General features: G+C 41.3%; 17 protein-coding genes and 2 long non-coding RNA genes across 26 annotated transcripts; 17 read left to right on the top strand and 2 right to left on the bottom strand.

Annotated features, from left to right (window-relative positions):
- The first annotated feature begins 6,865 nt into the window (after window positions 1–6,865).
- On the top strand, window positions 6,866–11,698 carry LOC115672804 (translation initiation factor IF3-1, mitochondrial). Its single transcript, XM_030594756.2, is given in 9 exon segments — window positions 6,866–7,144; window positions 7,147–7,214; window positions 7,518–7,608; window positions 8,260–8,327; window positions 8,909–9,007; window positions 9,119–9,175; window positions 9,432–9,500; window positions 10,298–10,360; window positions 10,472–11,698. Coding segments are annotated over 9 exon segments (1,467 nt in total). The 5' UTR covers window positions 6,866–6,873; the 3' UTR covers window positions 11,153–11,698.
- Window positions 11,699–12,634: 936 nt separating this feature from the next.
- Window positions 12,635–21,469, top strand: LOC115672899 (uncharacterized). 2 transcript variants are annotated; one of them, XM_056304837.1, is made up of 14 exons: window positions 12,635–12,753; window positions 13,299–13,918; window positions 15,526–15,607; window positions 15,709–15,765; window positions 16,299–16,354; window positions 16,980–17,214; window positions 17,501–17,584; window positions 18,449–18,520; window positions 18,714–18,797; window positions 19,884–19,948; window positions 20,037–20,277; window positions 20,367–20,455; window positions 20,795–20,909; window positions 21,023–21,469. In XM_056304837.1, the coding sequence occupies exons 2-14, from the start codon at window positions 13,353–13,355 to the stop codon at window positions 21,062–21,064; spliced, it is 1,788 nt and encodes a 595-aa protein (XP_056160812.1). In that variant the 5' UTR covers window positions 12,635–12,753; window positions 13,299–13,352; the 3' UTR covers window positions 21,065–21,469. The 2 variants fall into 2 exon arrangements, with proteins under 2 accessions (XP_056160812.1, XP_030450754.2); XM_030594894.2 differs by having other exon boundaries at window positions 12,636–12,753; window positions 20,028–20,277.
- Window positions 21,470–25,414: 3,945 nt separating this feature from the next.
- On the top strand, window positions 25,415–28,220 carry LOC130134595 (monooxygenase 3-like). Of its 2 annotated transcripts, XM_056304759.1 has the most exons (6): window positions 25,415–25,567; window positions 25,710–25,856; window positions 26,645–26,713; window positions 26,829–26,997; window positions 27,170–27,404; window positions 27,544–28,220. In XM_056304759.1, exons 5-6 carry the CDS (start codon window positions 27,362–27,364, stop codon window positions 28,068–28,070), a joined length of 570 nt encoding a protein of 189 aa, XP_056160734.1. In that variant the 5' UTR covers window positions 25,415–25,567; window positions 25,710–25,856; window positions 26,645–26,713; window positions 26,829–26,997; window positions 27,170–27,361; the 3' UTR covers window positions 28,071–28,220. The 2 variants fall into 2 exon arrangements, with proteins under 2 accessions (XP_056160734.1, XP_056160733.1); XM_056304758.1 differs by having other exon boundaries at window positions 26,645–26,997.
- An 868-nt stretch (window positions 28,221–29,088) lies between these two features.
- On the top strand, window positions 29,089–31,813 carry LOC115672906 (monooxygenase 2-like). Its single transcript, XM_030594902.2, has 6 exons — window positions 29,089–29,328; window positions 29,454–29,600; window positions 30,241–30,309; window positions 30,491–30,656; window positions 30,852–31,080; window positions 31,192–31,813. The coding sequence occupies exons 1-6, from the start codon at window positions 29,255–29,257 to the stop codon at window positions 31,725–31,727; spliced, it is 1,221 nt and encodes a 406-aa protein (XP_030450762.1). The 5' UTR covers window positions 29,089–29,254; the 3' UTR covers window positions 31,728–31,813.
- Window positions 31,814–34,266: 2,453 nt separating this feature from the next.
- On the top strand, window positions 34,267–37,448 carry LOC130135440 (monooxygenase 2-like). The gene is made up of 6 exons (XM_056304723.1): window positions 34,267–34,404; window positions 34,924–35,070; window positions 35,710–35,778; window positions 35,960–36,125; window positions 36,294–36,522; window positions 36,635–37,448. The coding sequence occupies exons 1-6, from the start codon at window positions 34,331–34,333 to the stop codon at window positions 37,168–37,170; spliced, it is 1,221 nt and encodes a 406-aa protein (XP_056160698.1). The 5' UTR covers window positions 34,267–34,330; the 3' UTR covers window positions 37,171–37,448.
- A 1,617-nt stretch (window positions 37,449–39,065) lies between these two features.
- LOC115672905 (monooxygenase 2-like) lies at window positions 39,066–50,848 on the top strand. The gene is made up of 7 exons (XM_056304951.1): window positions 39,066–39,205; window positions 39,357–39,503; window positions 40,939–41,007; window positions 41,190–41,355; window positions 41,518–41,746; window positions 41,859–42,491; window positions 50,641–50,848. The coding sequence occupies exons 1-6, from the start codon at window positions 39,132–39,134 to the stop codon at window positions 42,392–42,394; spliced, it is 1,221 nt and encodes a 406-aa protein (XP_056160926.1). The 5' UTR covers window positions 39,066–39,131; the 3' UTR covers window positions 42,395–42,491; window positions 50,641–50,848.
- On the top strand, window positions 47,140–50,604 carry LOC130135501 (monooxygenase 2-like). 2 transcript variants are annotated; one of them, XM_056304953.1, is made up of 6 exons: window positions 47,140–47,274; window positions 47,425–47,571; window positions 49,095–49,163; window positions 49,346–49,511; window positions 49,680–49,908; window positions 50,021–50,604. In XM_056304953.1, the coding sequence occupies exons 1-6, from the start codon at window positions 47,201–47,203 to the stop codon at window positions 50,554–50,556; spliced, it is 1,221 nt and encodes a 406-aa protein (XP_056160928.1). In that variant the 5' UTR covers window positions 47,140–47,200; the 3' UTR covers window positions 50,557–50,604. The 2 variants fall into 2 exon arrangements, with proteins under 2 accessions (XP_056160928.1, XP_056160929.1); XM_056304954.1 differs by lacking the exon at window positions 49,095–49,163.
- Window positions 50,849–53,608: 2,760 nt separating the features above from the next.
- LOC130135500 (monooxygenase 2-like) lies at window positions 53,609–56,332 on the top strand. The gene is made up of 6 exons (XM_056304952.1): window positions 53,609–53,726; window positions 53,877–54,023; window positions 54,664–54,732; window positions 54,854–55,019; window positions 55,186–55,414; window positions 55,526–56,332. Exons 1-6 carry the CDS (start codon window positions 53,653–53,655, stop codon window positions 56,059–56,061), a joined length of 1,221 nt encoding a protein of 406 aa, XP_056160927.1. The 5' UTR covers window positions 53,609–53,652; the 3' UTR covers window positions 56,062–56,332.
- Window positions 56,333–56,671: 339 nt separating this feature from the next.
- Window positions 56,672–68,738, top strand: LOC130135451 (monooxygenase 3-like). The gene is made up of 7 exons (XM_056304749.1): window positions 56,672–56,745; window positions 56,870–56,923; window positions 66,739–66,840; window positions 67,070–67,138; window positions 67,257–67,422; window positions 67,595–67,823; window positions 67,972–68,738. Exons 1-7 carry the CDS (start codon window positions 56,672–56,674, stop codon window positions 68,526–68,528), a joined length of 1,251 nt encoding a protein of 416 aa, XP_056160724.1. The 3' UTR covers window positions 68,529–68,738.
- On the top strand, window positions 59,602–60,235 carry LOC130135452 (uncharacterized). Its single transcript, XR_008814832.1, has 3 exons — window positions 59,602–59,741; window positions 59,949–60,101; window positions 60,217–60,235. It is a non-coding gene; the product is annotated as an uncharacterized LOC130135452 (long non-coding RNA).
- A 2,238-nt stretch (window positions 68,739–70,976) lies between the features above and the next one.
- On the bottom strand, window positions 70,977–73,246 carry LOC130135475 (uncharacterized). The gene is made up of 5 exons (XM_056304880.1): window positions 73,112–73,246; window positions 72,863–72,959; window positions 72,460–72,538; window positions 72,266–72,347; window positions 70,977–71,287 (listed from the first exon to the last, which is right to left on the bottom strand). The coding sequence occupies exons 1-5, from the start codon at window positions 73,142–73,144 to the stop codon at window positions 71,147–71,149; spliced, it is 432 nt and encodes a 143-aa protein (XP_056160855.1). The 5' UTR covers window positions 73,145–73,246; the 3' UTR covers window positions 70,977–71,146.
- Window positions 73,247–74,288: 1,042 nt separating this feature from the next.
- On the top strand, window positions 74,289–81,777 carry LOC115672593 (probable ubiquitin-conjugating enzyme E2 23). 3 transcript variants are annotated; one of them, XM_030594432.2, is made up of 8 exons: window positions 74,289–74,424; window positions 75,381–77,426; window positions 77,996–78,133; window positions 78,920–79,402; window positions 79,755–79,824; window positions 79,922–80,061; window positions 80,195–80,506; window positions 81,152–81,777. In XM_030594432.2, the coding sequence occupies exons 2-8, from the start codon at window positions 75,381–75,383 to the stop codon at window positions 81,401–81,403; spliced, it is 3,441 nt and encodes a 1,146-aa protein (XP_030450292.2). In that variant the 5' UTR covers window positions 74,289–74,424; the 3' UTR covers window positions 81,404–81,777. The 3 variants fall into 3 exon arrangements, with proteins under 3 accessions (XP_030450292.2, XP_056160772.1, XP_056160773.1); XM_056304797.1 differs by lacking the exon at window positions 81,152–81,777 and having other exon boundaries at window positions 80,159–80,279; XM_056304798.1 differs by lacking the exons at window positions 79,755–79,824; window positions 79,922–80,061; window positions 80,195–80,506; window positions 81,152–81,777 and adding an exon at window positions 79,488–79,565 and having other exon boundaries at window positions 78,920–79,435.
- A 107-nt stretch (window positions 81,778–81,884) lies between these two features.
- LOC115672791 (basic blue protein-like) lies at window positions 81,885–83,658 on the top strand. 2 transcript variants are annotated; one of them, XM_030594737.2, is made up of 2 exons: window positions 81,885–82,780; window positions 83,156–83,658. In XM_030594737.2, exons 1-2 carry the CDS (start codon window positions 82,600–82,602, stop codon window positions 83,515–83,517), a joined length of 543 nt encoding a protein of 180 aa, XP_030450597.2. In that variant the 5' UTR covers window positions 81,885–82,599; the 3' UTR covers window positions 83,518–83,658. The 2 variants fall into 2 exon arrangements, with proteins under 2 accessions (XP_030450597.2, XP_030450599.2); XM_030594739.2 differs by having other exon boundaries at window positions 83,151–83,658.
- A 2,980-nt stretch (window positions 83,659–86,638) lies between these two features.
- On the bottom strand, window positions 86,639–87,022 carry LOC130135472 (uncharacterized). The gene is made up of 2 exons (XR_008814842.1): window positions 86,889–87,022; window positions 86,639–86,793 (listed from the first exon to the last, which is right to left on the bottom strand). It is a non-coding gene; the product is annotated as an uncharacterized LOC130135472 (long non-coding RNA).
- Window positions 87,023–97,395: 10,373 nt separating this feature from the next.
- On the top strand, window positions 97,396–99,801 carry LOC115672641 (uncharacterized). Of its 2 annotated transcripts, XM_056304766.1 has the most exons (3): window positions 97,396–97,592; window positions 98,142–98,364; window positions 98,619–99,801. In XM_056304766.1, the coding sequence occupies exons 2-3, from the start codon at window positions 98,238–98,240 to the stop codon at window positions 99,632–99,634; spliced, it is 1,143 nt and encodes a 380-aa protein (XP_056160741.1). In that variant the 5' UTR covers window positions 97,396–97,592; window positions 98,142–98,237; the 3' UTR covers window positions 99,635–99,801. The 2 variants fall into 2 exon arrangements, with proteins under 2 accessions (XP_056160741.1, XP_030450371.2); XM_030594511.2 differs by lacking the exon at window positions 97,396–97,592 and having other exon boundaries at window positions 98,223–98,364; window positions 98,644–99,801.
- Window positions 99,802–103,358: 3,557 nt separating this feature from the next.
- Window positions 103,359–106,321, top strand: LOC115672640 (uncharacterized). The gene is made up of 4 exons (XM_030594509.2): window positions 103,359–103,529; window positions 104,301–104,459; window positions 104,865–105,175; window positions 105,271–106,321. The coding sequence occupies exons 1-4, from the start codon at window positions 103,406–103,408 to the stop codon at window positions 106,081–106,083; spliced, it is 1,407 nt and encodes a 468-aa protein (XP_030450369.2). The 5' UTR covers window positions 103,359–103,405; the 3' UTR covers window positions 106,084–106,321.
- A 3,643-nt stretch (window positions 106,322–109,964) lies between these two features.
- Window positions 109,965–111,688, top strand: LOC130135434 (uncharacterized). Its single transcript, XM_056304702.1, has 5 exons — window positions 109,965–110,088; window positions 110,507–110,679; window positions 110,813–110,948; window positions 111,360–111,556; window positions 111,635–111,688. The coding sequence occupies exons 1-5, from the start codon at window positions 109,965–109,967 to the stop codon at window positions 111,686–111,688; spliced, it is 684 nt and encodes a 227-aa protein (XP_056160677.1).
- A 5-nt stretch (window positions 111,689–111,693) lies between these two features.
- Window positions 111,694–112,916, top strand: LOC130135459 (uncharacterized). The gene is made up of 3 exons (XM_056304772.1): window positions 111,694–111,824; window positions 112,243–112,439; window positions 112,573–112,916. Exons 1-3 carry the CDS (start codon window positions 111,719–111,721, stop codon window positions 112,780–112,782), a joined length of 513 nt encoding a protein of 170 aa, XP_056160747.1. The 5' UTR covers window positions 111,694–111,718; the 3' UTR covers window positions 112,783–112,916.
- On the top strand, window positions 112,815–115,150 carry LOC130135433 (uncharacterized). Its single transcript, XM_056304701.1, has 6 exons — window positions 112,815–112,845; window positions 113,113–113,294; window positions 113,428–113,563; window positions 113,983–114,179; window positions 114,313–114,580; window positions 114,996–115,150. Exons 1-6 carry the CDS (start codon window positions 112,815–112,817, stop codon window positions 115,052–115,054), a joined length of 873 nt encoding a protein of 290 aa, XP_056160676.1. The 3' UTR covers window positions 115,055–115,150.
- Window positions 115,151–116,618: the final 1,468 nt, after the last annotated feature.

Genomic DNA, 116,618 nt, shown 5'->3' with positions numbered 1-116,618 from the left:
AAAACGCGAGATAGAGGGAGAGAGAGAGAGACAGACAGCCCATGAAGTAAATAAATACTATGTAAAGTACAATATTAGATTTTCGACCAAAAACTAAAAGTACAATATTAGATTGGGTTTGTTTCATGAAAAATTTAATGTTAAAGAAAACAATTGTTTACTTGAAATTTATTTATTTTTTCTGAAAGAAAATTTGGTCCGTCACAATCACCACTATCGATCCATATGAAGTGCGTTGATATACGTAATTTTCCCAATCCGTGATTAAAACCACGGACATACATGAGAAACCTCCGAAGCTCATTTGATTCTTTTCTTTTTAAATTTTTGCCTTATAGTTTCTTTATCTACATACTCAATGACTTGTCAAGGTAAGTCTAATTTAACGAATTTTGAATAAGATCATCGTAATTTAAAGTCAATATAGATAAGCGAAGAAATGGTTCGTGGGTCCGTTAGGTTAATTTATGTCGTAGGTTAATCTTCTCTGATTTAGGAAATGGAATTGCCAATATCCAGATATGATCACGCACTGATTGAGACGCGTTACAATCACGAAGATGTCGACATGAACCGCCCCACTTGATTGCGTCCAACGCAAATCTTCATCAAATAAGAACAGTTCTTCCGAGCTACTGTCGCACGCACGGCGAATGAATCGAGTATGACACCTTTGCTTTCACGCACCGTGAACCTGAGGTTTCACCGAAGGAAAGAAATAGAAATCGAAGAGCTTCGTTCATGGGTGGGATAAGGTCTATCCGATGCCGAATCAGACAACGACGTTTTTAGGTAATACAGTTAAAAGCGATAAATGGGACAGTTCGATTGATCCGCACGAACACAAATCAGGACAAGCACTGCTTTCGTTTCGAGAGAAGGAGGGGGTCGAGGCCACGACAAAGAGACAGGCGAAAAGAGGTTGTTTCTGGTCCACAAATTCGCAAGCAAGTTAGTTGCTGTTGCTGCTAGTGGATGGTGATTGCTTAGCGTAAGCAAATTGAGAGCATCATCTGATAGATTTGATCATGTTATGTGCACTGCATATTAGGACATGGGACGGTGGACATTGATCGCCAGCTGCAAAAATGTTTGGTCCATGTACCGGTGGAACAGACGGGTCCGTTTCAAGGTCGGTGTTCTGCCTGTATCCGGTCAAGATCGGGCGATCGAACACCGGATGGGATCCCCATCTTAGAATCCTGTGCTGGTCAGCAAGTTGCGTCAGGCAGACAGAAGGCCGGTGATTAAGGGTTCGGAACGATTTATAGTTATCTCCTGTAAAGGGAGGCGCATCCTCCAGTGGGGTGCAAAACGTGTTCTTCGGATGCATTCGAGCGTGAATAGTAGAGAATCATTTTTTTTTAAGCACAAAATAAAGCATCCTGATCGGCAAACATTGTCACGATAAGTTTCTGTGTTCTTTCCTCCGTATCATGGATACGGGCAAAATTAATCTCCATCTTCCTCCAATCATGCCACTGATGGGCTGGCTGCATCAATTCAGCGATGCCACGTCCATAACTCATTAATAAGAAACATAGTGATTAAAGTGACTAAACGTTCGCCTTCACTCGTGTTCGGCCACGCTGTAATCTTTCGGGTGAACTTAGGAGAAATTCATCCTCGTGACCCGTCTTGAAGTTAGATCGAGGAGGGTCAATCCCACTCGCTCGGGTACGCTCGTAGTGCGATGAAAGCAGCAAAAGAAACGACGCCCGCAGATAGTGCAAAGGCAAAACGATCGTTTTCCACGAAGAACGAGAATGAATATCCCTCTGCCATCGCATGTGACGATAAGCCCTTTCTCTCGCGTTGGCGAAGCAAAGGATCCGTCGCTTTCCACATTACGATTTGGCCCCCGACCTAATTCATCCACCAGGCGACGAGACACTTCCTTCCCCACTTGGATTCATCTTTTCTTGCATCTCACTTGCCCAAAAGCAGAACCAACTTGCCCAATAATAGCTGTTTGTCCCACATTTCTTTATGTGATGCATTTGCCGTGGAGAAACTTATTGCAGTCGAGTACGATAGGGGTCGCATTGAATAAGAGGAAGGGAAAGAAAAAATGACCCGTAGCTTAAGAATCGTAATTTTTACGAGCCGATAAACTTGCATGGGAGATGTATCGGGAGTTCCGAGATCGAACACCAAATGCCATCGATAGTCCGGGGGCATCGTTCCTCCTCTTAATGCGTAATATGGCTCGATATGATGGGTGTGTGGGACTGCCTCGATCGCGAAGGCTTGTGTGAATTTCTCTCCGTTCGTAAATGCACTTTTCAATCGGGGTATTTATCGAAGGTATGAATTTTTTTATTGAAAGCAAACTGCTCTATTTTCAACCAACTGGATTATCTCCCTAATGACCACTCTTCTTATTTGAAAAAGGAGAGGTGGGAGAGTTCTATGGGGTCACCTTCTTAGGGAGGCTAGATGAGGACGCTTAGTTTAAATGTGGGTTTCGACTCCCGCGATCCCGCAGTTAGAGCATGGTGTCCCAGAATGAACTGTAAAATGAAAGATACACAAAAAAAAGAAGAAAAGACTGTTCTAAACAATGGACAGGCGGCGTTCCTAAATGGTCAATGTGGAAATGGTCGTTATCACTATATCCGCCATTAACCTTCTCGTGGACCTCTTCTGAACTCAAATTGAATCTTCTCATCACCGCACAAAAACAATTCGCATCTATTCGTACGGCAATGGAAATCACGTTTATTTCCCTAACGTAGCGTCAAACATTTCCTTCTTAGGCACGCGCGTGTGCTGACCGAATCCTAATTTCGACCCCGTGAGCCTATTATGACCGGATGGATAAATGATCCATAGTATGTATGGGGAGAACTGGTGTTTCTTACATTCCGGGAGGGGTATTCCCAAGACCGTGCCACGGGGGCAACTTTCCTAGAAAAATGAAAGATGCGCCCGCAATATAGTAATACACGGTTTAATCTTCCGATTTGCACCCTCTCGATGAATAGAAAATGATACAAACACATCCATGAGCTTTAACCGGATGTGCAACGCGATTCCGAATCCTTTTAATTCGTTTCACCAAAGTGACCCCGACCCTTAAGATAATTTAATCCATAATCGTAACAAGAGAACGTTCAATGGTGTCCATAAACTGACAATATTGAACATTTTCATATAGTTCATGAATCAAACTGGAAGATTAACCAAAAGTTCAGGATCATATTGAACAAATTGAAAGTTTAGAACCGTATTACACGTTGCGATAAAAAGTCAGGATCACATTGAACAAGTTGAAAGTTTAGGGACCAATTGCATATTAAGAATAAAAATTACATCACTTTGTGTCATTATCCCTAACTAAAAAATTAACCTAGAAAGAAAATGAAGGGAAATAAGCTTTAAATTTTATTTAATACAAAAGGTTAAAAGGACGTTGATCGGAAAATATTTGTACAAGGATATCGCTGTTGAGGTTCCTTAGCATCCAAAGAAATCAATCTAGGTAAAGCGGCACGAGCACGAGGCAAAATCACAAAGTTACGGAGGTTTTTAGTTATGAGATCGGCTTATTAAAACGCCGCATCAAGCCACATGTTGGTGTTTGAATACGGGTCAGTTTGCGGGAAAGGTCGCGATTCGCAGTTCAACGCGTCGTTTTAGCAATACTATTTTTACTATGCGGAGCTAACGTTGGCCTAGAAAGATATAGTTAACGAGCCAAAGCCTTCCGAGAAGAAGTGGAACACGTTCGAGGAATCTCGGGACCATTCGTCGACCGGGGTCTCGCGGAATTCGGCTATGCTTTTGTCAATTCTCTTCGTTACATCGCCATTGACGGCTAACTTGGACCATGCATCCCCCCTCCGGAACGTATCTTTTGAGGGCCCCAAATTTCACAAGCCCGAAAATCTCCGACAGCTATGTCTCCGGACCCAATTCGCAATGCTGAACGTATAGAATTAGAATGCACGAAGGTGTAGCTCGCTTAGCTTCTATGGATGATGTTTGATGCGTTGGCGAGCGAATTTTTTTAATTTTGGGTTCCTGTGGTAGAGAATAGTCGCCGGCCAAATGTTCTGGAACTGTTTAGGCTGGATTGCCTGGGCGTTCTCACTTAGACATCGGGTGGAAATTGAACGAGATTCGTCGAGAAATCTTGAGAAGTGGATCCAAGCAAAAAGTCATCGGGAATATGTTGTTTTGAATATTTAATTGAAGAATTGGGAATGATAGGTTATATGGGGGAAGAAGAGGTGATTGGAATGAAGGACTTCCTCCTTATGCACATTTCTCTTAGGGTTAATACCGTGAAGAAACCCCAAACCCAGGATTCCGACAAATATATCCAAAATTAATTTTTTGACAAAGAAAAATCTAAAACTGACACATTTGGTGATAAATTTAGCCCTCCGTTAATTTTCGTTATATTTAATTAATAATGATGAAAACCACAATCAAAAAGACGTTGATAAAATTGAGGGCAAAACTCAAACCCTGCATTCACAATTATCACATGTCATCCAATTCACAATTGACCGTGAAATTTAACGGAAAACTAATGTATAAAATTTATCACGTATATCGCTTTAGAGTTTTATAATAAAAAATTAATTTTGGGCAAATCAAGGCGTATGTACCAATTTGAGATTTTGTAGTATTAATCCTTTATTATACAGGTTAAAGAGCGATGCGAAGCCCCATTTAGCTGACTAACTGGGCAACAAACTCAATTAAGTTAATTGATTTATTGAGTGTCTATGCTTCACGTAGGTCAAAAGTTTCCCTTTAGAGGAACAATGATGGACCATTGACTTTGGAAAGATCTAGATCTTTATGATCCTCGGGAAGACCCAGAAGGGATTAAGAATTGCCTATGTTATTCCTCCAAACCCTCGACATCGTACCTCTTTGATTAATGCATTTACAGATATACACTTCACCCATTTTGAATTAAGCAGGAATTTGCACGTGGGGCAATGAATAGACTTTGTGGGTTACACACGAGAGAGTTATGGAAGGCCCGTAGGAGGAGACTATTGCCCTTCTAAAATTCTACCCGTCATGAAAAATATATCATGGATCGCCGCTTGAGCCATCACAAATGTGCCATTACTATGTGTATCAAAAAAATTGATATTTGGACGATTAAGGAAAGACACTTTATTACGATATTTGGATAATGGAATAATCTAAGAAATCATTAACAAAAATGCAACAAAACAAAATAAAATTGGGCGATAAATAATAATAGATATGATAATCTGAGATTTTAAGGTTTTTTTATCAAAGTTATATTAGGAAGAGAGATTCAAATTTTCATAAGGAAATCATATAGGAGAAAAGATAAGATTATCTACTTACGCATTGCTAGGTCCTTTTGCTTTAATATTTGATCATTAATTATTCGTAATTTCCATCGAACTACGATTTGTTTATTAGTGGCGAGCGGTGCTTCCTTTGAAGCGACTGGCCTCGAGACATCAATCCGCATTACGTATTGCATGGGGTCAAGATTTTTGTCGTGTTACTTCTGATTAGGGTTTCTTAACTCGAGTAAAACTATGTGACAAGGATGTGGAAAAAATCCCGAATCGGGGTCGGTTTTGTTTTTGATGTAGTCAATAGATACGAAAAGGAAATTGACTAGATGATTCAAATTACTCGACTGAACCGAAACACGAAAGTGTATGGTTTTTTTTTTTCGCCTTCTTCCCCGAAAGCGTAAATACTCGCCACAATGTTCCGCCGGATATCCATTCATTTCAATAGTCTTGGTCAGCCTTCTTAACACATCCAAACTCTCCAAATCACTTTTAATCAACAATCAATCCCACAAAATAGACAGGACGTGCTGTGTAGCGTGTCACTTAAGTCCTTCGATCGGGCACTTCACCTTCGAGAGCCTCGTTAAAGAAGCTTTGAGCCTTTGGGTTTTTTTTTTATTGTTGAACCGTAGCTAGTTGTAGATCCATTTTAGTAAGTGTTGAGAGAATGAGTTCGAGACTCCACTAGATTAGTTCAGGACGACGTGAGATCAACTTGAGAAGAAGACAAGTGGAAACTCTGAATACATGTGAAGTCTTAGGATATGGGGCTGAGAGGCAGCTTCATACACTACTAAGAAGAAGAAGGAAAGAACCCAACCAAATCAACCACTGAACTAAGTCATAAGAAGTTATATTCTTCCATCTACTGGGTTCGATTCCAGCACTAGTGAGGTTTGACCCGACTCGACACTACCTATTAATACCCTTTTCTCATAGCCACATTTAGGGGTAAGCGATTCTTGTATTTCTGATTTAGGCTCCACCAGCAACCTACAATCTAAGCATGTTTACTCGAAACCTAAAACTTACCATGTCAATCTGCTTCCCGAGTCTAGTCTTAGAACTGGGCCCATTTTTTTTTGCCTTTTTTTTTTTTTTCATTTTTAGTCAAGCAAGATGAAAGTGAACGCAATAACAACAAAACAATCAAGGTACAAATAAAATAATATAAAAAATAAAAATATAAGCAATTGTGGATCATTGGTTTTCGCTTAGATCATTACCTATGAACCGTGATTCGAATCTCACAAGATCAATTCCACCTTTTTTGGAACTAGGAAGCGCAGACGCAGAAATCGAAAACTTTTGAAACCGGGACAAAGTTCTTATGATCGGTTTAGTTCGGATTCCGGTTTTATCCCGAACCCATACTCACCCCTAGTCACCTTCGTCTCAAAACACAATACAAATGACCATGTAGGGCCAAACATGCATCACTAGTTAAGGCCCGACATGTTCGGCTTGCTTTCCTAGCTACCCCAAGCCTTGTCTGAACTTGGGCCCCGTTATCAATGGAAATGGGTCGAACCCGTTTCTCTTCGCGGGTCTTGCTCGCTCCAACTTCATGATCGTGCTTCTTTCTGTAGGCACTGGTTATGGCAAATTTGGGGAAATCGATCAGCTCCGATTAGGGTTTTCCGTCCTCCAGATCAGGGTCGAGGATGCTCTACATCTCTTCGTAGAGGAGGAAGAGATGGTGTTCTGGTATCGACTTCACCAGTCCAAGCTCCGTCACGCGTCGAGCTACATCAGGTCATGCTACGCTCAATCCGTCTACGCTTCGGCGCACGATTGCGCTGGCTTCGAGTGCCTCCAGGTCGGCGTGAAGCTGGCGCCTTCGCCGATATCCGCCGGCGACCCACCGATTTCTGCAGCAACGTGAGGTTCTTCGCCGCGCCAGTTCAGGTAATGGAGGAAACTGCGTAATCCGGGGTTTCTTCGAGATGACGTTTGGGACTGTTTTTGTTGTTCCGCGTGATCGAGAACTGCCAGATTCAGTTTTTCAAGTCGAAAGGGATTACTTTTGCTCCATATCGAGTGAGGCACTTTTGCCTAGCTATTGGTATTAGTGTGCTTGGGTGGAACTATATTACTGTGTTGTGGAGGTTTCGTTTTTTGTGATAATAGCAATGCAGACATTGTTTATTTTTCATTTCTCGAGTACTTGCGTATTGACTGACCGACCATGCTTATTGGACAAAATGGCAGGCTAGGCTGAAAGAGGAAGCTAAGGACTCCAATGCGCCGTGCCTGAATGAGAAAATTAAAGCGAGCATAGTCAGGGTTGTAACAGACGAAGGTGCATCTCTTAGGATCAAAGTCACAGTATTGCTTCTCGGTTGTTATATGAATGAGGAATATTTTGCCGGTTTATTTGGAGCATGCCTTCTACATAGATTGCTTTCTCTGCAAAATTTTGCATGGAAGGTTTGTGTTAAAGGGTGTTGGCTCTAGTTCTTGGAGTGGATGAATTAGTGTATATCTAAGTCTGAGTCATTGTTGACGCTGGAATGTACTCATGAAAGGCCTAAAATGGGTTTGGACAGCATGAAAAAATGTCCATTCATTTTTTCACGGGCAAGTAAAGAAGAAGTCAATCTGGTCCTGCCAGCTTATGTGTCGTCTCATTTTGCTTGCATATTTTTGTACTATCCTGAGCTTTTGATCTCCATGTCCACTTTTAGCAGCAGCAGGGGATTAAAACCCTGGAAACGTAATGACCAATTTACGCCTCACGAATGCCCCGTGATCTAGGTTTTGATGTCAATGATTAAGATGATAAAAATATTACTGCTTTGTACTGGTATTGCGAATTTTTGCATATGATTTTGTAGCTGGGTATTCATCTATTCTCTCTGGTGTTATTGTTAAACAATGTGACTGGATGTTCATTGGATGGTTTAAGATAGTGGTAATTCAAAGCTCTCATACGACCATTCTACATGTGCAGGGCATTTTGTAGTCCCAATCCATGAAGCACTTCAACGAGCGAGAAAACTCGATCTTGATCTAGTTGAGGTAAATTTGCCACTTCAAGTCTCATCGTTTGAAGTCATGGACATTGTAATTATCCAAATGAAGTTTCAAATGCGATAGGTTAATTAAGAGCTGGTGCAATCGACAGCATAGATATTCCTCTGATTGTTTAGTATCTTCTTTTTGTTTAGTTTATAATGATCATCAATGGGTCAAAAGAGATGTCCAAAAATGGCGGTCTATATGTGACAATGGCACTATCAGTCTTTAGCAATCGACAGTGAGTCACTTATCACAGCTTACTCCATAACCTTCTTGCCTGGCTAGACACCGTCTATAGTTCGTGGACTCAGTTGTCCTTATGTCGAGGGGTGGACATTGGTTATCCTTGTCTAGATTTATGTGTCTTAGTATCTGTCCAACCTTTTATATTTGGTACTCAGCCCAGCCTAATGTTGGGAGTTAAAGAAAGGTCAATTTTGCATAGAATATTGTTACTTGCCTAGTCGGTCAAGTCTCCTGGAAGCATGTGGGCTTGGTTGAGCGAGCAAATGAGTGTACATATTTGCCGTTTTGGGGTACAAGAAAGACAAAGCGAGCTTCTAAATCCATGCAATATGCAGGTTCAGAAAAATGCCAATCCACCTGTTTGTAAAATTATGGACTTCCATAGGGAGAAGTACAAACAGCAGCTGAAGGAGAAGGACCGTGCTAAAAGTCAGGTAATTAGTTCCCTAAGAATTCTACAACTTCTCTCTCCCAAGTTGGTTTTGTCAGACATTTATTTCTCTCTCGGGACATACTACCTAGTTTGTAAATTCGTGTTTATGCAGTCAGGGGTGACTCTACGAAAAGGAGATTGCAAAGAAGTTCGTTTTACGGGAAAGACAGTGAGTCACTTTTTCTCTCTTACCCCGTACTGACAGATCATTGCCTTTTCTTATTTTCTGATCAGACTTGTTCCCACAGATCATGATAGCAATTTTACACACACAAGTGCATGCATGAGCGCACGCTCACACCCCTCCCTATTTAACTCTTGACTCTTCACTGACTATCCCATGTTATATGCGTGTGCATGCATATGTGGGCAATTCATGAATTATGAAGGAAGATTGACTCTGTGTTTCTCCTTGTTGCTTTCAGGAACAGAAGGACCTAAAGATGAAAGCAGAGACGGTTAAAAGGTTGATGGAACGTGGCTACCGTGTGAAGGTATGTAAGAGTGTTTGTCAGCGTGCCTTAATATACTCGTGCCACATTTTCTAGTTTATGGCACGTGATGCTTGTTGGCTCATTTTGCTCTCCAGTGTATGAGTCTGGATTAGTTTTTTCTTGGTTAAAGCATATAAACATGTCAACTGCACAATTATGTATGCTTTGTTTCTGGGATCATGCCAATTGAATTTCAGTTCCAGTAATTTTAGGCAATTGCGAGGGTTGCATGAGAGTTTGATTTGCATATGCTCTTGTGTTTCTTCATCAATTTGGAATAGCGTCCTGATGTTCTTGTGGATTCTGCTTCTGTGTGGAGAGTTCGACTTGTCTTGAAGCTTAGGAAGGCTTGTTTTTGCTGTGATGATTTATGAACCATGCTGGGTGTTATTTGGAAAAGAGATTGTGAAGACATAAGTTTAGTGTTCTTCTCCTGCTTAAGAAGGATTCCAACAACATGTGCTGATTGTTTATCCTTGTTAGAAACATGCTATGGAAATAGCAGCAAGCCCCAATCTCACTTCTTAATGACAAATCTTAAATTGGGCAATATATTATTACAAGGACATGAATACGGAAGCATTCTCTTATCATTTTGTGCAGATCAGTTTGTTTGCGTGTGGTGTGTGTACTAGTAGCACTAGGAACCAAAAGGTTCCTACTTTGGTAAAATTCGCATAAAGTCTTGTTTCATTCACATATTCACTGGATATGGGCTCTTGAAGTGTACAGACAAGGCTACATGGGATTTTCCCTCTGTCTTTATTAAAATGCTCGCTCACCTATGGCTCTTACAGTGTAGGGCAATGGGTACTGAAGATCAGGACTTGGGAGGATTGTTAACTCGACTTTCTGCATTGGTCAGCCATATATTCTTAAAGATTTTGATTCTCATTAGTTTTTAGATGTCATGCTCGTTCATGTTTAACTTGCTATCTGGTTGAAGTTTCTTGTACTAAATATCTGTGCAGATTGAGGATGTAGCGGTTGTAGAAAGTGGACCAAGGGTGGAAAAGCAACAGGCTTATGTCATTGTCAGGCATGCAAAGTTTGGTCCATCTAAGAGTGGTAAGAAGCTATTTGGAGATACGAAACAATACACGGTAGCTCGACCAAGTGGAGACTCTGAAGATGAGGACCTTGGCGAAAAAGGCTTGGAATCTGAGAAAGAGATGCTTTCTAACAATGGAAACGCTGCAGGCAGCTATGCTGGCTGGTCAACTGGTGGCGCGAACTATGGTTCCAAAGTGAATGATAGGCCTGGAAGAGCTCCCTCTTCATCAAACCCTAATTATTCAATGAACATGGGAGAGCCTTCCACAGAAACCGAGAACAGGTATGCGAGGGGAGGAGCAAATAATAGGTTTACACAATCTTGGAGCCAAGGGGCGAGAGACTCTGACAGGTTACAGCCTGAGGTTCCAAGGAGCCAAGAGGTCCCCAATCAAAGAAGGCAAGAGGTTCCATATCAAAGGAGGCAAGACGTTCCATATCAAAGGAGGCAATCGCCTTCTGATACACGTACCTCACATTTAACAGGAGAGTCTAAGCAAGTTGAGACTCCTCCCAGCCCCTCACGCTCGAGTTTTGGGTTATTTAGTGCCCCTAGAAACAATACTCCCGGCAATCACGGTGAGGCACCAAAAGCTTGAGAGAAGTAGCAACGGACAAGCTTCTAAATTACAGGGCGATCTTCTTGCTCGAGAGATATAGTTAGGGCTAGTAAGGACTTTTGTGAGGCGATTAGCTGCTTGTTGGTTATTCAAGTTATTAACCTATTCAATGCGCTGGCGGAGCAGGATGCAACTTGGTCTCTGGTGGCGCTTGCGTGTTGAGACTCCTTCCAAACTGCTGTGAAGACATTGTGGTGTTAAGATTAAGACAGCATTATTTAATTCTTAGGCTGATTATTCTTGTCATTCCCTGTTGTATGCTTCATAATTTTATTCTGCATGGGAATTTTGGGGAGGACTATTGTTGGTTCATTTTTGAGATTATCCTCTCAAGTTTTCCATGTATTTGGGTACGTGCAAGTGAATAAGGCTCACTCCCACATCTTTTCTTTTCCTCTGAGAGCCTCTGAGGTCTGATATTTTGTTGTAATCTGTTCTGGGATTGGTGTCGGATTGACCGGAAGAAAAAGATCGATTGAAATGATAATCTTGTCGATGTCGGGTTTGCCGGCAAAGGCTTTCGAACTCCCTTGTTGGTTCGTTGTATCAGACTTCTACATTGTTTATATATATTAGAAGTTAGAAAACAGCATCAAACATCTTACATCTTTATAATCATTCGGCCATTTGCATTTAAGTCAAATTTTAGCATTCTACTAAGGAAACGAAAGCAGAATTGAGAAACGAACTGGGATAATCCTCTGAAGTTGGTTTTTTGGCCTGAGGCGAAAAAAACTGAAATCATCTGAATTAGTCCAAATCGTAGCGTCATTAGTATACGTTAGGCAGCAAATCGTTGGCAAATTACGTTCATGCCCTTATAAAACCGATCTAGTTTTAGTTCGGGCTTCGGGTTTTCGGGTTCGGCGATTTGGTGTAAATCGATCTGTTAAAATGAGTCATAAATTTATTTCTTAATCTATATATGACGGGCTGAGTTATCATGTGAGTTAATTATATTCAGTAAATGAATTTAAACATAATATGAGTGTTAAATGAGTCATAAATGGTTTACAACTCACTTAAACTCGACTCACCTCTATGACGCTCTCTTCATTCTCTTTCACTCTTATTCGATCTTGCACTTACTTATTCCGCATTCTCACCTTAGTTTGGTTATGGATTTTTCTAGATTGGGTTAAATATAGAAGCGTTTTAACAATATGAGTCGGGATTGGATACGGATCAATAGATTTGCATTGTATCGAAAATTAAGTCAAAACAGGTTAAATTGGTCGAATCATTTTTAATTCGATCCGATCCATCCAATTGACAGGTCAAGATGCAAATCTGCAGCGATCCCCCCGGGGCCCGTTTGGATGGCGATGGGCTTCTCCCTGCGTAGCCAAAACAAAAAGCCCCGCGTGCGCGGGACACAGTTCGAGCGTGGGGAGTCCAAACCAAATGGCCTTTGCCCTAGCGAGCGATTCAGAGAGGGATTGGAGCCCTGGTCTTCGAAATTCCTAGCTCGAAGTTCTTCCTCTTCTCTCTCTCTCGCGGGACTCCATAGTCGTCGTCGTCGTCACCACCGCCACATCACTTTCTGCTCCAATCCCCTCGGATATCCTCTCAGTAACAAGGTTCGGGCTTCGCTTCGTCCTTTCCGGGTGGAGGGTTTCCTTCCTTCTTTTCATTTCTCGTGAAGTTTTGTTTGGTTGCTGCTGATTCCGGGGCAGAGGTTCGGGTTCCGCAATTGCTGCAGTTTAGCATTGGTGGGTCGTTTGTGTTTTTTTGCGGTTTTTTGCGCTATGGGTTTTGCACATTCGGTTTAGGTTGTGTCGGGCTTTGTGGCTCGTGTTTTTTTTTTGTTTGTCTGGAACAAAATTTCTCGGCAAAACCTTTTTCCTGCGAAGTTTGATGTTAGTAAGAGGTTCCAAGGATTTGGCTTTCTGCAGCGACTTGTGCTTGGACACTTAGTTGTAGATTGTGCAGTTAGTTTCGCGATTGAATAGGGGTGGGTCGTAGGTGTTCCTTTTGGCTGATTGCTCTATTGTGTTTCGGCTTAAGCTTGGCGGCAACCCAATGGACTATTCATTGGTTTCCGAATCTCCTGCCTTACTTCTTCAACCTTTTCTTTTTTCAAAGAAATTAATGGCATGTAACTTTTTTCCCACATATTTTACAGACTCGGGCTGAGCTGAGCTGACTGAGGGCTTCCTTTAGCTGACTAATTTAGACCATGGATTTCGATGAATATGAATACCTGGAGAAAACAGTTGAGAATCCAGAACCACACAAGGTGAAGGAAGTTGCGAATGGCGGTGAAGGAACCCTGAATTCAGGAGACAGGCGTAGAAGTCGGTCTTCAAAGCATAAGGATGAAGAGAATGAGGACGATGCTGATCATCTCTCCAAACGCTCGAAGTCTGGGGACAAACCCCGAGATAATGATAGGCGTGGTTCTTCACGGCACCGGTCGCGGTCAAGGGATGGAGAGAGGGAAGGGCATAAGAGTAGCCGGGAACGAAAAGAGAGGGAGAGAGGCAGGGAAAAGGATGGTGAGAGGGAGGACAGGAATGGGGGAGAGAGAGATAGAAATAGAGACAAGCGTCGCGATCGAGACAGGAGGGATCCCGACATCGGTTGGATTAGGGAAAGGGAACAAGAGAAGTCACGGAGAAGCAGGAGCCCTTCTGGAAGGCATCGAGGTGGTCGAGAGGAAATGGGCAGAGAAAGGAATCGAGATCTGGAGCATAGAGAAAGAGATAAAGAGAGGCAAATGGGGGAACGAGAGAGAGAGAGCAGGTATTTCAAGTTTGTTTTCTTTTTAGTGGTTTCATTTGTGTTAGTTAATTATCGTCTGATGGTGTGAAGAAATTTTGACACGCTCTATCAAGGTTTTCTAGTGCTAATTAGTAATTGGATTTAATGTGTTGTTCTCTTCTCACAGCTCCCTTTTTATTTGTTTGGTCCTTTCTCTCAGATAGCCCTTTCTCTCAGATAGCCAGAGCGCTCAAATTGCTCTATACCTTTCTTCTATAAAAATAGTAAAGTACAACTATATGGAGGAGAAGAAGCTATCGGCCAATTATCTATCAGTACTCTAGTTATAGTTACCTAGGCTGATGTGTATGTCAGTAGGTCTAATGTAATGGGTGTGGGAGCAACCTGGTTCTAAACCTCGTGATCTATAGTTCTGTTTGGAGTGTCTTTTACATTTTACTTTTTACTTTTTCGAAAATCTTGCAGCCCTGAACTTTGATTTTTATTTGATGCAGAAATATGCACATATATATGGAATTTTATACAATATTCTCATAAAATTTAACGTTAAAATAGCATTTTTATGTTTTGACGAAAATGCAGCATTTTGTTTAAAAGAGGTGGACAGATGGGCCTTAATGTTGTCTTTAAGCCATTTGGAACCTGGTTTTGCTTGAAAGAGGGTTTTGCTCTATGCAGTTAAGAGCATTATGCCATTGCTCAATTTTGATAACGATGAGACAATTTTTGGATCCATATCTTTCAATGTTTAAGTTTGCAAGTATCGCTGCCTAAGTGGACCATGCTGATACTGAATTGGGGCAATATGTATTAATTTGTTAGCATGTTCATCATCTGTGGCAGCTTTTGTCTGTGTTGTTGTAGGACATGCTGAACTTTGGAAGGAATTATGACAAGTCTTTAGTTCCTTGTTCAACTAGATTATAGTTTGCTTAATTTGGAGTCTACCTGCATGTCTAGATCAGGTTCTTATATCTTTTTTTTTTCCTGCTTTTTCTTGCGCCTTTTTGGTTTATCTGATAATCGGTATTGGATCTTGTACCTCATGAGAAATTAGCTGCCTCTCTTCCACTATCTCTTGGTTATTTTTTTGGTCTTATATATGCTTTATTATAATGTAATGTGTTCTGCTGGAATCTAAGATTAACAGGTTCCAAATTATGCTATTAGGTTCTTTGGCACGCCATCTATGCAACTTGATGACGCCGTTATCATTTAAGATTAAGTTGTTTATAGAAGGTACAATATTTGATGCTAATCTATTGCTTGAGGTCAGATTATGTACATAAATTACTTGGTCTCCATGTTAATGATCACATTTAAGATGACAAAGTCTTTTAGATACCAATCTGTGTGGGTTGTCCTCTCATAATAACTTTGTGTAGTTCCCTGCAGGACTAGGGCACATGGGTTCGGCCTTATATCATAAGCGGAGAAATTTTGGCTGCCATTTTGGGATAACTTTTGTTCTTTGGTTTAGCGATTTTTAACACTTCCACCATGTCAAAAATGGCTCTGCTTGACAGAGCAATATACTTCTGAAGTACATAATTGACTGGTCCTATGAAGGTCTGCTCTTTTATCTATGAAAACCATGATTGATGGTTTGAATTTTCTTCATTTCGCAGGCCGCATAAAGAAAAGAAGGAAGATGCCAAAGAGCCAGAGGTGGATCCTGAACGGGACCAGAGGACTGTATTTGCCTATCAGGTAATGTAAATGGGTTGTTCACATGGATTTGTATTTATGGTTGCTGCAAATATAAATCTTCTTTACTTGCAAATTTACTTAGTTGTACCAATATTTTACAGATTAACTTGAAAGCAGATGAAAGAGACGTTTATGAGTTCTTCTCAAGGGCTGGCAAGGTAACTTGCTTCCTTGTTGAATGTGGGAGGAGGTTATGGTTATGTTCTAAGTATATACTTTCACTTAACATCTTGGGAGCTCTCCTGATAAAGAAGAATTTCATCCCAATCTGTGTGTGTCATGTATGGTGAAAAATAGATGCTTCTTATGGATTTCGGTATTTCCTTACACTCTTCATTTCCTGCTGCTTTGACATGTCTGTGAGTGGACTGCTATAGGCATGCTGCACACCATAGACACAGCTCTCACTGGCGTTTGTTTGTGCATTGTTTGATTCACATCCCATATGATTTAATCTTTAGCTCAGGTTATTTGGCTTGGTAGATGAGCAATTGACTTCACTTGGTCATTTTATGTTTATATAAATCCTCCAACCCCTATCCCCCTCCCTCTCCCCGTCCAACTCTGAGATTAGAGGAACAGAAAAATCAGCACCAGCAGCTCCACAAATATGTATCTATGTATGTATTCGGATAAAACATCAACCATTATGCATCTCTTTATGACTGTCAAGTGGGTGACACATTTTCAGGTCCGAGATGTACGTTTGATCATGGATAGGATCTCAAGGCGCTCCAAAGGGGTTGGGTAAGATTTATATGGCATTGTGACAAAGCTGTGTCAATCTATGGGATCAGTATGCTTGTTTGTGTATTCTACGTTGAATTGTCGCGACAACTGTTATCTCGAAAGAACAGTGCGTGCCGATCTTAGCTTGTTTACCAATTTAAGGTAGAAATTCACTTGGTTTTGTAAAGTCCATGTATAATGAGTATTTTGTTGATTGAGTCTTGGTGTTTCTCTGGCAGGAGTGGACTGTCTTGACATCTCATAGATAGCTTAACTGATGAGAGTTAATAAGGCAATTATATATAAGTGCATTTTTTTGGTCATTGAGTTTTGTGTTATCTGTTAAGTAATTGCTATGCATGAAGTAATAATCATGAATAGATGTGAATACGACTTTTTGCAAATCATTCAGGGTTCAGTCTAAGCTTATTACACTGGGTATTACATTAATTACTCATACACTTCGACATGTTGATTGCTGATTTGAAAGTTGGATTTGTTGTTACCTTATGGATCACAAGATGTCAGGTCTAGTTGGAAATTGCATGGAATGTATGGATGGGGGACTTGTTAATTGATTTCCTTTTTACTGAGATAACGTTTTTCTTTTTGCTGAGTTATGCGAAATAACTTTGTTTTGCAGATATGTTGAGTTCTATGATGCAATGTCTGTTCCAATGGCTATAGCACTCTCTGGCCAGCCACTTCTTGGCATACCAGTGATGGTAAAACCATCAGAAGCTGAGAAAAACTTGGTTCAGTCAACTGCAGCTGCGGCTGGAGGACCAGGTGGATCAATCGGTCCTTATTCAGGAGGTGCTAGAAGGCTTTACGTTGGTAACCTGCACACAAACTTGACAACCGAGCAGCTGAAAAAGGTGAAGTCAATTAGTAAATATGCCATTCACATTATGTGTCTTATGAGGGATTCGTTTGACCTCTTTTACCAAAGATTTGGTTATTCAACTGAAGAAGCACACGTGCTTTCTGAAATAAACTTTTGGTTTATATTTGCAGTCAGTGATTTATGACTTTTTTCATTGGGAAGATCTTCTAGTTTTCTTTATTATATGTTGTATAAAGGTGATGTTTAGCTTTATGTAAGAATTGTCTATATTCATTCTATCTAATAAGCTTCAATCCTTGCTCTTTCGTGATGCTTAGATTTTTGAACCATTTGGTGAGGTGGAGCTTGTGCAGCTACCGCTTGATGAATCTGGTCATTGTAAGGGCTTTGGCTTTGTGCAGGTGAGTATGCTCAAATATATGATGCTTGGCTTCTATTTTGTGTGACTTTCTTTCTTTTTGTAGTTTTTGCTTTTCCTTTTTCTTGTGGTGTGTTGAATTTTTTTTTTTTAAAGTTGGATTCCTGAATTTTTAAAAAATGTACAAAATATAGACATTTAGAGTCATTTAGAACTTCTTATGAACTTTTTAGAATTTTACATATATATTTTCTTTTTTATCCTTTTGAAAATTTAATGGGAAAGCAATAAGTGCTCTTTTAAGTCTAAATATATTTTGTGATAGGAAAAACGACTTATATTGATTAACATTGCAGTTGAATGTTAAATAAAAGAATTTCAAGAGGCTCTGATAGCAGAACTTACAGAACAATGATAGGCTTCATTACTGCAGAAATGGAAAGGAGGTTTTAAGGCAGGCAAAGAGGTTTCATAGATGACGAGTTGACTTCTTTTCATAATTACAGCAGACTTCTTTTCGTTACATTCTAAGCATGTTATTTGAGAAAGACTTGGAAGCGATGTAGTGGTATATTGGTATGTTAAACAAGAAGCAACACCTGTGGACTTTGAAACTTTAGTAATGGTTAGAATGACAACTTCCTTACTGTACTCTACCCTTTATTAATCACCTGTCAAAATCTGTTCTTAGAGATCGACTTCTTCTCGTGCAAAAATGTCCTATTTTGTTAGTTTCTTGAGATATTAATGTCTGCTTGCGAGGTTAGGAGTCCAATACTTTTGACTGAATAGGACATGTCTTGACTTGACTCTGAATGATGATATTAGAATCGCATTTGTCTCTGCACGAAAATTGCGATGGATTATTGCATAGGATGATTTTAATAGGTGTATTCTTTCGTTGCAGTTTGTGCGTCTCGAGGATGCCCGGAATGCACTAAGTCTGAACGGATTGGAAATTGCAGGACGGACTATCAAGGTTAGTTCACTTGTACTTGTGGAAATTGCTTTGCAGGTTAACAAACGGGTAATCAGGGATGGCGTGTGTAGGTTTTTGGTGCGAGCAAATACCTGTAGCTTATATCTGTAGTAAAATGCTTGCAAATACATCTTGAAATAATAATGCTTCAGTAAAGTCTTGAATGGTAAGTGGAGTTTCTTCCTCCATTTAGGTGTCAGCTGTTACTGATCAAGCAGGAACACAGGATGTTGGGACTAATGCTGGAGATTTTGATGATGATGAAGGTGGTGGCTTGGTGAGTAAAATCTTTGCATCTCTCATGTATAAGTAGTTTGTCAATTACTTGGGGCTTGCATAGATGTCCGTCAAATTACCTTTACCTTTGGTTCCCCTGTACAGCAGTTTATGATAATTAGATATTTGTGTTGCCTATGCCATGTGGACTTCCTCTAGTAACATCTTTTTGAATGTCATGCCTTTGGATTGGCTTTCATTCTTCCTTTTGTCACCATAGTATTTCATGCTTACAATGGTGGGGAGTACCTCCTGTTTTCTGTTCATCATTCTTGTCTTTTTTATGTAACTTAAGTCTTTATTCTTAAGCAAATGTAGGTTATTCTGTACGTTTCATTGTCAGCATCAACTCTCTCTTTTCATTTGGAGAAACAGATGGTTGGACTGCATTCATGTTTCAGCTTAAAAGGTTTTAAGCTGAATGCTCAGCAATTTGGCACATGGGTCTAATTGTGTTTTTCTTTCTTTTTTCTGTCTTCTCTTTTTTCTTTTTTGAAAAGGAGGGGGGTGGTGGGTGGGTTTTTGGGGCGGTGCATTCTTGAAATTGCAAGCACATCTTGCCTTGAATGTTGATTCATTTTGGCTCTGGATTGGGCTCATCAAGCTTAAGCTGAACAAATCATAACATTGCCTGTTTTGGCATTCTTTAAGTGGTGAGTTTCGTGAATGGCCAAAAAGAAGTGGCAACTTTCATGGCATGCAAATGATGAGGAGGAAGAGCTGCTGGAATATAAAAGCCATGAATCCTAGAGGCCTAGAAGAGTCCTTTTGCAATGCGAGTTATGATACAATTTCATTGGTTATTCTTGTATCAGATGAAAAGCAATTTTGACTTGTACACTACATACTTCATTTTTGGTTGGAAGGTAGTCGTAGAATCAGTACTGTATCAGAGCTATGTTTTGTTGATGGATTATTGCTTCAAGGAAAATAGCAATGATTTTTCTTTATTTCACAATCCCGTGCTACTGATTCTTCTTTTACCTGCCACACTTTTCTGTAACTCACAATAGTTTATTTGTGATGAATTTTTTTAACAGCTTTGTTTTGCATGATTTTTTCGTAATTTTTTCTTTGCTTATAATAGTCCTTGAATGCATCCTCTCGAGCAAGTCTTATGCTGAAGTTGGACCGCAGCGGAACTGCATCAAGGTTGATATGACACTTCAGCTTTAATTTTATGGAGTTACTGTGTTTGTTTGTCATTTGACAGTATCATCTGCTATCACAGCATTGCCAGTTCTGTGGGCACTCCTGCCATCAACAGCACAGGTGCTGCTCTTCCCACAGGACCAATTCTTGGTGCGGCCCCTGTGGTTTCTCCACTGGCTGCTTCTCTTATGCAGCCGAATATTCCAGCCCTTGCTGGACTTCCAGGATCAGGTCTTCAGGTCACAGCTACTACTGGTCCTACAATTGATACAGTTGGTGTCCCAAGTGAATGTTTGTTATTGAAGAACATGTTTGATCCAACTTTAGAGGTAAATTAGATTTTTAGGCTTGCGTTGGTGTTGTAATGTATTGCTCTTCTTCTCCTTGTTCTTGTTTGAAGCGTGATATTTCTTGGCAGACTGAACCAGATTTTGAGTTGGACATTAAGGAGGATGTTCAAGAAGAATGCTCGAAGTTCGGAAATTTGAAGCACATTTTTGTAGACAAGTAAGTTTTTGGCAATTTTACTGATCAGAATCTTTGGGGGAGTTAATCTTCTACGCCTGATGCACGTGCATGATTCTCAGCATGACTTAGAAGGTTATACCTTCTGGCTCGGATGTGTGCGGAGAAACCTCTCTGAAAAATTAGGACGAGTTTTTATATGCATAAGCCTGAATTGATACAATCCTTATTGTTATTGGTTTAACTTGATCATCCTGGCAATTGTTAATTCACACGATGTGAAGTATATGATACTCCTTACCTGTCAAAATATTGAAATTGGTCACCCTGGTTCTGTTGTTCAAGTTTTGTGGCTTGTGTCTCTTTTCTACCTAAAAACAGGAATAGCGCCGGTTTTGTATTTCTGAGGTTCGAGAATACGCAGTCTGCAAGTGATGCACAACGAGCTCTTCATGGAAGATGGTTTGCTGGGAAGATGATAACTGCGACGTTCATGGTATCATATTTCGAAGTGTTCTCTTTTATATGCAGGTTTATAATAGCACCCCACCTTTTCACCTTAGGGAAATTAAAAAAAGGAGGCATGAGTTTTTACTTCGCCGAATGCAGGTGCCCCAAACCTATGAAGCTAAGTTCCCTGACAGCAGATAGGATTCTGGAGTTGGCTGCTCAATTGCGTTGTTGCATTCATCGCATAACATGGACATCACTGGTCGAGGTTTTTGTCGGGGGAGTTGAGTTTCTTAGTTTACACAACCTATATAGGAAAGAGAAAGAGGACCTGTCTAATGTCTTGCTTCTCCTTTTCCTTTTGCTTTTCCTTGTCTCTTGTCTTTTTCTAATTTGATGGAAGCCTCTCCGTTTCTTGAACAAATGTCTGAGTTCCTGGACTCCCGATGGGCGGTCTTTCTGGGGATTTGTTGTACCATATGGAGTGAAATTTTCAGGTATATACTCCTAACGTTAGATAGAGTCGGTTTTCTGTCGCAATGTTTCTTCTGTCTCCCATGAACCTGTGAAGATTTCAAAGGTAAATGTGTGGTTTGTCCCTTAGAATCAGAATATCCCAGAACAGGGGCATTGAAGAATCGACAAAAAGTACTTGCAGTTCTATGGATTTTGAGGAATGGCACCAAGTGTTATGGTTTGTTCATTTCTACCATGAGCGAGCGAGGCCTCACTGATATAGGGAGACGTGTTCATTTGGAAAATAAGCGCATGGAGAAGACCGAAGGTCATACTGATACGGCAAATGTACGCGTTGTTTCACACCGTTGCGGCCCGTGGCCGTCACCCCTAGCTGGTGAGGGCCGTGATGTCATCACAGGCCCTAAATCCGAAAACTCCAAAAAATAAAGGTAAGGAAAAGGAAAGAAAAAGAAATTATAAAATATTATTAAAAAATGTTCACTTCATTGCCAGTCAGGTCACATAGGACGGTCGGCGTTCATGTCAGCAATGTTTGGCTAAAATTGTATTTAATTGATAAAACGTGAAAAAGTTTAAAATTCAATTAAAATGTTTATGAATGAATTAACGAAAATGCAATAAATTTTCGTACTTTTTTGGTAATTTTTCCTTCAATAAGATTTCAAGCACACTTTTGTCGAATGAAGTTGGTTTAGAATTTTGAGTCTCCTTATTTCTCCTTAGACTAGAGTACTTTAAGAAAAAGGCCGACGCTCGTTGGCATTGGGCAATGGCTCGCAAGCCCTTGTTGTGGTCGGCAAGGGTTTGGCGGCCCTTGCCCGATGCCCTTGCCAGCCACAGAGAGGGCCATGATGAGGGATGCCATGCCCTCGCTTGCCAAAACAAGGGCGTGCAGGCTGTCGCCTAGATCTGGTGGGATCCGCGACGCCCTTGCCGGAACCAAAATGCAAATACACAAAGGAAAGAGAAATAGATTCAAAATGCCTTTTGCGTAGGCTTACACGGAGAACACACCTTTCAGACAAGCTTTTTCTCTCTAAGCTCAACTCTCTCCCTCTCTATTTCTAAGGCTTTCCACTCACAAAATTACCGGTGTATCCACTAGACCTGTTAAACGGGTGGGTCGGGTCGGGTCATAAATGGTCCGACTCAAATTGACCAATTAACCCGTTTATGACCCATTTATTCGGTGTAAATATCTCGACCCATACCCGACCCGACCCATACTGCTAAAACACTTTTATATTTAACCTAATCTAGGAATATTTGTTTCTTATGATTTTTTTTTAAAATTATACTGCTAAAACATTTTATGCAATACAAAACTAGTGAAAAAATTTTATAATTTTTTTTAAAATTGAGGTTCTGTTTGTTTTACGAAAAATGCGACATTTCTAAAAAATATTTTCCATAAAGTCATTATCCAAGAAAATAAAAAAAAATTAATATTTTTTTTATTTTTTAAATCGAATTTTTAATTATTTTTTATTTTTCCTTTATTTTTGGCCGATCGCCGGCCGCCGTGGCCGGCGACCGACCACAGGCGAGGCCGAGGCCTCGCCGATCTAGCGAGACTCGAGCTCGCCGGCCTCGGGCGAGCTCGACCTCGCGCGGATACGGCGAGGGTGGAGCCTCGCCCGAGGCCGGCGGCTTCGAGCTCACCCGGCCTCCTGGGCGAGGTCGAGTTCGCCGAGGGCGGCGAGCCCGAGTCTCGCCGGCCTCGGGCGAGGCTCCACCTCGCCGGAGGGGCGGGACGACCTCGCCGGGAGGCCGTGGCTTCCGAGCTCGCCGGCCCAGGCGAGGCTCGAGCCTCGCCGATCTGGCGAGCCTCGAGCTCGCCCAGATTCGGCGACCTCGAGGCTCAGTACCTGCCGACCTGTGGCGAGGCTCCGGCCTCGCCGATCGGCGAGACTCGAGCTCGCCGGCCTCGGCTAGCTCGACCTCGCCGGCCTCGGGCGAGGCTCCACCTCACCAGATCCGGCGAGGTCGAGCTCGCCCGAGGCCGGCGAGGTCGAGCTCGCCTGAGGCCGGCGAGCTCGAGTCTCGCCAGATCGGCGAGGCTGGAGCCTCGCCACAGGTCGGCGAGGCCGGAGCCTCGAGGTCGCCGAGATCCGGGCGAGCTCGAGGCTCGCCAGAGATCGGGCGAGGCTCGAGCCTCGCCCGAGGCCGGCGACCTCGAAGCCGCTCGGCCTCCGGCGAGGTCGTCCCGCCCCGGTGGCCGGTCGCCGTGGCCGACCACCGGCCGGAATAAAAAAAAAAGAAAAAGAAAGAAGAGAAAAGAAAAAAGAAAAATAAAAGAAAAAGAGAAAAAAAAATTAAAATTCGATTTTTTTTAAACATTTTTGTAAAGAGGGAGAGAGTGTGTGGATGGATCTAGTAGGTGGGTTGGACATGGGTTCTAAACTCAACCCATTTAGACCCATTTATCTTTAAGCTTTAAAATTTAAAACCCATTTAAGGTTGACTCTTTAAAATTAAAGTGATCCATATATGACCCATTTATTTTTAAATGGGTCATATATGGGTTTAAGACCCATTTTGACACCTCTAGTATTCACACATATTTAGAAGCATTTCCACCGCCTATGACTTCACCGCCTTTTAGGAAAGTTGTAATACAAGAAGAACTTTTCTTCTCAGCTGACTTTAATTTGTCAAAGAAAAGAACCCATGGTTTCGATGTTGGACTCTGCTTGCCTTCATGCAAGTTTTGGTCCAACTTTACAACTTGACCCTACTTGTCTTCATGCCAGCTGTGCTCTCCTCCGTGATTAAGTAGAAGGTCGGTTAAGAGTGGGAGTTCCACCACAATTCAATTCTTGCAGTCAACAGCCTATGCCAATTCCAAGTAGAATTGTTCTTCAATGTCAAAGTCAAAAATGTGAGCATCCTTATATATTCCATGTGGCTAAAAGAAGTCCTACTTGTTTTTTTGTTTTGTTTTATCTTCAACCAAAAATCAATTTTACTATTTTTAACGACCCTGCTAGATCTGGGCCATGCGAGGGCGTCTTGGCCCTTGCCTATGGCCGGTAAGGGTCAGCCAGTGGCCTTGCCGACCCTCTGCCTAAGAGAAATATAAAGAAAAAGTATATAAAATTTAAAAAATATTAAATATTATTAAAAATGTTCACGTCAGCCCCTATCGTGCCTTGTAGAACAGTTGACATCCACGTCGGCGATTTCCGACCAAAATTGGCTTGAAGGACTCAATTGGGTAAAAATATTTAGGACTAAATTGGTCAAACTAAAATGTTTATAATTGAATTGGTACTAATGCAATATGTCTATGATTTTTTGGATACTTTTTCCCAAAAAAGAGCACCGAAATACATATATTTAACCACCGCCCGCAGCGGCTGCGTTGGCTTGCGCTCTAGTCCCCCCACGAAGGGATCATAGTTCGAACCCCAGCGTAGTCGTTAGGGATTCTTAAGTGTGGCGCCGTGGTGGTGGGTCCTGCGCTAGCGTCACCCCAGGTTTATCCCTCCGGCTGTCGGCCGTGCGGGGGGTTCCTGAGTTATCAAAAAAAAAAATACATATATTTATAGACAGGTAGATTTGACTTTCTCATCGCTAGAAGGAAGCATGTCTGCATCATTGATCATACTGAATAATGCATATGAAAGATATCTAAAAAGTTATAAATTTATCTTACGACGGTCAATTCAGTCCTCAATCTTTCAAATTTGTCAATTTTTTTAATTAATTTATTCTTTTATTTTTTCATGATTGGCCAATTTAGTCATTCCAACTAATTTTGGTTGCAAATAACTGATGTGACAGTTTAGTCAATGCCAGTTGTTGTACGTGACATATGTCGTGACAAGATCGCTCTATGAGAACAACATATTATTTTATCTCCATGAGAACAACATATTATTTTACCAACCTATTATTATAAGCGATGGCTTTCCATAATTATGGTACCATTGGTCGTGACATCATCCTTCATTCGTTCGCCGTGACATCATCTTTCATTCATTCGTCTTCATCATTTTGCCTCTCGTCTTTCTTTATATATCATCCTGTCTGAACTCTGATACATCACCACCCCCTTTGAGAGAGAGAGAGAGAGAGAGAGAGAGAGAGAGAGAGAGAGAGAGAGAGAGAGAGAGAGAGAGAGAGAGTCGAATCAAGGTGCTGTGTCATGGAAATGGCTGCGGACGTAGTGATCGTTGGAGCCGGCATAGCAGGACTTACCACTGCTCTAGGACTTCATAGGTATCGCATTTTCAATGAAGGAGTCAAGACTTAAAAGAGATTGCTAGAAAGTTGTTTAGTCACCTTTTGCTTCCCTCTGGATGTTTCTTCACATGTTTTCCCGCTTGAATTGTGTTGCTGAATGATGCCATGTGCGCTGCAGGCAAGGCATTAGGAGCTTGGTCTTGGAATCCCATGATTCTTTGAGGATCACGGGTTTCGCGTTAGCAACATGGACAAATGCTTGGAAGGCCTTGGACGCGGTCGGGATCGCAAAATCGCTTCGTAGGCAGCACAGCAGGCTCCTTGGGTAACTAAGCAACTTCCTTCTCTTGCTGTAGCTGATATGATTATATTTCCTACGCTCACTTTAATATAATAGAGAACCAACTGCAATTTGCATGAACAGTGAGACATTACTTTGAACTCTAAAATAGAAAGCACGATTATAGAGCGATTAGTTTAGTCTACCGAGATAGTTGACAATCTGATATTTTTCCGACAATTAACCAAGCATGGAGAGCGATTCAAAAACTGATTTGACGGTTCAAAGAGACGTGGTGAGTCGCTAGTGGTATTTAAACACAAGCCACATATTCCAATATTTCGTGAGCATCCGCGACACCGAAAATCAACCTCACTGTTGACCCAATGACCACTTACATATCTCTATTGTTGCAGATAATATTTAGATATCTCTAAGCAAAACCCACCCTCATTACAAACTCATTTCTGCATCTTTCGTAGGGCTTGGGCGGGGTTTAGTTTTTAGGTAGTTTTGAGGATTTAGGGTGTGTAAGAATTGAGGATCGGAGGATGGGCACTTATGGACAATGACATTTTCGGTAAATAAGGACACGAGGGTATTTGATGTGAAGGTGTAATGTGGTCACCATAGATAAAACTCAGGCATGTAATTAGTAATTTCTCCATAGCACCATGCTACGTAATTGCACGAGCACAAGATGCATGATGACACAAAAATGGGACAAACGCCTGAACTTCAAATGAAAAGCTTTTCTGTCTTATTCTATCAACATCTAGTTCGTGCCTCTGTTCATGCAAGTTCAATTGACATATCAGATGTTCTGGTTGCAGGGTGATGACCACTTCCACAATTTCGGGACTTTCTACAGGAGAGAGTCCATACAGTGCCATGGGAACACAGTTAATTCATTTAAGCTCGAAATTAGCTGGTCAATTAATTAGATACACCCCTTGTATTTCATGTGGAAAAATGAACACAATGCTTTCCCTTATGTAAATGGGTACAATATTGCAGGAGAGACCATGAAGTTCGTTGTGTGCAGAGGAAGATCTTGATGGAAACTCTAGTGAAAGAACTTCCAAGTGGCACCATAAAGTTTTCTTCCAATTAGGTTGTTTCGATTGAGCAATCAGGCAACCTTAATCTTATCCATCTTTCTGATGGTTCGATTCTCAAGGCAAAGGTATTGCATCACGATTTACCGTTAATTAGGAAGATTTACTTAGAATGACAGTGAGATATCTATGCTTGAGAACAGCCCCTTTGTCTGCGGAAAATGTGCTCGCTTTTGCAAGCAAAACGATGTCTTATGGTTTAACGGACCTTTCTGCTAATACTTTATCTCTAAATGCTAGGTGTTGATCGGGTGTGATGGAGTGAACTCGGTAGTGGCAAAATGGCTAGGCTTCAAGGCGCCTGCTTTCGTTGGCCGATGTGGCGTCAGGGGCTTTGCATATTACAAGAATGGTCATGGTTTCGAGCCCAAACTTTTCCAGTTAATTGGCGAAGGATTTAGATCTGGCTTTGTCGCCTGCGATGATAAGATTATGTATTGGTTCGCCACCTTTTCTACTTCCATGTCCAGTCAGGGTGAGTTTTTATATGCATTTTTTTCCTGCTGAAGAAAAACCCCTTTCCTTCATATGAGCCGGCATCGGCATATATTAAATTCTTCTTGTCAATCCCACATACTTTCTACAAGCGCATAATGTCATTTTCTGTGATGAAGAGATGGAAGAGAATCCGGCTAAGCTGAAGCAATTCGTGCTGAGCAAGCTCGGAAAAGTTGCTGACAACTTTAAAGCCGTTATACGCGACACAGAATTGGAAAACTTGGCATTAGCTCCACTCAGATTCAGACACCCATGGGACATTTTATGGGGGCGCATTAGCAAAAGCAACGTTTGTGTAGCTGGGGATGCATTCCACCCCATGACACCAGATATTGGCCAAGGAGGCTGTTCGGCTCTAGAAGATGGGGTCATCTTAGCAAGATGCCTCGGTGAAGCCTTGAGGGACAAGCAAGGCATTAGAAGTGAAGAGGACGAGAGGATTGAGATGGGTCTGCAGAATTATGCCAAAGAGAGAAGATGGAGAGCATTTGAGCTCATAAGTACAGCCTACATGGTGGGATACATCCAAACAAGCAATGGCAAGATATTGAGCTTCCTAAGGAGTAAAGTACTGGGCGGGTTCTTCGCCAGCCAGCAGCTGAGAATAGCGAGCTTCGATTGCGGGAAGCTGACCACCTCTTGAGTTCAGAGCTTACTCCTATGCTTTGTTGTGGCCTTTTCATGTTACACAGTGATGTCTCAACTTAGTTTTTATATGTTGACATAAAAAAAATAATACGTGTGAAATCTTTTTAATATGGAAGACAAATAAACATATTTTTTATTTTGTTTTTATGTATCGCCTACTATATTTTGCAATATATATATGTATGTATGTATGTATGTATGTATGAATTCTCTACCTTATATATTGTTAAATTTTTTTTTGCAACATCTAATGGATTGCTATAGAAATTCACAATCTATGCAATGTTACAACATGTCTGTAATCTTTCTATACTACAATCTATCTCTTCTATATATGTATTATTCAGCTATGTATAAACATAGCTGAATATTGGATTCCAGGCTCTAATTTTTAGAATATTAAATGTATAATTCTTTCATGTTTAATTAAATTTTAAATAAATATTTTTTATATTCTAACAGTTATATAATATGAATAGCATAATAAGTAAATTAATTTAAGGTGATTTTCTTGGTTCAATGATACCAGACTACAGAAATCATAGATATCAATTTAGTTTCCAGTGTATATGAAAGCACAAGTTTCGACTTTTGAAATGTTTTCAACCTTATACATCTTTGAAACCCTTTACGACCACGCTAAAATAAAATATGGGCGCAAGATCGTACTGGCATGAACCCTAATATCGAACTAATACTTCAAACGATAACGTGCTAATGCAATCCGCAATAATGCGACGCGATGGACAGAATAAAAACTAATTATCTTACTAGTTTAGACAGACGATTGTATTGAATTCAGTGGAGCACAAGCACTAGTCATGGTTACGATGGAAAGAAAAGCACATTTGATTTTGGCATCAAGTAATACATTAGACTAGAAAGAATAAGCCTATAGCCGGAGTGGATAGAGTGAGAACAAGAACTACAGACGCAATATTCTTATTTTAACATTCGCTAGTTACTATTTGACAGACCAATACACCATGGTGACTTCCGTCATTAGTGTCCTATTTGTCGTTGCATGCATTCTTCATCTTTGTGCAGTTTGTCTTCATTGTCTTTGCCTCTTTCGTCTTTCTTAATAAGAGACCTCACGCGAGAGAGAGAGAGAGAGAGAGAGAGAGAGAGAGAGAGAGAGAGAGAGAGAGAGAGAGAGAGAGAGAGAGCTGTTGATTCATGGAAGCAGTTGAAGACATAGTGATTGTTGGTGCGGGCATAGCAGGCCTCACTACAGCTTTAGGACTTCACAGGTGATTGTTCTGGAAGTGGAGTAGTTGGAACTTGAAAGAGTTGTTCTCTAAAAGTTTCTTGTTCTGCTCTGTCCCATTCTCACCCTCTTTCATGTTGGTAGTGCTGATAACTATGTATGTTGCAGGCTTGGCATTAAAAGCTTGGTTTTGGAGTCGTCTGACGGGTTGAGAACCACAGGGTTCGCCTTTACGACATGGACAAATGCTTGGCGGGCCTTGGATGCGGTCGGCATCGGTGAACCGCTCCGCCAACAGCACAACCAACTTTTTGGGTAACTGATGAAAATCCTCCTCCATTTGCTGTGGCTAAGATGAATATATTTGTTATTCTTACAATTACTGTGATTCATTATTCCAATTACAATTCAAATGTGGAGACATAGCTTTGTATGATTGGCTTGACCTACCTGGTTACTTGACCACATATTGTTTTTGACACGGCTGAGCCCGTGCCGATGGTATAGGGTGGACATGTCATTCTAATTTGGGGGTGATCAGGGAGAAACCATTCACACAATATCATAAAATGGCTTAGACTGACTATCCCTAAGGATTTTTTTTTTGGTCGAAGTCCCTTAGGATTCGAGCCTTTTATTGATGAGAATCATTTCCAAGCCTCATGATCGCGGAAAAGTGAGTGTCTTTGGATGGTGATGTTTCGTCTTAAGAGTTTGCCTTTTGTCCGGGTTTAAGAGAAGGAATGCATTAGGAGAGGGATTAGACAAATCCTGACATTGCAGAGTACCCATGCTAGGAGTGCACGAGCAACGTTACATGACATCTGATTTGCGACATAAATACATCAACTTTAGATGGAAAAAGAAACTTGCCATCATATCAATTCAACAGCTGGTTCTTTTTGTCATGGCTCTGTGCCCGACTTCAACTGATATTTGAGAGGTTCTGGTGCAGGTTGGTGACCTCTTCCCGAGCTTCTGGACTTTCTACAGCTGATAGACAACCTGATGCCACGAGGACACAGTTAGTCGTTTGGATTCATGAAGATCGACGTGACTTAAAATTGCATTCGGACTTAGCCATTCAATTAAAACAGATCCATTCCTCACATTTCTCGCGAAAATTCAAATGGATTCCTAATTTCCTTTGTTAATGGTTTTCCTTATGTATGGCATGTCTTCTTAACTTGGTGCGTCTACTGCAGACGTGTCCATGAAATTCGTTGCTTGCAGAGGAAAACCTTGTTGGAAACTCTTGAGAAAGAACTTCCTAGCGGCACTATAAGGTATTCCTCCAAGGTTGTGTTGATCGAGGAATTGGGCTACCCTAAGCTGGTCCATCTTTCTGATGGGTCAATTCTCAAGGCGAAGGTATGGCATCATAATTACCATAATTAGGAAATCTGCTTAGAGTGACAGAGAGATATTTTATGCTCGAGAGACGCCCCTTTGTCTGTGCAAAATTTGCTTGCTTGTCTGAACAAGATATCTATGGTTTAACTAATCTTTAAGCTTCTGACATAAAAAAACTAATCTTTAAGCTTATGCTCGATATGAAAATGCTAGGTGTTAATTGGGTGTGATGGAGTGAACTCAGCAGTGGCAAAATGGCTAGGCTTCAAGAAGCCTGCTTTTGTTGGCCGATCTGCCATCAGGGGCTCTGTGTATTATGAGCATGGTCATGGTTTCGAGCCTAAATTCTTCCAATACATTGCTGAAGGAGTTAGATCTGGTGTCGTCGCTTGCAATGACAAGTCTATATATTGGTTCTTCACTTTTTCTTCTTCCAGCAAGAGTGAGTTTCTGTACTTCCTTCGATATGAGTTGGCTTTTGGCAGCTATAAGATTCTTTTACTCTGCTTTTCATATGATCTACAAGCAAACAATGTCACTTTCATTGATGCAGATGAAGAGATGGAAGAGAGTCCGGCCAAGATGAAGCAATTCGTGCTGGCAAAGCTTGGAAAAACACCGGACAACGTGAGAGCTGTTATCGAGAAAACAGAACTGGATAACATAATATTGTCGCCGTTGATATTTCGACCCCCGTGGGAGATTCTGCTTGGAAACATAAGCAAAACCAATGTCTGCGTAGCCGGAGACGCATTCCACCCCATGACGCCAGACATCGGCCAGGGAGGCTGTGCGGCTCTAGAAGATGGCATTGTCCTAGCGAGATGCCTGGGCGAAGCCTTGAGCGACAAGCAAGGCGTGAGCAGTGAAGAAGAGCACAAGAGGATTGAGATGGGCTTGCAGAGTTATGCCAAAGAGAGAAGATGGAGAGCATTTGAGCTCATAAGCACAGCTTACATGATGGGATACATCGAACAGAGCAATGGCAGGGTATTGAACTTCTTGAGGGACAGAGTACTGGCCAGCTTCTTGGCCCGGCAGAGGCTCAAGATGGCGAGTTACGATTGCGGGAAGCTGAGCGCTTCTTGAATTACCCTATTTGTTTACTTATCAATGTGTTCTGTGCGAGCATTTATACGGGCCGACCTCATCATGCATCATATACAGAATACTAATAGGGGAGATAGTTATGTTAAGTTGTGATCGGTTTGCTTTGCCTCTCTCATGACATAAAAAAAAGAATAAAGGGATAAATGCATTGAAAATCCTAAAACATGTTATAAAAGTGCAATTGAGCCTTAAAACTTTCGAAAAGTTCAATTAAGTCCTAAAATTTATCACGAAAATGTAGTTGGGTTCTAAAACTTTAAAAAAAATGCAATAAAGTCCTAAATTTTTTGTAAAATTGGTCAAATCAAGTACTTCTGTTGTTGCACTTTTAAAAATTTTAGGACTCAATTGTACTTTTTGAAAGTTTTAGTACTCGATTGCACGTTTATTACAAGTTTTAGGACTTCCAGTGTACTTATCAAATGCCGAGAAACATTGTTCTTTTTGTTTGTATGTATCGCCTCAAAACATTGCAATAGAGATATATGTATGAATTCTCTTCCTTATATATCTCGATAACAAAAGTTTTGCAACATAACATAAATAATAAATATTAAGGTAAATTACTTGGTACAATGATTCTAGACTGTATAAATCATACATGTCAATGTAGTTTCTAAATGTATATGAAAACACAAGTTTCAACTTTTGAATTTTTTTTTAACTTTATACATCTTTGAAATACTTCACTTACAACCACATTAAAATAAGGGAAAAATTATACAAAAGTCTTAAACCTATTATACGGCCGCCAATTCAGTCTGAAACTTTTCAATTTAGCCAATATAATCCTAAATGTGTTGACAATTTTTTATAGTAGTCATTTCGGCCAATTTTAGTCGGATATTACTGATATGACGGTTCAGTCAGCGTTGGCCATTCTATATGATACGATCAGCGCTACCGTTGATGAAATTTGTAATTTCTTTAACTTTCTTAAATTTTTTTTTTCCATTTTCTTTTCTCTACAATTTTTTCCTATTTCCCATTGTCGGGGCCTCGGCACTGGCCAGCGAGAACCATAACGCCCTCGCTTGTGGCCCATGGCCATCGTCGAGACCCTGGTGATCGGCGGAGGGAAATAGAAAATAAAAATAAAAAGAAAAAGAAGAGAAAAGAAAAGGAAAATGAAAGAAAAAACTTAGAAAATTTCAAAAAATTTGCAAAAATCGTCCACGTCATCACTGGAAGCTGGTTGTTCCGACTATGCCACATAGGTAGACCGATGCTAACTAAATTGATCAAATTGGAAAATTTAGAATTGAATCGGCGTCCATATGATAGACTTAGGATTTTAGGGACAATTCTCCCTAAAAATAAGATATGTGTGCAAGTATGCACGGGTATGAACATTTGTATCCAACTAACACTTGAAATGACAATGTGCCAATGGGATCCTCAATAATGCGATGCGACGGACAAAATAGGAATTGATTGCGTTACTAGTTTAGACGGACAATTGTATTGAATTCAATCAAGTACAAGCCTTAGTCATTATCACAAAGGAAAAAAAGGAATATCTTCACTAGAAGTCCTAAAATTTATCATCAAAGTATAATTGAGTCCTAAAACTTATAAAAAGTGTAATCGAATCCTAAAATTTGTCAAATTGGTTCAATCGAATCCTAAAGTTAATACCGTCCAATTTGACTAAGAGAAAATGCCGAAATGGCTTTTTTTTATTTTTTATATTCTACGTGGCAATGACATGGCTTTTTTTAATCATTATTTTAATATTAATTTTATTTGAATTAAATTTAAAAATAAGATAAAATAAAAAAAAAGGGAGGAGGAGGACAATCGGAGAGGGAGGGCTTGCCCTCCCCCCCGCCGCTGCCGTTGCCGCCGCCACCGTCCCACCATTGCCTGGAGGGGCCGACGAGGGTGGGGGGATGGCAGGTGAGGGCCTGCGCGCCCTCCCCCAGATCGGACGAGGGTCGTCGGCCCTCGCCCAGACCTGGCCGAGGGCCGAGGCCCGGCGACCCCCGCCTTCGTCCCCCCACCCTCGCCGGCCCCTCCCGGCAATGGTGGGGCGGCGGCGGCGGGGAGGGCAAGCCCTCCCTCCCCGCCTGTCCTCCTCCTTTTTTTTATAATTAATTTTAGCTTTTTTTTAAAATTTAATTTATATAAAAGTAGTATTCAAAATCAAATTTTGATTAAAATGATATCGTTTTAACCACGTCATTGCCGCATAGGAGAGAGAACAATATTAAAATAAGTTACGTCAGCGCCACGTCAGCATTTTCTATTAGTAAGTTTGATGTGTTAACTTTATGACTCAATTATATATTAGTGATAAATTTTAGGACTTCTAATGAGCATATTAAAAAAAAAACCAAGAAAAAGCACATTTGGTTTGTAACATTCGCTAGTTACTATTTGCTAGACCAATATGCGTAGTGCCTTACGTCATTGGCGTCCCATTTGTCGTTGCATGCAGTCATCATCTTTCTACAGTTTGTCTTTATCCTCTTTGCCTCCTCCCTATCTTTCTTTATAAAAGACCTCACCCGAGAGAGAGAGAGAGAGCGAGAGAGAGAGAGGAGATAGAGAGAGAGAGAGAGACATCAAGCTGTTGATTTATGGAAGCAGTTGAAGACATAGTGATTGTCGGTGCTGGCATAGCAGGCCTCACTACAGCTTTAGGACTTCACAGGTAATTGTTCTGGAATTGGAGCAGTTAGAACTTGAAGGAGTTGTTTTCTAAAAGTTTCTTGTTCTGCTCTTTCTCATTATCACCCTCCTTGTTAAATATATCTTGAATTTTATGTACTCGATCCGGTTCATCACTCGACTCGACATGACATATTTTTTGTGCGACTCAAAAGTGGAGAAAAATTGAGATTTAGTTCGTGACTTGAAGGGTTAGGCCGATAGGCCTATTTATACTGCGGCTAGGTTTTTTCATTGATTAAGAGAGATTTTCGTTTTGGGAGAGATTTGTGAGCCATGATGTTTTGTTAAGTCGTTTTTTCGACTTCTGAAAACTGTACTCTCTTTGATTATAATGGAATCTTATCTTGTCTCGCCCGTGGACGTAGATCACCTTGTGATCGAACCACGTAAATCCTTGTGTTCTGTATTTGTTTTTCCGCGTTTGTTTCGAACACTCCTTATGTTTATTCGTATGTCTCTGATATTCAAGTGAGTGCTGATAGTCTGTTGTGTGTTGCAGGCGTGGCATTAGAAGCTTGGTTCTGGAGTCGTCTGATGGGTTGAGAGCCACCGGGTTCGCCTTTACAACATGGACAAATGCTTGGCGGGCCTTGGACGCGGTCGGGATCGGCGAACCACTCCGTCCACAGCACTGCCAACTTTTTGGGTGACTGATGAAATCCTCCTCTTGCTGTGGCTAAGATGAATATATTTCTTATTCTTAGGATCACTGTGATTTGATAATTCCAATTGCAATTTGAATGTATAGTGCGACATAACATTGGACCCGCAAACGAAGATGTGAGCTCTTTAGTGATTTGGTTGGCCTACCGGGTTACTTGACAACCTATTGTTTTTCACAAGGCCGAGCCTGCATCAAGTTTATAGGGCGGACACGTCATTCTAATTTGGAATGAACGTGGAGAAACATTCTCGCATGATCTTGAAATGGCCTATACTGACTGCCCGTTAATATTTTAGCTTGTTATCGATGAGAATGATTTCCAAGCCTCATGTTATCGGAAGTGTAAGTATCTGTGGATGGTGATGTTTTCATCTAGAAAGTTTTCCTTTTGTTCGGGTTTTCAAGAAGGAATGCAATAGGAGTGGGATAAAACATATCCCAATATTGCTGAGTACCCACCCTAGAATTGAGTGAGAACCTTTACATGACATCTGATATGCAACATAGATCCATCAACTCTAGATGAAAAAGATATTTGCCATGATATTAATTCAACAGTTAGTTCATTTTCTTACCGCTCCGTTCCCAATTTGAATTGATATTTGAGAGGTTTTGGTTCAGGTTGCAGACCACTTCCACAATTTCTGGACTTTCTACAGCTGACAGAAATTTTGATGCCACTGAGACACAGTTAAGTCGTTTAAATTCATGAAAATCTATGTGACGTAAAATTGCATGCGAAACTAGCCATTCAAATAAACCACATCCATTGCTCACGTTTCTCACGCAAATTTCAACGGATTCCTAATTTCCTTTTTTAATGGTTTGTGTTATGTATGGTGTGTCTTTTAACTTTGTGCATCAATTGCAGACGAGGCCATGAAATTCGTTGCGTGCAGAGGAGAACCTTGTTGGAAACTCTTGCGAATGAGCTTCCTAGCGGCACTATAAGGTATTCGTCCAAGGTTGTGTCGATCGAGGAATCGGGCTACCTTAAGCTGGTCCATCTTTCTGATGGGTCAATTCTCAAGGCGAAGGTATAGCATCATAATAACCATTAATTAGGAAAATCTGCTTAGAGTGACAGAGAGATATTTTATGCTCGAGAGAAGCCCCTTTGTCTGTGCAAAATTTTCTTGCCTGTCTGAACAAGATATCTATGGTTTAACTTATCTTTATGCTTATGCTCTATGTGAAAATGCTAGGTGTTAATTGGGTGTGATGGAGTGAACTCCGCAGTGGCAACATGGCTAGGCTTCAAAAAACCTGCTTTCGTTGGCCGATCTGCCATTAGGGGCTGTGTGTTTTACGAGCACGGTCATGGTTTCGAGCCTAAATTCTTCCAATACTTTGGTGAAGGAGTTAGATCTGGTGTCATCCCTTGCGATGACAAGTCTATTTACTGGTTCTTCACTTTTTCTTCTTCCCGCAAGAGTGAGTTTCTGTGCTTCATTCCATATGAGTTGGGCTTTTGGAAACTATTGAATTCTTTTACTCTGCTTTTCATATTATCTACAAGCAAAAAATGTCACTTTCGTCAATGCAGATGAAGAGATGGAAGAGAGTCCGGCCAAGATGAAGCAATTTGTGCTGGGCAAGCTCGGAAAAATACCCGACAACGTGAGAGCTGTTTTCGAGAAAACAGAACTGGATAACATTATACTGTCACCGCTGAGATTTCGACCCCCATGGGAGATTCTGTGGGGGAACATAAGCAAAACTAATGTCTGTGTAGCCGGAGACGCATTCCACCCCATGACGCCAGATCTTGGCCAGGGAGGCTGTGCGGCTCTAGAAGATGGCGTCGTCCTAGCAAGATGCCTCGGTGAAACCTTGAGGGAGAAGCAAGGCATGGGCAGTGAAGAAGAGTACAAGAGGATTGAGATGGGCTTGCAGAGTTATGCCAAAGAGAGAAGACGGAGAGCATTTGAGCTCATAAGCACAGCTTACATGGTGGGATACATCCAACAGAGCAATGGCAGGGTATTGAACTTCTTGAGGGACAGAGTGCTGCCCAGCTTCTTGGCCGGGCAGCTGCTGAAGATGACGAGTTACGATTGCGGGAAGCTGAGCGCTTCTTGAATTACCCTATTTGTTTACTTATCAATGTGTTTTGTGCGAGCATTTATATGGGCCGTTCTCATCATACATCATATACACAACACTAATAAGGGAGATAGGTATGTTAAGTCGTGATCGGTTTGCTTTGCCTCTCAAATATCAGAGAAAGGGTTCCTGTCTATGCAGAGACAGGTTTGTGAAGTGAAGGACAAAAAGTCCCATAAGGGCATTTTTATGTATGATTTCAGGAATGTCAAGGAGGAGTCTTGTTCACATAAATATCACCATTTATAACTCAAGATTTTGTGTTTTTGGCAAATTTGCTAGTTTTTCATTGACGAAAAGCCTTAACTCGTCCTTTTATATGTTGGGCCGCTATAAAGTCAACACATCGAATTAACCATTCAAAATTCCAATTTTGCATCTAGAGAACTTCTTACACGAACATGAAGTTTGGTGCAATGGTATCAACTGTCATTCGTTATCTCATACTGCATTTGCTTTAGAGTTCGCAAAGTGGAAATGTTTTTCACCATTTTAGATGGGTTTGAGCCCATTTAAAACTTGAATATAAATGTAAATTTTAGTTGGATGAAATAATAATACATTTTATCCCAATTAAAACATGACATAAGTTTGAAATGGTCAAATAAGAATGAGACCACAAAAAAAAATATCTAAACATATAAAGCTTCATAAAACTTCTTAAACCATTTTAAATAATAAATAGGGTTGCAAATGCTCGATTCGAAGTTTTGTATCAAATATACTATAAATTTCACTTCTTCCTTTTAACAAAATCGCACTCTATTCATAATAAATCTAATTCTTTTCATTTTCAAAATATGAGTTCACAAATTCAAAAAAGAAATAGCATTGCTCATTTGGGAATGTCCAAAACCAAATAATGTAGCTACAAGAGTTGGCGATATCGTGATCCTATCAATTAAACGAGAATCGATGTCAAAATCAAGTAAAACACTCCTTCAACTAATGACTCAACTAAACTATGCTATTTTGTAGTCAAAGTGCTCACTACGGGTCGATAAAAGACCTCAAGAACAGCGACTGCGGCAAATTTTAATGCGAAGAACAACCATTTGCATGACAAATGGCCACTCGCGCGACAAACTTCATCATGCCATAACTCTCTCCACTAAATCCCTTTTAAGCAACCTTACAGTTAAAAAAAAAACTCTTTTAAAGTACTAGAAGAGTCATAGCTTGGCCAACCCAAAATTTAGTCGGCAACTGACGAAATTTGGCTCGAAGGCTGCTTGTCGAGTATTGTTCATCAAGCGCGCCCGACTTCGAAAATTCGTTGTTACAATAATTAAATACAAAATCATGCATTCATCTCACAGCTTAAGTTTTTAGAATAGTTGACAGTGATCCATAAAATCTCATATGGTATCAGAGCCGGAGGTCTTGAATTCAAATCTTTTCAGGCTCTATTTTAAGTGGTTACATAAAATCTCACATCTCTTTCGGGCAAACGTAAACCTAAATCTAGTTCTGTAAAATCCCTTCTTTTCTTTCTTCCCATTTCTTTCTTTTCTCTAAGCGTTCCTTCTTCTTTCCTTCTTGTTGACCGGTTCTTTTTTTATTTTGTTTTTACGGACCTGCTGTTACGTAGTGGCTTCCGTCATTAGTGTCCTATTTGTCGTTGCATGCACCGTAAGCCTAAATCTAGTTCCGTAAAATCCCTTCTTTTCTTTCTCCCCATTTCTTTCTTTTCTCTAAGCGTCCCTTCTTCTTTCCTTCTTGTTGACCGGTCCTTTTTTGTTTTTGTTTTTGCGGACCCGCGATTACGTAGTGGCTTCCGTCGTTAGTGTCCTATTTGTCGTTGCATGCCGTCATCATCTTCCTAAAGTTTATCTTCGTCGTCTTTGCCTCTTTTATCTTTCTTTATAAGAGACCTCACTCGAGATTGATCGAGAGAGAGAGAGAGGGGAGAGAGAGGTAGAGAGAGCTGTTGATTAATGGAAGCAATTGAAGACATAGTGATTGTCGGTGCTGGCATAGCAGGCCTCACTACAGCTTTAGGACTTCACAGGTGATTGTACTTCAATCGGAGCAGTTACAACTTGAAAAGAGTCGTTCTCTAAAAGTTTCTTGTTCTGCTCTCTCTCATTCTCACCCTCCTTATGTTTGTTCGCATGTTTCTGATATACAAGTGAGTGTCGATGATCTGTGGTGTGTTGCAGGCTTGGCATTAGAAGCTTGGTTCTGGAGTCGTCTGATGGGCTGAGAACCACGGGGTTCGCCTTGGCAACATGGACAAATGCTTGGCGGGCCTTGGACGCGGTCGGGATCGGCGAACCACTCCGTCCACTGCACAACCAACTTTTTGGGTGACTGATGAAATCCTCCTCCTCTTGCTGTGGCTAAGATAATAATATTTCTTATTCTTAGGATCACTGTGATTTGAAAATTCCCATGGCAATTTGAATGGATATAAGTACACTAGAAGTGTCAAAAGTTGTGTACGACGCTCATTTTGGTACAAAAAGTTTTTGCTATCTCACTTAAGTACAAAATCGGAGAAAAAAAATCACTGAAGTGCCTTCGACGAGAAATTCCGATAAAAAATATTATGTGACTTTTATAATAAAATGTTTAATCTGACATGGCATTTTTATATTAAAAACGAGTTTACGTGGCATGAAGTCCAGCCCAAAAATGACGTCGCATGAGCTTCTCTCAAAATAGGCGCACTGTGAAGCTTTGTTCTACCACCCTCTCACTGTCGTTCAGTCACCGTCGCCGTCGGCTCGGTCGCAATCCCTCACTTGCTTGCATGTCGTCTCTCACTTGAGGTTTGTCATCTTCTCTTAGTCGCTCAATTGGCTGAAAAAGTTCGGGCTTGGAGGGAATATTCAGCTTCTTCTTGGACTCGGTAGCCCACAATAATAATAATATTTAGCTTCTTCTTCATTTTGTTGAAACGAATTTGAATTTGCAAGATTGAACTATTAATTTTTGGGGAAAATTGAATTAGGGTTTCGAATTTGGGAAAATGGTTGAATGGTCGATTAGGGTTTATATTTAGGCCAAAACATGTAGATGACGTCGTTTAGGGGTATATATGATGATTGAGCACGCGGGTGAATCACGTAAGCTGGAGAAATTAATAAATATGGCAGCGTTGGATCTCCAGTGACTCAAATCAGAGTTAGCACTAAAGTGATCCGAAAAAATCTTTTGGCACCAAATTGAGCGACGTACGAAACTTTTCACACTTCTAGTATTCTTATACCAATTTGAATGTATAGTGTGACATAACATTGGACCCACAAACGAAGATATTAGCCTTTTAGTGACTGGCTTGGCCTACCGGGTTACTTGACCACCTACTGTTTTTCACACGGCTGAGCCTGCATCAAGGGTATAGGGCCGACACGTCATTCCAATTTGGAATGATCGGGGAGAAACATTCTCACAGGATCATGAAATGGATTATACTGACTGTCCGTTAGAATTTGAGCTCGCGTCATGTTCCTAGAAGTGTGAGTGTCTGTGGATGGTAATGTTTTCATCTAGAGAGTTTGCCTTTTGTTCGGGTTTCTAAAGAAGGAATGCAACAGGAGAGGGATTGGACACATCCTGATATTGCTGAGTACCCACGCTAGAATTGAGTGAGCACCTTTATATGACATCTGATATGCAACATAGATCCATCAACTCTAGATGAAAATGATATTTACCATGATATTAATTCCACAGCTAGTTCTTTTTCTCATGGTTCTGTGCCCGATTTGAATTGATATTTGAGAGATTCTCATTCAGGTGGCAGACCACTTCCACAGTTTCTAGCCTTTCTTCAGCTGAGAGACAATTCGATGCCACAGGAACACAGTTAAGTAGTTTAAATTCATGAAAATTTATGTGATGTAAAATTGCATGTGAAATTAGCCATTAAAAAAAACCAGATCCATTCCTCACGTTTCTTGCGCAAATTTCGGTGGATTCCTAATTTCCTTTTTCATTGGTTTGTGTTATGTATGGTGTGTCTTTTTAACTTTGTGTATCTATTGCAGACGAGGCCATGAAATTCGTTGCGTGCAGAGGAGAACCTTGTTGGAAACTCTTGTGAAGGAGCTTCCTAGCGGCACTATAAGGTATTCGTCCAGGGTTGTGTCGATCGAGGAGTCGGGCTACCTTAAGCTGGTCCATCTTTCTGATGGGTCAATTCTCAAGGCGAAGGTATAGCATCATAATAACCGTTAATTAGGAAAATCAACTTAGTGTGACAGAGAGATATTTTATGCTCCAGAGAAGGGTCTGTGCAAAATTTTCTTGCCTGTCTGAACAAGATATCTATGGTTTAACTTATCTTTATGCTTATGCTCTATGTGAAAATGCTAGGTGTTAATTGGGTGTGATGGAGTGAACTCCGCAGTGGCAACATGGCTAGGCTTCAAGAAACCTGCTTTCGTTGGCCGATCTGCCATCAGAGGCTGTGTGTATTATGAGCACGGTCACGGTTTCGAGCCTAAATCCTTCCGGTACATTGGTGAAGGAGTTAGATCTGGTGTCATCCCTTGCGATGACAAGTCTATTTACTGGTTCTTCACTTTTTCTTCTTCCAGCAAGGGTGAGTTTCTGTGCTTCATTCCATATGAGTTGGGCTTTTGGAAACTATTAAATTCTTTTACTCTGCTTTTCATATTATCTACAAGCAAAAAATGTCACTTTCCTTAATGCAGATGAAGAGATGGAAGAGAGTCCGGCCAAGATGAAGCAATTCGTGCTGGGCAAGCTCGGAAAAATACCCGACAAAATGAGAGCTGTTATCGAGAAAACAGAACCGGATAACATTGTACTGTCACCGCTGAGATTTCGACCCCCATGGGAGATTCTGTTGGGAAACATAAGCAAAACCAATGTATGCATAGCTGGAGACGCATTCCACCCCATGACGCCAGACATTGGCCAGGGAGGCTGTGCGGCTCTGGAAGATGGCGTCGTCCTAGCGAGATGCCTGGGCGCAGCCTTGAGGGAGAAGCAAGGCATGAGCAGTGAAGAAGAGTACAAGAGGATTGAAAAGGGCTTGCAGAGTTATGCCAAAGAGAGAAGATGGAGAGCATTTGAGCTCATAAGCACAGCTTACATGATGGGATACATCGAACAGAGCAATGGCAGGGTATTGAACTTCTTGAGGGACAGAATACTGGCCAGCTTCTTGGCCCGGCAGAGGCTCAAGATGGCGAGTTACGATTGCGGGAAGCTGAGCGCTTCTTGAATTACCCTATTTGTTTACTTATCAAGGTGTTTTGTGCGAGCATTTATACGGGCCGACCTCATCATACATCATATACAGAATACTAATAGGGGAGATAGTTATGTTAAGTCGTGATCGGTTTGCTTGGCCCGGTTTGCTTCGCCACTCAAATATCAGAGAAAGGGTTCCCGTCTATGCAGAGACAGGCTTGTGAAGTGAAGGACAAATAAGGGCACTTTTATGTATGATTTCAGGAATGTCATGGAGGAGTCTTGTTTACATAAATATCATCAACTACCATTCATAACTCAAGATTTTGTGTTTTTGGCAAATTTGCTAGTTCTTCATTGACGAAAAGCCTTAACTCGTCCTTTTATATGTTGGGTTGCTATAAAGTCAACACATCAAATTAACCATTCGAAATTTCAATTTTGCAACTAGAGAACTTCTCCCACGAACATGAAGTTTGGTGCAATGGTATCAACTGTCATTCATAATTTGATACTGCGTTTGCTTTAGGTTTGAAAAGTGGAAATGTTTTTCACCATTTCAGATGGGTTTGAGCCCATTAAAACTTGAATATAAATGTAAACTTTAGTTGAATGAAATAATAATACATTTTATACCAATTAAAACTTGAAATGGCCAAAATAAGAATGAGACCACAAAATAAAAATAATAATATCTAAACAAATAAAGTTTCATAAAACTTTTTAAACTATGTTAATTAATGAATAGGGTTGCAAATGCCCAATCCGAAGTTATGTGTCAAATATACTATAAATATCACTTTTGCCTTTGAACAAAATCTCACCTTGCTCATAATATGTCTAATTTTTTTCACTTTCAAAATATGAGTTTACAAATTCAAAGAAGAGATGGCATCGCTTATCTGGAAATGTCTAAGACCAAACAATGTAACTAGATGAGTTGACGATATTGTGATCCTATCAATTAAACAAGAATCGACCCATAACGAAGTAAACACTACTTTAAATAACGATTCGACTAAACTATGCTATTTCGTAGTTAAAGCGCTCACTACGGGTTGATAAAAGACCTCAAGAACGGCCAATGCGAAGAACAACCACTTGAACGACAAACGGCCACTCGTAGACAAACTTTATCGTGCAATAACTCTCTCCACTTAATCCCTTTTAAGCCACCTTATAGTCAAAAGAAGACTCTTTCAAAGTACTAGAAGACTCATAACTTGGCCAACCCAAAATTTAGCCAACAACCAACAAAATTCGGCCCGAAAGCTGCTAGTCGAGTACTGTTCATCAAGCGTGCTTGACTTCGAAAATTTGTTTCGGGCAAACCGTAAGCCTAAATTTAGTTTTGTAAAATCTACATCTTCACAACAACCTAAACTATCAATCCTCTATAATTTCTCAACTTAACAGCTACTAAATCCAACCTCGCAATTTAAATATCACTTAGGCTCCGTTCGTTTCGCGAAAAATGTTACGTTTATGGAAAATATTTTCCCGAAAGTCATTTTCTTGGAAAATGACATAATTTTCCGGTGTTCAGCTGAAATCTGAAAAAGTTTCGGAAAATATTTTTTAATTTTCCCGGAAGTCATTAAAAATATTTTTCTTTTTTCTTTTCTTTTTTTTTTTCCTTCGTCTTCTTCTTCCTCAGTCGGTCGTCGGCCACGGCGGCGGTCGGCGATCGGCCAACTTGAGCCTCACCACAGGCCAACAAGGCTCGAGCTCGCCAGATTCCAGTGAGGTCAAGCCTCGCCGGCCTGTGGCGAGGCTCCAGCTCGCCTGATCCGGCGCGGGCGAGCTTGCCCAAGGCCGGTCGGGCAAGCTTGGGCGAGGCCAATAGATCCAGCGAGCTGGGCGAGGCTCGAGCCTCGCTGACGTCTGGCAACCTCGCCTCGCCCAACTCGCCAGATTTGGCGAGACCCGAGCTCACCCGACCGGCCTTGGGCCAGCTCGCCCGCACCGGATTAGGCGAGCCAGAGCCTCGCCACAGGCCGACGAGAGCTCGAGCCTCGCCTGTTTGTGGCGAGGCTTGAGCCGGGTCTGGCCATCGACCGCCGTGGCCTACGACCGTATGAGGAAGGAGAAGGAAAAAAAAGAAAAAGAAAATATTGAAAATAAAATGTTGAAAGAAGAAGAAGAAGAAGAAGGTGAAAAGAGGAAATCCTTTTCCTCAAAAGTGAAGGCTTTTTGTCCATAGGAAGGAAAATATTTTCCGTGGAAAGTTAGGGTGCGTTTGGTAACGCTTCTGTTTCTCTATTTTTCTGTTCTTCTATTCCCTGGAACAAAAAAGAACAGAAATTCGTTTGGTAACGCATTTTATTTTTCTATTTCCTGGAATAGAAAAGTGGCCAAGAAATAGATTTGGAGCAGAAATAAAAAGTAGAAAAAATTTACTTCTTTGTTCCTAGAAATAGAAATAGAAATAGAAATAGAAAGGTCCGGTCCTCAAGTCGCGACCTCAGCTCCTCCTCCATCCTCCGTCGTCTGCAAACCGTCTCAAAGCACTGGTCCGGTCCATTCTCGGCGGAAATAATAAAAAAATTATAAAAAATTAATTAAATTATAAAAAATTTAAAAATTCCAAAAATTCATAAAAATCAGAAAAATTCTCAGAAAATCCGTAAAAATCAGAAAAACTCAGAAAACCCATAAGAATTTGCAAAATTCCGAAATTGAAAAAATTAAAAAAAATTCATAAAAAGCTTTCTGGAAAATAAAAAGAGACAAATTTCGGGAAAGTAAAAATTTTTAATAAACTTTTCCCCAAAAAAAAGCAAAAATAAAAAATTCACATAATGGCTTAGAATAAATTAAAAAATTCCGAAAATTCATAAAAATTAGAAAACTTTCAGAAAAATCCCATAAAAAATTAGAAAATTAAAAAATTCCCAAAATTCATATAAATCAGAAAAATTCTCAGAAAATCCATAAAAATCATAAAAACTCAGAAAACCCTTAAATATTTGCAAAATTCCGAAATTGAAAAAATTAAAAAATTTCATAAAAAATTTTCGGAAAAATAAAAAGAAATAGATTTAGGGAAAGTAAAAAATTTTAATAAATTTTACCCCAAAAAAATATTAAAAAATTCACATAATGGCTTATAATACCTGTGGCCACCCACTTTGAGTGAAATTTAAAATTTTGAGGTGCCCAAGTGGTATTTTTGAAGATTCCTTAGTTGAGGAATTAAAAGGGGTTTTAAACCCCTAAAAAGGATTAGACAAACCGATAAATCATGCTTATTGGTTTTTTTCACTTATAACTTGTACTTATAGTTAAATAAAAGATATAGAAATGAATGCAAAAAATTGGGAATAGGAATTTTGTGCAGTTACCAAACGCATTTCTGTTCTTTTTCTATTCCAGAAATAGAAATTTTGTGCAGTTACCAAACGCATTATTTTGCTCAGAAACTCTTCCAAGAAATAGAAATAGAAAAAACTATTTTTGAAAATAAATTGTTCCCAGAAATAGAAACGTTACCATACGCACCTTTAGTTTCCGTGAAACGAACATCAGAAAATCCTAAAAATATTTTCCCGGTAATTATTTTTCGTTAGATGAACGGAGCCTTAATTTCGAATTTGTGTCATAATTCAAAAATCCACTCCGATTAGAATAACAAATGGCTTGAATACTTATCGAGCATTTCAAATCAAAATAAATTCGGCTTGGCAAGGCGTCCAAGAATACACGCGAGTCCCTCCTGTTTTTTTCCCCTTTCTTCTTCTTTAATCTTTATCCCTTCCTTTCTTTCTCCCCATTTCTATGTTTTCTCTAAGGGTGCGCATGAATACCATTCTGTGCCCGGGCGCTATTTCTGAACAGAAATGATTTTTTTTGATTCTGTGCCCGGAAACAATTTCTGAGTATTTAAAGGCGTTTGATAAATGTCCAAAATTTCTATTCCTAGAGTAGAAAAGAACATAAATGCGTTTGGTAACTACACAAAATTTCTGTTCCCAAATAATATTTTAATAATATTTTGAATTGTTTAATTTTTTTTTTCTACCCATTTTCTTCTTTGGCCATGGCCGGTCGCCGGCGACCGGCCATGCCCAGCCCGGGCGAGGGCATCACGGACCTCGGGCGGCCGGCGGAGGCGAGGTCGCCCTCGCCGGCGAGGGCGAGGGTCGGACCCTCGCCGTCTGGGCGAGGCCGACTCGCCGTCGCTGACGGACGGCGGCGAGGCCTCGGCCTCGCTCGATCCTGGGCGAGGCCGCCTCGCCCAGGGCGGCGAGGGTCCGGCCCTCGCCTCCGCACGGGGCCGGCGAGGGCCGTGACGCCCTCGTCGGCCACTGGCTGGTGAGCTCTGCGGCACGGAGACCGGCGCGGACGGCGGCTCGGCCAAACAGGAAGAACAACACACAAAATAAGAAATGAAAAAAAAAAAAAAAAGAAAAAAACTGATTCTCAAAATTGTGTAAACAAGAAGAACTTTTTACTTCTTGTTTCTCTTCCAAAATCGTTTCTCGGCACAAATTTTGCAAAATGTGCCGAGGAACAAAAAGTTTACTAAACGCATTTGCGTCCTAAACTATTTCGGGAACAAAAGAATGTAAATTTTCACTATTTGGCACGTTACCAAACGGGAGCGCCCCTTTTTCTTTCCTTCTTGTTGACCGGTCTTTATATTTTTTTCGGACCTGCTTTTACGCAGTGGCTTCCGTCATTAGTGTCCTATTTGTCGTTGCATGCCGTCATCATCTTTCGAAGGTTTATCTTCATCTTCTTTGCCTCCTCCTTATCTTTCTTTATAAGAGACCTCACTCGAGAGAGAGAGAGAGAGAGAGAGAGAGAGGGAAGAGATAGAGAGAGCTGTTGTTTCATGGAAGCAGTTGAAGACATAGTGATTGTCGGTGCTGGCATAGCAGGCCTCACTACAGCTTTAGGACTTCACAGGTGATTGTACTGGAACTGGAGCGGTTAGAACTTGAAAGAGTTGTTCTCTAAAAGTTTCTTGCTCTGCTCTCTCTCATTCTCACCCTCCTTACGCTTGTCCGTATGTCTCTGATATTCAAGTGAGTTCTGATAATCTGTTGTGTGTTGCAGGCTTAGCATTAGATGCTTGGTTCTGGAGTCGTCTGATGGGTTGAGAACCACGGGGTTCGCCTTGACAACATGGACAAATGCTTGGCGGGCCTTGGACGCGGTCGGGATCGGCGAACCACTCCGTCCACAGCACAACCAACTTTTTGGGTGACTCATGAAATCCTCCTCCTCTTGCTGTGGCTAAGATAATAATATTTCTTATTCTTAGGATTACTGTGATTTGATAATTTCGGCTGCAATTTGTATGGGCATAAATACACTAAAAGTATCAAAAGTTTCGTACGATACTCATTTTGGTGTCAAAAGTTTGTGTCATTTCACTTAAGTGTCAAATTGGAGAAAAAATCCCTTAAGTCACTTAAGTGCCTTCAGTAAGAAATTATGGCTAAAAATATTATGTGACTTTTAAAATAAAATGTTAATTCTGTCATGGCATTTTTATATTATAAACGAGTCTTCGTGGACTTCCTAAATGACGTCGCACGAAGTCTAGCCCAAAAAACGACATCGCACGAGCTTCTCTCAAAATAGGCGCACTGTGAATTAGCTTCGTTCTACCTCCCTCTCACTGTTGTTCAATTGCCGTCACCGTCAGTCGGTCGGAGTCCCTTGCTCGCTTGCATGTCGTCTCTCACTCAATGTTTGTCATCCTCGCTCTCACTCACTCAATTGGCCGAAAAAGTTAGGGCTCAGAGGGAATATTCAACTTCTTCTTGGACTTGGTAGCCCGCAATAACAGTAATATTTAGCTCCTTCGTATTGTTGAAATGAAATTGAGTTGCTCGTCATGGTACTGCTCTCAATGAACTGTTAATTTTTGGGAAAACTGAATTAGGGTTTCGAATTTGGGAAAATAGTTGAATGGTCGATTAGGGTTTATATTTGGGGCAAAACATGTAGACGATGTCGTTTAGGGGTATACATGATAGACTGGGTACGCGGGCAAGTCATGTAAGCAGGAGAAGTTAATAAAATAAGGCTACGTCAGATTTTCGGTAACCCAAATTAGAGTTGGATCTTAAGTGATTATTTTTTCAAGTGGCACTTAAGCGATCCAAAAAAAACTTTGGCACTAAACTGAGCACCATACCAAACTTTTAACACTTCTAGTGTTGTTATACCAATTTGAATGTATAGTGCGACATAACATTGAACGCACAAACGAAGACATGAGCTTTTCAGTGATTGGCTTGGCGTACCGGGTTACTTAACGACCTATTGTTTTTCACACGCCGAGGCTTCATCAAGGGTATAGGGCGGGCACGTCATTCCAATTTGGAATGATCATGGAGAAACATTCTCAGATGATCATGAAATGGCTTATACTAACTGTCCCTTAGAATTTGAGCTTGTTATCGACGAAAATAATTTCCAAACCTCATGTTGCTAGAAGTGTGTCTGTGGATGGTGATGTTTTCATCTAGAGAGTTTGCCTTTTGTTCAGGTTTTTAAAGAAGGAATGCAATAGGAGAGGGATTAGACACGTCCTGATATCGCTGAGGACCCACGCTAGAATTGAGGGAGCACCTATATATGACATCTGATATGCAACACAGATCCATCAACTCTAGATGAAAATGACATTTGCCATGATATTAATTCGACATCTAGTTCTTTTTCTCATAGCTCTGTGCCTGATTTGAATTGATATTTGAGAGATTCTCATTTAGGTTGCAGACCACTTCCACAGTTTCTGGCCTTTCTACAGCTGAGACACAATTCGATGCCACGGGGACACAGTTAAGTAGTTTAAATTCATGAAAGTTTATGTTACGTAAAATTGCATGCGAAATTATCCATTCAAATAAACCAGATCCATTCCTCACGTTTCTTGCGCAAATTTCGAAGGACTCCTAATTTCCTTTTTTAATGGTTTGTGTTATGTATGGTGTGTCTTTTTAACTTTGTGTATCTATTGCAGACGAGGCCATGAAATTCGTTGCGTGCAGAGGAGAACCTTGTTGGAAACTCTTGTGAATGAGCTTCCTAGCGGCACTATAAGGTATTCGTCCAGGGTTGTGTCGATCGAGGAATCGGGCTACCTTAAGCTGGTCCATCTTTCTGATGGGTCAATTCTCAAGGCGAAGGTATTGCATCATAATGACCACTAATTAGGAAAATCAACTCAGTGTGACAGAGAGATATTTTATGCTCGAGAGAAGCCCCTTTGTCTGCGCAAAATTGTCTTGCCTGTCTGAACAAGTTATCTATGGTTTAACTTATCTTTATGGTTATGCTCTATGTGAAAATGCTAGGTGTTAATCGGGTGTGATGGAGTGAACTCCGCAGTGGCAACATGGCTAGGCTTCAAGAAACCTGCTTTCGTTGGCCGATCTGCCGTCAGAGGCTGTGTGTATTACGAGCACGGTCACGGTTTCGAGCCTAAATCCTTCCGGTACATTGGTGAAGGAGTTAGATCTGGTGTCATCCCTTGCGATGACAAGTCTATTTATTGGTTCTTCACTTTTTCTTCTTCCAGCAAGTGTGAGTTTCTGTGCTTCATTCCATATGAGTTGGGCTTTTGGAAACTATTAAGTTCTTTTACTCTGCTTTTCATATTATCTACAAGCAAAAAATGTCACTTTCCTTAATGCAGATGAAGAGATGGAAGAGAGTCCGGCCAAGATGAAGCAATTCGTGCTGGGCAAGCTCGGAAAAATACCCGACAAAATGAGAGCTGTTATCAAGAAAACAGAACCGGATAACATTGTACTGTCACCGCTGAGATTTCGACCCCCATGGGAGATTCTGTTGGGAAACATAAGCAAAACCAATGTATGCATAGCTGGAGACGCATTCCACCCCATGACGCCAGACATTGGCCAGGGAGGCTGCGCAGCTCTGGAAGATGGTGTTGTCCTAGCGAGATGCCTGGGCGAAGCCTTGAGGGAGAAGCAAGGCATGAGCAGTGAAGAAGAGTACAAGAGGATTGAAAAGGGCTTGCAGAGTTATGCCAAAGAGAGAAGATGGAGAGCATTTGAGCTCATAAGCACAGCTTACATGATGGGATACATCGAACAGAGCAATGGCAGGGTATTGAACTTCTTGAGGGACAGAGTACTGGCCAGCTTCTTGGCCGGGCAGAGGCTCAAGATGGCGAGTTACGATTGCGGGAAGCTGAGCGCTTCTTGAATTACCCTATTCGTTTACTTATCAATGTGTTTTGTGCGAGCATTTATATGGGCCGATCATACATCATATACACAATACTAGTAGGGGAGATAGTTATGTTAAGTCGTGATCGGTTTGCTTCGCCTCTCAAATATCAGAGAAAGGGTTCCTGTCTATGCAGAGACAGGCTTGTGAAGTGAAGGACAAATAAGCGCACTTTTATGTATGATTTCTGGAATGTCGGGGAGGAGTCTTGTTCACATAGATATCATCAACTTCCATTCATAACTCAAAATTTTGTGTTTTTGGCAAATTTGCTAGTTCTTCATTGATGAAAAGCCTTCACTCGTCCTTTTATATGTTGGGCTGCTATAAAGTCAACACATTGAATTAACCGTTCAAAATTTCAATTTTGCAACTAGAGAACTTCTTCCACGAACATGAAGTTTGGTGCAATAGTATCGACTGTCGTTCATTATTTTAGACGGCGTTTGCTTTAGAGTTCGAAAAGTGGAAATATTTTCACCATTTCAGATGTGTTTGAGCACATTTAAAACTTGACTATAAATGTGAACTTTAGTTGAACGAATTAATAATACATTTTATCCCAAATTAAAACTTGACATAAGTTTGAAATGGCCAAAATAAGAATGGAACCACAAAATAAAAATAGATTAATATCTAAACATATAAAGGTTGAGTCCGATAAGAGGATGATGCATTAGAACTTGACACCATTGCATGGACACGCCAAAATAAGAGAAAGATAAAACAAAATAGTACGTTAATGTACAAATTTGACAATTGAAAATGTATTTATTGAAACTGGTAAATTGAAAGAATACTTCATTCCCTTCCACTTCTCTTCACATCACTTTGAAGCAATTACTTTTATACCAATAAGATAAAAAAAAAACTTAATTATTCCATTTATCCAACATTAATGTTACTTACAAATATTTTAAAATTGATTCATGTAATATGTAACGATGTCATTACTAATTTATTATATATGTGGAATAAATTTTAATTATTTAATTCTATATGTTGACATAAAAAAATAAAAATAAAAGATGTGAAATGTTTTTAGTATAGAACACAAAGAAATAGCGTTCTTTTATATATATATATATGTATATGTATGTATGTATGTATGTATGTATGTATGTATGTATGTATGTATGAATTCTCTTCCTTATATATCTCTTAAAAAAGGTTTTGCAACATAACAAGAATAATAAATATTAAGGTAATTTACTTGGTTCAATGTTGCTAGACTATATAAATCATACATATCAATGTAGTTTCTAATGTATATGAAAACATAAGTTTCAACTTTTGAAATGTTTTTAACCTTGTATATCTTTGAAATACTCAACTTACAACCACATTAAAATAAGGAGAAAAATTTCCAAAAAGTCATAATTATGTGGCTACCAATTCAGTCCTAAATTTCTCAATTTAACCAATATAGTTCTCAACATTTTGCAATTTTCTAAAATCATTCCGGCCAATTTTGGCCGGATATTGCCGATGTGATGATCTAGTCAGCAGCGGTCATTCTATATGGTATGGATGGCTATGATTTTTGAAATTTTTTGAAATTTTCTTAATTTCTCTTATTTTCTTTTCTTTCCATGTTTTTTCCTATTTCCCTTCGCCGAGGCCTCGGTGATGGCCAACAAGGGCCATGACGCCCTTGCTTGTGGCCCACTGTCCATCGCCAAGGCCTCGGCGATCAATGGAGGGAAATAAGAAAAAAAAAGGAGAATAAAAAGGGAAAAGAAAGAAAATTTGTAAAATTCAAAAAATTTGTAAAATTCATCCACGTCGGCGTCGGTCTTCCTAACCGTGCCACGTAGGACAACCGGCACTGACCGGATTGCCACATCAACGACTTCATGCCAAAATTGGAAGGAAGAATAATATTGAAAAATCGTCAAAAAGCTTACGATCTAATTGATCAAATTAAAAAGTTTAGGAATGAATCGGCGGATATACAATAGACTTGGGATTTGAAGGACAATTTTTCCTGAAAATAAGATATGTGTGCAAGGATGTACGGGCATGAACATTAGTAGCGAATTAACACTTGAAATGACAATGTGCTAATGGGGTCGTCAATAACTCGATCCGACAAACAAAATACGAAGCATGCGTTACCAGTTGAGACAGACAATTGTATTGAATTCAATAAAGCACAAGCCTTAGTCATGATTACAAAGGGCAAAAAAAAACAAAAGAGCACATTTGGTTTGACTACCACCTAATACATTTAACTAGAAAGAACAAGGTGATCGCCGTGGCGGCTAGGTGATCAAGAACAAGAGCTACGGACACAACATACATATAAGGTTAATACCATGAAAAATCTAAATCGGTACATTTATGATAAATTTGCTCCAAACTATTTTTTTGACCATAAAAAATTTCAAATTGGAACACTTGTGGTAATTTTATCCTGAACTATTTTTTTGACCACCAAAAATCCCAAACTGGTACACCTGTGATAAATTTACCCTCCGTTAGTTTCCGTTAAATTTTACCGTCAAATTGCTAAATTTAATGACACGTGGTAATTGACAGGTGTACTGGTTTTACCCCTCTGTTTATCACAAGTTTACCAATTTGTGATTTTTCGTGATATTAATCTAATTTAACGGATACTAACGGAGGGTAAATTTATCACAAATATATCAGTTTATGGTTTTTAGTTGTTAAAAAATTAGTTCAGGGTTTATCAGTTTGGGGTTTTTTATGGTAAAAAAAATAGTTCGAAGTAAATTTGTCACAGGTATATCAATTTGAGAGTTTTTGTGATAAAAAAATAGTTCGAGATAAAATTATCATAAATATGTCAGTTTGAGATTTTTTTGTAGTGTTAACCCAAGTATTATGACATGCGCTAGTTACTATTTGCCAGACCAATTTACGTAGTGACTTGCGTCATTAGTGTCCTATTTGTCGTTGCATGCCGTCATCATCTTTCTACAGTGTGTCTTCATCCTCTTTGCCTCCTCCTTATCTTTCTTTATAAAAGACCTCACCCGAGAGAGAGAGAGAGAGAGAGAGAGAGAGAGAGAAAGGACAGAGAGAGAGACATCAAGCTGTTGATTTATGGAATCAGTTGAAGACATAGTGATTGTCGGTGCTGGCATAGCAGGCCTCACTACGGCTTTAGGACTTCACAGGTTATTGTACTGGAATTGGAGCAGTTAGAACTTGAAAGAATTGTTCTCTAAAAGTTTCTTGTTCTGCTCTGTCTCATTCTCACGCTCCTTATGTTTATTCGTATGTCTCTGATAGTCAAGTGAGTGCTCACAATCTGCGGTGTGTTGCAGGCGTGGCATTAGAAGCTTGGTTCTGGAGTCGTCTGATGGGTTGAGAGCCACAGGGTTCGCCTTTACAACATGGACAAATGCTTGGCGGGCCTTGGACGCGGTCGGGATCGGCGAACCACTCCGTCCACTGCACAACCGACTTTTTGGGTGACTGATGAAATCCTCTTCTCTTGCTGTGGCTAAGATGAATATATTTCTTATTCTTAGGATTACTGTGATTTGATAAATCCCAAAATGCAATTTGAATGTATAGTGTGACATAACATTGAACCCACGAACGAAGACATGAGCTCTTGAGGATTGGCTTGGCCTACCGGGTTACTTGACCACCTACTGTTTTTCACACGGCTGGGCCTGCATCAAGGGTATAGGGCGGACACGTCATTTTAATTTGGAATGATCGTGGAGAAACATTCTCACATGATCATGAAATGGCTTATACTGACTGTCTGTTATAATTTGAGCTTGTTATCGACAAGAATGATTTCCAAGCGTCATGTTCCCAGAAGTTTGAGTATCTGTGGATGGTGATGTTTTCATCTAGAGAGTTTGCCTTTTGTTTGGGTTTTAAAGAAGGAATGCAATAAGAGAGGGATTAGACATCCTAATATTGCTGAGTACCCACGCTAGAATTGAGTGAGCACCTTTACATGACATCTGATATGCAATATAGATCCATCGACTTTAGATGAAAAAGATATTTGCCATGATATTAATTCAATAGCTAGTTCTTATTCTCATGACTCTGTGCCAGATTTGAATTGAAATTTGAGAGGTTCTGGTTCAGGATGCAGATCATTTCCACAATTTCTGGACTTTGTACTGCTGAGAGGCAACTTGATGCCACAGACACACAGTTAAGTCTTTCAAATTCATGGAAATCCATGTGACTTAAAGTTGCACGCGAAATTGGCCATTCAAATAAACCAGATCCATTCCTCATGGCATGTCTTTTTTACTTTGTGCATCTATTGCAGACGAGGCCATGAAATTCGTTGCGTGCAGAGGAGAACCTTGTTGGAAACTCTTGCAAATGAACTTCCCAGCAGCACTATAAGGTATTCGTCCAAGGTTGTGTCGATCGAGGAATCGGGCTACCTTAAGCTTGTCCATCTTTCTGATGGGTCAATTCTCAAGGCGAAGGTATTGCATCATAATAACCATTAATTAGGAAATCTGCTTAGAGTGACAGAGAGATATTTATGCTCAAGAGAAGCCCCTTTGTCTATGCAAAATTTGCTTGCTTGTCTGAACAAGATTTCTACGGTTTAACTTATCTTTATGCTTATGCTGTGTGTGAAAATGCTAGGTGTTAATTGGGTGTGATGGAGTGAACTCAGCAGTGGCAAAATGGTTAGGCTTCAAGGAGCCTGCTTTTGTTGGCCGATCTGCCATTAGGGGCTGTGTGTATTACGAGCACGGTCACAGTTTCGAGCCTAAATTCTCCCAGTACATTGGTGAAGGAGTTAGATCCGGTGTCATCCCTTGTGATGACAAGTCTATTTATTGGTTCTTCACTTTTTCTTCTTCTAGCAAGAGTGAGTATTTGTACTTCATTCGATATGAGTTGGCTTTTGTCAACTATTAAACTATTTTACTCTGCTTTTCATATTATCTACGAGCAAACAATCTCACTTTCCTTCATGCAGATGAAGAGATGGAAGAGAGTCCGGCCAAGATGAAGCAATTCGTGCTTGGCAAGCTCGGAAAAATGCCCGACAATGTGAGAGCTGTTTTCGAGAAAACAGAAGCGGATAACTTTATACTGTCACCACTGAGATTTCGACCCCCATGGGATATTCTGTGGGGGAACATAAGCAAAACCAATGTCTGTGTAGCCGGAGACGCATTCCACCCCATGACGCCAGATGTCGGCCAAGGAGGCTGTGCAGCTCTAGAAGATGGCGTCGTCCTATCAAGATGCCTCGGTGAAGCCTTGAGGGAGAAGCAAGGCATGAGCAGTGAAGAAGAGTACAAGAGGATTGAAAAGGGCTTGCAGAGTTATACCAAAGAGAGAAGATGGAGAGCAGTTGAGCTCGTAAGCACAGCTTACATGGTGGGATACATTGAAGAGAGCAATGGCAGGGTATGGAACTTCTTGAGGGACAAAGTACTGGCCGGCTTCTTGGCCGGGCAGAGGTTCAAGATGGCGAGTTACGATTGCGGGAAGCTGAGCGCTTCTTGAATTACCCTATTTGTTGACTTATCAATGTGTTTTGTGCGAGCATTTATATGGGCCAACCTCATCATACATCATATACACAATACTAATGGGGGAGATAGTTAAGTCGTGATCAGTTTGCTTCGCCTCTCAAATATCAGAGAAGAGTTCCTGTCTATGCAAAGACAGGCTTGTGAAGTGAAGGACAAATAAGGACACTTTTATGTATAATTTCAGAAATGTCAAGGAGGAGTCTTGTTCACATAAATATCATCAACTGACATTCATAACTCAAGATTTTGTGTTTTTGGCAAATTTGCTAGTTCTTCATTGACGAAAAGCCTTAACTCGTCCTTTTATATGTTGGGCCGCTATAAAGTCGACACATCGAATTAACCATTCAAAATTCCAATTTTGCAACTAGAGAACTGCTTCCACGAACATAAAGTTTGGTGCAACGGTATCAACTGTCCTTCATTTTCTCAGACAGCATTTGCTTTAGAGTTCAAAAAGTGGAAATGTTTTTCACCAATTCAGATGGGTTTGAGCCCATTTAAAACTTGAATATAATGTAATTTTTAGTTGAATGAAATAATAATACATTTTATCCCAATTAAAACTTGACATAAGTTTTATGGAAGCAGTTGAAGACATAGTGATTGTTGGTGCAGGCATAGCAGGCCTCGCTACAGCTTTAGGACTTCACAGGTGATTGTACAGGATATGGAGCAGTCAAAGTTTCTTGTTCTGCTCCTTCTTATTCTCACCCTCCTTGTTTGTTCGCATGTCTCTGATATTCAAGTGAGTGCTGATAATCTGTTGTGTGTCGCAGGCTTGGCCTTAGAAGCTTGGTTCTGGAGTCGTCTGATGGGTTGAGAACCACGGGGTACTTTTCTACAACATGGACAAATGCTTGGATGCGGCCGGGATCGGCAAACCACCCCGCCACGGCGCAACCAACTCTTTGGGTGAGATGAATATATTTCTTATTCTTAGGATTACTGTGATTTGATAAATTCCAAATGCAATTTGAATGTATAGTGCGACATAGTATTAAACCCACAAACGAAGATATGAGCTCGAGTGATTGGCTTGGCCTTCCGGGTTACTTGACAACCTATTGTTTTTCACACGGCGGAGGCTTCATCAAGGGTATAGGGCGGACACGTCATTCTAATTTGGAATGATCATGGAAAAAAATTCTCACAGGATCATGGAATGGATTATACCGACTCTCCGTTATAAATTGAGCTTGTTATCGACGAGAATGATTTCCAAGCCTCATGTTCCCTGAACTGTGAGTGTCTGTGGATGGTGATGTCTTAATCTAGAGAGTTTGCCGTTTGTTCGGGTTTTAAAGAAGGAATGCTATAAGACAGGGATTAGATACATCATGATATTGCCGAGTACCCACGCTAGAATTGAGTGAGCACCTTTACATGACAACTGATATTCAACATAGATCCATCAACTCTAGATGAAAGAGATATTCGCCATGATATTAATTCAACAGCCAGTTCTTTTTCTCATGGCTCTGTGCCCGATTTGAATTGATATTTGAGTGGTTCTGTTGGGAAAAATCAAGCAATTGGGATGAAAAAAAAATTAGACTTTCAAGCATGATAACACTTTTTTTAACGAATTATTTGTCCCATAACATTGCTAATGGTATATCCACACTTATATAGTGGCCCACACTCTATTTTTAAGGAATTATTGAGGCACAAGCAAGGCACGAACAGTGAAGTAGAGTGCAAGAGGATTGAGATGGGCTTGCAGAGTTATGCCAAAGAGAGAAGATGGAGAGTTTTTAAGCTCATAAGTACATCTTACATGGTGGGATACATCCAACAGAGCAATGGGAAGGTATTGAACTTCTTGAGGGACAGAGTACTGGCCGCCTTCTTGGCCAGGCAGCTGGTGAAGATAGCGAGATACAATTGCGGGAAGCTGAGCGCTTCTTGAATCAGCCTGTTTATTTACTTATCAATGTGTTTTGCGGGCATTTATATGAAAATGGTAATAGGGGAGATAGTTATGTTAAGTTGTGATTGGTTTGCTTCGCCTCTCAAATATCATAGAAAAGGTTCCTGTCTCTGCGGAGACATCCCATTCAACTGGAGCGACCACAAAAGAGCTTGTGAAGTGAGGGATGGAAAAGTCTAAGAATGGCACATTTATGTATGGTTTCTGGGATTTTAAGGAATGACAACGTGCCATAATTGTCTTTGTTTGGGCAACATGCATTTCTTTTTTGTAAAACATCGCTTTTCATGTGAAGAGAATGATCGAGTAAAATTTAATTGTGTCCTCAAATGAATGGAACTATTTCTCCAATTTGTCTTGTTCTGGAACAAGATCTTGTAAAAATACATTCAAGGGGTCGTATTTGAGGCAGGTCATAAAACTTGCGCATCAACATTTGTCAGGACGACGGCATGAAAACGCCAAAATAAGAAAAAGATAGAAGAAAATGTACAAATCTGACAATAGCAAATGAAAACATTGAAACTACTAAATTGAAAGCACGGGAGTTGTTTATGATTCCATACTCCCTTTGTATGCCAAAGTCTCAGCTGATATTAGTGCTCTTGATTGGGTGTGTCAAGGAGCTATATTTGATGAACTTTTCTCTGTTCAATCAGCAACTTTTGGAATTCTCTTTCGCTATTCTGCCATGAAGGACAGAGTTATCTGCATTGCTTCATCCTCTGGTTTTTTCTCAACTGCAGGTGCTTGGAATGCAGTTAGGAACAAAGGCACCAAAGTTGTGTGGCACAGGCTTGTCTGGCTTTCAACTAACATGCCCAGATTTTGTTCTTTTTCCTGGCTCGATTCTTGATAGGCAGCCTACACTAGAAAGAATTGGTTGGTGGTCTGCACCTGGTGTGTCTCTGTTGTGTTTACTTTGTTAGAAGTGTAATGATGCTCGATCTCATTTGTTCTTTGAATGTCGCTTTTCTGCTCAAGTATGGTGCAAAGTCCAAGCAGAATTTACTTTTCTTCTGCAAGTAGGGAAGGCCATGGGGGCTGCAGAAAGCTTTGGTGAAGTTCCTTTCGAATGCTTGCATTTATTTCGTTTGAAAGCCAAGGACTGCTTTGCTGCATGATGCTGCATCCGTGGAGGAGACCCTTCGTTTGATTAGATTTGCTGTAAAACATCGTTTTGAGGGCTGTGTCAGCATGAAGAGAAAGGTTACGCAAGATTTCCATAAGCTGTCTGTGTTCTATTTGGAATATTTGTCCATGAATGTCCAAGACTTGCCTCTGTATGAAGTACCCGTTATTCTCGACCCAAAAAAAGAGGTACCCCTTATTCAAGTCTTCAATTTAAGTAGCAGCACACCGCGGACTTAGACCGTCTTGTTCGATTGCTGTGTTGGGCTTGTTATGGCAGGAGATTCCGCCCACTTCTGTTTTTGTCGAAGGAAAATTGTATTTATTGCTCAAAAGGATGCATAAGATGTATATAGACTTGCATGCCAAAGCAAATGAAGCAAAGCAAAGTCAGAATACAACAAAACAAAGCAAAATCTAGAAAACAAGAAGAATCAACAGAGCACGGGCAAGGTTAGGCTCGCATTTGTTCCATAAAAACGGAACTGTCAAGCAAAATAATCAGTGGCTGATCACTGGATCTCGTATCGGTGTTGCCAAGAGTCGGAATAAGAGCTACAGAAACAGACTGACACGCACGCGCACACGTAATTGAACCTATCATACCTCATCGCTTCCATTTGTATTTTATAGCTAATGGCTTCATTCATCATATCGGTGTTCACTTTCTGTTTGCCTTTGCACGCAATGCATTTCTTGGGCATCATATCTTTGCATAATTTAATGGTGATCCCTGAATCTGATCATCATCTTTGTCCCACTTATCTTGATATGCTTCATGTTGCGGTCTGAAGTGGAACCCCACTACCGTTTGAAACCTCAGTCACAGATACTTCTAAAGCACGAGACATTCGCCTTCGGTTAGACTGTGCCATGGAAGCAGTTGAGGACATAGTCATTGTCGGAGCAGGGATAGCAGGACTTGCCACAGCTTTAGGACTTCATAGGTTCTGTACTTGAAAAAATTGAGAGTAGTTCGCCTCGGAAGTTTCTTACTCATCTTTTACGCCCTCTACGTGTTTGTTTATTTCTCTATATTACTGAAAATGCTGTGTGCTGCAGGCTGGGCATAAGAAGCTTGTGTTATATTTGTAATGTGATCCCACATTTAGGTTTGACCCACGTTTTCTCTTTTAAGTGACGGTTATCCACTGTCGGTTTTTCCACGCTTCGTACCCCTTCGGTGATAACCGCCCTCTTCGGTAACCGCCTTGATGGGAAGCGGTTTATAAATATGAACGTTCATTCCATAAGGGCAAACACAAGGTCTAACACAAACCCTCTCATTCGGTAATACACCATCAGTACGCGAGGGGATTGGGTTAGTAGAGTGCGCCCGTAATCGTTTCGAATTGACGTCGAACTACCGTGGATTTCCGACGAACGTAAAGTTGAACAATGGCTGGAGGTCAGTTTATTTTCGATCCTGTTTTCCGCATTTGATTCTAATTGTGCTTGAATTTTGTTCTTCTATGCATGATTAGAATCCTTCAGTTTTAGTCTTACATTTGGTATCAGAGCATGTTTAGTGCCTCTGCCTTGTTTTTGTTGAATTTTGGGTGCATTTTTCGGAGCTTTTGAAATGAACAGTAATTCGGGCATTTTGGGGCTAAGAGGGAAATCGCCGATTCCGGCCAAATTCCGGCGACCCACCGCTCGACTTTGGACCGGCACGGTCACACCGCCATGGAGAAGAATAGCCCTAAGTTAATCTGGCATTTGGTGATCGCCGGAGGCTGTTTGAGCGGCGGAAGTTGCAAGTTGGGGTTTATGCGTTTGGACGGAATTTTGCTTGATTTGAGCCAATTTCTTGGTTGTTTTCGCCAAATTTTGGGTCCATGTGGTCGCGCCGACGTGGTCTCCGAAACCCATAAATTATTTTGGTGTGATATGGGCTACCGGAGGAGACCCATTCGGTCGAATGCGCGGCGGAACGGCGAAGAACGGCGAAAAATGGCAAGAAAACGCTTCTGTTCGCACGGAGGAAGAAGGCGCGTGGCCCACGCGCGCACAACCGCTGGCGCGTGGTCTCCACGCGCGCGCAAACCGCCGGCGCGTGTGGCCCACGCGCGGCGGTAGCTTGCAGTGCGCGTGCGCCGCACGCGCCCGCCGGGTGAAGAAGGCGCGTGCGCGCCACGCGCCCGCTCATAGGGCGTGCGCGTGCCGCACACGCGCCCGGGAACCGGCGCCCTTTCGCTTTTACACTTCCGCCGCTGCTTTTGCCCGTAATTACCATTCTGCCCCTTGCCAAATTAAGTTTATTGTTTTATCCTTCATGCATTTTGTGAATATTTTTATGCATGAAATTAAATGTCTAGTGATCCATATATTTTAATTAATTGAGGAGTAGCCACAGCATCTTTAATTAATTAAATTATATATTAAGAGAATTCGGACCACATTTGGAAATGGACATTGATTGTAATTAATCTTATTAATATAATGAATTTAATCCCACAGGAATTTTCATTATATTAATTTGATTAATTAGGTTGAAATATCATATTATTTTTCTTAATTTACCCACAGGGATTAAGGAAAGGAATATAATATGATAGTTTCTTCATGAAGAATTTATGAATCTATTTAAATTAAAAACTTAGCCCACAGGCAGTTTTTATGTTATGTGATTCATATTTTGTGACATGTTTTACATTGGTAGAACATGATATATATTGATTTTGCCTCAAATTTTGTGACATAAGCATGATTATTTGATATGCAGTTTTGCAACCTGTGAATTTCTCTGAATTTAAGAGTGATGTTCCCATACTGAATGGTGAAAACTATAAAGTTTGGAAGGAGTCAATTCTTCTTCAATTGGGGTGCATGGACATTGACTATGCTATAAGGAAAGACGAACCACCTGCTCCTACCGACACGAGCACCGCAAATGAGATAGCCCTTTATGAACAAGTGGGAGCGGTCCAACCGCCTTAGTGCCATGTTCATAAGGACTAAAGTATCTCCTAGTATCCGTGGTTCAGTCGCTCAGCATAGCAATGCTAAGGATTTATTGGAGGCCATTGATGCTCAGTTTGAGACTTCAGAAAAGGCACATGCCATGACCCTAATAATGAAGTTTTCATCTCTAAAGCTCACAAGTGTTAGAGGTGTGCGTGAGCACATCATGAAGATGATGGACATTGCAGCTCAGCTGAAAAATCTTGAGGTTGAGATATCTGAATCATTTCTTGTGTACTACATTCTGAACACTCTCCCGCAACAGTATGCACCTTTCAAGATCTCTTACAACACACATAAGAATAAATGGTCAATTAATGAACTTATGACCATGTGTGTTCAAGAGGAAGAGAGGCTGACTATGGAATTGGGAGAAAGTGCTCATTTGGCAACACAAGAAAGGAATAAGGGTCACGGCAAGCAGAAGGGGAAAGGTAAAATACCTCCCCAAGCTGACATTAAGAAGGAATCCAAATGTTTCTTCTGTAGAAAGAAGGGGCATATGAAGAAGGATTGCGTCAGATTTAAGGCCTGGCTCGAGAAGAAAGGTAATCCAACCTCTTATGTTTGTTATGAATCTAATATGGCTGATGTGAGTCACAACACTTGGTGGATTGATTCTGGTTCTACAATCCATATTTCAAATTCCTTGCAGGGTTTTCAAAACCACAGGAAGCCAGTGGGAAGTGAACAAAGCATCTATTCGGGAAACAAGATGCATTCGCATGGAGAAGCTATTGGGACATGTAGATTAGTTCTCAATAGTGGCTTTGTTTTGGATTTGGAAAGGACCTTTTATGTTCCAAGTTTCTCTAGAAACTTAATTTCAGTTTCAAGACTTGTACCTTTGGGTTACTCTTTTAACTTTTCAGATTCAAACTTCAGTTTATTGTTTAAATCTGAAATTGTTGGGAGTGGTATTTTGTCTGATGGTCTTTTTCGAATTAATTTACAAGACAATGCCTATTATAATGCGATGCATGTTCATGATAATGCTGGTATGAAACGATGTGTTGTGAATGAAGATTCCTCTATGTTGTGGCACCGGAGATTGGGACATATCTCCATAGATAGAATTAAGCGATTAGTAAATGATGGAGTACTCGGTACTTTGGATTTTACTGATTATGATATTTGTGTGGACTGCATAAAGGGAAAGCAGACCAACAAGACAAAGAAAGGTGCCAAGAGGAGTACAGATATATTAGAAATCATACATACGGACATTTGTAGTCCTGATATGGACTCGTATGGTCAGAAATACTTCATCTCCTTCATTGATGATTACTCACGTTACATGTATCTCTACTTGCTTCATAATAAACATGAAGCGTTGGATGCCTTTAAGGTTTTTAAGGCGGAAGTAGAGAAACAATGCGGCAAGCAAATTAAGATCGTGAGATCAGATAGAGGTGGAGAATTTTATGGTAGATACACTGAAGATGGACAAGCACCTGGTCCGTTTGCAAAGTTTCTTCAAGATAATGGCATAGTTGCCCAATACACTATGCCAGGTTCTCCGGACCAAAAATGGCGTAGCAGAAAGAAGAAACCGAACTTTATTGGACATGGTGCGGAGTATGCTTAGTAGCTCCAAACTTCCTAAGTCCTTGTGGACTGAAGCTCTTAAGACGGCAGTGTACATATTAAATCGAGTTCCAACCAAGGCTGTCCCAAATACGCCTTTTGAGTTATTCAAAGGTTGGAAGCCAAGTTTGCGACATGTACGCGTTTGGGGATGCCCGTCTGAAATAAGAGTCTATAATCCACAGGAAAAGAAGTTAGACCCAAGGACTGTAAGTGGGTATTTCATTGGATATGCTGAAAAGTCCAAGGGATACAGGTTTTATTGTCCATCTCGCACTACTAGGATTGTGGAATCAAGAAATGCTAAGTTTCTTGAAAGTGACTTGATTAGTGGGAGTGATCGATTGAAGGACATTGTTTCTGAGAAAGATTATTCAGATACTCAACCTTCCACTTCAAGTATTAGGTTGGTTGTTGTTCATAACGCCCCTTCAGTTCAGCCGGTTATTGAACAACCAACTATTGAAGTTCCACAACTTGCTGATAATGATCTGGTAGATCCAGTTGTTCAACAATTACCAGAAGCTATTGAACAACCAGTTGAACAACACGCTCCTCTAGAGAATGTTGATACAACATTAAGAAGATCTACTAGAATGAGGAAATCAGCAATTCCTAGTGATTATATTGTGTATTTACAAGAGTCTGACTATAATATTGGAGCTGAGAATGATCCTGAAACGTTTTCACAAGCCATGAGCAGTGATGAATCCAATTTGTGGTACAATGCCATGAATGATGAGATGAGTTCTATGGCATCAAACGAAGTCTGGGATTTGGTTGAGTTGCCTTATGGTGCAAAAGCCATTGGTTGTAAATGGGTCTTCAAAACTAAGAAGGACTCGTTGGGCAACATTGAGAGATATAAAGCTAGACTCGTTGCCAAAGGATTCACTCAAAAAGAAGGAATCGATTACACGGAGACCTTTTCTCCTGTTTCTAAGAAAGATTCTCTTCGTATTGTTCTGGCTTTGGTTGCCCATTATGATATGGAATTACATCAAATGGATGTGAAAACGGCATTCCTCAATGGGGAACTAGAGGAGGAGGTTTACATGAAACAACCTGAAGGATTCTTCTCTAGTAAAGGTGAGCATTTGGTGTGCAAGCTTAAGAAATCTATATATGGCTTGAAACAAGCATCCCGCCAATGGTACTTAAGATTCCATGATGTCATCTCTTCATTCGGCTTTGTAGAGAATATCATGGATCAATGCATATACCAGAAGGTCAGTGGGAGCAAAATTTGTTTTCTTGTGCTATATGTGGATGATATTTTACTTGCAACCAATGATAAGGGGTTGTTGCATGAGGTGAAACAATTCCTCTCTAAGAGTTTTGACATGAAGGATATGGGTGAGGCATCTTATGTCATTGGCATTAAGATCCATAGAGATAGAACTCGAGGAGTTTTAGGGCTATCTCAAGAAACTTATATCAATAAGGTCTTGGAGAGATTTCGGATGAAAGATTGTTCACCAAGTGTAGCACCCATTGTGAAGGGTGATAGGTTCAATTTGAACCAGTGCCCGAAGAACGATCTAGAAAGGGAACAAATGAAGAACATCCCATGTGCTTCTGCTGTCGGAAGCTTGATGTATGCTCAGGTTTGCACTCGACCTGACATCGCTTTTGCTGTGGGAATGTTGGGAAGATATCAGAGTAATCCAGGGATAGACCACTGGAAAGCTGCAAAGAAAGTGATGAGATACCTTCAAGGTACTAAAGGCTACATGCTTATGTATAGACGGACTGACAACTTGGAAGTAGTTGGTTATTCGGATGCGGATTATGCTGGTTGCGTTGATTCTCTAAAATCAACATCAGGATACATTTTTATGTTAGCTGGCGGAGCCGTGTCATGGAGGAGTGCGAAGCAGACTTTGACTGCTACTTCCACTATGGAGGCTGAGTTCGTTTCTTGTTTTGAGGCAACCTCGCATGGTGTATGGTTGAAGAGTTTCATTTCAGGGCTTAGAATTGTTGATTCTATTTCTAGGCCATTAAGAATATATTGTGACAATTCAGCTGCGGTTTTTACGGCTAAAAATGCTAGAAGTGGCAGTCGAAGTAAGCACATCGACATTAAGTATTTAGCCATAAAGGAACGTGTTAAGGAGAATAAAGTGGTCATTGAACACGTTCGCACTGAATTGATGATAGCTGATCCTTTAACTAAAGGCATGCCACCAATGAAGTATAAGGATCATGTGGCTAGTATGGGAATAATTCCCATAATGTGATTTATTGTCGTACGGACGATTTTTTGTTGTTTGAAACTCTTACTCGATTGTAATGTTATTCTCAATTTCTGGTGTACACATTCAGTTGTTTATGAGAATAACAATTATCCTTGGTTCTGGAATAAACATAGGGTTTATTCATTAAGATGTGTTGTCACATATGGGCTGACATTAAAGGAATAAGATGCATTGTAATAGATGGAAGATATTACTCGCTCTTAGAGGACATGTCGCCATGATTCATGTGTCTTGTTTCTTTTCTTAAGCATATGGTTTTCGTGGATTTGGTTGGGTAATCTGTATGATGAAAATTTTGGGATCAAGTGGGAGAATGTTATATTTGTAATGTGATCCCACATTTAGGTTTGACCCACGTTTTCTCTTTTGAGTGACGGTTATCCACTGTCGGTTTTTCCACGCTTCGTACCCCTTCGGTGATAACCGCCCTCTTCGGTAACCGCCTTGATGGGAAGCGGTTTATAAATATGAACGTTCATTCCATAAGGGCAAACACAAGGTCTAACACAAACCCTCTCATTCGGTAATACACCATCAGTACGCGAGGGGATTGGGTTAGTAGAGTGCGCCCGTAATCGTTTTCGAATTGACGTCGAACTACCGTGGATTTCCGACTAACGTAAAGTTGAACAATAGCCGAAGGTCGGTTTATTTTCGATCCTGTTTTCCGCATTTGATTCTAATTGTGCTTGAATTTTGTTCTTCTATGCATGATTAGAATCCTTCAGTTTTAGTCTTACAGCTTGGTTTTGGAGTCGCATGACCATTTGAGGACCACAGGGTTTGCTTTAGGAATATGGACAAATGGTTGGAAAGCCTTGGACGCAGTCGGGGTTGGCGAATCGCTCCGTCGGCAGCACAACCGACTTCTCAGGTAACTAAGAAACTCCCTTCTCTAGCTATAGCAATGTAGAAGACGTGTTGCGGTCAATTTTAATAGATTCAAACAATTTGCAATCCGAATGAATAGTGAGACAAACACTGCACCCGCCAAAAGAAGACGTGAACTGATACCTAATATGGGACATAGGTACCATAAAGTTCTTTTTTTCATATCTCTGTGCCTGTTATTCAAATTGACATGCTGGAGGTTTTGGTTGCAGGGTGATGACCTCTTCCACAATTTCTGGACTTTGCACAGCAGAGATACCGTTAAGTGCCATGGGGCCGCAGTTAAGTCGTTCATATTTGAAATTAGCCAGTCAATTTACCAGATGAGCTCCTCGTATCTTTTGTGGAAAGAAGAACATTGTTCTATTTCCTTTATGTAATCTGGTCTGTGTATTGCAGGAGAGACCATGAATTTCGTTGCGTGCAGAGGAAGATCTTGTTGGAGACTCTTGAGAAAGAACTTCCAAGTGGCACTATTAAATTTTCTTCCAAGGTGGTTTCAATCGAGGAATCAGGTTACCTCAAGCTTATTCATCTTTCTGATGGTTCTATTCTCAAGGCGAAGGTATCACATTGTAATCTACCATTGATTACGAAAATTTGCTTGGAATGACAATTACAATTAATTCTTGAGAGGAGCCCCCTTTTATCTGCTGAAAAATTCTCTCGCGTTTGAAACTTGAGGTTGTCTATGGTTTAACTGATCTTTATGCTTATACTCTGTTTGTACGTGCTAGTTGTTGATTGGGTGTGATGGAGTGAACTCCGCAGTGGCCAAATGGCTAGGCTTCAAGAAGCCTGCTTTTGTTGGCCGATTCGGCATCAGGGCCTGTGTATATTATGAAAATGGTCATGGTCTCGAGCCCAAAATTTTCCTGTTCATGGGTGAAGGAGTTAGATACGGTGTCATTCCTTGCGACGATAAGACAATATACTGGTTCTTCAGTTTTTCTCCTTCCAACCAGGGTGAGTATCGATATGCAATTTTTTCCTTTAAAGATAAAATCTTCATCTTCTTTTTTCTCTGATATAAACTGGGCTCAACATATATTAAATCCTTTTCGACTGATATGAATATTTTGTTCAAGCACTTGTGCCATTTTCCTTAATGTAGATAAAGAGATTATAGATAATCCGTCTAAGATGAAGCAATTTGTGCTGAGCAAGCTCGGAAAAGTTGCCGACAACATAAAAGCTGTTATAGATGACACGGAATTGGATGACATGATGTTATCTCCACTGAGATTTAGACACCCGTGGGAGATTTTATGGGGAAGCATAAGCAAAAGCAACGTTTGTGTAGCTGGAGACGCATTCCACCCCATGACACCAGATATTGCCCAAGGAGGCTGTGCGGCCCTAGAAGATGGCGTCATCTTAGCAAGATGCCTGGGTGAAGCAATGAGAGAAAGGCAAGTGATTAAAAGTGAAGGAAAGGGTATGGAAGAGGAGGATGAGTACAAGAGGATGGAGATGGGTTTGCGGAATTACGCCAAAGAGCGGAGATGGAGAGCATTTCAGCTCATAACTACAGCTTATATGGTGGGATACATGGCACAAAGCAATGGCAAGATATGGAACTTCTTGAGTAATATAGTACTAGCCAGGTTCTTGGCCGGGCAGCTGCCGAGAATAGCGCGCTACAATTGCGGGAAGCTGAGAATTTCTTGAACTCAGAACTTGGTCCCATATGTTGCTATTTGCCTTTTCAGGTTACATAGCGAGTGTTTTCTCAATTTCTCGTTTCTCTTCTTCCCATGTAGAGGAAAATAAGGGAATGTTTGTGTTTGTGCTAGTAAAGTAAGGATGATGAGTGCTTGAGCTACAATGATGTCATTTTGACTGCCAGAATATGTTGCCCTCTTTAAGGCATCAATGTCAGATATGTAAGTGATTGGACTTTGGAGATATGAGTTGAATTGCTGGACTTCTTTGGTTGCCTTGTCAGTTGTCAGAGAATTCTACCATCCAGATGCAGATCAATTCCTTCCTCTCCTAGCTATCATATTCAGCACTTCAAACAAGCACCACCGCCAGGAAATTACAATGCCCGGGTCTGCTGAACAATCCGACTGAGCAGATCACAGCAATGTTTGAGATTAGGAGGATGAGATGAAAATTAGGGGATTAAGTCATCGATCTGTAATATTTCGATTTTTTTAATACAATTCCTGAGGAGAAAAATACTCTCCCCAATCAATGATTCATAAGGTCATGTCTGCAAATAAGAAATATAATGCGGAAGAGAGAAATATGAAATTTCTATTTATATTTTGATGTATCTTGAAGAAGAATATAGAGTCAAGGATTTATGAGATAACTATATAAGATAACATATCAATCAAGTTAGCACAATTAAAAAGAGATATACGTACAATCTTAAAAGATAAGAAGAATCAATAGAAATATCTTAATTATCTCAAATATCCTAGAAAATTATCTAATTATCTCTAAAAAAATACGAAAACACCTAGGTTGTCATTAAGGAATTCTTAAGGCGGCGAGTTTGGCGGTGGTGTCGATTCTTTGATATGAGCAACAGATGTCGTGAATCAAAGGAAAGCATGGTCGATATGACTGGATTTGCTGACCAAACCAGTAACTAAACGAACGCGACCGATGCGGCTGGCGTTGTAATTGCAAACGACCGATGTGGCTGGTTTTGCTTTCAAAACAGATATTGAATGACGTGGCCTATGCGGCTAGCGCCGTAATGACCAAGCTGAGAATTCGAAGGAAACAGCAACTGGCCAATACAGTTGACTTTGCTGACAGAATGGTAATTGGGCAATGGCACTTCCTCAAATGACAAGGCTTTGCAAACTATGCGACGACAGAACTCGTCGACGTTGGCAATCGGACAAGACGATCAGCGGAGGATATTACGACTTATTGAAAACAAAAATGATGAGATGTGAGATTAGCTCCGGATGCACACTCGGGTGTGCCCTTACACCCGATGCACTTTAGGATCGACTAACTCTAATTTTATGCTAGATTATCCAAAGCTATTAGATAAAGAGAGACCACATGAATATAAGGAGCATATAGAATTTGTTGTGAAGCATCTAAGACAACATTTCAACACCACTACTCTCACCGTGCAAACCGAATTAAGAGCAACTCATAAAAATTTTGAACATAGAATTTTGACTGATGTGCGTTGACGCACATACGCGAAAGGGATAATATCTGATACTGTGTTAGATTTTGTAAGTACACCGCCAACTGTTCTAAAAGTCTAAGTTGTTAAATGAATGCGTAAATTTAATATTTAATTATTTTACAGTCTCCTCACGCGTAGACTGGACTTTGGCCTAAGCCTACTCCCCTCTCGCGTAGGTCGTACTTTGATCCTATAATCTAATTTTTTTTTGGTCAAAGATACTATAATCTAATGACATTAGATTTACATGTCATCCTATAATCTAATGACGTGTGAATTCTTGGGCATTCTTTGCACTAATTGCGTTCTCATTAATTTCATGAAGTGATAGGACGAACAATTGTTGCGCAAAACTCCCTTAATTTATCTAGGGTTAATACTACGAAAAATCCTAAACTGGTACACTTGTGATAATTTTACCCAAAACTAATTTTTTAATCACAAAAAATCTCAAACTAGTACATCTATGATAAATTTATCCCAAACTAATATTTTGACCAGTAAAAATCCCAAACTAGTACATTTGTGACAAATTTACTCTTCATTAATTTCCGTTAAATTAAATTAATACCACAAAAAATCACAAACTGGTACACATGTGACAAACGGAGGATAAAACATAAAACTGATACATCAGTTAACTGTCGCGTGTCATTTAATAAAACAATTTGACAGTAAAACTTAACGGAAACAAACCAAGGGTAAATTTATCACAAGTGTACCAGTTTTGGGTTTTTGGTGGTCAAAAAATTAATTTGGGGTAAAATTATCATAGATGTACCAGTTTGAGGTTTTTTCGTGGTATTAACCCATTTATCTATCTCCAGAATTATTTCTATTTTTTTTAAAGTCCTGTGATATCGAATTTGTTATGTATTCCGGTCGAAAATTTTGTCTCTCTCCCGAGCATAGTAAAACTAATGGCATTTATCCAATAGATGTAGCTCAAAAGCTAAAAGTAAAACTAATGGTATTGTCCATTCCTGAAACAAATATGATCAGTAAAACATGGAATTAACAGAAGCTCAACTCTTTTCTGAGTAAGCAAGATATCACAACCCATTGCAGTTTCAGCAACAGCAGAAAAGTGGACAAAAAGTGTATCGTTCAGTGATAAGTTGCTTCAGCCAGCTGAACTTGAGCCAAATGCCTTCACAATGGTACTGACTCTCTCCGCAAATGTTCTGGAGGTTATCTTTTTACCGGGTACATGAAACGGATTCGAAACTGCATCCACGTATGCCGCATGAAACCTCCGGAAGAACTGTTCGTAAACAAAGCAATGAGACAGATTTCAATCACAGGCGAGATGATACAACTACCAGTAGGAGCAGAATGTACCTACTCAAGCATCCTAAAGATACAATCTGCATATTGCTATGTAATTACAAAATGGCAATGGCCTCTTCATCTTACATGCCAGAAGAGATCATCATTACTAACTTACAAAACCAGCCATGCGCCAGTGATGCATAAGCAAAGCTAGACCTCATATTATTCATAGTCCATTCATATCCAAGTACGGCTAGATGCTCTCTTCTGTAGCCTTAGACGATCTGTACACTCCCTCAAAGGAAGTAGATTGTTTCGCATAATATTGCAAGAAGCAGGAGAGGAAACGGAAAGGAAGACAAAGTGCAAGTGTTGCAATCTGATCCATCACCTGTCAAATGATTCCTTTTTACTAGAATCAAAGTTTAACAGATGCTTCTTATGCTTTACACTATCTCAACTACTTGCCATTTTTTTCTTCAAACGATGAGGATCTCCACTCGAGTAAGCTCTGCTTTATCAGATGCCCTCGCTATCCTTATGAGGCATATACCAAGTAAACCGGAAGCTAAAGCTGGGTGCATTGATGGTCCACAAATACCCGACTGCCCTCAAGAGAATTGTAAGTTACTAACAAGAACAAGCATGAAATTCACGTTTTAGGCTTAGTCCGTTAGGCTCCACCAAGACACATGCCACCAGTCTGTTCCCTAGGAGAGAATCTTTACCCTGAAGTTTACTAGTTACCACCACATTCAACAGATCCCTATTCCAGGATCAGCAAACTCAAACCTCTATTATTTACCATCACATCCAGGATACATTTTCAACTTGGCAACAATGGAAAGTTTATAGCAAAGCCTAGGATCAACAGCCGACATGCAACTGTATAAGGATACTGATGTAGGAGTTCACCAAAGATTTCGGAAAATTACATCAGAAACAACTGTATTTACTTAAGTTTACTCACATTTCTCACATCGGCATCTTTGACATCTAAATCTGTTGTGACTAGGATAAACTTCACTTTTGTATTAGTCAGATAGCCATACCTGCAAGCAGAATGACCGCATCAACCAAAAATTCGCTTACTAAATCACAGAGCACTAACCATTACTGGTCGACACAAGTTTCTACTCATCAAGTAAGCAAAAGAGGACTTACACTTTGTAGTTTTCGGTCGGATAAAGAAGACCCAGAAAAGTCTCATTCAGCAGTGGCCCTGATTTTTTCGGATTGTTCACTGAACATATTCAAACAGAGCAACCACAACACCATAAGAATTCACCAATAGGAAACCGCAACGTGACGTTAGCCTCAAAATCACAATATGTGCCAAGATCTAAACTTTGCTATGAGAAATTTCCCCACTCCCTACCACTAGCTAAAGAACAAATGCAATTTCTGAATCACCACTAAAATCAGAATCAACGGGATGCTAGCAACCTTGTTATTACAGCCCTTAAGAAGAAAACATTCGCAACATTAGCCAAATGAAGTGACTCGGATCAAAGTTCGGGCAACGAACTACGCGTGCAGATACGTATACGAGGGAACTACGAACTACCTCGCTCGTCGACGACGTCGAGAGAGCAGTGGACTATGTGGTGAAGCTTGAGCGCATCGTCCGCCTCCGTGAAACTCTGTATGTACAGCGGGTTGTTCTGATCCCGATCGGAGATCAAAAGCCGCGCGAATCAAAACACAAAAAGACGAACAGCCATAAGATGGATTCAGGCGATCTGGAAAAATCGAAGACGAATCGCACGAGGGCGCATTCCGGGCACCGGCGTGCACCGCGGGGGCGGAGGCGTACCTGGTGGCCGACGACGGCGACGCAGACGATCATCTTCTCCGATCGCGTTGCTTCAACCGCTGGAGCTGACGCTGCTGAGGAGGAGTCGAGTTCTTCATTTGCAGGTAACGGGTCGGGCACGGGTTTTGTTCGGTTGCACCGGATCGAAATGGGTGTCCGGCCCGGTAAGGCCCATACCTTTTTTTAATCAGGCGGGCCTGACGAGTGGTTTCCAAGCTCGGGATCGGGCCCGACCGGCCCAAGCTTTTGACCCGATTCGATTGCGGAGTCTGTTGGGTTTCCCTTGCCTTGTCGCCGCGGACTCGACTCTTTTATCACGTTACATTACGTTTCATAATAGCCCAAGAAAGCATCCCTCCTTTCTTGACTTCCACGATGCTCGTTTCATTGCTTAGTAATCTCAATCACCCCCAACAAAATGGATCACGTTAAGGACGAATAAAAGGGACAAGTATAATGTGGAAACTTGTCAGAGAGTGCAATTGAGTTCTACAATTTTCAAAAAGTGCAATCGAGTTCTTAAAATTTGTCAAATTGGTACAATCAAATCTTTTCATTAATTCTATCTAACTTGACAAATGAAAAATGTTAACAAATTTTGGAACTTGTTTGTGCAAACTTGACAAGTTTCAAGACTTAATTGCACATTTTGAAAGTTTTATGGCTTAATTATTCTTTTGGGATAAGTTTTAGGACTTGATTGCACTTTTTGAAAATTTTTAAGATTCAATTGCATTTTCGTGACAAATTTATAGGCGAAACTTTCAAATAATGGCTTGAATTGAGGCGACTTTTTTTAAAGAGGGTCCGGAGTGAATCTTGTCTCTAATAAGGGACCTTGAACAAGGTCGCTTTCAAATTTTTCCAAGCCCCTTTTTAAGAAAAAGAAAACCGGCTTCACTTCGGATTCCTATTCGAAATTCTCCCGTAAAACATATTCCTGTGGATTATTTTTGGTCGGAAATGGAAAAAATTGGAAAACGAAGGAACGAAAGGGTAGGGGCAATCTGGGCCTTTCGCCAGCAAATCCGTCCCCACGATTGCCCTCGCCTCCGCCTCCAGCACGAGCCGGTCGCGCGGGGTCCGAATTACGATTATGCCCCTCTCTCCGTATCCGGGATCGAGCCATCGAAGCTCCCCCGGTCCCCCCTGTCGAGGTCGCAGACATTCACGTTTCTCTCCCCATCGCTAAACAAAAAAGCCGAAGGGCCGCTCGTTCGAAAATATATATTCAGACAAGAACGTCTCCGACGGACATCTTCCTCTCTGCATCTCTCTCCTCCATTCCTCCGAGACTGATCTTCCCTTACGAGGTGACTGTTCCTTGGGTTTCTTGGGTTTGTCCTTGATTGTCTCGGTTCCGTCTCGCGACATGATCTTGTGAGGAGGCGGCGGATGATTCATGTGTAGCTTGCTTTGGATCGATCGTGTGGGTGTATGATTGGATTCGTCGACGATCGATTGGATGGGTAGCTGAATGGAGCTCCTTCGCGCGCGCGCGTTTTTTGTTTTAGTTCATGTCTTGGTCTTCTGGGTCTTGTCTGCGGCTTGTTCTTCAGCTGCTTTAGGGTTATGATAAGCTGGGATGAGCTCCGTGGGATGAAGATGGGTAGCTCGTGTTTGTTGATATCTGCATTTATTGATTGTGTTTCGATGGGTCATTGGGTGGGTTCTGTTTGAAGCTGGCAATCGTTCGTTGTTCATTGGAGGCGCGCTTGGCTTGTTTGCACCCGATGCCTGATTGAATGCCGTTCGTTCTGGTGGCTTAAAAGATTTAATCTATTTGAATCTTTCGAGGGTTTAATCCGCTCAATAGCTGCCTGTTGCTAAAAGATTTGTTTTTTTCTCTCTTTTAAATTCTTACGAATTGTGTCTTCTCATTTCCGAAACGCGAAGGTGATGGTATTCCGTAGAGAAATCATATTTTTCGTCACTCCTGAATCTCAGAGGTTTGGAAGACATGGCCTGTAGAGATTTTTAGGACTTAGTGTTCCATTGCGACACTAAAAAGAGCTCCTGTTTGTAATCTTGTTGTGAATGGCCGACATTGTCTGGGAATTCGAGCCTAGGGGAACATACGGTGCATACATATATTTGGGCTACGAGGGCATATGATCTTATTTCCCTTTATTCGTTCTTTCTGCAAATCCTTTGTGATGCACTTTTATATGTTCTTTTGGCGGTGTTTATAAGATATCATGATTGGTTTGTGATTTGGGTGACAATTTGTTCGAAGGTGATGTTAAATTTGGATTTTATGAATGGTCAGATGGCATTGCAACAGAAGAATATTGCTGCTGAGGAACCAACCACAAGTGGGCACGACACGACTCTGGAGGAAGCTGATTCTGCTATCGGTGGTTGTCTTTCTGACGTGAATAACAATGGTGACAGCAATGGAATGGCAGAAGCAGATAGAAACATCAAGGAAACTCAGAGTTTCCCTGGCATATATAGGCAAGATGTGGTGAGGAGCAAAAAAAATGGAACGATCGGTATAGTGACTGAAGTTGCTGGGGACTCTGATTCAGATGGCAGCATTACTGATGAGGAGGATGAAGACGAAGACGATGAAGACGATGCTGAAGACAGTGCAAATGAGGAGACTGATGGTGATAGAATCAAATTATCTCGGGAAAATTGTGCCGGAAGCCAAGGTGATGAGAAACCAGGTCCTCTATCTGCCGACCAAGTTCGAGTGCTCTGGATGAATGACATTGAGAGTACTCAAAGTCTTAATGAAGTAACAGTCATTGATCGGGGATTCTTACACGGGGATTATGTGGCTTCAGCCTTAGACCCTACAGGTCAAATTGGTGTCGTGGTGGATGTTAGTATAAATGTGGATGTATCAACTTATAGTGGATCTACTATAGAAGATATACCATCGAGAGAACTAAAGCGTGTGACGGAATTTTCTATTGGAGATTATGTTGTCCTCGGTCCGTGGCTGGGTAGAGTAGATGGTGTTCTAGATAATGTGACTGTGCAGTTTGATGATGGTTCTGTCTGTAAAGTAATGAAGGCTGAGCCACATCGCCTCAAACCTATCACCAAGAATCTACTTGAAGATGAGCATTGTACTTATTTTCCTGGTCAACGTGTCAAGGCTAGCTCTTCTTCGATTTTCAAGAATTCGAGATGGCTATCTGGGTTGTGGAAAGCTAATAAGTTGGAGGGTACCGTAACCAAAGTCACGATAGGCTCGGTGTTTATATATTGGATAGCGTCCGCTGGACACGGGCCTGATTCTTCGACTGCTCCAGCGGAAGAACAGAGCCCGAAGAAACTGAAATTACTGTCTTGCTTTTCCCATGCAAATTGGCAGCTAGGTGACTGGTGTCTTCTTCCATCTTCAACACCAGCTTCGTCTCTATTATACAAGGGTTTGTCAAGACTAGAACTTGATGACTCGCTCAACAGTGAGTTAGATAGCTCTCAACCGGAAAAGGAGGTTGCATTGGATGAGTCAATTGACAACAGAGAGTTCATGGATACTGATGCAGACACTGTATTGGACCCAAAGGCTCCATTGGAATCAATTACACGATACGCAGCCTCATCTGAGTCTAGCTCATGTAGCAGTTCATTGTCGGTTGCCAAGGAAACTCTTCATGAACCTTGGCCTCTTCATCGGAAAAAGATTCGTAAAGTTGTTCTGAAGAGGGACAAGAAGATTCGAAGGAAAGAGGAAAATTTTGAAAAAGCTCTTCAAATTGTCAATACCAGAACAAAAGTTGATGTGGCGTGGCAGGACGGTCAGATTGAACGCTGTCTGGACTCAACAAAATTGATTCCAATTGAGACGCCTGGTGATCATGAATTTGTTGCTGAACAGTATGTGGTCGAAAAGGCTGCTGATGACGAGGATTATGCTGGTGAAGTTCGGCGTGTTGGGGTAGTGAAAAGTGTAAATGCCAAAGAGCGAACAGCTCGTGTCAACTGGTTAAAACCAGTTGCCAGGCCAGAAGATACTCGTGAGTTTGAGAAAGAGGAAGTTGTTAGTGTCTATGAGCTGGAGGGACATCCAGATTATGACTATTGTTATGGTGACGTCGTTGTACGTTTGTCCCCAGTTTCTGCTTCTTTGCAAATGGATTCTGGTATGAAATCTATCGAGACAGGAATGCAACAAAGCGTGCCAGAGGAGGATACAACAGATAACGAAGAAGACAGCTTGGGGACTCAAAAGGTCGAGGAAGTCACCGACAATGAAGCTACCTCTACCTTTACAGATCTTTCATGGGTCGGTAATATAACCGGGCTTAAAGATGGTGACATTGAAGTTACATGGGCTGACGGGATGGTTTCAACGGTATGCATGACAGCCTATAGCTATTTATATCTTCCTTTATTTATAGTTACACTTATGTACTCTTTTAGCACTAGTCTGACAATGGTCTGTGCGCAGTTGGCATGCTTACCATTGTTGACATTAACACCTCTTTTGTTTTTTCTTCTTTTTGCTTTCAACCGCAAAAGCAATTGATGGAAGAAGGTTGGAGCCCTTCTATTTTTTGCATGAACTTTCTCAATGTGGTGGTAAATCTGGTGATTAACAGTTAGAAACTCTACTTGAGCTGGAACAGCTGCTGGCTTTAACCAGTGAGAAATTACTTGTGAATCATTTGAATAATGAGCTCGAAAAGAAATAATTCCAAAGATTCGTCATGTCTAAAGCTCCACGTGTTACTAGGTTGGATACAGGCCAGGCCTAAATCTTTATTGCTCTGTTCCTCCCTCTGGACAAAAAATGACCTTCAATCAATTCCACTCATTTTTTCAGTTTTGTTACAATAATGTGACTCGTTCTCGCTCGCTTTCTCCTTTTATAGACTAGATTTAATATCTGGCCTTTTGTTGTCTCTTCTTTGTGGTTTATAGGTCGGACCGCAGGCCATATATGTTGTCGGTCGAGATGATGACGATGCGTCGATTGCTTCTGGCAGCGGGGTTAGCGATGCTGCAAGTTGGGAAACTGTAGATGATGATGAAATGGACGCTGTAGCAAATGACAAAGAGGTTTGTTTCTCCTTATGCCTAGAGCACAATTTGATGAATGTAAATGCAGAGACAACCTTCCGGCCTGGCGATGTGAGGCACGTGCACTTAGCACGATTGTCACAAAAAGTACAAGGAGGAGATTTTATCATGAACAATTTGGACTCATTTAATTTAATAATAACACAAGTTAACATGCTATTAGAATTATCTGGTGTACTGGATGATATTCGCATTTAGTGGAGTGGATACTGAAGAGAAGAAATACAAAGGTTGGTTTACAAAACTGGTTTATAAAGTCATGTAGCAGAACCCTGTCGGGCGTTTAAATGTGGCCTACTTGTTTAATGAGGCACTAACAATTTGCTGTTTGACTTCATAAATATTTCTAGCCCTGAAGTGAAGTTACATGGACGTTAAATAGCTTGTTATGCTGAAAAAACAATCAATTTATGACTAAAGTAGATGGCTTTCTTAGAAATCAACTTTTTTGTTTTTATAGATTTCGTAAGTGCTTTGCATGGTCGCAAAGTTGATGTTTGCGATGTCTACCTTGAACATATCTTGAGCCAGACTGCATTACAACTCTGTTCAATATTTTAGAACTTACACAGTTGATTGAATCGAGAGACCTCTCTTGGACTTTGAAGCAGGATCAGTGGTAGCTCTAATGAAACGATCTTGTAAATAAAATGTCATTGAACTTTATTTGTACTCTTGCTGTAAACACTATCTACAGGAATTTTTCCTTTATATGGTGTATGTTAATTGCCCCTTCTCTGAGTAACGACGCCGAATTATTTCTAGGAGGTTGGACTTGCAAATGATGATGACAATGATTCTGGAGAAGAGAGTGTGGAAAACCATACTGGAATGAATTCAGCACTTTCTTTTCCTTTGGCTGCGATTGGATTTGTAACCAGATTGGCAACTGGAATATTTTCACGAGGCCGGAAAAATCTGGACTCTGGTTTGGATTCTGAAGCTGAAAATGACAGTCATTCCCAGATGTTGATGCAAAGTTCCGATGGATTATATTCTAGTGACGAGTGTAGCTCGCAGAAATCTAACATCATGGACTGTACGGGTACAGACACGACTTATCTTATTGGGGATCAAGATATTTCTGGGATAGTTCCTGATCCAGTGGATGCAGCTGAAAGTTTACGCAATACGAGGCCTCAGGAAGTAGATGCTCCAGCCTCCTATGAAGAAACTACTTGCACTTTTAAACGTTTTGATACGGCTAGAGATCCTCTAGATCACTATTTCATTGGCACGAATGGACAGGTAATGCTGCGAGTCTCATTTAAAAAAATTACGGTTCCCTTATTTTAAATTAAATGATATTGAGGGGATAAATGAAAGGTTGCAGTTCCCTTATTTTAAATTATATGATATTGAGGGGATAAATGAAAGGCTGATACTCAGTGCTTAAAAGGGCAGTCCAAGTGTAGAACCCGTTGCCCCCTTTTTCTCTGCATCCAGTGAGAGAATAAATGGAGGTGCGTGCGTGTGTGTGTGTGCGTGTGTGTGTGGGGGGGCGGGGGGGTGTGGGGGTGTTGTTGGACCTTTATTTTCTGATCGTAAGCCTATCATGGATAGAGTTGAAATCTGAACTTTGTAATAATGTTATCTACAGGTCAATGGTGGAAGAAAGTGGTTCAAGAAGGTACAGCAAGACTGGAATATCCTTCAGAATAACCTCCCTGGTAATCATAATTGTGTTAGATGTGTAGAGTCAATGGAATTTGTAGATATCATCTCAAGTCAAATGGCCTTGGATCTCATTGTAAATGAATTCAACAGATGGGATTTATGTACGAGTCTATGAAGACCGAATGGATCTTGTGAGGGCAGTAATTGTCGGGGCGTATGCGACACCCTACCAAGATGGTCTTTTTTTCTTTGACTTTCACCTTCCCCCAGAGTATCCCGATGTTCCACCAGTAAGAAATTCTGAAATTTTTGACAATGCATTTCTAATTTCTGAAATTATGTCTCTTATCTGGTTATATTAAAGGTTTAATTTCATTTCCTTTGAAGTGGGCTTTTCTGTAACATTGTACCTCAAACCTGCAGTCAGCATATTATCATTCTGGCGGATGGCGGATTAATCCCAACTTGTATGAGGAGGGGAAAGTTTGCCTTAGCCTTTTGAACACCTGGACTGGCAGAGGAAATGAAGTGTGGGATCCCTTATCTTCTAGCATTCTTCAAGTGTTGGTTTCACTCCAAGGATTGGTGCTCAATTCTAAACCATACTTCAATGAGGCAGGGTATGATAAGCAAATTGGGACAGCTGAAGGAGAGAAAAACTCGTTGGCCTATAATGAGAACACTTTCTTGCTGAATTGTAAGACAATGCTGAATCTAATGCGAAAGCCCCCCAAGGTAAAATCACATTCAATGCGCCCTGTGATTCTATTTTCTTCTTTGTATCGAATCTGTCATCCACTGATATTCACTTCACACTTGCCTGGTCCTACTGTCTTTTTCTGCTTTAAGGGCGAGGGCATGGAACCAACTATGATGGTTTATTCTCTGTGAGCTTTACAGATTCAATGGCTAAAGCATAATTGACTAAGGAGATCGATGCTATATTTAAGAAAAAGAAAATTTATGATACTTCACTGTTCTCTCTGCAATCCTCCTCATCGGCTTTGATGCTGTGGGGTCATGGATATCTTGAAGATTAACTTTCAACTCATGCATTACAGACTATCGCTTAGGATGTAAGCAATGCATGCTCCTTTTTTCGGGGATATTTGGTTACTTGTTAAATCCTCTAGAAGTTCGTCCACGTTTTTTTGTTCTGAGAAATTTCGTGTTTAATTGGTTGATGTTCTTTCAGGCTGCTAGGCTGATGCTTTAAATATTTCAATTCTCTATTTAGTGTTAAACCAGAGAAGTTGCATGTTAAAACAACTCAGGCAACTCTTACATCAAGTTAGGCTTCTTCATTCTCTAATCGTAGACGCATTTGCTGCTAAAATGTCATAACCGGAATATTTTTGAACTTTTTCCTGGAACATATAGGACTTCGAAGACCTTGTCAAGGAGCATTTTCAGAAGCGTGGCTTTTACATCCTCAAGGCTTGTGATGCATATATGAAGGGATATTTAATCGGATCTCTCACGAAGGATGCCTCTGTAAGCAGTGAAAACAATGCAAATTCAACATCGGTTGGCTTCAAGCTTATGTTAGCCAAGATTGTACCAAAGCTTCTCTTGGCTTTGGATGAAGCTGGAGCTGATTGCAATGAATTCAGACATTTGGGAGAACCATAGCAGATTCTGAAGTCTAAGCCTCTGCCTCTTTCTAGTCAAAGAGGTTAGCTTTGCGATTCACTACGATTTCGTTCACCAACAGATATTTGTTGATGTAAAGACTTCCATTCCTGTGCAAATGAAGAACAGTCGATTTGCGCAGCAACATTCTTTGCTGATTGGTGAATGACATGTTTTAGAAGCTTGGTTTCCTTTTGAGCAAAAAATGCGCGTTTCCTTGTGATTGTTCCAACACTAGTGCCAAATGTATATTTTGGGGTGGCCACATCAATTTTTTTTCTGCGGAAGTTGGCCTCCGTGTGTACTGACTTCATTTTTTTTTATAGGAAAAGTTTTGGATCTTGGAACGTATAATCTATCTTATTCATTGTCAAGTGTTAAAAAGTGTACATTTGATTTCCTTCTGTACTAATCACAATCGTTGGCATCTGAATAGACATTGATCACTTGCTGTTTGCCGGTCAAGCCCTAATAGGCTAATACTAGTGTTAATTTGGCTTTCATGGCCACCATGTCATGAAGGCTATTGCATTTTTCATGTGATTGCTCATCAATCAAATGGAACTCCAAATAGGCTGAGCAAACCAGGTACAGAGTTACTATTATGGACAAATTGGCTATTCACTGCTAACAACATCATAAAAGCAACAAAAAAAATGTGATTGCAAAGGGAAATCTCATGCCGATCGAGCCATGAGGTAACAGAGCGAAGGCCTTCTCAAGAGTGAGTATCGCTGTCCATGTCAAGCCATCCCCCGCGACATGCCTGCAAGTATCTATTCTCTTATAGTTTTGGATACCGTTGGACTTGGTGTATTCGTCCACAAAAAGACTTGGTCGTGCATTTTGGGTGGTGCTGTGAGGCGAGAGCAACACTTGGGGTGTACTTTAATCATATTTGGGGGGTAGACTTTTGGCTGTCATTTGAGACCCCAATAATTTTAATTCGCACACAATGTATGCACAGCGTGCAATGAGAAAGCGATCCTCCTCCATTGCTTGCACAGGAGTCCTTGTCCGTGACACATTTGTCATAAAGTCCACTTGCCTGGGTAGTTCTGAAGACTGGACTAAGTCCAATCAAACCATCAATAAATTCGTATCCAACTCATTAGCGGACACCCACCCGTTACAGAGCCATAATATACAAGAGACTGGAGGTTCCTTCGTCTCTTTCCATTCTTTCCAGAGCAAATATGGAGGAAACGAAGCTGTGCAGATACGTTAGCTCCTGCGTGATCCTCACCATCCTCGGTTTGCTTGTGGATGGTGCCGTGTCGGAGGTTTACACGGTCGGCGACAGCGACGAATGGAACAGCGGCGTAGATTACGGCGTGTGGTCTCAGAAATACAATTTCAGCATCGGCGATGTTCTTGGTGCGTCCGGGCTTCATCTCTCTTCTTACCTGAATCTATCAGTATAGCAAGTATCCGTTAAACTGATATCATTAAAATCCTGATGAAGCTTTTAGATGCGTGCCTTAGAATTTTGCACATATTCTTGCATGATGGGGTGATATATTCAACAAACAGTGATTTAACACCTAGGAATGATGGTGACGTAATAAAAGAAGGAACCTTTGTCATTTTCTTATGAGAAAAAAAGGAGTTGCTGCGAGGTTTCTTGATTAAACCAACTTTGAAGATCGCTATCCTGCTCAATGGTAAAACATGTCTCTCTCGACAGTAACGTTTATCCTGCAAGCCTACAGCTTGTAATCTTGGCTTGCTTCCTTCCTAATGTCAGTGTAGTCTTCAAGTACATAAAGGGCCAACACAACGTGTATGAAGTGACCGAGTCGACGTTCCGGTCATGTGACCCGAGCACCGGCGTGCTGGCCAAGTACGCAAGCGGCAACGACCAGGTCACTCTCACCGAAACCAAGAAGTACTGGTTCGTCTGCAATGTGCCCGGTCATTGCCTCGGTGGAATGAGGTTCGGCGTCGTCGCGAAAGTATCAAACAACACTGGTACCCCAGCTTTGGTTCCGCAATTGGGGCCTCCGCCGCCCCCGCAAATCAGCAAAAATGGAGCTTATGCCTTAAGGGGATTAAGCACGTGGGATTATCTGATCCTGTTTGGCGTTTCATTTCGGTTGTGTTTGGTATGGTGATCAAGATTTTGGGACCAAACGGTGGGTGTTAGATGAAGATGTCTGATCTATTCTTGAGTTTACATCTGACTCTTTCTTTCTCTCTTTTTTGATAAGTCAATAATTTCATTGAACAAGAACAAGGAGCAAAATGCTGGAAGCACACTAGTTAAGCCTTTTCAACCTGCTGATCGCACTAGTTACACCAACTCAACAAGTCCCCCAGTTCATGTAAAGAACTTCATGCCCATCCAATGATATTTTCCTTCTAACATCAGCACAATTAGCTAATCCACCTCCAACAGCATCCTTCAATCCTCACCATGATCAGATCGGCATTAACCGTAGAAGAAGATATGCATGGCTCTCATTGTGTACTGCGATCTAAACGAAAGAGAGGCGACTGTTGATGATGATTAATGTATAAGGTTTAGTAGTAAAGGTTGTCTTGGAGCAGCATCTTTTTCTTCAAAGTTAAATCATCGAACTTGTTTTTTTACGGGAAACTGACAAAGCATTATCAGAAGCATAGACACTGATATTTCTTTGTCTTTCGATATACAAGTACTCCTCCCCTTGTCGAAATCCAACATGTCTTAGTACGCAATCAATACTCACAATCTGTCTTTACTTCGTTTACTTGATGACTCTGCTGTATTACTGCCGACCAACTTAAAAGGCTCCTCTTTGTCGCAATGGTCCAAACACTTGCTCATCAACATCGGCCCGAGTCAATGAATATAGTTGATGTATAGTTTAATCGCATCAATTGCTTATAAATTATAAAGTACAGCTCTTTGACATCAAAATTGGCATTTACAGGATGTCAACAGTTTCTCACTGGGCTCTTGTTCTTGTTCCGAGCGTCCTGGGTCTCATGGCTTGCGTTTCTGGTTGTGGTGCTATAGGTATGGGCTTCCATGGTCTTGTTCTCGTTATGTTGTCCTGGGCCTATTCACTCTTGCTCGTGTATCTAGAACATAGTCTTTATTCTGCTTGGGTTTCTGCAATTCACGTCAATTCGTCATCGTCTAAGGATTGATCAACTCCAACACGTCGATCTAAAAGGAGGACACTTTGAATGGTCAGATGCGTAAAAATTGGTACTCAAGGACAGTGACAACTTTTCGACCAAGAAAAAAAAAGGACAGTGACAACTTTAACCAAAAATAAAAAGTACAATGACAACCAAAGCTACACTGACCAAAAAAAGCCAAAGCTACAAAAACGACGTCGAATTGTGAAATGAAAGTCCTTAAGGGTGCACCTTTTCAAGAAAATTATCCAAAAAATCTTAAATTTATTATACTTAGTATACTCAGTCATAAATATCTCAATTTTATTAATTGAGTTCCAAATATTTTCATTACCAATCAAGTCCATCTAGCCAAATTGATCGGAATATCGCCGATGTGGACACTAGCCGTGCCACATAGACCGGCCGGTGGTAACGTGAATAATTTTTAATAATATAATTTTTAAAATTTTATTTATTATTTTCTTTTTCCTTTTCCTCTTTTTTTCCTTTTCTTTCATTTTTTTCCCTTCTTCCTCTTCTAGCCGGTCGCTGGGCATTAGCGACGGCTGATGATCGGCTAGAGGCGAGAGCCGGCCGGCCAGCCAAGTCGAGGAAGAAGGAAAGAAAAAAAAGAAAGAGAAAGAAAGAAAAGAAAAAACAAAAAATTATAATATTATTAAAAATTGTTCACGCCGCTAGTCACCAGTACTTCATGACGGGACTGTCAAGGCCCATGTCACGATTTTCCCACTAAATTGGCTTGGATGGATTCAATTGGCAAATCTTGAAAACGTTTATGACTCAATTGGCAAAATTGAAAGGTTTGAAACTGAATCGGCAAAAGCGCAACGAATTTAGGACTTCTTGGATAATTAAGCCCCCTTTTCCGGGGCATTCGGAGATTAAACTAATCGTGCGGGAGAAGTATCTTCTTATCAGTATGTGGCCTGCCGTGATCCCCTTGTCACGTTCAAGAATGGACCTGAAAGTTTTTGTCTTTCCGCAGAAAACGTTGTCGCTGTCCTCCAACCAATCGGAAGTCTATTGCAGAGAAAAGAGAGAGAGCAAACGAAGCAAGAAGTCGTTTTCTCCGACTGCATTTGTGCGGTGTCGTGGACATTCCAATTACTGGGCACTTTGAACCATTTTCTCAATGACAATAACGTTTTCCCGCAACTGATAGCGCACTAACGACGATCGAAACAAAATAGAAAGTCCTGGTATTTCGAGGAAAGACCCTATTTCTGATCGATTCTCGCCCAATTTCAAGAGGGATCGTGATTTTTCCAGGCCTAATAATTTCTGAAGACCACATTTTTTGCATCCTAACTCTTGATAGTCCGATCGAAATCGAAGATGGCGATGGCATTTTTGACGTAAATGTTCAGCCGGTAGCAAGTCGGCCACGATGGTTTTAACTGGTGTTTGCACTCGCTGCAAGTTTCGAGAGCGAATTGCTGAAGTTGCGGATGCCATTTTTGTCAAATATCATTTGGACAAAGTGGTGGGGGGGAGTTGGAAACTGTCAAAAGATGCTGGAGGAATCTTCCAGCATGAAGTCTGCAGATCCTAAACCATTTTCAGATCTCTTATGGGCTTTCTAGAATGGTCGGCAAATTCCGACGCCGCGCCCTACCTTGACGTTAACCCATTTGAGAGTTTCAAGTTTGACAGTACGTCGCAAATTGTCTTCGTCTTCCTTGTAAACCGGGGCAAAGGATCCTCGTATAAGATGCCAAAACTTCAATCGGTGTCCTGACGATGGTCTGACGTTTTCCCTTTTCTGATAGGAACGAATTGGAGGGTGTGAGGAACATACGCGTGCGAGGCACTCTCCGCAGAACTCAACACACGGTACTTTGTTCTTTTGAATGATGTCCGAGAGACTTTTCAAGCAAGATCTTCCGTTTGAGTTTGGCTTGTCCGTATCATAATAGGACGTCGATAACGCCATTAGGGTTGGCTCCTTCGAAACTGATTCGTTTAACCCGATATTTCGTTTTCGATGAGTCGGAGCTTATTGTTGGAAGATATGCGATATCGTTGAGGTGATATGCAAAGATCAAGTGGGATTATATTTGATTTGTAAAATATTTTATTTCCTTTATTCATTTATGCATTGTATTATAAATTTATACATCATGTATTGAGCAATACAGAGAAAATATACACTGAATTTTCTCCCAAAGCCATCTCTCCTTGTCTTCGATCTTGCTTTCTTTCATGGTATTAGAGCGGCTTCGCTCCTGATTTAGCTTCCGCAAGTCCTCAACGATTGCCTGCCGAGAATTTGGACCTGAAAAAACAAGGTACCCTTCCGGCGAAGGAATCAGATTTTAAGCAGACGAAGAAAGGCTAAATGCTACACACTTACCCTCATCATGAATCAGAAACAACCATCATCTTCGGATCCGTCTTCCCCAGAAGATGTTACGGATTAACATGCCTCGGAGGATGTTACTAATCAACATGCCTCGGAGGGAGTTAACCCACAAATTCCACAGACTCTGGATTCACAGGCTGTGTTTTCCGGAGGCCAAGCCCAGCCCTTTTTTTGGCAACCCTATCAGGCTCAGACAAATACAGGGCAGCTCCTACCGGGACAAATACAGGGCAGCTCCTACCGGGCCCGCCCATCGTGGGCCAGCCAATCGGGGGCCAGCCTTTCCAATGGATACCGAATCCATGGTACCTTGGGCCGAACCCAAATGCATCATTGCCTGGGGCGAGCCAAGAAAATGCCCAGCCCAACAGCGGCCCACCAGCCGCAAGCGGAGTGGGCCCAACCGAAGGATCTGGAACAATCAATGCGGGGGTATCAAGCGGGTCAGGGAATCCGGGTTTGGGTCAAAATACCTACCCGGTTCTGCCACCCGGTTACTTGCCGTATCCAACGGCGTCCCTCACTGGCCGACCAGAGCCCGGCGACGTTCTCTACGTATCCACCGCCGATGGACCGGAGTTGCGGCTCATTAGCCACCTTCTCACGGGTTCTGGAAATTACTCGATCTGGGCACAAGATTTCCGACGAGCTCTGGTGACGAAGGACAAAGACGGTTTCATAGACGGATCTGTTCCGATCCCGACTGACGAGAGAATGGGAAGACAATGGAGAAAATGCAACCAGCTCGTTAGAACATGGATCGGGAACTGTATTAGCCTAGAAATAGCCGTCGGACTTCCCCCCACAGAAGATGCAAAGAAGATGTGGGATAATTGGACTGTGCGAGGATTTTTTCTCTCACCCAGGAGCTTTCAGAGCTAAAGCAAGGGAATATGAGCATAACCGCTTGCTTCAACAAGATGTCGGCCCTCTGGAATGAGCTCGAATCAGTCGAAGAAAAGCTCGAGGGGCCCGAAACCACGCTACAACAGTATAAGGCGATAAAAGACAGGGAGAAAACCACGCGACTTCTCTTGATTTTGAATGAATCCTATCTCACCTTTAGATCGCAGATCGTCGCCATGGACCCGGTGCCACCGCTCGGACGCATCTTTCAACTGGTGGTACAGGAAGAGAGCCAACGACTCGCCTCGCCGAAACATGCAAGGGGAGCAGAAAGCATCGCCCTCGCGACCCGCGGCGAGCGTCGCGAATCAGGTTCCAGAACCCTAGACCGAGAGAAGGAGTGGCGAGGGTTTGTGGGGAACGATCTGCAGCAGCAGATTAAAGGAAATGGGATGGACGGTGGAGATCGCACCTTGCGATCTGATGGCTAGAAAGGCACCGATTCCATTAAGGAATCGGACGGTGGGCATCAAACCCATTCAAAGACATCCAACGATCCAGGCTTTTCGGGTGCACAAAAAATTTTCGAGCAAAATTTAAAAGGAAAAAAATTTTGTGAATATTGCAAGCGGCCCCATCACACAATCGACAACTGCTTGGAAATTGCATGGTAAACCCGGGGAAAAAGGAAAGAAAGAAAAGGAATCCTCGGCTGCGGCTTATCAAGTCACTGGTCCAAATAATGATCAGCCCATCACATATGGACAATATCAGCAAATTATGCAGGCATTACAAAAATTAGACACTTCCAACAAGGGAAGTAGTTTTTCAGGTATTACTCATTGCCTGATAAATTCTATTTCCAGAAATGCTTGGATAATTGACTCAGGGGCAAGTGATCATATTATCTGTGATAAGGGATTATTCTCCATTATTCATAGAAAATTAAGTATTCCTATCTCTGTGAAATTGCCGAATGGGAATGTTACTCATGTCACTACGACAGGGACGGTAAATCTTAGTTCTCAAATCACACTCAAAAATGTCCTTTATGTCCCAGACTTCCAATTCAACCTCATATCTGTGTCTAGAGCTTGTGAAGAAAATTCCTGTCGAATTTTTTTCGATTCTGATACTTGTTTCTTTCAGGCCCTTTCAACTGGCAGACTGATGGGCTTGGGTAATCTCTCAGAAGGATTATATTTTTGGACCAACTTTCCCAGAAATTTCGATTTATCATGCATTCCTTTCAATAAACAATCATTGTGTAATTCGACTGCCAATGATGAAAATTTCCTTATGCATTCTAGAATGGGACATAGTGCCTTATTTCCTTATTCTCAGTGTCATATTTGCCCACTTGCAAAACAATCTCGTATACCTTTTTCTCTTAGCAAGAGTCGTGCTACCGATATTTTTTCTCTAATTCACATTGATGTGTGGGGGCCATATCACACACCGAACCATGATGGATCTCGGTTCTTTCTTACTATTGTGGATGATTATTCCAGAGCTACATGGGTTTTCCTTATGCAGTCTAAAGCTCAAGTTTTCATAACTTGAAGACATTCATTTCCTTATCAAAGACACAATTCGGAAAATCTATTCGACGCATCCAAACAGATAATGGAAGGGAATTCTTCAACCGTGAGTGCGACAGTTTTTTCTCATCTCATGGAATTTTACATGAAAGCTCATGTATTTATACCCCACAACAAAATGGGGTGGTTGAGAGAAAACGCCGCCATCTCTTGGAGGTAGCACGGGCGTTAAAGTTTCAAGCTTCTATCCCAGAAACTTTTTGGGGAGATTGCGTGATAACGGCGGCCTACTTAATTAATCGGATGCCATCGAAGGTACTCAATGGACAATCACCATTCGAGCTCCTATTTAATAAAAGGTCAGATTTGGACCATTTGCGAATTTTTTGATGCTTATGTTACGCCGCTTCTACAGGCCCTCGGGACAAGATGGGTCCTCGTGCTCGGCGATGTATATTCATGGGATACCCGAATCTACAAAAGGGTTATCGTCTTTTTGACACATTCACAGGAGAATTTTTCGTAAGTAGGGATGTCGTATTTCACGAAAACACCTTTCCTTTTGAAGATGACTCCTCCAAGGAAGATGTAGGGGTAAAAAACGCTCCTCGTATTTTTTCCACTGAAGAAGAAAGTTTCAAGGATCCCACCTATGTTCCGACTATTCGAGGTTCTCCAATACCTGACATAGTTCCCACTGACGATGCTTCTCCATTATCATCATTGGAACCAATGGAAGACGATGCGACCACTGAATATCTTCCATATGCTGAAGCATTATCACCTATTATGGAGGAAACTTCACCCTCACCTGCAAGAGACCCTCCACGACGTTCCGGGAGAATCACACGTCCACCCACGTGGTCTAAATACTATGTCTGTGCTACTCACAATTCACCAGGTATTCGATAACCCATCTCAGCTTATGTTTCATTCAATAAACTCTCGTCGGAACATAGATGATGCATTAGCCGAATATCTGAAGATCGGGAACCTTCCAACTATAATGAAGCCTCCACTGATCCACGATGGCAAAAGGCTATGGCAACTGAGTTGCAAGCCTCGATTGAGAATAAAACATGGGAGCTTGTGCCACTACCCCTCATCGGAAGCCGATTGGGTGCAAATGGGTGTACAAAATCAAGTATCGATCAGACGAATCCATTGAACGGTACAAGGCTCGTTTGGTGGCTAAGGGTTTTACACAACGAGAAGGTTTTGATTACCACGAAACATTTTCCCCAGTAGCCAAAGATGTCACTGTCTGATCTTTCATGTCGGTTGCGGCATTCCAAAACTGGAATTTACACCAAATGGATGTCCATAATGCTTTCCTTCATGGTGATTTGGATGAGGAGATTTATATGGAGGTTCCTCAGGGCTTTCGGAGACAGGGGGAAGATAAAGTATGTCGTCTCCGTAAATCCCTATATGGTCTTAAACAAGCTTCCCGGCAATGGTATGCCAAATTTGCGAATGCACTCATAGCTGCAGGATTCAAGCAATCCCGTTTTGACTATGCCCTTTTTACGTGGACAAAAGGTATGTCATCCATTTATTTAATGATATATGTTGATGATATACTTATTATGGGCAATGATGAAAATGCCATAAAGAGTTTCAAGCAGTATCTGCATTCCACATTCCATATAAAAGACCTGGGATCACCCAAGTACTTTCTGGGAATTGAAATTGCCCGTCCGATCAAGGAATTTCCCTCAGTCAACGGAAATTTGTGTTGGAAATTATATCAGAAGCAGGTCTGTCAGGATGCAAGCCAGCTGTTGTTCCGATCGAACAGAATATCAAGTTGACCACGACGGAATATGATGAGGGATCTTCTCAAGAAGATGATCCCATACTCAAAGATCCAGCAGGCTACCAGAAACTTGTTGGGAAGCTCATATACTTGACTATGACCAAGCCAGACATATGTTATGCGGTACAGATGCTCAGCCAATTTATGCACAAACCAAAACAGTCTCACATGAATGCTACACTGAAGATTGTCAAGTATTTAAAGAAATGCCCAGGACTTGGAATACTTCTTTCTAGAAAGTGCAACATGGAAATGATGGCTTATTGTGATGCAGATTATGCAACCTGTCCAATGAGCAGAAGATCTGTCACAGGTTTTTGCATTAAGCTAGGAGACTCGTTGCTCTCATGGAAGACAAAAAAACAGCCGACTGTCTCACTGTCTTCAGCAGAAGCAGAATATCGGGCAATGGCGAAAACTACTTGCGAGATAGTATGGCTGCGAGGCTTGCTGCAAGATCTTGGGGTACAAATTAAGGGCCCAACCAGACTATTTTGTGACAATGATGCCGCTATCAAGCTTGCGGCTAATCCTATGGTGCATGAGAGAACGAAACACATAGAAGTAGATTGTCACTTCACACGAGAGAAGATTCAAGAAGGGGTAATTGAAACAAGAGGGATAGGGACTGCAGAACAACCCGCGGATGTTTTCAACAAACCCCTCTGTCAGAAACAGCACACATATCTACTGAGCAAGCTAAGTGTCTTGGACATCTACAAGCCACCAGCTTGAGGGGGAGTGTTGGAAGATATGCGATATCGTTTGAGGTGATATGCAAAGATCAAGTGGGATTGTATTTGATTTGTAAAATATTTTATTTCCTTTATTCATTTATGCATTGTATTATAAATTTATACATCATGTATTGAACAATACAGAGAAAATATACACTGAATTTTCTCCCAAAGCCATCTCTCCTTGTCTTCGATCTTGCTTTCTTTCACTTATTGCAAAGGAGCAAGAGCAGTTGGGCAGCCTGCTACCTGCTCAAGAAGCTCAACACCAGTGAAGCTAGAACCCTATCACGACAAAGAGCTCTAAGGCTATCAACGTTGACCTTTTTTCTCAATCTCAACACCATAATGCAACCTCCCCTAATCCTCTGTACAATTAGATCAGTATCTACAATGAAAGAAGAAGAATCATGAATGCATTTGTTCCTAATGTGATGACAGATACGCGTTCCATGAAAGCTTACGCAACGGACATCGAAAGGGTTTTCTTTTAGAACCAGAAACGGCCCAGGTTGCCTCGGTAAAGAATGATAACGCGGAAGAGAGAAAAAGTGGAATTTGTGTATATTTCGATGTACGTTGAAGAAGAATACATGAATTCCACATTTTCTCTCTTATGTATACCGTATACAGAAATTCCATATTTCTCTCTTCCGCATATTATTTTCTTAACTTGGTATCAGAGCTAGTCGATCTTGAAGCACATCGAGTGTGTCACCCAAGTGTGCATCTAGAGCTAATCTTGCTTCTTTGTCATTTTTTTTCCCATTAAGTCCTAATCAGTCAACATTGATTTCAACATTATTTGTCTCGTCCGATAATCAACGTCAGTCTGTACTATTGTCGCATAGTCTGCAGAGCCCTGTCATCTCAGGAAGCGCTATCGAGTTACTGTTTTATAGCAAAGCCAGCTGCATCAGCCGCTTACTGTTTCTCTCCGATTCCCAGCTTGGTCATTACGATGCCAGCCGCACATGCCGTGTTGTTCGGGAACTATTTTAAAAGCAAAGCCAGTCACATCGGCCGCTTACTATTGCGACGCCAACCACAAAACTCCAGCGACCAGGTCATCGGGAGACTAGGTTCCATTGCAACACAACAGTCCCCACTTCCACCTAAACAAAACAACCAAGAAAACAAACTGGTATCTGTCTTCCGACCCCACATTGCGCCAAACCACAAACAGGACAGATTTGCATGTGCCGTCAAGATGATCTGTCATGGAGGTAAAATAATTTTGTGGGACTTGTTAAGGTCAATGGCGGGGTAATAATTCAAGGAGAATCTCCAAGGCTGTTGGTCAAGCTGTCTATATTCACAGGACATCGACACTTCACTTCGTGACATTTCTTTGCAATGCTTGCATGGTCACCAATATTCAATAGATATAGGCCAAAGCTTGAGTCTCTTTCAAAGACGGTTCTAGCTTTGCATAATGAACAGAATATAGTAGATATAGAACAGAGCTTGAGCATCTTTCGTGGAGGAATCTAGGTAGAGCTTCTTTCCAATGGGGCGAATTCAATCCCTCGTTGTAGATGATTTTGATCGGATTTTCCTCCTCTTTTTTTCCGTTATGAGAAAATTCAGCCTAAATAGCGACTTTCTAACTCATAAAGTATACTTTTTGACAAAACAAAAACTCATAAAGTATACTTCATATGGATTGTAGTCGATTAGTATAAATTTATCAAGTTGGATTAGAATTTGTGACTGCTGAAGAATTCATCAGCAAATCAAGATCTACATTCGTGTATGAAGAAAAAAGGGGAAATACCATAAAAGTTCTAAACATATTGCATTGGTACCAATTTAGTCCTAAACATTTTAATTGAACCAATTTGATCCTAAACATTTTCACATTAATACCAATCGAGTCCATCCGGCCAATTTAGGCTAGAAATCGTTGATATGTACGTTGGTCGTCCTACGTAGTATAACTGACTCTAACATTGATATTTTTAAATTTTAAATATTTTTTTGAATTTTTTATAATTTTTTCTTCTCTTTACCTTCTTTCCTTTTTCTTTTCCACTATGACGGGTGAGGGTTGTCGGCGCTCGCTAGCCACTAGGCGAGGGCTTCACGGCCCTCGCCCACGGCCGATGAGGCAGCCTTGCCTAAGGCCATTGCCAGGCGGCCATGGCCTCGCCGACCACGAGCGAAGCCACCTTCACCCACGGCCAGCTAGGCCAACCAAGTCTAGAGAAGGGTCAACCACGGCTCATCTAAGATTTATATGAGGAGTTGCTCGGCCATGGCTCGATCGAGATCCAAAGGGGAAGTTGCTTGGCCATGGCTCAGCTGAGTTCTGGAGAAGGCTTGGCCGTGGCAATGGTGGCAAAGAAGGTTCTGAGGGTATCGCTTGCAGCGAGCGACCGTGCAATGAGGTAACTAGGGTCGGTGTCGAGGCTCTCGATGAGCGCTCAAGCCTGCAGGAGATGTTGCAGGTTAGGGCTATGGCAAAGCTATGCCTGAAGGCTTGGACAAGCTCAACAAGCATGAAGGAAGAGTGTTGAGTTCCCAGAGATGGCGAGGCCGGCCTCGCCCGAGGGCAAGGGCTGTGACCCTCACGAGGGCCCGACCATAGTGGAAAAATGAAAAAAGGAAAAGAATGAATAGAAAAAATTAATAAAAAAATAAAAAATTTCTAAAAAAAATAATAATATATTATTTTTAAAAAAATATATCAAAATCAACATCATTCGTGCCACATAAGACAGCCAGCAGTCACGTCAGTAATTTCCAACCTAAATTGGTCAGATAGAATTAATTTGCACCAATGTGAAAATGTTAAGGACTAAATTGATCAAATCGAAAGGGTTAAGACTAAATTGATACCAATGCAATAGGTCTGAATTTTTTTGATACTTTTCTCCCGAAGAAAAGTGCTAAGTAATAGAAAATACGAAAGCAAACTGCAGAAGCAACGGGACGACGAACCACGAAATTCAGATTTCTCATTTATGGTTTTTGTGACCGTTGGATTGTCAAAAGCAGAAGAACCAGCTTTATATCTATAAAATATGGATATCCAAGTGTATTGCGGTCCAAATTTGTGGACTAATCTGTTTGATTGAAGGCTTTAAATATTGAGTACGTTCGTTTCCCAAAAAACGAGTAATTTGAAAAATATTTTTCGAAAAATAAATTGGTTATATCGCTTAGATAAATTAGTCAACGGAAAATATTTACATCACATCATCGATAATAATTTATGCATAACTATTTTCGTGGGCGATAAAAAAAAATTCATTTATTTATTTTTGTAAGCTATACAAGCGATTATTTCCAAATCACTTATTTTTCACGAAACGAACGCACCCATTATTCCTTAGGACTTTCCACAAGATTTTTTTTTTATCAATAGACAGATGAACGTAATGGCTAGTAGATGCAAGTTCAAAGTTCGAATATAGAGGCCTATAAGAAAATTTAAACGACGAGCGGAACTGAGTCTGTAGCCAAATGCTTGAAACCAAGAAATGGAAGAACTTTTAGAAAATTGTTTGAGTCTGTCTTTGTATTTTCGCATTCTATTCAGATGGCTATTGTTTCTTATAGTTAGCGAGAATGGCAAACTCATTTGTAAACAAACGGGTGAGTGATTGTACTTAGGAGGAGAAAGGCATTCGTCCAAGTGAGAGAGACAGAGTGCACGAAACGCCCTTTTTAAACGCTGGATGTGTGGTTTGTAGTCTGATTAATGCGTTCTACCGTGCTGAGAGCAACTACCGGAAGAGGGTTCCGAATCTGACAGCGGCCAGATCTATGGCGAGGTAGCCGTAGGAGTCTAACCGTGCGCGGCAGAAGCTTTTCTACCTGTAGCGAGGCAGTATCAGACACTTGGCATAGCTAGCGGTACATGACTGGGTTGCGACAGCTGAAAGAGAGGACGTAGACGCGCAGCGCCCTATCTTAAATTTCATTTATTTCAATGATTGCGATTTGGCTCTGTACATTTTGTGATCTCGTCTCCTTGTTTGATGAATAGCGATCAATGTACAAAAGCTGGAAACTTCACGAAGAGGAAGTTGTTGTTCGCTTGAGAATTTTGACAACCCCGGATGTCAAAATGTTCACGTTAGTATCACGGATTATCTATCTAAAGATACGGATCTGATTATGCTCTTAAGCTTTCTTAATCACACGTTGACCTTTCTTCCCTTGGTAATAATGACACCTTGACCTTTAGCCGCTCAACCATCCATATACGTGGCATAGGCATCATGGTGAAGTGGTCTCGCCTATTCAAATCAATCACTGCGCATATATTATCGACGAGGAAATCAATTAAACATTGCCGAATAATCAAATTTTCCAATTTTAATACATTTATAATTTCACGCTTCACTAAAACGATTAATGTTTTAGAAATTGTAACTATTTTTTTTTCATTAATCACTTCAAACGTGCTCCATGGACACCCGTTAACATATAGATCAATAGATAAATGTTGTTTTTGAAAATAATTTTTGTCTAATTATCCATAGCGTAAAATTTGTTAATCACAAATCGTGAAAAAGCAACCAAGAATTTTGATAACACAACAATATGAATATGGTAAGATGAAGTTAATGGGTGGTTTGATCATGCCACAATGGTAAGCCAATTAATTTCAAAGGCTTGTGATAACAAGTCCCCTCTCGATATACCTGTCAAGTATATTTTATTGGAATTACTCAAGTTTGAAAAGATTGATTGTGAATGCAAAATAATTTTAATCAGTTGGTTACCCAATGCTCATGGGATATTCGTTAACAAAATCTATCATTAAATTGTATCTTCTAAACATGCGACATACGTAGAAACGATATTTATAAAAAAAGTCAAAATGTAAGACACGGCACTTGTTAAATAATCAAATAAAGAAGACCCCAATTGATAATATATATATATATATATATATATATATATATATATGCAATCGCTACTTTGAGGAATCGAGCATTTTCTTGTCATATATACTCACAAGTGCTAAAAGATATTTATTAACACGATCCTATAAGAGTATAGTATCGGATACATTTGAAGAAGGGAAGGATTTCTACCTAACTAGCAAGAACAAAAGAATATCGATATTTTCTATGAGAATCGGAAGATTCACCGAGTTTTGTTTGCGAGTGACTCGAGACATCTATTTTTATATTTAACTTTTAAAATATTGATTACGCATAAAATGATCTAGATCGATGCAGTAAGAGTCACAAAGTCGTATTGATCGGCGATGGGTCGTGTTTCGAGACCACCTAAAGAGTCGGCATGCATCATCGTATTTCCCCGCCTCCCACCGGCTACGGTTAGGTCAAGATTAAGACCTCGCGATGGTAAAACTTCGTGCGGCGCCGATTGGTCACACACGGCGCGCCGGGGCGTGGACCCCCCCCCCCACGCATCCCGGCTGTCATCCACAGAAACGACCCGCGGGCCACGTGTCATAATCAGAGCGAGCCGATATTTTTATTGTATTCTCCTTTAAAAAGATTTTCTCCGTTTCTCCATATTAAGCCGTATCGTCGTCGCTTTTAACGGAATTTTCAAAGCTTCGAGCCGGCTCCTCCTCTTCCTCCTCCTTCCCCATCGCCATTTGCACGGTACAAAAGCAGGCATCCGAGCAGGATATCGCACTTGGGTTTGCCGCACGTTCTTCAAGCTCCCGGATGACGAGTTGAATGGTCTCTGTACCAGAGGGCGCGCCAGAGAGAGCGGGCGGTTTGATTTGACCCGGGACTACTTCGCTTCTCTTCAGCAGGTTTGGTTTTGATTCCTGCGTTTCGTCTCTTTGGCTTCTGGGTTTTCTGTTTCCATCTTGTAGTTTGGTTGTTGAACCCTCGCGCGCTTTTCTGGCCTTGGCTTGATCTTCGCCTGCTTCCTTCTCTGCGTTAGCGAATCTTGTGTTCTTCTCGCGCGTGCTGTGCATGGTTTCTGTTTCTTTGCTGGGAAAACAAGATGTGCTCGCATGTCGTGAGTACTAAAAAAGCTTCTTCGGACGTATCGATCCGGGTGGGACGGTTTCATGTCATTGAGCACGGATATGGGTCGGTAGAAAGTATAAAAAATTTGTTTGTTTTCCTGTTTTTGGCAATCCTTTTACGATGATTATAGGTTCAAGATTATAAGCTTTTACTCTCAGAGCTGCCCAACAGAGCATAAGCATATAAGAATTTCATCCCACAAAAAAAACAGCTCTAGATCTCGTTATGTCTGTTATGGTTCTAAGAATGATCAAGAAAAGAATAATTTGGAGAAGTTGAAATCTTTTTGATCTAATAATCAGTTAGAGGTGTTTCTTGAATTGCAGGGTGGCTTTCCTTTCCTTGTTACTTGCTGAACTAGCAATTTCGCACTTGAACGTGCAATTTCAACTAGCGATTTCGCACTTGAACGCAGCGACGTTATGGCCGAGAGGAAAGTGCATCCGGATTGCGTAAACGCCTCCAATCCGTATCACGAGTGCGTCGAAGCTTGCTTGAAAAAGATAGCCGAAGGACAGACGACAAAGAAGTTGTCTAAGAAGAATTCCGGTTAGTATCGTCGCGAAATTCGATGTTTGGTCAGGTCGCTGCTTTAATTAGTTAAGTTTAAGTACGAAAGCATTAGCTTAATGTGCTTGTGAACTTGTTGAAGGATTAGACAGTTCCCCATTAGTTGCTGAATCACAGGAGACCTCAACTGATTAGGATGCATCGCTATGTATAGTACAGCAGTATTTTCATGCTCTCTGATTTCCTCTTCACTTTTACGCTTTCGAGTCAATGGTTCTTACATGTCATGCCAGGATCCTTCATCGTCTTTCTTCCCAGAAAACTCAGCATGACGAAGAAAAAGGAATTGGATCGGAAGCCCTCCAACGAATCCATCCTGAAGAATTTCAACCTCTCCGATAACCTATCCCCGAAAGATCTGTCTTTCAAGAAGGTGGAGTCATGGGATGCCGAACTCATGTTTCCAAGGGCTCGTTTCAAAGCAAATGAACTTAAAGATTCAGGAGACCTCCAATCTCCTTCTTCTGAGCCTCCGCAAAAGCCCTCGAAGCATGAAAAATCTCTTAAACAATCCAATCCTACAGAGCTCGATGAAGACAAGGTGGATTCCGCTGCAATTGACCGCACTGCAGAACATGGAAGGGATGGGGCATTTGGGTCCATGGCTTCCACTATCACGGCTGTTGACCATCCTTCTGAAGCGAGCGACGAGGTTAATGAGCAAGACCACGAACCCGTCGTTTCTGATTCACACATCCTCAGTAAGTACCGTGTGCAAGAAAGCCTCTCCCCGGTCCTGAAGTCAGTTATTGCCAAGTATGGAGATATAGCAGCCAACTGCCACCTCAAGTCGGCTGCGATGCGCTCTTACTTTGTAGAGTGCGTCTGTTCCGTGATCCAAGAGCTGCGGTGCACCGAGATCTTGCAGCTGAGCAAGTCGAAAATCAAAGAGATGCAGGCCATTGTTAGGGATGTGGAAGCTGCAGGGATCGATGTGGGCTGGCTCCACGACGTGCTAGATGAGATTGCCGAAGCGATTGAGCTCAAGAAGCAGTGCCGTGAAATCGAGGTCATGAAGAGAAACCGTGATGCAGACATAGGATCAACTAGGCAAGAGCTGGAACTTCAATTGGAAGATTTGGCCGAGAAGGAGAAGGCAGTGGAAGCTGCCAAGGCGCGAGTTGCCGAAACCAGGGCCCGGCTCAGCGTGCTCGAGCAAGAATCGTCTAAATTGCAAGAAACAATGCTTTCCATCCAGTCTAAGGCCGATAGCGTCAACTGCAAATCATTGGTAGCTGAAATCTTGTAAGCTAGAAAATGGTAACTGCTTTGAGGACATCCTCGAGTACCTTATGTGTGTCCAATTTGCTAGTTGTTGAAGCATTACTACTGTACATGATGACATTTTAATCGTAGGGTGCGTAGTGTGTGTGTTTGTTTGAGTGAGAGAATTTTTTATGAATTAGTTTTTGAAACTTTCATGCGTTCGATTTGTCGAAAATGATCGGTCAATGAAAAATGATTTACGGTAAAAAAATATCCATGTCTAATGTTAGGAAAATGAATTTCCTAACCTGAAAATGGGAAAATATATCATGAAATTTTCTTGTAGTCTCGAGTGAATTTCCGGGAAATTTCCAGCATTGTACATAGAAATGGATGAATCTATGTACTAAAAGACTTTGCTTAGTGCTCTGAGAGGCGTGTTTTCGTACGCAAAGAGTCCTCTACTAAATTCCAAGTCAACCGAGAATTACTCGAATGTTTCATGACCAAGCGCACTGAAAATTATCAATTTGTCAATCATTCTAGAATCTGGATACCATCATATCTATGATTTTCACGGAACGTGATCCATGGAACGCTGGAAAGGAAAAAAAAACATATTCTTTCTGTTTTTTTTCTGGCCAGCATCCACTGACGACTATGAACCTATGCAAGGTGGTCCAAAATGGATAGCGCAGAAGCAGAAGGCTTCGTGAGGTAGCTTTGGTGAAAGCCGATTCATCTCTTTCTGGGTCAAGAAAGAGCAGCTGCTCCAATTCCTTTATTATAATCCATACTTGCAGAAAAGTTAGCAGTAGGGTTTCCTGTCCTTGTCACAGCCACTATCATCAACTGCCGAAACAGTTCATACCAAAGACAGAAAGCAAAACCCATGACCAAACGTGCTTTTGGGGGTAATTCTACTGAAATTCAAACAGTTACGATCACTGTGCTTTTGATGGCTCCTTTAGCCATGGGTTTGGTTTGCACTGTCTTGCTTTTGTAGTTGTGGGGGTGACTACACCTGATCATTAACCGGGCATGAGCCGCCTCAACCCCTCCCCCCCACACCCCGGGCTAATTGGCCCAAGGAGCTAAATGTTCGGGCTCGGGCGAGCTAGTCCTTTCTTGAGCTCGGCCTTCCCAAAAACACCTAAGTCTTTTCAAATTTTCATATAAGACTTAGATATATGTTCAATCACGGGTCGTCGTGGGCTAGGATTGTAGGCATTGGTACTTGGCCCGATTAGCCCATCACTCAGGTCTAGCTGTGAAGCCATATATCTTCCGTGTTTGGACTTTGGGGATACATGGTTTAAAGTCGCGGTACCTTTAAACTGAGTCGGGTATGATTTGCTAGGAGCTGTTACAGCTTTGAAAGTACTATAATTATGAGATGTCTGCTCAGCATCTCATAGCTATGCGAAATACAATTCCATACTAGAGAATCGGTGCAAAAGCAATATCAAACGATATTCGCTACCATTCAGCTATTAGTTTGAGAGGCTAGAGTCTTTAACAAGAGATGGAATGATGAAATATGATGATTAAAATTGGTGAAATTGGAGTGGTGATGACACTTTGCCCGCGAGAGCAGAAATGTAGGTAATTCTTTATAAAATTAAGCTGCTGTGGCATATGTTCTTTGTCTATTGACCAAAATCGATTTGCTGTCAAAAGCCAAATATTCATATAGACGGACAAAAGAGTTAGGTGAACTGATCCAAATAAGGAGGAATTGAAACGATTTGGTCGACGATTCCAATATAGAAGTCCAACATGGGCTGTTTGCCACCATAAACTCAAAGATGTCAGGCATACTCATTTTGGTTATTTTAAGTTGGTAGGTGCCACGCGATGGCAAGTATAGAACTCGAATTGGAAAATAGTGCGGGGACATATAAGAGAGTACGTCCACACATACTCTCCACTTGGAGGACAAATTGGCATGCTCAATTTACAATGAATTTCGATAAAGGTTTCCATGAAATTAGAAATTATCAAGAACAAAGTTTTTATCCGCATATTTCGTTTTCGCTCGAAGAGATAAAGAGAAACAACGCCATGTTTGGATAGTCTTGTTTTTGTCAGCAAGGCACCTAACAAAATGTACTACATTTGAACTTCCTACCGACCTATTCTCCTTTTATTTTTTTGATTAGAAACCTAACTTCCTAAAAAATCCCTAACTTTAGGCTCCATTCTCAAACTTTTATGTGTTTAAAAGGATCCACAACTTTCAATATAATCTCAAATTTGCCTTCGCATCCAAAAATCACCATTATTTTTTTCAAGATTATCAATATCAAGACTAGTCAAAGATTCATTACGAGAACTTGCATCTTCATCAACACCTTTGCCCGCATCAATATCAGCCTCTCAATACTGATAATTTCGAAGAAATCGGTGGCGATTTCGAGACTCACGAAAAGATTTGGGAATAGAACGAAGGTTTTGGATTTTTTTCCTTTTTCTTTTTGTAATCGAGATTGGACTAAAGAGAAATTAGACCACGACCTGCGAAAACAAGAACAACATCCACGTGTGACAATGTGATTGGCGTGCTACGAGCAAAGGATGCCTATTAATGTGAATGACCCGCGAGAGAGGGATGAAGAGCGAACAGACAAAAAAGTCCCACCAAACAATTCCGCGCGTGCGGGGTCCACACTACGGCACACCCATTTGGGCCACGTGTCTGACCTTGGTCAGAAGCTTCTGTTGCGACTTTTATGTCGAAGAGAGAAAAGACAGAATTTTTTTATTTTTTTGTATTCTGCGCATAAAATATGGGACTTTGTGATGAAAAGGATCGACGTTGAATATTTTTACCTTTCAACGGACGTCAGTCAAATTTTGCAAGCCCCCCGAGAAAGCATTAAAAGGGCAGCAACTTTTCCCGGCACCAACCTCTTCCAGATTGAGACTCCTCCGTTCCGTTCGTACTTCGTAGCTCTCTCTCTCTCTCCCTCTCTCTCCCTGCCTCTACTCTGGTAATCTCCTCGTTTCTCTTGCGGTGTACTTGTCAGTTTTGTCTCTCTGGCTCTACCTTCGTGCGTGTGTTCTTTGATTTGGCTGAAGTGGGTTTCTCTGGCTTATCTTTACCACCTCTGTTTTGGGATTGTTACGCATGTGCTGCAACGATTTTCTTTCTTTTGGGTTCATGGGGGCGAAGATGGTTTTTTGTTTTTGTGAATTTGGGATGTGATGTTTGCTTGTTTCTGATCAGTTGGATTGACTGTCAAGTTAGATCGGGCAATTTCGTTTTGGGGTGGAAAGTGAAGGAAAGGTGCTTGATCTGGCGACTCTGTCGGGGTGATTGATTATATTAGTGATTCTATTCGCGGAAAAAAGATTTGGGTTTCGGCTTCATGAGAGTTACCTCCAGGTCATAAGATGCAAATGAGTTTGAGATTTCTTCTGTTGATAATGGAGATGTCTGTGGCTCTTGATCATGTTGTTGGTGAAGGAAAGGGCTCATTGGTTAATTGTTTTTCATCTGATTGAGCATAATCTTGCATGCACTCCTGCTTGACAGAACGGACTTTTTGGTATGACCCTGAAAGAAAAAAGTGATTTTTCACTGCTGTGAAACTTCAGGACAGCCTTTCGCTTCGAGTTCAGTAAAGATTAAATTACTCTGGATAATCATCGGTAGGACAAAACGGAGCCTTTGTTTTTAATAGCTGGAAAGCATAGTTATGTACATTGAGAATACTGCAAACTTGAAAACATCTGACTATAATTCTTAGTGTGATAGGATATTTATTGATTTAGTTCCTATTCTACAGTTGCCTCTGTGATCTCTGACGAGATGTCTGAGAGGGGAAAAGTACACCCGGGTTGCGTAAATGCGTCCAATCCTTATCATCAATGTGTCGAAGAGTGTTATCGGAAGATTGCCGGAGGCAAGCCTCACAAGAGCAAAAATCAATCAGGTGACATATATATTTTTTTTTTTCTTGGTTTCATTGGTTTTCCTAGGTAGAGCATGTAAACTTCAAAATTTGTATCTTTCATCCTTTTCTTATTGGGCTAATTGTCTCGTGTTATCACTGTGCATGCTAGATCAGGAAAGTGATGCCAGATAAACATGTGATTGTTATATGTGAAGTATGGAAGGGCAACCTCTTCATAGTGTTCCTTAAAACCCTGTGGGAATTTATATTTATCGGATACTTGTAAAGTAATTCATTCTTGGCCATAATGATAGAGAACCGTTGCTCCATTGCCTGATGATTCTTTAAGTGAACATACTCCATTTAATGATTAAGCAACTTATAGTGATGGAGACAACTGACCATGATACTATCCATGATAAAGTTGGAAAATCAATCATATTGTGTCCATAAGACACTTGGCAACTTTGGTGAGAGTTGAGAAACTTTAGATGGAAGTAATTTTGCATATTTGGCCAAAAGATTGCCATCCAGTCTTTTTCTCTCTTCCTTGCTGCATTTGAGGATGGGAAATGTCTAGAAGATTAATCTGACACCTTTCAATATGGTTCCCTGGAAAGAGATCATGTTTAGCTGATTCTTCTGTACTAACTCACAGCGCACAGACTGATCCTCGTGTTAAATAATTTTGAACTTTGAACCGGTGCTAATGTTGTCTTGAACCACTTTGATGGGACTTTGACCACACATGGTGAATATGTCTATGTCTGAATCACATATCATTTTTTCTTTTCTCTGAAACCTGCTCAGACTATCGTGGTGCTGGAGAGGAGCGTAGCAAAATTGTCCAGAGAGAGAGAAGGGTGAATGGTGCTTGTCCTAAGGCATCAAATCCTTACCATGAATGTGGTGAATCCTGCTCACAAAAGGGAGCTCACACAGAGGCCAGGCGGTACAAGAAAGAAGCAGGTTATTCTCAGTATAAATGACTTGCGAATGGAGGAAATCTAGAAGAAACATGTCCTTTTTTCCCTTCCATAGCAGAGCAGTTTGTTTTGTCTTTCTTAATTTGGTTAGCAGAATTCGACAACACTTTTGATGATTATTAAATGAATGTGAAGAAATGAGTGTTAGTACCAGAGGAAGTTACTTAACAGATGACTGTTGTTGGCCCCAAAAAGAGAAAGACATCATCAGAGGAGAATCCTCTCTTTATATCTCCCGTTGTTTAGGACACATGCTCATGTGGTCACACCTTGTTGAAATTATGGTGCATATATCTGCAATATTCAAATATTTGAATCCAGTCCAAATTCTGAGTGTCCAATTCTACTGCTGCATGGCTGAATCCGGAGATATTTTCCTCAATTGCAGGATCTAATGGGGTTGATGCTTCCCAGACTTTGAGCAGGAGAACAAAAAAGGATCCAGATCCTCGGCCCAACTCTTCCCACATGCAGGACAAAGTCACGAGGCCTGTTGTTTCTACAACCTCGACTGTTGCTCCATCATCTCCTCTACACCACACTTCTGAAAAGAGGCACTTGGAGGACAACAACTCGATTTCTCCTATTCCTTATTCTGGAGAAATTCACCCTGAAGATTTCTCTTTCCTTAAGGGCCAAGTCAGGTCTTCTCCTTCAATGCCGACTTCTGGAAATGTCACCCCGGTGCTTCACCTCTCGGTCCGTCCTCTCTCTCTCTCTGGATGCATATGTATTTTGTACAGGCAATTCTTTCTGATACTGTGGATTTGTTTTTCTTTCTGCTTCCTGAGCAGCCTGATCGTGCCAAGGGCCCTCCAATGGAAAGCTTAGAATATGCTGCCAAATTTACACCCTCCAAAGAGATAGAGGAGGAAAACTTTAATGGTACACTCAGGCACGAAATTGTTCCAAGTACCGTCATTGATGACCCAGCAGAAGGCGCTCCGCACTCCAATCGTGGTTCAATGAGCTCTAGCATCTCAGATGTGGGTCACTCCTTTGAAGACAGCGATGATGAAGATGTCCAGTCCGTGATGTCCGAAACCCGTGTCCCAGTTGGTAAATACCATGTGAAGTCCAGCATGTCCTCCATTCTGCAAGCGATTCTCGAGAAGTATGGAGATATAGCAGAAAATTGTGTGTTGGAGTCAATCTCGATGCGGTCTTATTATTTGGAGTCCGTCTGCTTCGTCGTTCAGGAGCTGCAATCCACTTCATTCATGCACCTGACCAAGTCCAAGGTCAAAGAGATGCTGGCTATTCTCAAAGACTTGGAGACTTCACATATTAAGGTTGGGTGGTTGCGAAAGATACTCGATGAAATCTCAGAGGTCATTGAGGTGATTACTCAGCATCAGACAGTCAAGGCAGCGAAGACCAAGTGTGATCAAGGCCTCGAGTCTATGAAGATTTTACTGGAGTTCCAGACAGAAGATCTGGCTACGAAAGAAGCCGAGCTTGCTGAAGCAAAGTCAAAACTAGCTGAAACCAGAAACCGTTTGCGCGAGCTCGAGGTCGAGTCCTCCGAGTTGAACAAGTCCGTTTTGTCCTTGAGCTCCCAAGTCGACGGCTACCATTTTAAGTCATTGTTGGAGGAACTCCTATGAGCCTGAAGATTCTGTGACTAGCTGACTCCCTGGAATGTGATGTACTATGAGCAGCATAAAACTACTTGGGATATAGGTTAAACTTTCGGTCTTCTGATTCTTTTTCTTCATACTTATGCCGCAAAATATACAACATCACTGTGCTTAAACCAACGTTTCCTTTCTGGTTTTGTACTGTTTTGTTCATTCGGTTACTTCCGCATGAATAAGTGTTTTCATATATATATCTTTCTTCTCTTACACTCGCTCTCTCTTTGGTTCATTTCATTCCGATGGCCTTCCTTTTCTTTTATGTGGTTCTCAATCTGCGAAATGGAGATGCCCTCGCATACTATGCAGGATTATAAGATAACTTAATTAGCTCATGGTTATGGAGCATCAAAGTGCAAAAGCAAATTGGATCGGTCAAATTCAGTGTGTTACTTTGCATGACTGGTCCACAAAGCATCTTGTGCTAAACAGATTCAGCAGCTGAATCTTATTGGTGCTTCTAGAATTTGGTGAACAGATTGATAATGGGAAAATCTCCCCATTATGGATTTTCTCAAACACTCTTGATTTATATTGAAACAGGATACTTCCTGTATCCCACCCATTTTCTCGGCCTATATCCAACCCATTAACCCTAGTAAGTCCAAGAACTGTCCCTCTCATGAGCCCAAGGCTTATGGATCAAGGAACCAGGGATAGCAATTGGGAAGAAGAAGATAAGAACAAGAAATCTTGCTTTGCTTGTTTCACTAAAAATGAATAATTTTGAAAAAAAAAATACTTATATCGCTTGAAATAATTAGTTAATAATAAATGTTTCATTGTCGACAGCAATTTATATCTCAATATTTTTCATAGATGATGATAATATTTTAAAGACAAGAAAATTATATCTTTGAATTGTATAAAAACAATACTAAGAGATGATCGACGGAGGAGCGGATAGCCTGCCCAAATCAAAGAGAACCAAAAGGAAAATGGGCGGGTTGGCCCGTGCAACACATCAATCTGACCTTCCACCCGACATGCGCCCGCTCGATAACCATGTCTAGTATAAGACGTATTCATATAATATGAAAATTATAAATAAATAAAAATAGGATACGAATAATAACAATGGGCACCGTTGTTGGGCCTTTTTATTTGTTTTTCTCATGGTTATATAGGTGGGTTTAGGTTAGATCTGAGTTGGGTGAATATTGATCATTTAAATTGCTTAGTAAATAAATGAGTCAATATAGGTTAAATGGGCAGATTTGGGTCGAACCCTTTATAACCCACCCAAACTCACCCAATTTATCCATTTGCCACCTCTATCTATAAGAGGTAATTAAAAGAAATTAGTATCCGAATACTTGACGATTCCATGATTAGTAACCTAGTCAGTAAAGTGATTTTCCTCCTAAAATTGGGATTCGAGGGCGTCTACCTCAGCCCTGACAACAGCGCCCCAAAGACGGTGGCCCCCGGCGGTGGCCCTGAAGACAGCAGCCTCTAACGGTATCAAAAGCAGGCAAATCACAAGCCTCAAGCATCCAAGCGCTTCATCCCTTGAATATCTCCTAGGGAAAATTTCAATTAAGGACCCCAAGTGGGGTCAAATTCTCAAAAGAGGGCCCAAAGTGAACATAGTATCAAATAAGGGCCTGAAGTGCCCAATCAGTCTCAAATAAGAACTCAAAGTACTCAAAAAGTCTCAAATAAGGGCCTAGGTCGCCGGCCGGCCAAAATACCCGCTGGCCGGCGAGAATGTTACTATTCCGGCACCGGAATAGTAACTTTTTATTTTTTTATTATTTTTTCCTTTTCTGTTTTTTTTCTTTTCCTTTTCTTTTTTTTTTCTTCTCTTCCTCCGCCGGCCATAGCCGGGGCCGGCGGAGGTCGCCGGCCTCAGGCGAGGCCGCCCTCGTCGGCGTTGGGCGAGGGCCGCCCTCGCCTGTCTTTGGGCGAGGACTCGGCCTCGCCGGATCCGGCGAGGACTCGGCCTCGCCGGCCGGCCGCGAGGCTCGACCTCGCCGCCGCCGGCGAGGCCGGTCTCGCCCGCAACGACAAGGCCGGCCTCGCGACGCCGGCGAGGTCGAGCCCTCGCCGGATCTAGCGAGGCTCGACCTCACCCGGCTTCGAGCGAGGGCCGCCTCGCCCGGGCCGGGCGAGGTCGGCCTCGCCGCCGGCCGACGGCGGGCCGAGCCCTCACCAGATCTGGCGAGGCCAACCTCACCCAGCCCAGGCGAGGGCCGGCGGAGGAAGAGAAGAAAAAAAAAAGAAAAAAAAAAGAAAAGGAAAAAATAAAAAAAAAATAAAAATTTTACTATTCCAGTGCCGGAATAGTAACATTCTCGCCGGCCGGCGGGTATTTTGGCCGGCCGGTGACCCAGGCCCTTATTTGAGACTTTTTGAGCACTTCGGGTCCTTATTTGAAACTGATTGGGCACTTCAGGCCCTTATTTGACACTATGTTCACTTTTGGCCCTCTTTTGAGAATTTGACCCCACTTGGGGTCCTTAATTGAAATTTTTCCTATCTCCTAGCAATAACCGTCGTACATTGTCAATTCGAAACTCTAATAATAGATGAAGGACTCGACGAAGTAATCGCAGGGTTGACCAAAGGCGATGAAATCAAACCAAGGCTTCCGCTTCACTTCGAGAATCTGGTAAGAGCGGGCGGAGATCGGGGAGGTCCATTGGAAGAGAGAGAAGGCGGGGAGGATGGAGTTGAAGCGAGAGAGAGAGAGGAGAAGAAGCACAGAGTTGAATAAATGGATTGGAAATGGGTTTGTAAATGTGTATTTGGCAACCATTCTGTTTTCGAAAATAATTTTTTTTCAGCATTGATTCTTTTTTATTCCATGCCCGGAACAATTTCTAAGCATTTGAAGATGTTTGGTAACTGTCCAAAATTTAGAAAAAGAACATAAATGCGTTTGGTAATTGCACAAAATTTCTTTTTATTAATAATATTTTGAATTTTTTAATATTTATTTCTTCTTCTTTTTTCTTTTTTTTCTTCTTCTTTCCCTTCTTAGGCCATGGCTAGGTCGCCGGCGACTGGCCACAGGCCAGGGCCTGCGAGGGCGTCGCGGCCCTCGCCGGCTCCGGACAAGGCTGGACCCTTGCCGCTTGGGCGAGGGCGGCTCGCGGCTTAGGCGAGTGCAGCCCTCCCCAAATTTGGCGAGGGCTAGACCCTCGCCGCCACTCTCGCCAGATTCGTTGAGGATGGCTAGCGGCCTAGGCAAGGGCCGTCCTCGGTAGCCTAGGCAAGGGTGGCGGCGAGAGTCACCAACGCCAGATCCGACGAGGGCCGCAACGCCCTCACCGGCCCTGGCCTATGGCCGGTCGCCAGTGGCCGACAGCCGGCCAAGAAGAAGAAGAAGAAAAAAAAAATTTCTTTTTCATTTTTGATTATTGTTCCCAGAATCAAGAAGCAATTTTTTTTTGCTTCTTGATTCTATTCCAAAACAAATTCTGAAAATAAATTTTTGCAAATTTGTGCCTGGGAAAAAAAAATTTATCAAACGGATTTCTGTTCCAAAACTGATTCTGACAACAAAAGAATAGAAATAGTTATTGTTTGACTGGTTGCCAAACGCGCTCTAAAAGACCCAAATAAAACCCATTTTCTTCGGGCTTTTTTTCTTAAACCCATCTATAACTCATACCTTAAAATTAAGGTAATTCTTATACGAATAATTTTCATTTGTGACCCATTTTGACGCCCTACCTATAAATAGTTACTTTCATGTTTTATTTCTTGCGTTCCTTCTTCTGTCCCTTTCCACGTCAGAACCGCCGCACTCGGCGAGACAGAACGGCGGCGATCGTGGGCCGACGAGCGATTTCGGTAGCCCTGCGAGTCTTGCTTTTGAGGATGCTCGGCAGGAGCCCAGGAGTATGTCTGAAGAGAGGAGTGTCCACCCGCATTGCAGGAACGCGCCGAATCCGTACCATGCATGCAGTGCGTATTGCTTCAGAATCATCGTCGCTGAGGCCAAAGCCCGTGATAGGAGAGATTCGGGTAGGTGTTCACTGCATGTGCTTCTGAGTTTCCGCCATATCCAGTGGCTCAACGTCGATCACTCTTCTTTTGAGCTTGTGTCGAGTCAAAATCCATCATGGTGCAACCTTTGCTGATGGGGCTGGACAGGTGTATATAGGGTTTTGTCTTTCGGAGAATTTCCTGAGCGTCGTGTTTTGTGATTTTTTGGGCAATAGAAAGTTTTCCGCGCCTTCTGTTCCTTGAATAACGAATTGTTCTAGCCCTGTCGCATGTAATCATGCCCAAGTTGCTTCTGCTCTGAGTACTCTTTCGCTAGGGACCGCACGATGATCGTACTTTCGTTCTAGTATAATTCCGGTTTTGAGTCCCTGCAACTATGAGGGTAATTTCGAATCCTTCAGTGATGTCAAACTGAGTCTATTTGATTTGATTGCAGAAGCTAGCGCGAAGGGCAGCTATTCCAAACTACATTATCATGAGGCTGCAGCTTCGCATGATGAGATAGATGCTGACGGTGATAAAAAACCGCCGGTTGAGGGAAATGGGGAGGGGGACATCACTAAACTTACGGGAAGGAAGAAGAAATTGTTTGAGTTAAGGCCTAAGATGGTGTGTAACTTTACTGGAACAAAAGCCAATCTCTTTTCCAATATAAATTATTTAAGTTTTCTTTGTTTTATATATTAGTATTGTACTCTAACGAAATCAAATGCCTCTCTTATGTCTTTCTTTCGTTTGGTAGAATGAGGCGAGGAAGGCTAATCAAACTGCAATGGCCCACCCGGACTGCAGGAACACATCGAATCCGTACCATGAATGCAGTGCATATTGCTTCAGAATCATCGTTGAGGCCAAAGCTCGTGATCGGAGAGATTCAGGTAGGTGTTCTCTGCATGCGCTTCTGAGTTTTCCGCCATGTCCAGTAGCTCACTGTCAATCACTCTTCTTTTGAGCTTGTATCAAGTTAATATCCATCATGGTGCAATCTTTGCTGATGGGGTTGTACAGGTGTATATATGGTTTTGTCTTTTGGAGAATTTCGGAGGTGTCATGTTTTGTGATCAGTTGGGCAATAGAAAGTTTCCGCGTCTCCTGTTCCTTGAATAACGAATTGTTCTAGCCCTGTCGCATGTAATCATGTCCAAGTTGCTTCTGTTTTGAATAATTTTTCTCTAGGGACCACGCGATGATCATACTTTCATTCTTGCGATTCCAGTTTTGAGTACCTGCAACTTTGAGGGTCATTTCGATTTCTTCAGTGATATCAAACTGAGTCTATTTGATTGCAGAAGTAGAAGAAGCTAGCAAAGAGGGCAGCCATTCTAAGCTACCTTATCATGAGGTTGCAGCTTCGCGTAATTTGATAGATTATGCTGAAGAGCCTGCTGATAATGATAACAAACCGCCGGTACAGGAAAATGTGGAGAGGGACATCACTAAACTTACAGGAAGGAAGAAGAAATTGTTGGAATTAAGGCCTAAAATGGTGTGTAATTTAACTTAAACAAAAGCCAATCTCTTTTCCATCATAAATGATTTAAGTTTTGTTTGTTTTATTTTTCAGTATTGTACTCTAACGAAACCAACTGCCTCTCTTATGTCTTTCTTTGTCTGTTAGAATGAGGGAAGGAGGGCTAATCAAACTACAATGGCCCACCCAGACTGCAGAAACACGTCGAATCCGTACCACGAATGCAGTGCATATTGCTTCAGAATCATTGCTGAGGCCAAGGCTCATGATAGGAGAGATTCGGGTTGGTGTTCTCTGTATGTGCTTCTGAGTTTTCCTCCATATCCAGTAGCTCAATGTCAGTCACTCTTCTTTTGAGCTTGTATTTGATTAAAAAATGAAAATCCATCATGGTGCAACCTTTGCTAATGGGGCTGTACAGGTATGTAGGTTTTTGTCTTTTGGAGAATTTCGAAAGTGTCATATCTTGTGGTTGGTTGGGCAATAGAAAGTTTTCCGCGTCTTCTGTTCCTTGAATAACAAATTGTTCTAGCCCTGTCGCATGTAATCATGTCCTAGTTGATTCTGTTTTGAATACTTTTTCGTTAGGGACCGCACGATGATCGTACTTTCATTCCAGTGATTCCGGATTTGAGTCCCTGCAACTTTGAGGGTCATTTCGATTTCTTCAGTGATATCAAACTGAATCTATTCAGTTGCAGAAGTAGCAGACGCTAACGCGGAGGGCAGCCACTCTAAGCTACCTTATCATGAGGTTGCAGCTTCGCGTGATGAGATATATGATGCTGAAGAGCTTGCTAACGATGATAACAAACCGCCAGTTGAGGAAAATGTGGAGGGGGACATCGCTAAACTTACAGGAAGGAAGAAGAAATTGTTTGATTTAAGCCCTAAGATGGTGTGTAATTTAACTTAAACAAAAGCCAATCTCTTTTCGAACATAAATGATTTAAGTTTTGTTTGTTTTATTTTTCAGTATTGAACTCCAGTGAAATCAACAGCCTCTCTTATGTCTTTCTTTTGTTCTGTAGAATGAGGCGAGGAAGGCTAATCAAACTGCAGTGGCCTACCTGGACTGCAGGAACGTGTTGAATCCGTACCACGAATGCAGTGCATATTGCTTCAGAATCATCGCTGAGGCCAAAGCTCATGATAAGAGAGGTTCGGGTTGGTGTTCTCTGTATGTGCTTCTGAGTTTTCCGCCATATCCAGTTGCTCAATGTCAATCACTCTTCTTTTGAGCTTGTATGTGATTAACAAATGAAATTCTGTCATGGTGCGTCCTTTGCTGATGGGCTGTGCAGGTATGTAGGTTTTTGTCTTTTGGAGAATTTGAGAAGTGTCATGGCTTGTGATCAGTTGGGCAATAGAAAGTTTCCGCGTCTTCTGTTCCTTGAATATCGAATTGTTCTAGCCCTGTAACATGTAATCATGTCCAAGTTGATTCTGTTTTGACTCTTTCGCTAGGGATCGCACGATGATCATACGTTCGTTCTATTAATTCCGGTTTTGAGTCTCCGCAACTTTGAGGGTCTTTTCAATTTCTTCGGTGATATCCTATTTGATTGCAGAAGTAACAGAAGCTAGCGCAGAGGGAAGCCATTCTAAGCTATCTTATCATAAGGTTGCAGCTTCGCGTGATGAGATAGATGCTGAAGATGATAACAAACCGCCGGTTGAGGAAAAAGTGGAGGGGGACATCACTAAACTTACAGGAAGGAAGAGGAAATTGTTTGAGTTAAGGCCTACGATGGTGTGTAATTTAACTTAAACAAAAGCCAATCTCTTTTCCAACATAAACGATTTAAGTTTTGTTTGTTTTATTTGTCAGTATTGAACTCCAACGAAATGAATAGCCTCTCTTATGTCTTTCTTTTGTTCGGTAGAATAAGGCGAGGAAGGCTAATCAAACTGCAATGGCCCACCCAGACTGCAGGAACGCTTCGAATCCATACCATGGATGCAGTGCATATTGCTTCAGAATCATCACTGAGGCCAAAGCTCGTGATAGGAGAGATTCGGGTAGGTGTTCTCTGTATGTGCTTCTGAGTTTTCTGCCATAACCAGTAGCTTAATGTCAATCACTCTTCTTTAGAGCTTGTATTTGATTAACAAATGAAAATCCATCATGGTGCAACCTTTGCTGATGGGGCTGTGCAGGTATGTAGGTTTTTGTCTTATGGAGAATTTCGTAAGTGTCGTGTCTTGTGATCAATTGGGCAATAGAGAGTTTCCGCGTCTTCTGTTCCTTGAATAACGAATTGTTCTAGCCCTGTCGCATGTAATCATATCCAAGTTGATTCTGTTTTGAGTACTTTTTCGCTAAGGACCGCATGATGATCATATACTTATATTCTAGTAATTCCGGTTTTGAGTCCTTGCAACTTTGAGGGTCATTTCGATTTCTTCAGTGATATCAAATTGAGTCTATTTGATTGCAGAAGTATCAGAAGCTAGTGCAGAGAGCAGCCATTCTAAGCTACCTTATCATGAGGTTGGAGCTTCGCGTGATGAGATAGATGATGCTGAAGAGCCTGCTGACGATGATAACAAACCGCCGGTGCAGGAAAATGTGGAGGGGCACATCACTAAACTTACAGGAAGGAAGAAGAAATTGTTTGAGTTAAGGCCTAAGATGGTGTGTAATTTAACTTGAACAAAAGCCAATCTCTTTTCCAACATAAACGATTTAAGTTTTGTTTGTTTGATTTTTCAGTATTGTATTTTAAGGAAATCGATAGCCTCTCTTATGTCTTTCTTTTGTTCGGTAGAATGAGGCAAGGAAGGCTAATCAAACTACAATGGCGGCTGAAAATAAAAAGTTGGAAGCTCCAACTGAGTTGAGGGGTATCTCTAAGCAAAAGTGGCTAGACGATAGGAAGAAAAATATTGGGAAACTTCTTGATGCTAGTGGTCTTGATGTGTCAAAGGCATATACACTAGATACACAGGAGATGGCCGCGACTAAATATATGAATGGGAAAAGGATCCTGCTCCTTACGGTTGGGTTGGTACGTATTCAATTTGCTGATGAACCTGGTATGTTTGCGCTTCTCTTTGCTTATTGCGTGCGTGCATTTGTTACATACTAGTTTCTGTCCTACGTACTCTAGTAGCTTCCTTCTTTTTGTTTTCGTTGTTTCGAGCCATGGGCTGGTTGCTTGGTGAAATTTGATGTATGTAGTGCTAATAAGAGTGGGTGATGTGCTGTATTTCCTTTTTCCCTATTAGTTTTAGTTGAAGCACATAACTTTATTTTACCTGCAGTTGCATGAAATGTCATCAAAGATATTTACTTTACCTAGAGCGTTTAGGCTTGGTCATTTGTCCTGATACAGGGGATCGTCACTGAAAAACAAAATGCAAGATGGAGCATTTTTATTGTAGAGAGACATGTGTCCTAGCTAGATATGATGTATTTGTTCTTAAAGGACTAATGCAGTTTCTCCAACAGTCTTCAACCAGAAGATTCCTTATTGCATTCAAGAAGCGCACGAAGAATATAGATATTGACTTAGACGAATATAACAAAATGAAAGAAGCTGATCCCAAGTCTTCAATATGGCAAGGTAAATCAAGGATACTTTTTCCCCGCCGCTGGTTATATGCTCATTTGAAGTTTAACTAGCTCATGTTACCTTATTGTGCCGGCACCTAAGGTTTCCGAGGATAAGATTGACAAATGGTACAGCAACTCAAAGACTGGGATGAAAAGCGCAAGTCCTTTAGTAGGGAGAGGAGGTTCCATGACGAGAAAGACATTGACTCTACCAATGACCGCAATGAGCACTTCAACAAGAAGATTGAACGTGCCTTTGCGAAATACACCCTTGAGATTAAAAACAACCTTGAGCGAGGAACTGCTTTGCCTGATTGAGAGGTACTTGATGGTTGTTGCCTTGGATTTTGTCCTGGATCTTATTTCTAGTGGTGTAAGTGCACTGAATCGAAGCAAAGAACTTCTGCTGCTTTTCTCTGCTATTTTTTTTTTTTCATAAATTGTAGAATTATCTGGTGTAAAAGATGCGCTTTTAGATTACTTCGACTGCAGCTTGCCGTGAATGGCACGTAGGTTCTGTTCATGTGATACAAAAAAGTTGCTCGTGGCGGCTGAGATTCATTCTGGATATTTCTTTTTGCAGCAACTTGACAGGCGGGGTGCTTTTGCATCTGAATGGAACTTGGAAATCCCTTAGGTTACACGTCCGAATAGAGCATAAGCAGAGTTACGTGGAACCTTGGTGAATGAATCCACATGCCTTGGTGGGTATGAAATAGAGTTACACGTCCGAATTATTCTAGAGGTTCTCAGACTGGTTTTCGAGAGTGTGGTCTAGTTAGTACTTTGGCAAATAATAATGGACTAGTTGAGCAAGAAGACCATAATCAAGCATACGACAGTAAATTGACTGAGCTGAAATGCATTCACCCAGTAAATCGACTGACCAGTAAATCATACAGGTGCTCGGATAGACCCTTGAATTGGACCAGAAAAATAGGGTAGGCTCCATAATCGAATCTAGGCAAACAGGGTAGGTAAAAATTGGGGCCTAGAACTTACTCATTCCGGAACCAATCATCCCTAAGCCTCACTATATCAGAGACTCAAACACTTTGCTGTACCTATTCTGGAACCGATTACTCCTGAGCCTCACTGCATCAAAGACTTGAGCACTTTACCGTGCATCAAAGACTTGAGCACTTTACCGACCAAAGAGTCTTTCTGGCACGGGGAACTCTCTCTCTCTCTGGAGAGGTCACAATTTTGTCTTTGGGCTTGGGACGAATTGGCCCCCTGATTGCAAAGAAAGGGACCCTTTTACTTACATGGCGGCGGCGGTCATGACTGATGGGTGGTAAACTTTGTTAAAAGAAGGGAAAAGAGACCCCTTTTCACCATTTTCTTCAACCTCTTCGTACCACTGACCCCGAAGAACGCAAAAGCAAAAAGAGAAAAAGAGGATTTACAGGTACAGAAATGAAGTCACTCTCTCTCTCTCTTCTGGCCCTCCACCCCCTTTGGGAATCGGATCCCCACACCCTCTTTTTCTTTTCTGGTCTGTCTACTTTGACGTCC

The sequence above is a fragment of the Syzygium oleosum genome, unplaced genomic scaffold, assembly GCF_021117445.2.
Source record: "Syzygium oleosum isolate NSW1041296 unplaced genomic scaffold, Sole_v2.1 Sole_v2.33, whole genome shotgun sequence".
Classification (NCBI taxonomy): Eukaryota; Viridiplantae; Streptophyta; class Magnoliopsida; order Myrtales; family Myrtaceae; genus Syzygium; species Syzygium oleosum.
This window is presented reverse-complemented; position numbering and strand designations above follow the sequence as displayed.

What these genes read in the sequence shown, in the direction of transcription:
- LOC130135459 (XM_056304772.1), top strand. Translation starts at nt 111,719, where the DNA reads ATGGCCCACCCAGACTGCAGAAACACGTCGAATCCGTACCACGAATGC. An exon ending in TCATGATAGGAGAGATTCGG is followed by an intron (nt 111,825 to 112,242) that starts GTTGGTGTTCTC and finishes ATTCAGTTGCAG; the next exon opens with AAGTAGCAGACGCTAACGCG. An exon ending in TTGATTTAAGCCCTAAGATG is followed by an intron (nt 112,440 to 112,572) that starts GTGTGTAATTTA and finishes TTTGTTCTGTAG; the next exon opens with AATGAGGCGAGGAAGGCTAA.
- LOC115672899 (XM_030594894.2), top strand. Translation starts at nt 13,353, where the DNA reads ATGGATTTCGATGAATATGAATACCTGGAGAAAACAGTTGAGAATCCA. An exon ending in CGCAGCGGAACTGCATCAAG is followed by an intron (nt 19,949 to 20,027) that starts GTTGATATGACA and finishes CTGCTATCACAG; the next exon opens with CATTGCCAGTTCTGTGGGCA. An exon ending in TGTTTGATCCAACTTTAGAG is followed by an intron (nt 20,278 to 20,366) that starts GTAAATTAGATT and finishes ATTTCTTGGCAG; the next exon opens with ACTGAACCAGATTTTGAGTT.
- LOC115672791 (XM_030594737.2), top strand. Translation starts at nt 82,600, where the DNA reads ATGGAGGAAACGAAGCTGTGCAGATACGTTAGCTCCTGCGTGATCCTC. An exon ending in CAGCATCGGCGATGTTCTTG is followed by an intron (nt 82,781 to 83,155) that starts GTGCGTCCGGGC and finishes ATGTCAGTGTAG; the next exon opens with TCTTCAAGTACATAAAGGGC.
- LOC130135500 (XM_056304952.1), top strand. Translation starts at nt 53,653, where the DNA reads ATGGAATCAGTTGAAGACATAGTGATTGTCGGTGCTGGCATAGCAGGC. An exon ending in CTGCACAACCGACTTTTTGG is followed by an intron (nt 54,024 to 54,663) that starts GTGACTGATGAA and finishes GTTCTGGTTCAG; the next exon opens with GATGCAGATCATTTCCACAA. An exon ending in TTTTTCTTCTTCTAGCAAGA is followed by an intron (nt 55,415 to 55,525) that starts GTGAGTATTTGT and finishes TCCTTCATGCAG; the next exon opens with ATGAAGAGATGGAAGAGAGT.
- LOC115672593 (XM_030594432.2), top strand. Translation starts at nt 75,381, where the DNA reads ATGGCATTGCAACAGAAGAATATTGCTGCTGAGGAACCAACCACAAGT. An exon ending in CTGACGGGATGGTTTCAACG is followed by an intron (nt 77,427 to 77,995) that starts GTATGCATGACA and finishes TGTGGTTTATAG; the next exon opens with GTCGGACCGCAGGCCATATA. An exon ending in AGTATCCCGATGTTCCACCA is followed by an intron (nt 80,062 to 80,194) that starts GTAAGAAATTCT and finishes TCAAACCTGCAG; the next exon opens with TCAGCATATTATCATTCTGG.
- LOC130135475 (XM_056304880.1), bottom strand. Translation starts at nt 73,144, where the DNA reads ATGATCGTCTGCGTCGCCGTCGTCGGCCACCAG. An exon ending in CGACGTCGTCGACGAGCGAG is followed by an intron (nt 72,539 to 72,862) that starts GTAGTTCGTAGT and finishes GAATATGTTCAG; the next exon opens with TGAACAATCCGAAAAAATCA. An exon ending in CCGACCGAAAACTACAAAGT is followed by an intron (nt 72,348 to 72,459) that starts GTAAGTCCTCTT and finishes TTCTGCTTGCAG; the next exon opens with GTATGGCTATCTGACTAATA.
- LOC130135433 (XM_056304701.1), top strand. Translation starts at nt 112,815, where the DNA reads ATGGTGCGTCCTTTGCTGATGGGCTGTGCAG. An exon ending in TTGAGTTAAGGCCTACGATG is followed by an intron (nt 113,295 to 113,427) that starts GTGTGTAATTTA and finishes TTTGTTCGGTAG; the next exon opens with AATAAGGCGAGGAAGGCTAA. An exon ending in TCGTGATAGGAGAGATTCGG is followed by an intron (nt 113,564 to 113,982) that starts GTAGGTGTTCTC and finishes ATTTGATTGCAG; the next exon opens with AAGTATCAGAAGCTAGTGCA.
- LOC130135434 (XM_056304702.1), top strand. Translation starts at nt 109,965, where the DNA reads ATGTCTGAAGAGAGGAGTGTCCACCCGCATTGCAGGAACGCGCCGAAT. An exon ending in CCGTGATAGGAGAGATTCGG is followed by an intron (nt 110,089 to 110,506) that starts GTAGGTGTTCAC and finishes ATTTGATTGCAG; the next exon opens with AAGCTAGCGCGAAGGGCAGC. An exon ending in TTGAGTTAAGGCCTAAGATG is followed by an intron (nt 110,680 to 110,812) that starts GTGTGTAACTTT and finishes TTCGTTTGGTAG; the next exon opens with AATGAGGCGAGGAAGGCTAA.
- LOC130135440 (XM_056304723.1), top strand. Translation starts at nt 34,331, where the DNA reads ATGGAAGCAGTTGAAGACATAGTGATTGTCGGTGCTGGCATAGCAGGC. An exon ending in ACAGCTTTAGGACTTCACAG is followed by an intron (nt 34,405 to 34,923) that starts GTAATTGTTCTG and finishes TGTGTGTTGCAG; the next exon opens with GCGTGGCATTAGAAGCTTGG. An exon ending in TTTTTCTTCTTCCCGCAAGA is followed by an intron (nt 36,523 to 36,634) that starts GTGAGTTTCTGT and finishes TCGTCAATGCAG; the next exon opens with ATGAAGAGATGGAAGAGAGT.
- LOC130135451 (XM_056304749.1), top strand. Translation starts at nt 56,672, where the DNA reads ATGGAAGCAGTTGAAGACATAGTGATTGTTGGTGCAGGCATAGCAGGC. An exon ending in CAGCACAACCGACTTCTCAG is followed by an intron (nt 66,841 to 67,069) that starts GTAACTAAGAAA and finishes TTTTGGTTGCAG; the next exon opens with GGTGATGACCTCTTCCACAA. An exon ending in GTTCTATTCTCAAGGCGAAG is followed by an intron (nt 67,423 to 67,594) that starts GTATCACATTGT and finishes TGTACGTGCTAG; the next exon opens with TTGTTGATTGGGTGTGATGG.
- LOC115672905 (XM_056304951.1), top strand. Translation starts at nt 39,132, where the DNA reads ATGGAAGCAATTGAAGACATAGTGATTGTCGGTGCTGGCATAGCAGGC. An exon ending in ACAGCTTTAGGACTTCACAG is followed by an intron (nt 39,206 to 39,356) that starts GTGATTGTACTT and finishes GGTGTGTTGCAG; the next exon opens with GCTTGGCATTAGAAGCTTGG. An exon ending in CTGCACAACCAACTTTTTGG is followed by an intron (nt 39,504 to 40,938) that starts GTGACTGATGAA and finishes ATTCTCATTCAG; the next exon opens with GTGGCAGACCACTTCCACAG.
- LOC115672640 (XM_030594509.2), top strand. Translation starts at nt 103,406, where the DNA reads ATGTCTGAGAGGGGAAAAGTACACCCGGGTTGCGTAAATGCGTCCAAT. An exon ending in GCGGTACAAGAAAGAAGCAG is followed by an intron (nt 104,460 to 104,864) that starts GTTATTCTCAGT and finishes CCTCAATTGCAG; the next exon opens with GATCTAATGGGGTTGATGCT. An exon ending in CCCCGGTGCTTCACCTCTCG is followed by an intron (nt 105,176 to 105,270) that starts GTCCGTCCTCTC and finishes CTTCCTGAGCAG; the next exon opens with CCTGATCGTGCCAAGGGCCC.
- LOC130135501 (XM_056304953.1), top strand. Translation starts at nt 47,201, where the DNA reads ATGGAAGCAGTTGAAGACATAGTGATTGTCGGTGCTGGCATAGCAGGC. An exon ending in CAGCACAACCAACTTTTTGG is followed by an intron (nt 47,572 to 49,094) that starts GTGACTCATGAA and finishes ATTCTCATTTAG; the next exon opens with GTTGCAGACCACTTCCACAG. An exon ending in TTCGATGCCACGGGGACACA is followed by an intron (nt 49,164 to 49,345) that starts GTTAAGTAGTTT and finishes TATCTATTGCAG; the next exon opens with ACGAGGCCATGAAATTCGTT.
- LOC115672906 (XM_030594902.2), top strand. Translation starts at nt 29,255, where the DNA reads ATGGAAGCAGTTGAAGACATAGTGATTGTTGGTGCGGGCATAGCAGGC. An exon ending in ACAGCTTTAGGACTTCACAG is followed by an intron (nt 29,329 to 29,453) that starts GTGATTGTTCTG and finishes TGTATGTTGCAG; the next exon opens with GCTTGGCATTAAAAGCTTGG. An exon ending in GGTCAATTCTCAAGGCGAAG is followed by an intron (nt 30,657 to 30,851) that starts GTATGGCATCAT and finishes TGAAAATGCTAG; the next exon opens with GTGTTAATTGGGTGTGATGG.
- LOC115672641 (XM_056304766.1), top strand. Translation starts at nt 98,238, where the DNA reads ATGGCCGAGAGGAAAGTGCATCCGGATTGCGTAAACGCCTCCAATCCG. An exon ending in GTTGTCTAAGAAGAATTCCG is followed by an intron (nt 98,365 to 98,618) that starts GTTAGTATCGTC and finishes ATGTCATGCCAG; the next exon opens with GATCCTTCATCGTCTTTCTT.
- LOC130134595 (XM_056304759.1), top strand. Translation starts at nt 27,362, where the DNA reads ATGTATTGGTTCGCCACCTTTTCTACTTCCATGTCCAGTCAGG. An exon ending in TACTTCCATGTCCAGTCAGG is followed by an intron (nt 27,405 to 27,543) that starts GTGAGTTTTTAT and finishes TCTGTGATGAAG; the next exon opens with AGATGGAAGAGAATCCGGCT.